The sequence below is a fragment of the Dermacentor albipictus genome, chromosome 5 (genome assembly GCF_038994185.2).
Source record: "Dermacentor albipictus isolate Rhodes 1998 colony chromosome 5, USDA_Dalb.pri_finalv2, whole genome shotgun sequence".
Taxonomy (NCBI): Eukaryota; Metazoa; Arthropoda; class Arachnida; order Ixodida; family Ixodidae; genus Dermacentor; species Dermacentor albipictus.
In genome coordinates, this window is record NC_091825.1 from 46,999,933 (window position 1) to 47,144,111 (window position 144,179).

The 144,179-nt window shown below is 45.7% G+C and overlaps 2 protein-coding genes across 4 annotated transcripts; one reads left to right on the forward strand and one right to left on the reverse strand.

Annotated features, from left to right (window-relative positions):
- Nucleotides 1-689: 689 nt before the first annotated feature.
- LOC135899247 (nucleolar protein dao-5-like) lies at nucleotides 690-47,748 on the reverse strand. Of its 2 annotated transcripts, none has more exons than XM_065428524.2 (10): nucleotides 47,482-47,748; nucleotides 46,725-46,894; nucleotides 42,925-43,119; nucleotides 40,512-40,739; nucleotides 25,616-25,994; nucleotides 23,571-23,750; nucleotides 22,019-23,373; nucleotides 8,009-8,200; nucleotides 4,803-5,069; nucleotides 690-3,597 (listed from the first exon to the last, which is right to left on the reverse strand). In XM_065428524.2, exons 2-10 carry the CDS (start codon nucleotides 46,818-46,820, stop codon nucleotides 3,469-3,471), a joined length of 3,021 nt encoding a protein of 1,006 aa, XP_065284596.1. In that variant the 5' UTR covers nucleotides 46,821-46,894; nucleotides 47,482-47,748; the 3' UTR covers nucleotides 690-3,468. The 2 variants fall into 2 exon arrangements, with proteins under 2 accessions (XP_065284596.1, XP_065284597.1); XM_065428525.2 differs by having other exon boundaries at nucleotides 23,571-23,738; nucleotides 47,482-47,746.
- Nucleotides 47,749-48,203: 455 nt separating this feature from the next.
- Nucleotides 48,204-100,058, forward strand: LOC135899249 (centrosomal protein 43-like). Of its 2 annotated transcripts, none has more exons than XM_065428527.2 (8): nucleotides 48,204-48,558; nucleotides 64,401-64,592; nucleotides 84,715-84,825; nucleotides 87,006-87,109; nucleotides 92,150-92,226; nucleotides 93,377-93,413; nucleotides 97,209-97,299; nucleotides 99,681-100,058. In XM_065428527.2, the coding sequence occupies exons 1-8, from the start codon at nucleotides 48,514-48,516 to the stop codon at nucleotides 99,759-99,761; spliced, it is 738 nt and encodes a 245-aa protein (XP_065284599.1). In that variant the 5' UTR covers nucleotides 48,204-48,513; the 3' UTR covers nucleotides 99,762-100,058. The 2 variants fall into 2 exon arrangements, with proteins under 2 accessions (XP_065284599.1, XP_065284598.1); XM_065428526.2 differs by lacking the exon at nucleotides 48,204-48,558 and adding an exon at nucleotides 59,746-59,967.
- The last annotated feature ends 44,121 nt before the right edge of the window (nucleotides 100,059-144,179 follow it).

Below are 144,179 nucleotides of genomic sequence, written 5' to 3' on the forward strand. Positions count from 1 at the left end.
TAGATAATTTCATCCATCGTAATAAATACCACATAAAGAAATGTGTCTGCGGCATTAAGGTTTCAATATTAGGCTTCTGCGCCTGATGTTCCGTGTTCGAAGCCTGTTGTTGGTCTTTAACAGTGTTTAATTATAATGCAGTGTTCTTGAAGATGATCAATTTGCAAAGTCGCAACGCCATTGTAAAGCCAGAAGGATAATTTTAGGCAATTCCATGTACTAACCATCATTCTCATGCTGGCTAAACAGCCCTGCTTTCAGCTCCGGCAGACACTAATACCACAGTCCCTCTAGCAATTGTACCAAACTCTATGGCTAATAGAGCCACAGCAGGTACTTTGGCAGCAGTTTTATTGGCACACAGAAAAGGATGTACCTCTGATGTATCGGTCTAACTTGGCTTAATGTTTTCCTTTAGTGTCCCTTCACTGTGAATATAAAGTTCTCAGCAGTATTACAGTCTGTCCTTGGCTCCTTCACAATGCAATGAAACCCAAAACTAACTAGCATGTCATGCCTCTTACGTTCAGTATAACACGGAATTATGAAATTAACAAGACTTCCACTACAGTGTCCCTCCACTGCTTTTGGAATTAAAAACCCCACCAATAAATCGATCGAGCACAGCAGGATGTGTCACTGTGCAGAATGCTAAAAAACAGGATGCCACAGCAGACCAGGCTTGACAATGTTTGTATACAACTGCCACATTTATTTCCGTACAGCAGGCGGTACACACAAAGGAAAAAGGTCGAAGGTCAATGCCACGCAAGTGGGCGAGAAGTGCCAGGGTTGCACCTAGCCGTTGCACCTGGAGGCTGCACCAAGTGCAAAAACACCGGGGAGGTGATGCAATCCGCCACACACTCGCGGCACTACCCCAGAGGACGCTTCGTCCTTCAGGGCAGAAGTGCGGCTCAGTGATGCCAAGTCGATGCGGCAATTTTCGAAGAAAAGCGCAGCCCGAGGAAAGGTCGATGCAAACCACTGCGCACACCTCGTAGCCTGATAGGTCGGGGGGAGGTGTCAGTAGCCACTAAACTGAATGGATGCCGCGATCGGGGAAGGAGGAGGCAGGCCACGACCCAGCCTCTCTTTAAAAACACGTCACCGTGAGGACTACTGGTTCCCAGGGGCATGGAACACTCACGCCACACGCACACACCACACACACACCGTAAAAGATGAAATTTTCGGATGGTCAAGTCATTCATGACATAATGCGCGTAGTAGGTGCCAGGTTTGTACTTTACGAAAACAAAGCATAAAATATGTCACATGGCTTGCCTAAAAAGTAATCAGCAGCACTCATCGTAATTTTTTTTTTTTGACAGATACACAATGCTTATGAAACTTAACATTCTACTTCTAATAAAACTTTGCATACAATCAGTGCAAAAGTAAGGAAGAAATGAAAAACTGCCCAGTGAAAAGCTTTTATATAAATAGTATCTACGTCAGTTGCAGCTATTTGCTCAAACCTTTTAAGACAGCATCAGGGACATCATCAAACCATCACATCTTTACAGCCATTTTCAGCTCTCCTCCCGTGCAGACATAATGAATGATGCATACACTATTCAAACAAAAACGGCACATGACAGAAACTGCACTCACAATTAAATTGCATGCCCGCACTAAAAGAACTGCCAAGTGCAGCCACGTGAATGCTTTTCTCTCTTTTCACATTCACAAGAAGCTCCCGTTTCAAGCTTAATTTTGCCACAGTATACTTCGCATGCCAGGGCACTGGCCGAGAACAATTATTAACCACGATTATCTGTCTTGAATTGTGTGCGACACCCTCAGACACGAGAATGAAATTTAACAGACATTAGTCCAAGAATTTCAAAAGCCCAAGGTCAGAATCCTTTTGAAATGCAATTTCATGAATCCCTGCACACCCTGCCTAGCTTTAAAAAAAAGAAGGCAATGGCGCAACCGGCGATGGCTCGACTAGAAGTACTGATGCGAAGTCTAAACAAACAACTGCCAATTTTGATTGATTCCTTTGCACGCCCCACATTCACAGCGGAAACCACAAAATAATTGTAAACAACGCTTGAAAGCTGCAGTGAACAACAGCTACATTAAAATATGCATGACAGAAGAAAATGATCCAACGTGCCAAGAAACAAGCATCACACAAAGGAAGGTTCATGTAACACATCATCTAGGAGCAAAAAAAATGCGTCGGAAATGGTGAGCACTTTCACTCGAAACAATGAAGAATCAGGCCTGCAACATAAGAGAAAAAAAAGTAACATGGTGAATATGGAAATCAGCAACGTGCACACAAGTGTTTCGTTAACAAAAAAGAAAAGACACAACGCGGACAGAAAAATAGTGAAGACGGCTGGAACGTCTCCCCCGCGAGCCGGTCCTGATGGGCATAAGAGTGGGCGAGCCCAAGGTTCGGACCCACAGCTGCCGTCTGGGTGGACGCTTCGCAAAATCAAAGCACAGCCTCTCGCGGACTCTAGCCTCGCGCCTGCGAGTCTCTCTAGGCTGACGTCGCAACCCTGTCCGCATGGCGGACAAAAAGACGGTCCACACTATTGCACGAGTGGAGCCAGGCTGCAGTGTTCCACATCATCGTTCCAAGTCTGCCCTGTCTCAAGCAAGCAGCTACATCACACAGGAAAAACTTCCACCGCTGGTAGGATTCGCTTCCCCTGTTCAGACGTTGCCAATGGGTCGAGTGTGGCAAATTTTTCCCACGCACCATTTCCCTGGCTTTAATGCTTTCACGGGTGCCCGACAACCACGTGCTGCTACCAACTTATCATCTCTGCATTTTCATGTGTGTTTTCTTGCCTTCACAATGCGTCAGCTGTTGATGCAATTAGATGGTTAACTTAAAAATCCACCCTCAGTGACAGAGATGTTTACCAGAACCACAGGCTCCAAGTCACTCTAACTGTGCCAAAAGCAGGCAATTGCCAGGACACGATTCATCCATCTGCACATCTACACGTGCAGGGCCCCCCCTGCTCGAGTAAATAGATTGCCCCTTCACCTTTTCAGTCACGAGTCTGCATTTAATGCTTTGAATTAACAGCTTCTGAGGATAGAGCAACAGAGCACTCTTGCTCTTTAAAGTCATGTCTTTAATGTCAGCTGAAGAGCAATGCCTAGACGTGCGGCCTTCCAAGCACCAAAGCCATGACGACCCTTGGCAACGAAGAACAGACGAAATGAGAGGCCAACCTGCCACAGCGTAGGAGACTTTGGGGTTGCAATAACAAAAGTAGGGGTGGGTTAACTGGCGCTTCAGAGGCAAAGATTGAGGGGAAGAAGAGCACGTGCTGTTGCAGATGAGGAAGAGAGTTCTTGTCCGGAGGAGGGAGGGGGTGGCAGGAGGGGCACCACCATCTCTACAAGAAATAGTCCAACCACGGATGACGCTAGAGATAATTAAAAAAAAGAAGAAAAAGAAAAATGTGGGGGGTTTCTTCCCCTGTGCTTTCATGGGCTGCAGAAGGCCAGCCGGGCAAGGTGGGTGCCTTCGGTGAGGGGCTGCTGCAGCCGCAGGTTCTCCGAGCTGAACCATGCCGGTGAGTTGGCGGGGCACTGGGCAGGAATCCCTTCCTCCGCCTGCAAGAAACGCCACCCGACGGCATGGCCTAGTCAGAGGACACACTCTAAAGATTGCTAAAATCTGCAGCCAGCTAATTTCGAGAGATGCAACCTCTATCACAAAGGTTGATGAGTAGGCAGCATTGCAACGGATCAGTGCAAACACAAGAGGGCCAATAAATGTACAGCACCATTCTGTGTCGAATTGTTTCATCTAAACACACAAAAAAGGCATGGGGCAGTACAAAATACAGAAGGTATCTCACATCCACTAATCATCAAGTTGGCACCTAGACATGTTTAGCCCTGCAGAGAAAATTCATCCGAGCTCTTTGTACTAGATTTATATGTTCCCCTGAAGATCACTGATAATTGTACAGTAGGGTCGCACACTGCCAAATAACAATGTGGATGACACACAGTAATAATTCAATTCACTTGAACTTCCCAGGAGCTTTACATGACTTGCTGCAACTATGTGACTCTTCCAGCCACCATTTCACATTGAGGTCATATGGAGCTACACATTTTATAATTGCTTACGCAAAAGGCATGAGGCTACCATGCTGACAACAGTGTTTGCAAGCTCATGGCCTCGAATTCCCACCATAAAGTAAAACTCTGACATCAACTAATACAAGCTCCCATACAAAGACTCAAGCTCATCAACAAAGAGTAAATAAGGGAAGTGACAAGACACATCCTCTTGCCAGAGCCCTGTCTCAGAGCTGCAGCCTCCCTCGTGAACCAAATATTAATCAGCATAAGCCTAAGAGACACAGGAAAGCTGGTAGGAAATGTTCACTTTTCAGCGACAACCCAAGAATTCAGTTTAAGCTTCGCCCACAAAACCACAGCGCATCTGCCCTGTGTGCTTCCATGCCCTTAAACAGTTTCCCAGAGAAATGATGACACTGAAAACCTAGGACTGAGACAAGCATGTAGACACACAAGTGCTAACTTGAACAAAAGGCTTCATTAAAAACAGGCGCATAAATTTATACACATGCATATCACACTCGTGCATTGCCTGAATACGTTGTCAATACACTGAAAAGCTCTGCGCCGAGGCGTCGCAAAAATGAGCGAACCTAAATTGTCATTGAGTTAAGACATTCTCCACCGCATTCGTCAGTTGCCACCGACTACAAGTGTCTGCGAAGCAATGCCACAAGATTTTGAAGCAAAGAAACCCATTGGCTAAGAGGCCCTTCCCCCTGTACCTTGGCAGCATAGCAGCTGCGTAAACTCGATGACGGGTGCTGGAAGGCCTTCCATAGCAGGTTCACAAGGGCAGCATTCTCACGTCCGGGCAAGGCCACATTGCGGTGCCGTTGCAGCTCCTCAATCATGTCGTCGTCGAGGTAGCCGTCCCGCAAGAGCTGGTATGCTGGGCTGCCAGCCATCAGCTGCAGTCGCCCCACCAGCATACGACCGGCCGGGGCGCCTCCGCCCACCTCACGACACAGCTCGCGTGCCACGCAGCACACCTGCACAGCAACACCCACATCACCTGAAGCTCTGGCTCGAAGACGTTGCTGCCGCCAAGAACCAAATCAAACTCTCTCTTTTTTTTTTTACATCACTAGTCGCCTACAATCTACCAAATCAATGGATCATGCTACATTGCGGGAGCTGGCACCATTTTTTTTTTGAATGGCTGTGTTGATTATATGTCCATGTAAGTCTTTCTTTTACGAAGGCTCCGTCTGCCATATAGATGACACTCTGGAAACTTCGGAATGCCAAACAATCACTTTACCTTGATTTATCATGTGCCCTTGATGTCCTTTGATGTCTTCTCCACAAAAAATGCATTGAGCTTACCTCATTCAGCACCCCAGTTTTCAAGTGGGTTAAAAATCTCGGCACCAAGCTTATTGTTTGGTATCCTTTGAACTGGTTAAAAAAATAAGGTGTCCATAACAGCTATTGCTGTAACCTGTGCAACAGCCTGGGCAGTTGATTATACGGTAGTCAAATCCAATGCAAACACCATGTTGAACCGTGGAAGCACCCAGAACAGCCACCTCTGTAACCTGGGCAGTTGAACTTGGCTGTTCCAATGATGGCACCGCGATTACAAACAATAGAAGAATCCATAAGAGCCGCTGCTGTAACCTGAGCACACACCTGAGTTGTTGTTCGGCTACATCATAATGCTCACACCATTTCAAGCCAAGAAAAAGGTCTCAACCACTGCACCAGCAACAAAATCCAGATCTGCTAAGCGTAAAATTTGAGTACTACAGCGAAAGCCAGACACAACAATAATATGGTGAAAAATACCAAAAATTTCATCATTGCTGAAGAAGTTGAATGTTTATAAAAAATTACCAGACTTTGCTTTGTAGGGATCCTGTGAAGACGTGCTGTACTCAATAACAGCAGCTAGCATGATCTACCATAGACAAAGAAATTGTAAAATTGTTCATTAAATATACATGTAAGGGCGACCAAAATGTCATTTGCCATTATTAATTGGTTTTATGGAGCGGGCAGTGATGTTATCTGTAGGTTTGAATGATTGAACAGAGAAAAAGAAAAAGCATTCTAAAAAAAAAAAATTACATACCAACTGTACCGTCTTGCAGAATTAACTTTACACTTAACTGGATGCAGATTCAAAGTTATTAAGTTACTGGCCTCATTACAACAATCGTAAGGAAGCTGTAAAAGAATAGAAATATTTTTCAAGAAAATCGTAAAAGTTGACAGGCATGTACATCCAGTGCCGACACTTAATGCACCATTTCAAGCTAGGCGAGAGCCCATACACTTCTTTTTCCATAAGAGACAAGATCCTCAATCATGCGTGTGAAGTTTCTTATAATTAGCTAGGAGAAAATTGGCACTGGTGTGCTGTTTCATGCATGGAAAGGCTGTTGGGCAGTGGCTTCGATAGGCATCTTTCTCAGAAATCCACATAACTTAGGACAGGCATCTGGATAACAGCATTCTGTCTGCAATAATGGTTCATTCTTTACTGAACCATCGTGGAAGATGCTGTTTATTCTTTATTATTTTTGTTCAATCATGAGAACTTATACTGAATTGTACAGTTTGTGGGGCTGGAGGCGTCTTCCTGTGCTTCAACCATCGGCTCGCGCGTGGCGACGGACATTTGCCAAACTTTTCCAGGAACCGTCGCCTCAGCGGCAACATGGCAGACAATGGTGATGCACTGGAGCTACTTTCCTGCACAAACCGTGCTTCTTCACTTCTCCCTTGTGCCACTGAGCCGCACATGTCGCCAAGATACACCACGATTGGCCTCTCGAGTGGCCGCCCCCTGGCGCCCTCTACCCCAAACTCTGCTCTACGGAGCCCTTCCTCGCTGTGGCAGATACTCACAGGCCAACAAGTGGGTAACGTGGGACCTTTAGTGGCGCTTTTTAGTGGACCTTCAGTGGTGCTTAGTGGACCACTAGCCAGTTAGCTAGCGCAGTGGGCATGCCTATTCTATAGGTCTTGCAGTGCGGATGTTGGGTTAATATAATAAACCTGTGTTTGTTGGCGGTCCGACTCCAGAGCCTTCTCTGCACTGTGTCAGAGAGTCGACGAACCCTGCCATAGCACTCTTTGTGCACTGCAAAGTGGAGGAGTGTCAAGCCCTTTCCTGACCGTTGCTCATACGGTGAGGCTCATGCTAAACATCTCCAGAAATTAATATAAACGCAAACAGTACCTGCACGCCACTAAAGTTAGAGGAAAAGCTACAAGGTCTGCATTCTCGATGCTTCAGTTTCAACTATCCATTTTCTTCGCTTACTGATTTTATTAAGTGTCAGTAAACAATAAACATTACAGTATTACACGTAAACAAAGACTTTTGATTATTTTATTCTAAGAATGCTTTATTTGTTGAAAAATGACTATCTCATGTCAATCCAGGTCAGAGACAAGCCTTGCACACCCATATCCCTGCATTCCTACGTAGGCATAGTGCCCTGTTGGGAAACTCAGACGGTGCCGCCACATTTCCCTCAAGCTAATAGACAGTTTTAGTGCGTCCGGTATCTGGATAAATGTAAGTGAACTGGGTGCCATACCGGATGAGTGGTAGGGTGAAAGTCAACGGCCTGCATGGTGCAGCCACCATGTGGCGCAGCACTCAATCAGGCAAACAAAGGGCTTATATTGCAGCAACTAAGTATGCTACTCTGCTGCTGGTGTAAATTTTTGGCAGCGGCATAACTGGGTTGCTGCCCAAAGTTTATACCAGCAACGAAGTAGACCACACTTAGTTACTGCAATTATAAGCTCTGCGCCACACGATGGCTGCACCATGCAGGACGTTCCCGTTTATGCCTCTGCTCCTCCGCACCAACGCCCAGTCCGACTGCGCTTACCTGAGTACCGGACACACTAAAGTTCTCCGATGTAATGAACTCTGCAGTCACATTCGTCGTGTCCCAAGCCTACTCACCTGCAGTGCATTTATGCTCGGGGATGCAGGGCTCAGTGCCGCATTAGCCACCACAAGCTGTCGCTGGTCGCTCGCCGGTGACTGGCCACTAAGCAGCGGCTGCAGGCGTACTGTGAGCAGGTGGCCATCGGGCGTCAGCCTCAAGTGGTTCTGGACTGCTTCCCGGTCTGCTTCATCCAGAGACTCCAGATCCTGAAGTTTTTGTAATGCACCACGCAAGTTTCACGGTAACCAACAGTCTCGAGCACTGCCAACTACTGAACCTGCAGTTTGGCAGTGGCAGGTGGTCCCAGTATGCACAACAGATCAAAATAATCTGTTGGCCTTTCTTTTAGCAGCCTTCAATGCAAGATCTTTTCAAGGTCTTGCACTGACTAATCCATTATATCTTCTTTCTTTATTTTTTCAATGCATTGCCAACCCAAACACAAACTGTCCACAAGATTTTTCCAGGTTCTCACCCCCAACTACATTGTTTAAGATCCCCATGTTCATTGAACAGCAAACAGGCGGCTAGTTTTTACCCAACAAGCAGAACAGACTGACATGCCTAGATTTGATATTGTGCAATTTATGTACAAAAGGACAACCTGTTTCCCTTAAATATATGAAATGTACTTAGACTTACTAGCAAAGACATAAATCTGTGTCTTCCTTGGATATACAGAATTTAAAGGTGTATAACAGCAGAGTTGCTCTAGCTTAGATCTAAGTACATCAGAAGTCTAATGACGTTGCAAACAACACCAGCACTGCCACCCTGCAACACATTTAATCAAAAAGTACCGAATCAGTCATTCGAGGCATTAACATGTTCCACTTCACTGCTTGTGTAAATACGTCAGGAACAAAATAATGAACAGAAAAAGTACTTCCACATCTTCTTTCTTCACTTTTAGTTATTGTGCCAGACACATGTGATTTAATGAATTCTGAGAGTCTGTTGCAGGCTAGTTGTCCCTGAAGAATAATTACACTGCATTTGAAAGTAAGCAAGGTCACAACTTGGCAATCCTTCGAAACTTCTCATGCTTATAGTAATTGTTTAAATTTGTAATGTTGCACTGATGTCAGAAGCATCGCAGTTCAGATGTCAAATTAAAAAGAGACATTCTCCCTTAACATCTTGCTGTGAATCAATAAGAAGTTATGAAACGGTAAACCTCTCCCTACATTAATTTAGTGTTTCTCTTTAGCCATCCCTTTGAAAGGGCCTTAAAAGACCTTAGGTGTTAAATGTGCAAGCATTAAAAGGGTACCTCCTCCCAATTGTTTTTTCCAAGAGAAAAATTTCTGAATGTGCCTCGCATTATTAGAGTTATTGGCAATCAAATACTGCTTGCAGGTTGGCGCACTCCCTCACAAGTAGACCGACTCATACTTGCACTTCACTAATTTCGCAGACAGAGCGTTAGAGGCAAAGGGTCGCCTTTGTGAGCCCATCTTATCCTCTAATTCAGTTTTTCCTTACCTACAAGACAGAAAGGCCTGACCCATTCCTAAAGATTACAGGCCATAGACGATGCCATTAAGTCAATTAGCACAGTACCCAACATCACGACAGCGCAAATTTACACTGACCTCAAGCAAGCTACAAAACCACTATAAACCTTAAGAAATACACAGGCTCCACAAGTCCTCACATCTTGGTATTGAGGGGCAGTGGGTTTAGAGGCGTGGTTGGGACAACAACCGCACGGGCAGACCAACTCGCTCCATTGCCTGCTTCATCTGAGGCCACCTGTACCCCTTCTATCGTATCCCTGTCCTTTCCATCAAGCACTGAAATCAACCGCCGACACAAAGCACCTTAATTCCCCTGCGTGTCTGCTTCCTTCCCTGTGATGTTACCCAGGGTAGGAAGCATCTCTTCAGGGGCTATGCGCCTAAGTCGCCCTTACACCATGCGTTACCATTACCTGGGCTTGGGGATTGACAAAAGACGACCACGGAACCGTGCCACAAGTGCTCGGCTCCTGTGGCAACGTCAGATGCCCGACATTTGCTTTAGATGTGCCCTGAAATGCAGGCAATAAAACTAAGATTGAAAGCTACACCCGTTGGGTGATGGACAATAAGCTTGCAGAGGCATTGCTGTACTTCCTGCACGATGCAAAGTTAGAAGCTTTCATGTGATCTACTTTTATTCTCCTTATGTCTCACAGTGAATGCTCCTGAAGTTAATGGAGTACTGACACAAAATTTTGAAGTCGAGTTAACGAGTGTGATCGATTTATATAGGCACACACACATCATCTGCAAAATATGAACGGCGAATATAGCTTAGAATATATTTAAAATCAATTTTAGAGTATGGGCGCATAGCCAACCACAAGATGCAGCACCTCCCGGCGTCGCCATCAAGGAAGGATTGTAAACCGAGAAAACGCTACGTCACGAGTTAGCACTCCCGTCGGGGCGGGCCCGGCAAGCAAGTTTCTCACCGCTCCGATCACCCCAGTGCCTTTATTTTACCTCCCTTGTGACGCTGACATCTTTTGCTGCTGACGGCAGCACAAAAGCAGCTAAAATTTGTTTCTGACACGAAACAACTTGAAAGTGTGCATGTTATAAAACGTTGCACAATACAGTAAATCGTTGACATGATCCTGACTCGCAAGAGGTCAGCGCAGCTGCCGTAGCAATCGTCTCTGTGACGCAGCTCGCCTGGTTAACGTGTTTTCTCATTGCTACCAACGGCATCAAGAAACTAATCGTATTGTCACTTGTGAGCGACATAAATGTACAGGCGTTGATTGTGTTGACGAATACAGGTGCTTTATTATGAGCTGCAGATGGATCGCAAGGGCCGTTGGCCTCGAATCTGACGTTGATGAGCAGCCAGATTTGCTCATTTCATTTCGAGCGTGGCTGGTACAAGCAAAATCCGCTGAAGCAGCCCGATGAATCTTCCGCCAAGACTATATACTGCCAAGCCTGATGCCATACTGACGTTTACTCCGCCTTGTGTCCTGCTCCAAATTATGTTTTATTCCCAAAGTGGCCTCCACGAATGGTTTGTACTACTACAGTAAAACCTTGTTAAACCGTACCTGCTTAAACAGTAGTTTAGTTTTAAAAGTACTAAAGTCAAATCCCCGGCTCAGCACCCATCGAACATAATGTGTTTTGTATCCGCATAAACCGCACCAGCTTATTGCATACATATCGGTTAACATGCAGTGTTTCCACTTTTCGCTGTGCAAACACGGCGGCGTGTCGTCTCCATCGGGCGGCCCAGCAGAACAACAGGCCTCAGAGACCAGAACGACGGCCTCCAAGCGCCTTGTGCATTCGCGCATGAAGCCACATCAAGATGAACATCATTTCAGCGCCGTACCAGAGAGCGTTGTGGTGTCGTGCAAACAAGGGCTCGCGTTATGCTGAATCTCGGATAAAAAGGACGCCGGGTGCTCAGCATAGAAAAAAATTATGCATCGTTCGTGCTATCGAACGTGGCACGAAGTCAGCACTGGCACGCGACAGGCATCTACTGTTGACTACGGTGTGTGGCATTTGGAATGCAAAGAAGTTGCTTGGCAGCGCTACTACGACCACGAAGAGATGTCAGCTGTGTCGGCTACGAGGTTCGACTTTTCGCCATCGTTGCCTCTGTTGTTGCCGAAGTGTCGACTAGCGACAGCGATGAGGACGACACAAAAAGCGACAGCATGGGCGATTCAGGCCCGACAGTGGCAGAAGCTGCGTGTTACATCAGCCTCATGAATGAAATTGTCGCGACAAGAACAGCATCCCGCAATGAAAAAGGCGCAGAACATGCAATGCCAACGAGGAATCTGCCATGCGAGTGTTTGCCAAGAAGAGGGAGCTTGCTGAAAAGCTGACTCGCAGGTTCAGTAAGTTTGAGGCCGCTGTTGCCGCTGCTAGGCTGCCGCGGCATCAAATGAAAATAACACTTGACGCGTGAAGTGAATAAATACTGCATGTTTTTTTCCCCTTTCATGGTGCTCTCTCCGAGTTCCGTTTTTGGCAGGTAAGTGGGCGATCTCATGCTATTTCGGTTAAAGGGACACTAAAGGTTACCAGAAAGTCAAGTTAAAGTGGTAGAGCAATGTTCTAGAACGTCTAAGGCGTCAATATAATCGCAAACAGAGCTTTAGTAACCGAGAAATTGAGGTAAATGCATGACACGATTTGAGACCCCCCAGCGACATTCCGGTACTAAACCGATGACGAAAGGTCTCCCCGTAATTTATGTTACTAATACTCAACTACTCGTATTAAAAACATCATTTCATTCGATTATAAGACGGAAGAAAATGCTACTTGTCTACGTCTACTCGATTCTAACAAAAAATAAGATTTTGACGTTACCCTTCAGTAGTATGGGTGGTCGAAAGGTTTCGTTTTCGCTAGACTCTGCGCGCACGACTCTGCGCCGCGCACGCTTTGGAGTTTCAGTACTTTCGTTATCGCGTCGTGCTGTGAGGGTTCTGCTGGCTCGCGAAACTTTCATTTGGAACAAGTAGCGAGAATGCCACGTCCATGTGATGTCGTGGGAAGCCCTCGTTGCTTTCCCACTCCGGAGAGCTGGTGTCGAGGCCGCCGTCGTAGTACGCAACGACGCCGGCAGTGCGAGCCCTCAGCAGCAGGTCGCGCTCGTCGGTGCTCAAATCGCTGAAGTTGAGCCCACCATCGCGAGCCAATCTGTCGGTGTCAGGGTCCATTGCGACGAGCGTCGAAGTTTGTGTCATAGAATGAAGTACCAGCTTATGGGCGTCTTGCGCTGGAGCTTGAGGTATAGTAGCGGCGCCTGGTGGCGGTGCGGGAAACGACATCTGGGTCGGCTGTGGCGAAGCACGTTTCTAGGCCGAGTTTTGCGTCGATTCGCACTTTTTTATGCCCTGTTGCGAGTGCGGAAAGGCTCGTCACTTCTCACAGACCACGCTGACCACGCTGACCACGCTGCGAGCTCGCCGCAGCCTATAGTTTAACGAAAACGGACTTGCCGTGGGACGTAATGTGGGACGTAATTAGTTTCTCCTTCCGCTAGCCACCATACTCCCGCTTTCGCTCTGCTGTCGGCTCTGTCTTGGCTCTGTTTCTGGCCGCGCGTTTGCGTTTTGCGCAGAAAAGCCGTAGCACCGTCTGCGGACGCCGTTCTACTCACCGATGGCGCAACGTCACTATGAGACCATGATGTCAGTTCTCCTCAATCGGAGGGCGGGCGATTTGAACTGCGCTAGAGGTACGCGGACGCTTCAGAACGCATTTTCTCTTAAAATAAGTCTCTCCTTGCCACGAAACAAGCGTTTCGAGGTTTCTGTGATGGTATTTCAACAGTCCACGTTGACTTAATAGTAACCTTTAGTGTCCCTTTAAGCAGCACTACCGTTTCCGAGCTCCAGCCAACTACGGTTTAACAAGGTTTCACTGTAGTAGCGGTGCGTGCACATGTTGACAGCTGTTGCTAACCGCACTTTCCGAGTTGTTGCTTTGTTGTGGATCCAATCAAAAGTGGTCGGCCACGTCTAATATGGTGGTGACTCCCACCTGCAGGAAATAGTCACCGCTGGACGGCAAAGACGAAGACCACGATGATGGCGAGGACATCGCAAAGCATGTGCAGGCTAGCAGACGAACTAGCAAAATGAAGCTCGTGCGCCGGCAAGCGCAGGTAAGTGCATATCAGTTTTGTGCGATCATGTGCCCAGCTGTGTTTACGTTCCTTCTTTGGCCCATCTCGTTGCTCTCTGAAACTGAAACGTGGACTGGTCAGTACAAACAATATCACAAATAATTATGTATCGTGATCTGAAGCCAATGGTGTTTCATGCCGTGAGTAGTGGTTCATTAGCTACTTACTGCACCAGAAAAAACAAGGACAAATATTTTTGTGTCAGTACTCCTTTGAAAAATAAAAGTTATCAACGGGAGTGAGTGCTTGCAAGTTTCAGTAGGCCAAGTCTGAACAGGAATGAGTGGCGGTTAATGTGAGTAGCTAACTACTCACATTAAGCTGGTTGACATGTCACCAGCTGACCTACACTGCTGACCTTACATCACATTCCTCCGACATTGAATGGCACACATTTCTTTTCAATTCTACCCCCTTGCTGCTAACGCACCCTCAGTCATCACCCCTCTGGCTTACCCCTTCTCCCCTTTAGAAGAACCCTACCTATATATACTTTGCCAAGGAAAGCACGTCACCTTGAAAAAGACAAGTCCACTTGTCGAAACATTGGCTCCCGCTTTTACCTTGTTCTCGTATTGCTCAATGACAATTTCAGGATTTCAAGAATGCTTTGGCATTCTTAAACACCAAGATTCAAGCAGCAGGACACCCACCTTATTCATACAGACACACTAAAAATAGTGAGATCACCTCCTTTTATGTTGCAAGAGTTGCACACGTGCTTCGAGATCTTCATGTCGCTTTTCCAAGTTGACTTTCCCATTGTAATTGTGTCAATCGCCTTTTGGCATGATAGTAAGTAGTGTCAGACTTAATTCAGGCAGATACTTGTGTTAATGCCAAACACCTGAAACTTGCTTTCCACCATGCATTTCTAAAGATTAGGGCCTGGAAACGGAGCCATGATGGCTGCGGTGTGAAACAAATAGAAGAAAAAATGGTGGCTTGGCTTGGTCGCTTGATCTGGCTCTGTCTAGCTCTATGATGGGAGCTGCAATTTGAAGAAGCCTGTCATTGGTGACTGTGGACACACCACATTGTGTTACATTACGCAAACCGGTTAGCCGCACTCTCAAAACAAAACAATCTGGGACTGTATCCTGATAGGCAGTGCCGATGACATAGCCCTATGTGGAGTTTGTTACTTTAAATGATCAAAAGTCACCTCAACCGCAGTTTCCAAAGAATACAAGGCGCACAATGAGTTTCAAGAAGATTTAGGGCCCCTGAATTTATTTTTCTGGATTCAAGAGTTTTCAAGGCAGGGCTCATGCTGGTGTATATGACAAAAATTCAAGGGTTTCTGAAGATTTTCAAGGTCCTGTGTGTCGATTTTCAAGGACCTAGAAGTCTGCTGGAAATCAGACTGAGACATGTTCAGGGGTAGACATAGGCTTTGAATCAGGAGAAGTCACTGAAAAAGGGTAATGTTGCTGGAGCCAATGTTTCAACAAGAGACTTGTCTTCAGACATAATGATGGCTCCAGCGATATTTCCTTTTTTGACTATTTCTCATCATTGTTCGTTAGAGTTACACGGATCACCACTTTCAGTGTTACAAAATGCAAACATTTATTCGCTAAAGGAGTTCAACCAAGCAACAAACACTCCCTCAGTCCTTACGTGGCCTCATGTTGCTTCTGAATTTTTATGTCAATGTCCAAGATCTCCTGCTGCTTGCAGTCTTCCTTAGGCTGTTTGACTTCCATGATGCCTCCGCTTTTTCTGTATATGATTCTGCTGAAGTGGTCATTTCTGCAACAGGGGCTTCTAGTTTCTTTTTCTGCCTCCTAAGAGTTTCAACCTCTTCATCAATGCACTGTTTCTTCCTCTGTTGTGCATCTTTACGCTCCTGCTTTTTTTGTGTTTCCAAAAAGGCACAGTATTGGTTCCTTGTAGAAGCCACTGATGCTCTCAATTCCTTTATGATGGGCACATTGAAATTGCCCCCCTGCTATGTGTACAGCATCACAGATAATGCGCTGCGAAATGCAAGACAAATCTTTCATGTTTTCTATGGAAACCTGGCGATTCAAGCTGAATCCTTCCTCTACGCTTGCTTGGCCGTGACTAAATGTAAGCAGCAGTTTTAAAACCCTCCAAAGCTGAACATATCCTCAGCCAACATTTAGAAGTTCATAGAAAAGCTTGTCAAATGTATGCGAGCTGCTTTCAAATAGGCGCAACTCATGTTTACACTCCTGAACCAGCTCAATGAACTGTGCAAGCACAGTATTCCTTGAATGCTCATGGATTCTCTCTGCTGCAATGAGTGCATCCAGACCTTTCTTTAGGCCTTCCAGACACTCATCTGGCTTCGATGACATCTGCTTGGATCTAGTGAAGAGATGCTTCTCATGATGGGATATCGCAGCGGCTCTTCTCCAGGATCTTTCTTGTGAAACTTAGAAGAAACTGCTTGCACTCCAAGCAAAATGCAAATGCAGCTTTCACAGTTACATTGTGGCTTTTAAGATGCTGCTCGGCTGTGTGACCAACATCTATTTTCTCAAGTGGCACATGGTGCTTTAAATCTTCAATCTTCAGGAGGCCAGCGATTCCCAGTGATGACAGAGTAATTGAGAAACTTCGTAAGCAGCTTTCTGACAATATTCTCAAGGTCCTTTGCCAAAAAGAACATAATTGGCTTATATGTCTGAAAGTGTGTGAGAAATGGCTGGAGGGCCATCGCAATAGTAAGTGCAAGCTTGAGCTTTGCTACCACTAGTGGGTCACAGCAAAAGTCGAAAGGATTCTGGAAAGAAGCACACTTGAAAAGGTTCACTTCCTTGCTGCTTGCCGCTTCCACATGCTCTTTGATGTCAGGCCAGAGAAGCAGAACCTGCTCAATCCACCGATGTGCGCAGAACTTGAGAGGAAACAGTTTGTCCAGTGACAGCTGCAAAGTCTTCTATCCAAGGAGGCGCATCAAGAAACAACCTGCTCACACTTGAGAGCGAAATGTCCAACCTCCATTTGCTTACTGTAAAGCCTGCCTTGTAGGCATTAGGCAAAGTGTGCAAACTACAGCTGCCCAAGTCTAAGCACATCACCTGATAGTTATGTAGGTGTTCCGGCAGGCCTTTGTATGCCTTAAGAATCACATTGGGCCCATTGATTGATATCTGCACAATTTTATGCAATGAAAGTGGTTCTTAGGCATCATGTAGTTTTTCTTGCAGATCTTCAGCCGTGGCATGTCCCACAGACACAGATGTGAAGTAGCATACAGTGACAGACTGCGATGCATCCCAGTACCTTAAATGAATGTCGATTTGCTTTTGCTGACAATTCTCATTCGGAGACTCGTCGTAAAAGACAACGTAGTAGTCGCTGCTCTCCACCTCCTGCCCCAGAGAGGACAGAAAGAACGGCCTCAAACCGTGGCATGCATACTTCTGCTCTCTGCACGTGAAAGCTTGTGCCACCTCACTGTCTGTAAACATCCTCTTAAACAATTTATTCACCTGCGATGACGAATGATATGAATAGTGTGATGTTATGGGGGGACGTGGCCCTTGAAAACCGAAAAATCGCGAAAAAGTAGATTTTTGAAAAACCATATTTTTGGGTTGTATGTCTCATAAACTACCTGTTCTGTAATTATCAGCACCTAATTCAACCGTAAAGTACCAAAAATAATGCTACTTTTGAGGCCACCGCAGCTCAAAAAACATGCGCAAATGCCGAAATGACGTCAAACTTCGCGCGCGCGCCATTCCCGGCCCGTGCGGCCTAAAGCCCCTTAAACTTCGTAAAGTAGTGCCATGCTTTGAAGAATGCCGCCTCCCCCTCGAGCGCTCTGGCCGAAGCCAACGCCGCGTCCCTATTGGCCTACTTGCATCACGTGGCCCCTTGCGCCGGCTTCGTTTGTTTACATTCACGCTTCAGTGCCATTTTTGCACGAGAAGCTGCGCTTGTTGGCGCCATTCCTTCCGTTCCTATTCTGTGTTGTTTTGATTTTGCGAACGCCTTGAAGGATGCTTTGAGGCAAGTGCGATATCGCTTCATGTCATTGTCTGTGACCGTGACCTGCTGCACGTTTGGATGCCAATATAGTTTTAGCAAAGGCAAGAATCTGTTCGCGAAACCGTCCGGTAAGCGCGACGGGTTAAAGAACGACATGGCTTCACCGAATCGGGAGGGAGAACTTCCGACCAACTGTCTCGTTGTGTGTCTCTCAGAGTGTAGTATGTGCCAGGCTTGTGTATTATGCTGCGGGCAATAACGTAGTAGATATTGCACAGTTCACTGTGCATGTTGTCATTTGTACGCACGATTTTTACGCAACGTCTTTGTTTATATACGCACTATGTGGTCGTGTTAGTCGTATTTGGTGCGCTTAATCGTTTTGTACGCCAACCGGCTTGAGTTCGCGGGCACGCGAGGTTGCGTGCGATAACATAATTACAAAATTTATAAGATTCAGCACGGTCCTTTTGACAAAATTTCAGTCTCAATCATGAAAGCGCCTCAGGAGAGCAACTCTCTGCCTTTTGTGGTTACTTACTAGCCTTCTTTAGATAGAACAGCTTTGTTTGCCTCATTTGTTCATGTTCCTCGTCGGCGGTCGCCCGGTGGATTTGCGATACAGAGGCACCGATGAAAAGCGTGCGTGCTCTCCCGAAACCGTGTTACGCTGTGCGTTCGTCGCCGAGCGACAGCATCATAGGTAATTGAGACGTATGTGCTAATTCGCGTGATATTTAAAGTGTGCGAAGCTTAAGATGCGGCGGTGGAAGAAAACGTGCGGTCGCCCGCCCGTTCGCTAGCTGGTTTAGTCGTCGTTCGTGCTTAGTCGTTTGCTCATTCGTTTGCACGCTCGTTTAGTTGTTCGTTTGCTCGTTCGTTTAGTTCGCGCGCTCGTATAGTTGTTCGCTTGCTCGTTCATTCCACTATTAGTTTTCACAGTCACTCTGCCTAATTGAGACGTGCTTGCTGTAGGACTCTTAGACTGGTGCGTTTATTTACACAATGAGACAATAAATGGTGCACACGTCTTTTGTGACTGCAAAGGCAAATCTGTAATGCATCTATGCTGAAAATAAACTGTTAACTTGGAACTCGAATGCCGTTTCATATCATGTTGACCTATGGATAAAAGATCATTTCACTTGCCGCAATTTCGGCCGCGTCATGGCGGGGGGATTCTTTGCGCGATCATGACTTAACTAATAATATCACGTCTCGCAAATTTTACTTTGGAGGGAGCGCAACCATCCTCAACGCATGCACCTCAGTGCAGCTCGGTTCGCAACAAGTACGTCACTTAGTAAACGAACGAACCAACGCACGTTGAAGTGTTATTCGTGATAAGTCATTAACCTGAAAACCATTACTGAAGCCCACAGTGGTCTTGTTTGAGATTTATTCAAGTATTGTTATTGCGCACGAATGCTAAAAACTTACGTTATTTTCTTGTGTACGCAGAGTCCCGTCTCGATGATCGGCCACGGTATTTCTGTCGACGTTGAGACACGAGAACCATAATCATACCAGCGCCCACCTCTGAGCCTTTGCGCACGCTTAGATTGGCAAGCACGCACGTTGGCGGCACTGTAGCTTGTGATACACTTTCGAACCTTCAGAGTAGTGATCTCCGTCAGCCTTTGTACGTCATACGCGCCGTGAACTCACATGGTAAGGGCGGCGCGGATTCTTTAGGCTGAGGGCTTGCTGGAAGTCAAAATGTTGTCATTCGATCGTAAACCTGTTATTTACAACTATTCGCAACAAGATCTTGCGACACGCCCTTGACAAATGTTGCAAACCTAATTGTAGGGCGCGCGATACATTCGCAGTCGTCAACGCACAGCGTTAACACTCCTTCAGATACATTAAGGAATAGTTATCAAAAAATGAAACAAAAGCTGCCCTTACTGAATTTGTATAACCATCCGACTAGAAATTCTATGCTGTACACAAAATTATGCGGAGCTGGAAAGCCAACGTGAACGCTTGAAGAGCACTGCCTTGGTATGCGTGCATTCACTCTGCGAAAGGTCGTCTGCTGTGCTCGAGCATCGTAGGCGGCGCCACGGTCGAGAAGAAAGCTTGAAAGAGAGGAGAAATGAGAAGTAAAGGCGGAGGAGGAGAGTGTCACTACTTTACGAAGTTTAAGGGGCTTTAATGCGGCCTGCCCGCGCCATCTTAGTGTCGTTTTGACCGTGGATTCTTTTTTATTTTGCCGCCTTACACAACGGCATCGTCGGCACGGTTGAGGCGCTATTGGCGTTTTCCCGCAATGTGATGCGGAGCGCTGATTGGCCACAGCAGCGCGTTCAAATCTCACGGGCTAAAGCGCGCCTGCCAATGGCTGCTGCGCGGGCAGCGGCGGCTGCTCAAATCCCATGGGCTAAAGCGCGCCTGCCATTGGCTGCTGCGCGGGCGGCGGCGGCTGCTCCCTCTGATGCCGCGCTTGCGTCGTTGTTGCCCCTTGCTCCGTCCGCCTCAACATGAACTTGCGCGCTACTCATTGCCTTGTGCTATCTCTTAGATTATTTGCTCAGCTTTTCTTTTTTTTTTTTTCGCTACTTCTTCGCTGCACGCGATGCCGGCAAAGCCCAAGACAGTACAGATGTTCAGTGCACGAGAGCGCGATATGCGTTTTGTACGAGCATCGAACTTCCCATCTTCCGCAGCGAATGCCGACTGCGTAGACGCTTTTCAGCGGCGGAACTGTGCTTTCGACTGCCACCAGTCGAAAATCCGACACACTGAGTGTGCTTGGAGCCGCAAGAGCTAATTAGAAGCTCCGCAGGAACTTTCTAATAAAAAAAAGACACGCGTTCAACTTTTAAGGCCTGTTTTCTCGGAATGGATTTTTTCGCTAGTAGTGGTGCTGGGGAAGGCGATATCTCAAGAACCGCTCTTCAGATTTGTATGCCGTTTTTTTATTCTGTTCCTGAATGACTTTGCCAGGGGGGCAACAGGCTTCTTTTTTTGAAAGCTGGTGCAGTTAATTTATAATAAGCAATTAATTTTTGATGAATGTGGTCATTACTGGCTACATCAAATTCCAAGTTGTCTTAAAATTTTTTGGAGGGGAAATTAAAGAAAAGGGCTCTTTAGCCCCCTGGGATATCTATCAAGGGATCATCGCAGTGAATTTCAGCTTCCTACGATGTCCTGGCATTTCTCCAGGCTCTTCCTCAGGCATATACATGAATCACCTGGTGATTCATGTATAGAATCCTCGTTCATGTATATAGAAGACCTCAATAACTCTGGAACTAATAAACATATTGAAACTTTGCAGTTCCTCATAGTTCGGTGGTATGAACGCACCCTGAAAGTTTCATCTGGATATTTTAAAAAATAAGAAAGTTCGGTCTCCAGGGTAGCCTCCCCCCTTAAACCTTCAATGTCCACAGAATTTCTGCGTCCATCACAAGTTCTTGCTTCTTGAATGCCTCCATCAAGTTTGACAACTGCAATGGCCCTGGCTGCGATTCATTTGGTTGACATTCCAAGATTGTCAGGAAGTGCCTTATCATGCAGCTACTCCCAGCGGCTTGCATGTGCTCTCTGTGCTTTGAACTTTTTAGGTGGCTTTTTAGTGCTGGCTCCCCACATGACAGTGATGTCAAGCACTTACAACAAAGTTTGCCGTGTGCGGATCTGACATGTCTGGTGCAAGCCACTCTCACTAGATGTCGTTCAGCCACGACTGCTGAAATTTGCATTTTCCAGGCATTGTTGGCATGCATGTTTACTGGCACACACTACGCTGCACTTGCACAAAGTGTCACGATACCACCATACACATATGCAATACATGTGCACTAATTGTTGCAATACAACTGCACATGCACACATGAGCAGCGCTACACGCACACAAAATGACGATACAACCGCACACGCAAGCGCTAAACACGCACAAAATGTCACGCTTCAACCAAGCAAACCACACAGTAGCCGCCATTTCTCTGCTCAACTGGAAAGCAAACAGGAAATGGTGGACAAGCCAGTGTCATCGTGGCCAGACGTTCACAAGCGTCCAATAGGCACATGCTTACTTTTTAGATGCTTACACCATATTTTTAAGAAAATTGTAGCGGAAATTCATGAGGGTTAAAATTTTTGCAAACACAATCTCTGGAAGGTTATTAAAAATTAAAATTGAACAAATTCAAGGATCTTCAAGAATTTCAGAAAATTCTAGGACTTTCAAGGCATTGAAAACTACCTTTTCAAATTCAAGAGTTTTCAAGGAGTTCAAGGACCTGCACAAACCCTGTCAAGGACTTTGAGAAGGTGTACAAACCCTGCAATAATCACATCAATGCTGAACAAACACGGCGCATTTTCGGGGACAGGAGCAAAGAAATGGCCAAGCAGCCACCGCTCACCTTGGCGACCAGGCTCTGCAAGGTGTGGCTGCTGTGGCCAAGCACTCGGAATGCCGACCGCCGAACAACCAGCGCCAGCCCAGTGCCCCGCAGCAGCTCGCATCCCTCGGGCAGCTGGGCTACCAAGGGTCCCCAGTGGACCGCATCCACTCCCTGCAGGGCTAGGACGTCCACATCCTGCGCTGCACGCAGGGCGCGCTCCACATTCGGCTCCGCCATTAGGTCCAGCCAAGACACCGAAAACACCCCACGCTGCGATCCCACATCCCCGTTCTCTCTAGGCACAGCTAGTCCCAACGTGGGCATTGTGACGGCTGGTGCGGAAGCCGGGGGTAGAGGATGCGCTGGCTTTGGCGCAGGAGGAGTCTGGGGTGGTGGAACTGTCACGGACGGCGAAGGGGCCACCGCAGCCGGCTTCGCTGGTTCCACTGGCGTCATAGTTACGTCCACACTTCTCACTGGCGCACTACTTGGTTTCTCCGGGCTGGATGCCGCTGGCCTTGCAGGGGCCACTTTCTCGGGACCTGCTGTATGAACACTGCTCAAATTTGTAGCGCTCGGCTTGTTTTCAACGCTTGGCTGCTTTTCAGGGCTAGGCTTCTCGAAACTCGGCTTTTCGGGACTCGGTTTTGGAAGGGGGGCCCTGTCGGGAACCGGCCTGACGGGACTCGATTTCTCGGCATCCGGCTTGGCAGGGGTCGCTGCCTTTACGGCGCTCAGGTTCTCGGGGCCAGGCTTTTCTGGTGTCGGCTTCTGGACGCTTGCCTTCTCAGGGCTTGGTTTCTCAGCACTTGGTCTGTCGGCACTTGGTCTCTCGGTGCTAGGCTTTGGAGCACTTGGCTTCTCAGAACTTGGTTTTTCAGGGCTTGGCCTTTCAGCACTCGGCTTTTCAACGCTGGGCTTTGCGGGACTTGGCACTGCAGCTGCGGGCTTGTCAGTGCTTGGCTTTACAGGACTCGGCACTGTAGCTGCAGGCTTTTCAGTGGTTGGCTTTAGGGGGCTCGGCGCTGCAGCCAAAGGCTTTTCAGTGGTTGCCTTTTCTGGACTCGCCTTCTCTACCGCTGGTTTTCCCAGACTTGGCTGAGTCGGCTTTTCGGTGCTCTGCTTTTCAGGACTTGGCTTTTCAGGACTCGGCTTTACAGGACTTGGCTTTACAGGACTTGGCTTTACAGGACTTGGCTTTACAGAGATGACCTTTTCTGGACTTGCCTTTTCAACGCTTGGCTTTTCCAAGACTTCCTTTTCTGGACTTTGTTTCTCAGGAGATGGCTTTTCGGATGCTACCTTTTCGGGGCTACGAGCGTCAGTGGCGGCTTTCTCAGAGCTCTTCTTTTCAGGACTGCTGGATGCAGCTTCTGCAAATGTGAAGTCCGACAAAAAGGCATGTGCCGCTACATCAACTGTGCACTCTTTGCCTTAAAAACAAAAACCCTCACAAAAACGGGAAATGACCATAGAGACAGCACATGAGTCGTCGTGCCCAGTTCGTGCCACATTTCTGGGCTTAAACTCATGCACCATGCCGCCCCACAACACACTCGACCAGGCTCACCCTTTTCTTTTTCCACCAGCTTTGTGCCGTCCTGGGACTTGGGTGCCACAGCAGCAGGTGGCTTGGCCTCCTTGTTTTTCGCCTCCTTGTTTTTTGCCTCCTCCGTGTTCTCTGCCTCCTCGCCTTGCTCCATCGGCTCAGCAGCTCCGTCTTCTTCCTTTGCTGCCTCTGCATAGCACACTGACATTGGTTCACGACAGACGACACCAAGGCCTTCTTAACTGTGTACATTCAATAGGCGAAAGCCTTAGCTCTGAGCCAACTCCAATTTCCCAAACTCCAAATAAACATGAAATGCCCGCATGCTCCGATTACAGTAGAATCTTGTTGACACGATCCCACTTCACACGATTTCCCGGAGTCAACGTTCAAGACTGAGAACACAAAAAAATGGCCCAACACAGTTTCACTTCCTTCCTTTGGTCTTTTAGCAACAATGTTCAGTGCACCACCAAACTGTGTGATATGTGCTCTGGCCACTGGATCCCATGTGAAGAGAAGGCATGAGGTACTCACAATCAAGAGCAGTAGGGGTCTGCCACAGCATCGTCCCTCCCGCACTCAAGTGTCAATCTCCCGTGAAAATGCTATTGTGCAGTTAGCTTCCTCTTCATGTACCAGCAAACTCCACGCACATTGTCGCATATCGCCATTCACAGCCATCACTGCCAACCTTATTGGACTGAGCATTCTCACCTACCCTTTTCACAGTGAGTGGCATGCTGCCATTGTAAGCCTACTGCATATTTTTAACAGGCGATAATCAAAACTCATTGCTGTGATGTTTCGCTCGGGCGACACCGTATTCTGCCTCTCATCCACCACCTCGATTTCGCTCCGGTTCCCGTCACTGTTTTTAAACACTACACAACAGGAAACTGACAAAGCATGTCTTCTAGTGACATCGTGTCCCGGTGTCGCCCACCAGCTTGATTTCGATTTCCCATTGCAGTGTTTAAACAAGAAAAATCACAAAATGCGCTTCATGCTGTAGCAATTCTCTGCCCAGGGTATATCCGCTGACCCAAGCAAAGTTCGAAGAGCACAAACGTAAGCATGTCAAAGCTGCAAAAACGACAACACGGGTATTAGATCATTCAGGCCCCACCAGTTTGCACGTGTTGGCACCTCTTGCTGCAATAATTGGCGCAACACTTCGCATTGCTTAGACGTCGGCTAAAGTTGAGCCCACCAAAATTCTAGTGCCATCGGACCATACATTTTACAGGTTAGTATGTTTCCATCTCATTTTCTTTTTCTAAACGAATGAACAAGGTTCTACTGTACATAGATTGTATTGTACGTTAAATTAATGACACCAGGTGGAGCATGTGTCTCAGTGTTTGGTCAATTCGTGATGAATCAGTGCGGCAAATCTGTCTGCATTTTGACAGGCACAGGTAGACAGCTATAGCTGCATAGAACGAAGTTGGTGAAATCAGAAATTTGCTTTGTTATATCAAAATTTTATTGCATTGAAATTTGGCATTTTATGCAAATAAGTACACCAACCGATGGATTTTCCTTACACACAGTACGCAGGGCACGATAGGATCTTATTGCAATCGGACTTTGTATGAAACATGATGCTCCTCCGCTTCAGCGGACGCTCTTCATTGCACAGCACACAATGTTTGCAAGCAGCCACTTGTAATCCAGCCATTTGATCATATGCGTCTGCGGAAGTTTCTATTTAGTACCTCGACATTCCTCCGCAGCGCTAGAGCTTTATTTGAAATCGTGCATAAATACAGTTCCATTATATTGCGGCTTAAATACATGCTATGCTATGGAAAAGAAGTTAAGTTAAATACTTCGCTATAGTGAAATTACTTATACTGAGGTTTCATAAACTTGATGTATTCCGACTTGAATGAAAGCTACAAGGAACCAGGTAACCAATTCATCTATGTAGCAGGCCTGCTGAAGTTACACATAAAGAAAAACCGGCAGAGGTTGAAAGCAGGCGAAAATTTAAAAAAAGAAAGACAGAAAGAAAGAAAGAAAAAATAGCTGACAGGATTAAAATACCGGTGCACACTCACCAGAGGTTGACTCCTTTTCAGCCTTGTCCTCTTCAGCAGTCTCCATGGGCTCTTCATCCTGTTCACCCTCACCCTCAACCTCCTCCTCCTCTTCCTCTTCTTTCTTGTCGGCTCCCTTCTGGGTCCTGCGCCGTTTGGACTGCGGCTCCGACTGCTGGGCACCTCGCTTGGCGCCCCTCCGTCGGCTCGGGGCAGGCGCCTTCTCTTCCTCTTCTTCCTCCTCCTCCTCCTCGGCGGCAGCTGTGGCAGAGGCACGGCTGCCCCGTGTGCTCCGAGCGCTGCGCTTGGGGCGCTCCTCGGCGGCAGGCGTCTTGCGCAGCTCGGCTGCCGGCTTGCGGCCTCTCCGCCGGGGTGTCACAACTTCCTCTTCCTCTTCCTCCTGCAAGTCCATCACCACAGCATGAAAACCCTGGCTCCATCCCCCAAATCACAGAACCATCACTCATCGTCATGCAAATCTGCGAAGAGGCGATACTTTGCCATTTTATGTACACCTAATATTATTAGGAAAGTAGACGTAGAAAGCTTTGCTTTATTAAACGAACTGTTCTCTTGAAGATGAATATTTGTTGCAATGAGGTTATTTAGGTATGATTTGTCTCCTCACCGAGTAACTCCATAAAAAACATGGCGGACAGCCTGGACTCCTATAAGGGTAGTGAAGATGGTGTTGCTTGGAAGTGTCTGGCAGTCAAACTCAGTCGGCATGTACGGTTGACAGCTGTCCTAGCACTTTCACGAAGGTGATGTACCAGTGCAACCATTTGTTGGTGCCGCGGTGGCTCACACCATTTTTTTGCGTCTGCTCACCTTTGAACATGAGTATGGGCACTTGTGCGCAATGCTGCCGGAGCTCTAAAAAGAGAGTTTTTGACACATATGTACTCCCAATTGTGTCGGACATACTTGTGTGGTCTGGCAGCCTACGGGTACTGCTTACGCTATGCAGCAGCACAGGTCTCGCTTGCTTGCTACCACTGACACTGCTTTGTCCCTTGAGCAAAACTGTAATAAACAAAGGACTGTGCCCATTCATTGACATGCAGTTGCAGATGTGCAAACAAATGGCTACAAAGCACCCTGCCCACAAATCTGGGAGTTCTTGCGAGGCGCATCAAGCAATGCACTAGGGGCACCCAATAAGACGCTGGGTAACAACTTTATGATGATATGTGGTGTTTTAATGGCGCAAGGGCCAATTGTGCCCAAAAGGTGCCTGAACAATGTTATGCTGTGAGATGGTGCTATGTAAGATGGTGAATGTAGCATGGCTGTATATGGGCCCAAAATTACCACAATATGCCTAAAAACTATGCAATAGAAGCGTGAGTCTGTACACAGTGAGGCGTTAAATGTTTAAGAGTTGACAGTGTTCAAAGATAAACAAGATGAGAAGAGTACCTGTGAATGATCACGCGACAGTCGGAGTTGCTGTCTATTTATGCAAGGCTGGAGGATATTGCTTGGCCTCCCCAAAAGTCACACACCTGCTGAAGCAGGTGCAGTGAGACCAGCAACAATTGTGAGACCATAGCAATCCCTCCCTTCCATATAAAAGAGAGGGCTGCAAACATGTCATATTAGTAGCCCAGTGTAGATATAATATGCAGAGTGCCAACATCACTGAGGAATGCCATCACTATGCTTATTTAGAGTGGTTCTCTTCCACGGAATAACGCAGGATGCAGTGGAGTACACTCGACAATTTTTGGAAAATATTTCTTCCTGTCAGTTTCTAAGTGCTTAAATTCTATTAGGACATGTACTACAGTGAGCATTTCTCCCACAACTGCTGCAGGTTGTGGGTTCATTACCTGTGAAGGTAAGAACGCGTCCCAAATGTGTGCCCTATTCTCAGTTGGATGGATGCCGCATCCGTTTGCCTTGCTTTCTTTCCACTGACCCAGTTGCCTATTTGGGAGTTTACCAAGCAAAGTCCATTCCGTGCTTTTTTATCCCAGTCTTGTTGCCAGTATTCTTTCAACTTCATACGCAGGAAAGGTTTTAGATCGAGCACTGACACTGCTACGGTGCTGCCTTTGGCTTCAGGTATAAAGCTGCAAATCGCCGATGTTGCTCCTCTCAACAGGGCCCCTATTCTGAAACATCCGCCTTCTGCAAAACGATCGCCTCGGCCACGCCTCTGTCAACGGCACATGCGCATTGGCAGTTTTAGCAAAACCAGAAAATAAACAGTGCCATCTAGTAGTTCCAGCCTATGTCATTTTAATGTCAAGGTGTCGATGGGTGCTCTCGACATGTATTAAATAGACGAACCCGTCTTTTGACATTCGGTTGACGGTGGAGTGTAGTAGAGAGGAGAGGTGGCAGTTTATAGTAGTAGTTTTGGTGGCATCTTACACACATTGTTTTGCTGCGATATTTGTTGATTCATTTAAAATAAAACATCTCACACTACCTTTTTCAATTTATTTTACTTAAAGCGGCCGTAGCCAACCGTAGTCAATGTACAGAACCCGTACTGCGGCCACTACACTCGACAACAGCACACCCGAACCACTCTACACTAGCACGGTACGCTCTCTCTCATGCGATGTGAAGCGTTCAAGAGCTCGTGTTGGTAGTGCATGCTGACGTCATGGGTAAGCAGCCGCTTGATTCATCGGACACGACTATCGGGGCAGCGAAACTATTGCGGAAGGTGAACGTTTCAGAATATGGCCCCAGAAGCACAGAGACCTTGGTTTGCCAGCCCTTAATGGGGCACTAAAGCTAAATATTAAGTGAATGTGGACTGCTAAAATACCATTCGAGAAATCTCGCAGCACTTGTTCTGTGCCATGAAAAGACTTTGTTGAAGAAAAAAATCACGTCAAAAGGGTGCGGATACTATTAGTGCAATTCAAATTGCCTGCCCCCGAGCGAGGGCGCGGTGATGCTGCACACGCTCCCTCTGCCCTTTGCAGCCGTCTGTGTGTCAAACGGTGCCCTACAGACAGGCAAACGCAAACGTGTGGCCATGGAGAAACTGAGCCAAGATAGAGCACTGGATTTGCTGCTGCAGTTGCTTTTGCTCAAGTGGTGAGGACCGTTTGGGCGTCCCGCAACATCACAGAGACGTGGAAATCTCTGCTAATGGCATTTTGTGGGAGCTTCGCGAGCCAGCAAAACCAGCGCAGCACTGCGCGATAACGAAACTACTGAGACACAAAGGTGCGGGCGATGCAGAGTCGAACAAAAACGAAACCTTTCAGCCGCTTGCATCGTTGTCAAGGGTAAGATCAACGAGTTGATTTTTCTAAACATCAAATTGACCTGGACAAATAGCATTTTCTTCCATATTATAATGCAATGCAATTATCTTTTTAGCAACAGAAATAACATGAGGAGTGCCTTCGTCATCGCACTAGTACTAAATGTCTCTGGTGAGTTGCAAATTGTGTCCTGCATTTACCTCAATTTCTCGATTACTAAAGCTTTGTTCGCAATAATACTGAGGTCTTAGGTGTCGTCATGCATTGATATACCACTTTAGCTTGATTTAATACTTGCCTATAGTGTCACTTTAAAAACCTGCAAGGCACCATTGAGCCTGTTTTTGCCTTCATTCTTTCATGGCATAAACATGTTTTCATAGTCCAAAGCAGCAAAGGCATCCTTACGTCACTACAGGAATTGCAGGCACACTGACAGAGGCTGTTCCTAACGCAGGCAATATTCTGATAAGAGGCTAGCTACAGTAAAACTAAAAGAAAGCTAAAACCTAGCTTAAACAGTAGTTTCGTTTTAAAAGCAGTAAAGTAAAATCCCCAACTCAGCGGCCATTGAGTATAATGTGTTTTGTATCCGCATAAACCGTGCCAGCTTATCGTGTACGTATCGGTTAACACGTAGTGTTCCCACTTTTCGTCGTGCAATCACGGCGGTGCGTCATCCCTATCGGGCGGCCCTGCAGAGCAACAAGCCTTAGAAATCAGAACGGCTTCGAAGTGCCCTGTGCGTCTGTGCGCGAAGCCACATCAACATCAACATCATTTCGGCGCCGTGCCGTGCCAGAAAGCATTGTAGCGTTGTGCTAGCAAGGGCTCGCACCATGCCGAAGCTCAGATAGAAAAGATGCCGGGTGCTCAGCATACAAGAAAAATTAGACATTGTATGTGCTATCGAACGTGACACGAAGAAGTCGGCGCTGGCACGCAACAGGGATCTACTGTTGACTATGGCGTGTGGCATTCGGAATGCGAAGAAGTTGCTCGGCAGCGCTGCTGCAACCGCGAATAGATGCCGGCTACGAAGTTTTGAGTTTTCGCCATCGTTGCCTCAGTTGTTGCTGAGCTAATCTGTGAAAGCGTATGAAACAACCAGATTTTTGACCCAGACTGCACCAACAGTGATGCTACTGGTCTATGACATCTTGGAGCAGCTTCTGGAGCAGCCATAATTCATTTCAGAGCAGTAAAATTGACTTTTGGAGCAGGTTTATTAAAGTGATTCCCAATTATATGCAGCTGTCACAGTGGGCAAGCCATGTGAAGGCAGTAAGGGGTCGCAGATACATAAGCTCAATGCAAACCAAAGCAATGACCCCATTCCCCTCTTCCCCTTCATTAAGTCTTTACGACGCCCTGCGGCAAATTGGTGGTGTCCTAAGATGCGCTTAAAAAGCCACTTCAGTGGCTTAGAAAAGCACAGAAGCAGTAAGAAGTGCTACACGCAGACTTTGGATGCATTTTGATAACCTGCTATCACACTGCTCTGCTATCACACTGTGATCACACTGCTATAGATGTATCCTTTAAGAGGGAGCGCTGTATAAAGAAAAGGGATGTTGATAATACAGCCGAGCCTAATGTAATAGGCACACTCTCCTTCTTTACCTTCCTAAATGGAACTGACCATTTTATTATTTTGCTCATGTTTTCCTATTTACTGATTCAAATCAGTGGTAATTTGAGGGCAGGCACATGAAGGCACAGACCTTCCTAAAATGCGCTTTTCTCAAGATCGATTTTTCAGCATTTTTTATCGTTCTAGTACCCACACGGCCCCTTAACTGCAAACTTGGTCTTGTCTGTCAAAACCCAATTGCTGTTTTTACATTTCCTTCACAGAAATTTTATTTCATGCCAGTGCTCTGTTGCGGTATTTTCATGTTATCATAACTCATTATGTCCATGCTAAAGTCAGCGGCCGATTTTCCAGGTCGCCTAATGTTTCAGACAAGTTCTACAATTCAGATGGCTTTGCAGCACCGTCACGTGCCTACAGAGTTGGTGTATAAGAACGCCTGACATTTCGGACGAAAAAAAAAAGCTTTGGCCGTCCGATTTTTCACACTTTTTGACATGACCGCAGGTCTGAAACGGCATTAATGAAAGTCACACCACCGCTCCCGCACACAGAACCATTAGCAGCCGTAGCCGCCACCATAGCAACGCTCAGCTTAGCTACTTCAGACGTTCCATACCAAGCTTCTTGCTGTTCGGTGCCATGTTATACATTGCAACAATTCATTGCTGTTAGCAATGGCGTCGATTCTGCCTTTGAGATCCTTGCCAATGGCTTCGAAGCTCAAAAAAGTATGGCGCGTTGCATAATGCCAGTTCCCAAAACTCAGCTTCACCTGAATTTGGCAATGGTACACGGTGAAGCATATGCGAAGTATTGCGGTGATGCATACGATGAGTGGGAAAGGGTAACTGTCACGGAACACAGCATGTATTCCTGAGTTATGCACGTGTGTACCTGCCGTCTCCTATCACAATACGAGCACCAATACCCCTAATAAGTGTACTGGCAGGCCTTTAGAGCTATTTCAGTCGTCCCTGCGGCATTTTGAGCCCTTGGGAGGGGGGCAGTAAAAGGCATGCATTCATTTTTTCGGACTTCCCGATTTTACGTACGTTTTTGCCTGTCCCTGGGGAGTCAATGTTCGAAAAATCAGATGTTTACTGTATATGCGGTGCCATTTCTCATGCACAAAAGTAACAATGTCACCTTTCTCTGCACAACCAGTTGTCCAGACTACTCTACAAAAGAACACAAGTGCCCCCGTCATGGACTTAAATGTTAACTCTTTATGAACGAGTAAAAATTCTGGGGTATTACGTGCCAAAACCATGATTTGATTATGAGGCATGTCTTAGTGTGAGGGAATCCAGATTAATTTCGACCACCTGGGTTCCTTAATGCACTCAATGCAGGGTACACGGGCACTTTTGCATTCACCCCCCCCCCCTCCCTGTAATGTAGCCGCCACGGCCGAGATTTGATCCCGCAACCTCATGCTTAGCAGCGCAACGCCAAATTATAGACGAGTGTTGCCTACAGCAGGGGCGGGAATGTCCAAAGTCATATTGTAGCAATTTTTGTAGCAGATGAGATTGCATTCTGGAGCAGATTAGAGCCCACAAATTCTGATTTTGGAGCAGTGTGCAGCCCGTATATAGCTTACTGAAGCAGTCTGGAGCATGCAAAAATGGGGCTCAAATGGGCGAGCATGTTCGCTTGCATTTTCATGCGCTGTGAAAGCAACGACATGGCGCCCTGCACTGCGCCGGCGATCTTTTGCCAACGCCTGTCAAAACCAAGGCTGTTCTGGTGCAGCACAGTGCAATTTCGGCCACTTTTCTGCTGTCGGCACAATAGGCACAGTATTGCCACTCCTGCTACAGGCAGCGCACAAGAAAAATCGTTTTTTTGCTTGCCGAGTTTCGGCACTGAGTATGGAAACTGGCTAAATATTTTCAGCCAACACCAGATGACAGGCAGCAAGCATCATTTGTTGGATTAGAGCAAGAACAATGGACCAGTAAGAAGTCTGGCACGCGAATCACCGTCGTTCAGAAGCATGGTCAGAGGAGATGGCACAATGAGAGTTCTCCAGTTACACTGGTATCCCACATGTAATACAAAAGAAAATGAAATGTATACCTATGGTTTGCATATTATGAGAGCTGTATGCGCGAGTTCCAAATGAAACCCTAGGCGGCTTGAAGTGAAGGCCACTTCCAGTGTTCTGTCTGGTGTTGGCCCCTATTGCTGAAGAAGTTTCAGCAAAATATATTTGCACTGATTTTCATTGTAAATACGTCGAAAACAAACTTTTTTTTTTTCACATCCTAGCTCTTTCAATGCTACTGACGCAGGTGTATGCTTCTGCATTTCTGCCCTGCCATCTCACTGACATAGCCTGAAATTCTCCACTCTCTCCCCTTGGATACCAAGAGTGAATGTTTCATTAACCATGTCATTTTTTCCCCCTTCTGCATAGCCAAAAATATATTGTGTTCATTTTGTAATATCCAAGAAAACAATACATGACGTTAGGCATGCATTACCTCCCTCCCAAAAAAGGAAAGAGAAAACAACACTGAAAGAGTAAACGCAAGCATTTTTGAACAGTAAGAAAATACATGGCCCCATAGTCTATTTGCATGCACAAAATTCTTCGTAAACACATGGTAGGGGTTTCACGACCAAGTTAACATCCCTGCACACAATATAGAGGAATTGTTCCATAACAGACTAAGATGTCGACACCCATGACTCAAAAATAAAATCTGCTAGACCTGCTCCCCTTTCTACAAAGCTACAGTGGTTACAAGGATCTGAAATACCGTCACTGACAGATCTTTTTGACATTCTTCACTTCCTTATGGCACTACCACATACTACATACAAACAATGTACACCAGCAATAGAAATTTCATACGAAATACAGTGCATACAGAGCAATTAGCTTTTTCCATTCGTAATATGCTTCACTGCATGGCACAGCTATGCGGCAGTGAAACTGAAACGCGAATAATCCCAACTACCATTTTTTGATATGCCGTATTTGATGCCTCAAAACTACCATCTTTAAGCACTGGAAAACCAAATGTAGAACCCATACTAGTGCTCATGATATGCTGGAGGAAGTCTTCAGTTGCGGATAACTCGGCAAGTCATTTACGATTTAACTAATTACCACACTGAACTGTCATTTCACTGTTTTCTTCGTACCTGCAGAGTCTCCATGGCCAAAAATAAATGTGAACAAACTATTTTTCTTTCACGTGAAATGATACTCGGGCCTTGTGGGGTTAAGGAAACATGCAAATAACTTTGCAACAGAGATTATGGCCTCACATGCACTCCCTCAAAGCATGTACTGTGATCACGGAATGAAACACGTCAATTTAGGGCTAACTAATGCGCATACCTTCGTTTCCACTGGCAGCAGTTCGTGTCACATCGACGCAATTCTTGGGCATACACTTACGTACCTCGTCACCTTCGGTGACCAAATTCCTTGCGACACGACATGGTGCCTCTTACGTACTTTGCACATATGCAGGGTTCTACTGAATGCTCCGTGTCGCGTTTCATTCCGTGAGCACTGTACATATCAAGCTGAACTGACATAGGCTAGACCTACACTGCCTACACAAAAGTGGCATGTATTCAGGGGGAAGATTTAGTTCAGGGGCTCCCATCTAAATACTACATAAGAAAAGAGAAATCGCTTTTCTCCAAGAGAAATCGCTTTTCTCCACAACCACTGCGCCAAACTTGATGGTTTGTTACATTAAAAAAAAAAAGTTAAAATCTAGTGACTGATGAAAATGAATTTTATTTAGGCTGTCAACTTTTTAATGAATATTGCTTAAAAATCAAGAATCTTCAGAAAATGAAACTATGAAACTCAGCCATAAAAATGATACAGTCGAACCCAAACTCACTTATAACGATACCGGTTTTAACAATATATCGGTTATAACAATGAGAAGCTGCTGCACCTTCAACTTTTGTATGTTTTCCATTGAGAAATAACCCACTTACTACAATGCCGCGATGCCGAATTATCAGTTATAATGATGAAGTCTGGCTGCTGGGTATCCTAGCCAAAACGCAGTGAAATGTGAGATCCTTGAAAAAAAAAAAACAAGAAAAAGGAAGAAAACGAGATATTCGAGCTGCTGCACGATGGCTCGCTGCTGCAACAGCCACTGTGCACTCACTTTCCCGCCTTCTCTCCGCGCCTGTCCCACTGCCCTTCTACCCCTCGAAACACGAATCGGCTGCATCCATAGCTTCACGCTGCCCCGCCCTCCGAAACACGAATGGACCGCGCCAACTACACCACAAGCAGATTGCTTGCACGTTGATCGCTGGCTCCTCATTCAGCGTAGTTCTGCTAACAGCTTAACTGCTCGTGTCCGTCTTTGTTGGTTGCGTCGAAGTCATTCCTGGCCCATGTGGTTTCTCAGCTTTGCTTCACTCGCTGCCGAAACCGAAGATGGCTGATCCGCCCAGTGATCACCGGCAATGCACAACGTTGCCGTTGAAAAGAAAGCGCATGGCTATAGATTTGGAAACAAAGTACTTCTAACAGATAAGGTGATCGTCGCGAATGTGCTTGCATTGGATAGCCACGGTGACGACGGCAACGATGACGCGGTAAGGCAGCCTGCCTCAACATTGTCCTCCCAGAAGCCCCAGCAGATGATTCAGTCCCTCCCTCCATGGCTTCGTTTTCACGAGGAAGCTTCCGCTGCACTACGTAGAGCACCTGGATGCCTTGGAGAAGGTTGTCGGCAAGCTTCGCATAAAGCATGCAAGGCTGACAGACATGGTTTTCTATGTGGTTTTCTCGTGCAAGCTAGTGAGAAGTACGTGGCAAGATGCTTGTGGCGTTCTCACCTCAGCGTTTCTTCTGGATTTCTCAACCTGATGTGATGGGCTGCCGCAGCAGCCTTCTCGCATTTTTCAAAAGGCCCCTTTTGGGGCCACCAAAGTGAAGCCTTGGCGGTGCTCGCGTATTGCTTGCCACTCATGACCCCTCTTTGCAGTGGTTATAGCAGTGCCGTTCTTTAACGCTGGCAGCCGCGGCTTGTTACACGCGATAGACGCGTCCAGGAAGCAGTTAAACAAGTGAACACAATCAGCAGCTGGATGTGGAGAAAGCTGGTGAAAAAGGAGAAGGGCACTAGTCCCCCCGCCATTATAGTTTCCTCACATCAGTTCTGCCATCCCCCTATTTTGGTTCTTTCATGCAAGCCGGTTATAACAATTATCGGTTATAACAAAGGAATTTTCATGGCACTTGAATATTGTTATAAGCAGGCTCGACTGTATCACAAATTTGTAAACTGCACCTAATAGTACATGTAAAGTGGACAATACTGATGTAAATGGCTCTTACATTAGCCGCTAATACACGAGTAGGACTTTTGCAATATCCTTGCAAAGAATGTAACAAATTCATGCAAGATATAAATTAATACATCCAATTTGACTGCTTTAAATGCTCTGACGGTTGCAGTTCACAGAACTGCAACATCCGTTTATGGCGCACAGCTACAAATTTGCAGACTTTGCACTTTCTTTTTTTAAGCTTACCAATTTTTTTAAAATTGCCATTTCCAAATCAAAATTCCACTTCCAAGAGGCACTATATATTCACTTTCTCTCTGAAATGCAACAAATTTCATTAAAATCGGCTGAGTGGTTATCTCAGAAAAGCATTTCAGCATTTTACATGTACTATTTGAATAGGCGACGTCGGATTTGGGCACGAGCTAAAGTTTTTTCTTAAACACAATGTTGGCTAGCCACCTAGCGTATCACTGCAATAAAGATGTGGCTATGCTAGCATTAAGCTTTTTTTTTTAATCTCTGTTCACACTGGGGTTGGGGCAGTTTCCTGATATTGTGCTAATCGCATTGCTGTTCAGCAAGATCGCCACTATAAAAAAGTGCCAACCGAGAGATTTACGGCCCTGTTCATATAAACACGAGGACTGAATGGAATTCGGGAGTCTCCTGAACGAATCGGGACAGTTGGCAGGTACGAAAGGGTCTTGCCTAATTGTTTGGACATGATCAGTGCACACGATGTCGCGAGCAGCGTGGCCGCAAACAATGTTGCCACCATCCAAGCTACTGCCTGCGTCTACATAAAGAGACTCCTTGCCCTTCTCAGTGCTGCTCAACTGCTGCAAGACCTTTGTTGACTCAGCACCAAACTGACCTTCTCGTCACTGGCTCCCAACTAGACAGTGCGGCCACGACAAGACCTTGCCATCAGCTTGCAGGGTGGTGGGGATCATGCGGTCGTCGCAAGCAGCTTGCCACCAGCGCGCCTGTCCCGCCAGTCTTGCATCTTTGCCAATCCGAATGGCAACTGCAGATCATTCGGACCTTGGAGGACCAGCCAGCGACGGAACATCTACCGAGTTTGCATGTGCTGGACGAACGGCTAAAGCTTGTGTGTACATGAAACGCTCTGAACTGTTTTCATGCACACCTTCTAAACGGGTTGCGCAACAGCCGAACACGGAACACCTCTGTAACCTCGACTACCACAATATTACAAGCGGACACTACAGTCTATGCTCGTCGCAACGGACCCGTGTACAACAGACTTTCGGATATGAGGGACCATATTTCTGCCTTAGTTTGTTCTACTCATTTTATTAGTGCAACCAAGTTTTATTTTAACGGACCAAGCTACAACAGACTATCAGCTACAGCGGACAAAATTAGTGGCAATTGTTTTCAAAATCAGGCGTAAAAACGTACCTTTGCCATGTCGACACGGGCTCATTACTGACTTGCGGGAGTCGTCCGACAATTGCGGCTCAATGTCCGGTACGCGAGGAAGGAAAGCGGGGCGGATAAAACCCCTAAAACTTCGTAAAGTAGCGACGCTCTCCTCCACCGCCTTCACTCCTCGTTTCTCCTTTCTTTTGCATTCCCTCCTCGACCGTGGCACCACCTACATCGCTTGAGTGTAGCAGAGGACCTTTCGTAGAGTCAATGAACGCATAGCAAGACGGTGCACTTTATGCGTTCGCGTTGCCTTTCTATCTCCGAGGAAATTTCTGCACAGCATAGAATCTCTATATGCAGGGTTACACAAATTCAGTGGCAACAGGTGTTTTTTCCTGTTTATATAACTATTTAAAAAGAAAAATCTTAAACTAGCGTTAATGTCGCATGATGACTCCGAATGTATTGCGTGTGCGCTAGATTAGGTACGCAACATTTGTCAAGCTCGTGTCGCAAGATTTTGTTGCGAATGGTTGTAAATAACACGGTTACCATCGAGTGCCAACATCCTGGCCTTCAGCAAGCCCTCAGTAAACTAAATATAACGCACCGTCCTTACCATGTGAATTCACGATGCATATCAGCTATGATGCACTAAGGCTGGCAGAGGGCACGATCGCTGCTCTGAAAGTTTGATATGAGTGTTAAAAGCTACAGTGCCGCCAACGTGCATGCTTGCCAATATTCTAAGCATGCGTTAAAGGCTCAGAGGTAGGCGCTAGTGCTAGTATGTTTCTCGTGCCTCAAAATCAACATAAATCCGCATGGCCGATCATTGAGTCCGGGACTCTGCATACTTAGAAAATGAAATCAGTTTTTTAGCATTCGTTCGCGAAGCGGGAACGCAGTAACAACGAGCGCTTCGTACATCCTCAAACAAGAGCATAGTGAGCTTACACTGAGTAAATTATTTTTTCTGACTAGTGGCCCATCACAAATACCATTTCATTTTGCATTTGCTTGTCCGTTCACGAAATGACATACTTGTCACAAACCGAGCTGCAATGAGGTGCATGCATTGAGGACAATTGCACTCGCTCTGAAGTAACATTTGAGAGATATGACTTTATAGTGAAGTGATGAACATGGAAAGAATTGCCGCACTATGATGCGGCCGAAAATGTGCGAAGTGAAATGATGCAGTCGTTCATATTTAAGAACAATTTGTTGCCTCATTACGTAATTAAACGCACCAGCCTAAGAGCCCTACAGCGTCTAAGAGACATAGTGGCCATACGAACTAAAAGTTGAACGAACAAGTAAGCGAATGACTAAACGAACGAACAAACGACTAAACCATTCAGTGAACGAGCGGGCGACTGCATGTTTTCTTTGAGAGTTCTCCACGGCCACATCTCAACCTTCACACACTTTTAGGTTCACGCGAAATAGCAAGTCTCAAAGACCTATGATGTTGTCATTCAGTGACGAACGTGCTCTGTAACTCGGTTTCTGGAGAGCACGCACGTTTTCCCTTTGTATTGCAAATCCACCGAGCAACGGCCAATGATAAACATGAACACAAGAGGCAAACAAAGCTATTCACTCCAAAGAAGGCTAGTATGTAACCACAAAAGGCAGAGAGTTGCTTCCTAAGATGAGTTTTCACGCTCGAGCTTCAGATTTTATCAAAAGGACAGGGCTGACTCTTAAAAGTTTTGTGACCACGTTTTCGCACGCAGCCTTGCGTGCCCGCTAATTCAAGCCCGTTGGCGTACAAAAAGGCGCACCAAATACGACCATATACTACTGCTTGTTTAAAAAAAGTACACATCACGAAGGAATCACGTTTAAGCATGCAGACAAATGGCAACATGTTCAGTGAACTGTGCAATAAGTTCGCCCTCCCAATTCGATGAATCCATGCCTTTCTTAATCCGTCGTACTTACCGAACGGTATCGAGAAGGGCTTCTTGCCTTTGCTGCAACTATTTTAGCATACGAAGGCGCAGCAGGTTATGGTGACGGAAAATACTATGAAGCAATGTCGCACATGCCACAAAACTTAGTTCAAAGCGTTCGCAAACCAAAACAACATGGAAGAGCAAGGGCGTCAACGTGTGCTCCTTGCCAATCGGTAGACGCTTCTCAAGCGAAAATGGCGGTGGAGTGCGACTGTATACAAACGAAGCCAGTGTGAAGGCCCACGTGATGCCATTAGGCAAATAGCAACGCGACGTCGGCTAGGGCGTGCAAGGCGGAGGCGGCATTCTTCAAAGAGTGTCACTACTTTACGAAGTTTCCGGGTCTTTATGGGTGGAAACACGCTGTCTTCTTTTGCGCACGAGGCGAGAGAGAGGGGCATTATACCCTGGCAGCTGCTGCGTGGCCGCCTTATCTTGAAAGCGACCCGAGACGTGAACAAAGCGCGCCCCTGCGCGTGCTCATCTTCAAAGCAATCTGATATATGGACTAAGCGCACCCAGTGCCAGTAGCTTCGCATGCGCTGTGATTTCAATGCTTAGTTCGCGTTGAAGCGAGAGACACCACGAAGGTCAGTTCGCCCGCTGCTGCTACCGCACTTATCTTGTTCAATTTGCCACCGCAATCGATGCTTCGCCTTTCGGGCGAAACTGCGACTTTTGTTTTTTACTTTGGACGTTTGTCACTCACTTTTGCAATAAAGTTTCTAGACATCGCGACGAATGTTTCGAAAGTGAGGTGTTTCAGATATTACAGACTTCGGATAAAACAGACATTTTTTGACGGATTATCAGGGTCCATTGTAACAATAGTCGACTGTATTTCCTCAAAGAAGTCTGTCATGAGCTTGCAGTGCTGCTAGGAATATCGAAGGAACGAATTCAATATCCCCTGGTAGCATTTTTTTTTTTTTTTGCAGACTACCCAATACTTTTGGAAACTTTTGCGGTCCATTTTATGCCCAAGAAATCTGTCAGTAACTGTAGATATATAAACTAAATAAATCAACACCATAGGTCGGTATACTTACTCATGAGTACACCAGTTTCTACTACTCGACATACATTTAAATCACTGGTGCGAGATAGAAAGTTTATGAGTGAGGAAGGATGTAAGCGGACATGATTATCGATGGAACCGAGCCCACGGGATCGCTATGCAAAGGGTCTGTACGTGAGTAAGCATGCGAGCAAGCACTAGTGAGTGTGTGCCAGTAAGTGTGAACAGAACCAACTGAGCACGTGCGAGTGGTGGTGAGCATGAACAGGAACAGGAGTGATTGCCGACAAGTGCGAGTGCACGAATGAGTACACGGCCTACGAAAATATTGGTGCGCGAATGAGTATCCTCTTATTCTGCCGGCTTATGAGCAGAGCAGCAATGTCATGCTCTGGCCTGCAGCAACGGTGCCCACCTCGTCTTCGTCCTTCTTGGCAGCCCGCCGACCCCTGCGGCCCGTCGTGGGTGCAGCCTGGCCCCGTGCCGGCCGTCCTGCGCTCCGTCCTCCACCTCCTGCGCGGCCGCCACTGGAGCGCTGCTTGCGGGTGCCGTCGCCAGAGTTGGACTCGTTCTCGCTCTCCTCCTCCGCACGGTACTCGTCCTCTTCCTCACCCTCCGCACCATCACTCTCCTCGTAGTTCACCTGTGCCCCCACACCAGCAGGCAACCCCCCCGGACGACTTGTGTTGGTCCACGTTCCAGTACAATGCAACCACCATTTCACCATCAGCAGCTGACTGTCATTTCCCCAGTTATAAGCGGGACTTTCCGAGACACTGTCGGCAACTGCTGCTACGATTTCACAGAAGAGGCGGCATTCCAGTTCTATGTTTTACTTTGCTTAGAAAATGCCTACACTCACAAGACTGACGTTGACTCTATTGACAGCAATCGTAGCCCATGGTTCTTTAAGACTGCCATCTCTGTGTATGTTATATCCACTCCTCTTTTGTAATGCCCCACGTGCCACTGAGAGTATGGAAATAAATACAGAGCATTACATAGCCCTAGTCTTGCCATGTAAGCTTCACTACTGTTGCCTTTTGTGTTTCTTGATTCTTTTAATGTGCTGATTTTCTATAAAGCATGGCCTCATAGGCCTTCGTGATAGTCAGTTAAATCCCACAACAACGAAATTCACCAGCAGTAATATCGCCCACAGTAACTGCAAATACTGGAACTACCTATAAACTAGACAAATTATGATCTCAAGAATGTGTCAGCGTTATGGACCATAAGATAACTTAGTCACCGAGAAAATCGCAATGAAAGGCAGGACAACCTTCAAGCACAGCCGGCATATGCATCCTCAACATAGTGTGTCAACTCAGTACAGTGACTGCGTGCTACATCAGCCACCTCGGATTCGTGATCTGCCAGGTATCACTACCTCCTGTATGCACCAGCAAGCTGTCCGAAAAAGAAAAAAAAAAGAAAGAAAGAAGAAGGCGCCAAGGTTCCACAAATAGAGCCACCACAGTAAGCACACACATGTTGCATTTGTTCCAGGTCGCGAGAAAGATGTATACACATATATATACATATATTGAAATTGACAGGTTCTTTTCCATGAAACTTTTAAAGCATGGGGAGCCCATAACAGCCTTTCAAAACTTGCATGGGCTCTGTCGCGATACTCAGCATGTACATCAACTCAGCATGGATTTTCACTGTCAATTTAGGCTGTCACAGCATTACAAGCACGGCCTTCTTCAGAAAGTCATGCCAGCATGCAATTCCATCACAGGATGGGAACATTATATATCCAGGCCAACAGATTATTAGGTCAAGGTAAGGGAATATAATTACAGAACAAACCTTTTCAGAAGTACTTCCCCCCCCCCCCCTCCCAAGACTATCTGTGAATAGAATCGACTGCCTGCTACAGTTGTTAGCATAGTTGATAACAAAACTTTTGAAGCTGCTCTTTAAAATAAATTTTCTTAATTTCTAACTTCGTCTGCAGCTGATGTTTTTCTTGTAATGTGTACAGATCCCTGTGTATATTTGAATAGTGTACTTGTATTGTGCATGAAGCCATTTTTGCTTTACCACGGGCACGTCCTTAAACCTTTTTAAATTGGAAATGAGCATTGCCCATTCCGATGTATTACATTAGTTCCTTCGTTGATCTTTATTTTATTTTTTTTACAAAGTGGTTAAGACACAGTGTTCTAGTTTGTTTCACTTTGCCGCATGTAACTGTAATGCCTCAATGGCGCTGTGGGTAAGAGATGGTAATTAAATGAGAGCCCAGGCAGCACCTGTGCGCTCCCACACTACCATCCTCTAGAAGGTTTGTGGAACATTTCCAGAATGGACAAACACTCGCTGGTACTAGCTAGCTAAACTGAACACTAGACTGTTCTGTTTCAAAGGACAGTACCTGCAAATAACTGCATGGTTAAAGGCCGTCTACAATAAAATTTCGGGACACGTAAGGAGAGTCTTACTTTCAGACAGTGCAGGTAAAGAGCAGCCTCCACAAAATTTAACATTTGAAATACGAGTGGGTGCATCCTGAAAGGCTCGCAATTATAGACATTTTTGATACCAAAACTGAAAAAAAGAATGTTAAAGTAGCCATTACCACTCAGCAGAAGTGACGCACGGCTCAATACTTGCAACTTCTTGGCCCAACTTCCAAGATTAGGTTAATACTTAGGTTAGACTTAATTAGGGTTAAGATTAAATTAAGACTGTTACCAGCCCTGCAGTTTTGCCAAGGTTGCTTGTAGTATGCACTGCTCCTTTATAACCAATTTAGCCTAAGTGAAAGCTCGTTTGCAGTTGGCCTTTAAGCCCATTAAAATCCACAGCACACTCACCGGCCCCGAAGTACGGCGGGCGCTCTTGACACGTGTGGCAGGCGACTCGACTGGCGAGCTGCGGTGGCCCTCGGCCGTAGACGCTGCCGTCTGGGCAGCCGTGGAGCTGCGACGTGTGCGCCCTCCGGTGGCGGCGGCTGCATACTCGGTAGGCCGTGCAGCTGCACGTCGGCTAGATCGTCGTGGGGCCCCTTCCTGTACACAAGCCAACATGTCCCAGCTGCTAAAACAGAGTTCCAGTATTGTATTTTTTTGCAATAGATAGTACATCCACCGGCTTAACAACCATGATGCCATTAACTCCATGGTGTTACAAATTATAAATCCCGAAGCCACGTACTTTGTCCAGTTTTCGTTTCCCTTGGTGGGCGTAGAGCAGCGGCATGCCACAGACCTACTGGACACGTATCTCGTAACAATTCTTTCCATTTCCCGTTATTTTGCCCTATATCATTGGCCTAGTAAAGGGAAAACGAGAAATCCACCCAATCATAGCAATTGCTAAACCCATGCGGGTTCCTCTGAAGAAAAGCCTCACAGTTAAAGAAAAATTCGTCCTGGTGCAGCACTCAAACCCCAGACCACCGCATTTCTGGGGCAGCCGCTCTACCATCTGAGCTAACCAGGGGGCTAGCAGTTGACAGGGCAAAGTCAAACTTGTCAACAACTAGAAGGAAATGGAAGAGTTTCAAGTAATAGTTCTGCAGAAAGCCACAAGATGAAAAGTAATTCATGAAGGGAAAATGAGACATCCACCCGGGAGCACAGAGGTGCACACCTCAATATCAATTTGATTGGCAAAAAAGTACGGCAGGCGATCAATGAACAGAATCGCTCGAAAGTAGGCTTCACAGAATACAGCCCCTACGGTCAACTTGCACTCATGTTCCATACGCCCCTCGAAGTCAAGACAGCGGACAGAAGCCCACCCATTTGATTGATCCAATCCCTGTGCTTCAAATGTCGCTCCACAGCAATTCCCAAGCAATTATTAAGACACAAGACAATCTAGCAGCTGTGCAAGTGCACAATGGGTCCGAAGGTTTACTTCTCAAACCAGTGGAATCACTGGGGGACATCCGCCCTGTAATACCTCCGTCACACAAGCATGCAAAAACTCAATTACGTAAGTAGTCTTTTACCAACCTGAAAGAATTTCTAATGAAGAGGCATTGCACAGCAGACACACGGCACCGACGATCTCTTTTTAGTGTTTCCTTCTGAGCACGGCACCGAAAGTGTCGTGCAGGGGTCCAAAAGAAAATCAGCCATATTAAAGTGAGCTATCTCAAAACATAAGTGAAAAGTTGTTCTATTACACATTTTTGACAAAAGTTTAACGACAGATTGAGGAAAGTTATCGCGAAGATTTATTCTCGTCTTTTAAAGAGCATTTGCACGACTAGCGAAGTGCACCAGTTTGTCTGGCAACATTAGGCTTTTATCGCGTTGGCTGCAGCGTTCCCATCATAGGGTGCTTTCTGCGTGTGCCCAAGGCTGTTTCGTCAGTGGTGTTGGCTACCAATACTCACAAAGCTGCGCACGATTTTTCTCGTCCATGCGGCGCGCGTCCGTAAGCGCCATCACATGACAACTGCGGCCCGTTCGACCTGCTTATGAGAGTACAGAAGATAATTAGTATTACTGGGTTTACTGCACCTTCTGCGAGACATAAAATTAATTTTTACGATGGACCTAGGCAACAGAAAAATACGCATTTGCTTATTTTTTTAAATATATAATTGCTGGTGCCCAGTGGTTTCTAGGCTACTCATTTTCGGCCGTAAAAGAGATTGACAAACTCCGTTTCCAGAATAGACCGCTTCTGAAAAAGAGATCACTTCCTGTCGTGTGTCTGCGGGCGAAACTCCTTATCGGGAGAAGTCTTTTTGTTCAAGACTTCCAAGTGCCCGTGTGAGAGGCGTATAAGGGATATCCCAAACGATCTCCGATCTGCTGCTCTAGTGCATCTACTTTAAATCCCTCACATGTTCAACCTATCACATGATCTCATCTTCACTTCCAAAGCTTTATTACAACTTAGGCAAACCTTATTAGAACAAGGCCATTATTACCTTCCTCGAACATCCTTAAAACACATGACAATCTTGTTTGCTTTTCCACTGCTATGAAGCTTGATTTAAAACTTTATTCCGTTTTTGCATGTGCGCGCAGTATGAAAGCTGCAAAATTGGTACAAAACTATTGCTTAAAGGGACCCTGAAACGATTTTGGCGATTTTCTGCAAACGTACTGAGTCGTTAGAGTAGGTTCTTCTGATCATTAATTGATGCATCTAAGTGCTCTGCGTAAAGCGTGTAATTTATTATAAGGTTTTAAAAATACACATCGCTGCCGATCGCAGCGCACTGCTCGGAGGAATTTTAAGCCGCCCCTACCCATATGATGCAAATAACCCATATTACGTCACATGGGCGAGCTATCTGATTGGCTGACCAGGGCGCGTGGTCGATAATTTTTCCAACTTTATGGTGAACAAATGATGCTCGTAATAGTTGGAATGTTAGTTACTTTGTTCTTGTAAAAAGAAAATAACTTAAAGAGAATACACAAGAATAGTTTTTTAGTACACTTCAGCACTTCCGGCACACAGCAAGTGTCGACTGCTTGTATTACAACGTACTCCATTTTGACGAGAGCTCCGCGGTCAGAGTCGGTCTCAGTCTTTTCGCGAGCACTATGATTCGACTTTGTTGCCTTGTGGACTGCAAACCTAGCGACCTGCAAACCGCGAGTCCAGTATTAGGGCAAACGCAAGCGCAAGGGGACAGGGTCTGGCCGCTTGACTGTGCCGGGATGAGCCACGAGATGAGCAGAAGGGCAAATGTGAACGGTCTGCACGGTGCAGCCACCTGGTGGCACAGAGCTCAACCATACACAGTAGCAGCAACGAAGTGTATTCTTTGCTGCTGGTGTGTATTTTTCGCAGGAGTGTAATCATCAACACGTTGATTTATAAATGTTTAAAATGCTTTACACTTGGTTAGAGCAATATTAGCGCTTTGTTTGACTGGTTAAGCGCTGCGCCAGCAAGTGTCTGGACCGTGCAGACCGATCAGGCTGCTCACGTACGTCTACGCTAAAGTTCCTTCATCAGCTTGAGTTTATGCCTCCAGTCATTTGCCGAAATGACCAGCTTGCCTGTTTTTAGCGGAGTACCGGACACATTCGGCGCTACGACAGAATGCTCGCAACGCACGCTGCTTCGATAGCTCTCGGTCGACGGCCAAGCGGCTAGCGGAGAGGTCTCGCGCGGGAGGGGGCGTGCTCCTAAACAACCGGAAGTGAGCGATGTGACGTCGCATCGTGACGCTGAACCAGTGAAGGCGGAGCTTAGCGCCGCTCGCTCGGCGAGCGAGTTGAGGAGGAAAAGCATAGCTAGGGAGGAGGGTAACTTCTAATCGCTTGCAGCTCCATTAATACGTAACGCTTCACTTAAATTGTGGTGCGAATGTTCTACTTAAGCTGTACCCTACGCGCCTACAAAATTTGTTCGAACCGTTTCAGGGGCCCTTTAAGGTTTCCATAATGCTGCCGGGTTTCAGCCCCAACGGTCAACAACACTGACTACGTTTACTTCTTTTCCCGTGTGGAAGAATATATATACCGCAGAACCAGTTACATCGCGATCCGCAGTCAAAATGAAACCACCGCCACCACCTGACAATTTCAAATTCGCGCGCGCGCACACACACACACACACGCAGGCGACGCCAGCGCCGCATGGCGGAGGCGACACTCCCAACGCCGCCAGGGTTGCCGGAAGCTCCCTCACTCACCGTAGCAGCGGGGGTCTCGTCCGACTTGCCATCCTCGGCTGCCGGCGCCTCGGCGTCCTGCTTTGCGGCGGCGGTTCGCGCTGTCCTGCGAGGCATCCTGCTGCTGCTGCTGGCTTCCTCCTCCGATTTTGGCCCTCAGGCGCAAATCCTCATAGGTTAGGGCACCGCGCCTGTCGGAACAACACACACACATGTCGCGACGCTTATCACGCAGCTGCCACCGCATCACGCCAGGGGCGCGAAACAAGCACAAAACAAAACGCACCGTAAACAAACCGACGCGGCGGCGCACCAACGTTCGGAACGCTAGAGCCCGACGAGCAATCAACATCGCCGAATCCGCACCAGCGCGAAATCGACGTACACGTTTTGTGCTGAAAACACTGCTCCACAAGCGACCTCGATGGCGTAACGTTTTTCGACGGAGCCGCGTGATTGCGCTTGGCAAGCACGGAAATGGCGGCAAAATTCGCGCAAAACAGACTCTACGCTCGGAACGGTGCTGTCGGCGACGGCTCGCGAGCGCTGCGCCCGCTGAGCGGTCTCGGATCATTGTGACCGCTAACCGACGTCGTGGCGCCGGATGAGAGCGCGGACCAACGCCGCCGGTAGGTTACGCGACGGGACCCTGCCCAAGTTCGGCGATCAACCGGACGCGTAAGCCTAACTATGCACAACTTAGGCTTAACGTGCTACGAACCGAACGAGACAGTACCGTTACCGCGCACGCCAAGCGCGCTCGTGTCATCCGACTCACTTGAAAGACCAGGGGACACTCTTTTGCGAGACGATAAATCCGGTGGTCGAAGAAACGTCCGCCGGCGGCCCTGTGTTTCGGAAACGCTTTCGGCCACTTAATCCACTTTTGAATCCAACGCCATGAAGAAACCTCCTCGACGCCCCAGAACACAAACAGCGGCCACCTTCCGCAGACGCTCTTGCTGGCTACTTCCGTGCACAGCGCAACGTGTTACGTGCGCGCTCCTGCTAGCGGCAGCTTCCGCGGCTTGCGTCCTTTTCACGCACGCTGAATGCGCTGCTAAAAAGTAGAGCTCTAGCTAGCCATGGTCTGAGCCGATAGAAGCCGTAATATTGGAAGCAGACGAGTGAGCTTGCAATCGGTATTTCGCGTGATACATTTCGAGAAAAAAACAAGTGTTTTGAGGACCAAATCATACGCTTTGAGAAGCTGATATGCTTAATGTAGCACCGAAGTGAAGCGAAAATTCTCGCCAGGCTATTTAACGTTACAAGCATGTAAACATATTTGCCATGCATACAACATTTGACAGCCTTAGCACGTGCCCGCATCGTGCCCCTATCAAAGAAAGAAGCGGTCGGCATGGTTTCAAAGTTACCGTGAGGTGCATAGACAATGGGGCTCATATGATTCAATCAATCATTGCCACTTGCAAGGAACTGCGCGTATCATGGTGTCATCATCATCATTCTACACTAGAAATGGCGTACGTTGAAAGCAACCGCGGTGACAGTGTACCGCGGTCAGCGGATTTTTTTTTGCGATTTCCTGTGGTAGACTGTTCTCGTGATGAGCCAATGCTTGAGTGCGAAGATCGCGGCTTGTGCAGCCGCAGTGCACAAGCTCAAGACGGTGAATTTTAATTTACGGCACGTTCGCTGCCGGTTACCTTAAGTTTGCCAAGATTGCATGTGAGCTGCATGTAAACGTTTTTTGAACGCCGTTGCTGTTTTGTCGCCGGAAATGAAATGCGGACTTTGCCTCGTTCAAAGGTCGTCGTTCCCAACTCGGCGCGAATGAAGAGCAAGGATGCAACTTTCCTCCGCGATAAGAACACCGTGCAAGGAGGGGGAGGTAATGTACGAGACGAAAAAAGAAAGTAACTTTCTTTCTTGTTCGGTTTAAGCTCACACGCACTGCCTGCGATGGCGTGCTTGAATACGCATGGCAGGTGATCATTAGGGCCTGTTGGTTCAGTTTGAAACTGGACGCGGGTGCGTATGTCAACCGGTTGCATTAAACGGACAAAAAAAAGGATATTCCAGTGATGTTCGTGTCCACATTCAAAAAGGCACGTAGTCAAGTCATAGTGATGCCACTGCAGAATAATGTATACTGTCGCTGCAACAGCCGCAGTGCTAGGTTAAGTTCGGCTCGCTGTTTGTTTACTTCAGAACCTTGGCGCATCTGCCGAGACCTTTGATTTTCTGGGGAGGTGCAGCTGAACAACACACAATTATGTCCTTGTCTCTGTGACAAGTGCGACCAGCAGCTGTCGCAGTATCATCACAGCACTCTGTGTTGACAAACAATGACAGCTTAGGTGTGCCACTCTCCAGAAAGGAAACTGTGACTTTACATAACTAAACACTGCATAGAAAGCAGAGGCACAGAAAGACACACACAGCTCCATGGATGTCTTTTTTTATTTGTGTGACCTTATTCTCTTGCACTGTGCTTAGTTTGGCCTTGAGTTACCACCTTGCACTACCTTCCACCTTTGTCACGTGACTATAAATGCTGCTTGGCCACAAAATACAGCTCACATCCCCACAACACTGTTAAGAGCATAGCTGCCAACTCTCCAGAAACTTTTTGTAGGGTTCTCGACTTGGGGGGGCTGCCTGTCATGTTCCCGAGATTTTCACAGATGTTTTAATGTCGAAAGTTGGCATGCTTCGTTAAAGGCACTGTGTCACCCTTGCAGCAGAAAAACAACAGCAGGGTCACGGTAGTCCAAGTGCCGTGGATGCAAGAGATTGTGGTCGTCTGAGGGCTCCCACTATTCCAGTTTGATCACTTCAGTGGTGCCGTGTCACAGTACCCGTCCAGGAAGGCGTTCGTTGTCACCACTGCCAATAAGCAAGGGCAAGTCGCAAACGCTCTCACAGTCAAGACCCACAAGTCCGAGATAGCAAAACAGGTTGCCATCGCACTCGCGTTCACAGGCCCGACCACCACCCATGTCTACAGCGATTCACACTCGGCTGTCAAAGCCTTTTAGAAAGGAGCCATTGCAAGACGGGCACTACAAATAGTCAATACATCCACACCGCTCCAGCATCACACCATCTGCTGGTTCCCGGCGCACCTCGGAGAAATCGAGGACGCCCCTCCCAATCTCAATGAGATAGCTCACAGGAGCGCACGTGACTTAACCCTCCGCGACGGCACCTATTCTAGTCGTGACCATCCCAGTGAGAATCGGGACCCTCCCTCCACATACAACGAGGTCACAAAGCAGTTTATCTAGACCGCAGAATATACAGCACACCTCACAATAAGCTCACCAGACCTCAAGCCCTCACGTTCAGAATGCTTCAAACCAACACGTCACTGAACAGACTACATCACTACATGCCTGAGCTATACACATCATATTGCGAAAATTGCCTTGGCACACTAGACATACATCACTTACCCATACAAACAAGGATCAAGACTCCGCCAGGCTACAAGAAGCATTACGCAGCACGGACCTGGCAGAGCAGCTCTGGGCCGTCCAGCGAGCCCACGATGCGGCCAAGGAGTCAAAACTCCCGGTCCCAACGTGGGAGTAGTCCACTCTATGGTACATTGCGCCCCGTAGCTCGCAGGACCTTTCAGTAGTTCTATCCATCCATCCACTTCAGCGGTGCAACACCATTGTCATTTGATGTTAGTGGCATAGTCACTGTAGAGGAAATGCAAGGGTGTCTGCATTTAGTGAGCTTCTTCACTTTGTCCGGCCTCCTCAAACTGGATGGTCAAGGGTATACAGGAAACAGCGTTTGGTGTATTTGCATGAATAGCAGAAGCCTTTGTTTCAGTCAAAAAAAAATATTTTGTGCCTCCAATGCTTCCATCAGCTGCCGTTATCATGTCTTTGGCCTGTATGTGTTGCAGCAAATTAGAAAATTGCTCAGATGGGCAATGGTATCACTGTACAAGGAGTTTCTGTGAACACTATTTGAGGTTTGTTTTTTTATATAATAAAGAATGCAACATTCATGACCCCTTCCCAAATGCTAGTAGTCATTTGAAATGCTTTGTTGCACCTAATTTTTATTGCTATAAGCTTTGAATGACACTGTTTTGCCATGCATAACTCAGCCACACAAAATGGCACTTGGTGAAGCAAAAGTGCACTCACTGAAAGGAATGTTGCATTTGCCTATCTGACAAAGGTGTGAGGTCATCTCTCACCTTGACTGTACACTGCAGCATGACCATCTGCATAAGCAACAAATGGGTTACCTACCATTGTATACGAGCTTGGTGGTGACTAGCGGATGTAGCTGTATTTGTGAACAGTTAACTATCCTGCTGATTCTGTTGCATGCCATTACGTCGGGGGCTTACACACAAGGGATTAAAAGGCACTGTCAACATTTACAGCTTCTGCCTCACAACAGTGTGAAACAGAGCATGGTTAAAAATAGCAAAATGGCGATGGCATATTCCTAACCGCGTTGCTGCAACTCTACATTGACAGCCGCATGCGTACAGCTTTCAACTGCCGCCTGGTCTCTTGCAAGGCACACCTTTATTGAGGCGAAAGCATGTGCCCCATTATGCAAAAATCCGTTGGCGTCGCCACCGAGCGATGGTACCAAAAATGGCCGACGGCGCAAAGAGTAAAAAAGCGTCAAAATGCTCGGAATGATGCCAAATTTCCCAGCATGTTCCTGTAAACAAAGTAAATCACTGGCTTTTAAAATAACATTTGGAAAATATTGGTCTGGGTGGGATTAGCACCCGGTCCTCCAGGGTGAAATACAAGCATGCTTCCCCAATGCCATGGCAGCTACATGGCTCTGGTTGACTAAAGGTGTGCGTAGTGAATGCGTCATTTGTAGCGTGACAGTGTAGCCAATGTGCAGGAGGTGGTGCCACGTATGAGTGTATAAAATAAAAAGCATTAATGTCCTATTGAACGCTGCAAAGTGGCCCTACAAATTATAAACTCCTCACGGGCAAGTGAGCGTGTTGAGACGCTCGGCCCGTTTTGATTTGACCTTACCAAGACGCAGTTGGAAAGCAGGCGAGAGCTTTATCATTATTATTATTTTAATTATGGGGCTTTACGTGCCAAGACCATGGTCTGATGGTGAGGCCCACAGTAGTTCGGGGCTCCAGAAATGTTGAGCACCTGAGGACCTTTAACGTGCACCCGATACACAGCACACGAGCATTCTTGCATTTCGCCCCCCATCGAAATGCTGCCACCGTGGCTGAGATTTGATTCTGTTGCCTCATGCTTAGCAATGCAACGCCATAGCCGCTAAGTAACCATGCTAAGCAACCACAACTTGACTTTGTTGCTCTTGGCTGGCTGTCACGTTTACAAAAACCTACGGTTTTTCTATTTGCGTGATTGACAGTGTGTCGAGTCACTTTTGTGGCGGTGACGAGACCATCAAACACCTCCTCTGCTACTGCTCTTTCTCTGATGATCAGAAAGTTCCAGCAGAGACCACCTTGCAACGAATGTTGAGATTAATGCGACTAACATTGAAGTATTGTAATGACATGCCTTATCGTCACTGCCGAAGCACGTCGTGCATAAGGCTTGTACGCAGCTGGGCTCCTCTCTTGCACATCCCTCCGGACACACTGCGCCATCTGGCAGCCCTGCCATGAAGTTTGTGCATGATGCACGTCTGAATGTACATTCCTACAAGATTGTCTTAATAAAAATGACACAAGGGCAATTACACTGTGCACTGGAGAAATTGGGAAGAATTTTTTTGTTATCGAAAAGTCCCAATGATCCAAGTTGGCATACATGTGGTTCATTGAAGAGCAGTAAATACCTAGTGACCCACACCCAGTTACCTAAATTGGTGGGAAAGAGGCTCATTGAAGAGCGGGACACAACCAGTGTCACGTGCCCAGTGACCCAAGTTAGTCCAACGGTTGGTTCCGAACATGGTTCTCACAGCACAGCAGGCCGATGCTCTACCGATTGGACATCCCGAACAGACCTAGTTGGCAAGAAAACAGACATGGGAACATACAAACATCCTGAAAAGTGTGTGAAGTATTTTAATGATCCTAATCACATTAAAACAGTTTGCATGCTGCCCTAATTTGATTTGATGACGGAGCACTCACCGAAAAAGTGTTATTCGAACCTTGGGACTTGACTGTCATCCACACAGAAAGTCACTGGAGCCCAGACTTGCAGACTTTACAGAAAAGAAACGTAATTGATAACGATTACTTCATTGAAAAATGTAATCAATTATGGTTACCAATTACCATCTCATAAAAGTAGTAGAGCAATTACGAAAAAGTAATTTAACTTTACTTTCCTCGCCACTTTTAACATTTCACAAATACAGTAAGTATAATTATCTGCACCGGCTCTTTAATTGTGTCCTCTGCAGCCCTTCATAGGTTTATGTTCACTAAGAATTCCTTTTATAGATTTTCTCCCATAATCTTCCCTTGTTTTCTTGTGAAGGCATCTGCAGGGACAATGTAGACTCTCTCGATATGCGTACTGTGGAAAAAGGCTGTGCTGTAACGTAAGACCCCCTTGCTCACAAAATTGTGTATGATTACTCAAGCCACGGTGCCCAGATCTATGTCCTGTGTGAAACTTGGCACTTCATTATCGCTGGGAAGGTGCTTACAATAAGAAAAAAAAGAACTTAAAGATCGTTCATAAGTGATTTCCTAGTATCAGCGTTCAAAGTGGCCATCGCTGTCGATCCATAGTAGTGCTGTTTGAATTTGTTGGCCAATATCTGGTGGACCTCCACCCAGCCCCCTTCTTCTGTTAATTATTTAGACTTGAACGACCAATGGCAAAGGACACCAGGAAACGTTCACATTCCTTAACAAGGTGGCCAAATCTGTAATGTAAATCGACATAAAGCTACGTGTTATTCAGCCCTAATAATACTATTCATGTGTTACAATAAAAAGAATACCTGTATGCGAGTCACATATAGTATGTCAAATAGAATTAAACATATGCATTTAACAGCAAAAAGCATTTCTCTACATCAGCTAAGTCATAGACTACACTAACCAAATAAGTAAGCATCTGCTCTGGGTGCCTATGAAGGCCATTTAAAAATGCTTCACCCGCCGTGGTTGCTCAGTGGCTATGGTGTTGGGCTGCTGAGCACGAGGTTGCGGGATCGAATCCCGGCCACGGCGGCCGCATTTCGATGGGGGCGAAATGCGAAAACACCCGTGTGCTTAGATTTAGGTGCACGTTAAAGAACCTCAGGTGGTCAAAATTTCCGGAGTCCTCCACTACGGCGTGCCTCATAATCAGAAAGTGGTTTTGGCACGTAAAACTCCAAATATTATTATTATTATTATTAAAAATGCTTCCAGGAGAGAGAGCGATAAATTTATTAACAACAGATAGGCTGAGAGGTGGGACTTCCCAGACAAGTGTGCAAGCGTTCCATGTTCAAGTGATCAAGGCACAGCTGCAGTTCGCTGTTTTGTGGGAACAAGGGTGCCCATGTACATGTTTTCATCCCTCTGGACACTAGCAGTCCCCGCCAAATTTCACTGCCCAAAGCTGTGTTGCCTGTTACAGCTTGTTTCGTCAAAAATATAACTGCTACATGTAAATGAGGGCCTTATAACATGAAACTATTCCAATCTCCTGATGTCACATTTACGTAACCACCAACGCAAGCATTGGGTGGTAACCTGCAGCATTGTTTCAAAAGGCAAATGAAACGTGGCCCTTGTTTATAGGTGGACACTTATTTTGCTTTCAGAGCGAATAGCGTTGTCTACATTGAGCAGTTTTTCTTATCTTATTGGCTGACACGAAGTGAGGAGCACGCTCAAGTGGAGAGGGTTTCGAGTGGGCCAAGCCAGCACAGTGAAAGCAGATAACAGAATGAGAAGGGTGGTGCCACCGTCTGCGATTGGTTTGTTTTCCCTTGCTTAGCTTGGGGTGGCTGGTCGAACACTGCGGCGGCTAAACAGAAGGTTAAGAATGCCACTAAAATGGATCCTCGGCAAAGAAGAGTTGGCAAAGCAATGCCATATATGTTCCAAAAGCGTTCGATAACGTTAGACGGCCATGTAAAAAGCTTTATTATACACAAATAAATCCATGTACCCCGGCAGCTCTGACTTACCAGTGCCAGAGTAATCGGCGAGTAGCCATCTTGTATTCCTTTTAGAACGGGGCATTGCTCGTCTATTAAAAAAAAAACATCTGTTTTTTTTTGGCTTTTTAATGCCCCTTGAACTTGTACACGTCACTTTGACGCGGTGAGTTTTCGCGGCTTTGTGACGTTGCGTGACAGCCAGGTGAAGTGAGTGCAGCCCAAGAACACTTCACCAATAGCAGAGGGTTATGGGAAAAAAGGGCGTCAATTCAGAAATAATTGTGTTTCTTTCATTCGGTCTAACCATGCATAATCAGTGTGTACATATCATATCAAATGGGGCGTTTTCGCCGTTTTTGTGATGTCGCTTGACAGACAGGCGAAGTGGGGGTGGTCCGAACATTTTCCTACCAATCGTGCAGGGTTGATTATGGAATTGGAATAGAAAAGTTTGGAATAGCTTTACGTTACAGCGCCCTTAATTACTGAAAAGGTTATTGAATTGCACTGAGTGTTAACGAGTAAACAAAGTAATTGTTAAATTACCAAACTACCAGAAAGCATAAATAATTAGTAATTTGTACATCCAAATCTGCTAGGGCCCTGCTACACTTCTTAAAGAGAACGGCTCAGCACGTGCTGAAATGGTGCATTGAACACTTGCGTGTGCTTACATATCATATCTTACTCCTTTTGTTCTTGTTCCGTCCTGAAGTGCCTCCCAGACCTGTGATTCTCTCATGCTTGCTGCGACAACCTGTGCCATGTTGAATGTTCAGTATCTTTCATCACTCATCCATGTCTTGATTTGCTGGTACACTGCACTTAACCTCAATCTGTATCTGCTGCTCCTCAGTGCACAATACCCTGTCTTGACTTCAAGGTTAAAACAACAACAGCATCAGAGACGGGTACAAACGAATAAAGATGCACAGTGCTGTGTGTGTGTCTTTCTTCGTTTGTCTCTGTCTCTTGTGCTCTTCTTATTTTAACATGAACAACCAAAATGCCTAATTAAGTCTCTCCTCTTCATAACGTCAAGAGCTGTATCTGCATGCCTTCTCTGTTCTTTTTACTGTATAGAGCAGCAATGTCCCAGATAAATTAATTTCTACCATTAGCTCCACTGACTGGTCAGATCTGAATTTTATTGAAGACCCTATAGAAGCTCTTAATTTCTTCTGCAATTTATTCACTAAAGCTATCAGTACTTGCTCTCGAACTGTGTGCTGTAAAAATCGATTTAAATGCCCCAATAATCCTTGGATGTCTGATGGTCTGCTGAAGAGTTTGCACAAGAAGGATAATTTATATAAGAAGACTAAAAGATAACCATTTAACTGTTCTCTGAGAAATCAGTACAAATTATACTGCAACGTTCTTAACAGGACTCTCAGAGAAGCCAAAATGCTTTACTATGAAACAGCATTCTTGCAGAATAAAAACAACCCTAAAAAACAGTGGCAGTTGCTGGATGACTTTTTCAACAATGAGTCGCCTAAGTTTATCTCTAAAATTGTACGCGACAATCTTACTTTTTGTCAGCCTTCTCAGATAGCAAACGCTTTTTCTGATCATTTCGCATTGCCTGAGGGAAACAAACTACCAACTTTTCAGCCTAAAATAGAACGCCTGAGCCATTCATTTTTTTCTTCATCCTGTCACGCCGCATGAAGTCCTTTCTATTATACGTAATCTTCGTAACACAAGTCCAGGTTTAGATGGTATTGCAGTGCACCACCTAAAGCTAGTCGCTGATGCCATATGTGAACCCCTGAGCGTAGTAATTAACCTGATCTTTAAATCTGGTGTATTTCCGCCATTGCTAAAGCGTGCAAAGGTTATTCCAGTTTTTAAAAAAGGTAATAAAGAATTAATTTCAAATTACCGTCCTATTTCGATTCTTTCTTCCCTAAGTAAAATAACTGAAAAATTATTTTTGATGAGATTGAGCAAGTATTTGGAAAAATTCTACATAATTAAATCCTGCCAGTTCGGTTTTCGGTCTGGAAGCTCCACCAACTTAGCTCTACTTTGCTTAACTGATTTTATTAAAAATGGTCTTGACAATAATGAATTCGTTGGTTCAGTTTTCTTAGACCTTACTAAGGCATTTGATACAATTAATCACATGATTTTATTTCGTAAACTGGAAGCATATGGAATAACTGGCCCTGCCCTGGCCTTCTTAAAAAGTTATTTGTCAGATAGGGAATTTATTGTTTATACGTGTGAAACTTTTTCCAGTTCTAAAAAACTTAACCAAGGGGTACCACAAGGCTCAATACTGGGGCCTTTGCTTTTTTCTCTTTATATTAATGCTATGCCAGACGTCACTGACTTAAGTCATTACGTTCTATATGCTGACGATACAACTATATCTATAGCTGATAAGTGTATCTCTTCTCTAGTAATCAAACTAAATAAAACTCTTGACTACCTAATGAATTGGTGTAATGACAATGACCTAGTCATTAATCCATCTAAAACGAAATTTTTAGTATTTCATTCGCACCAAAAATCACTAATTATTCCTCCTCCGTTAACCTTAGGAAATCATTCTATTCCCATTAGCGACTCCGTTTCATTTCTAGAGGTTATCCTAGACAGCCATCTGAAGTTTCGCCTGCACATCAATCACGTCAAGCTGAAGTGCGCTTTTGGTATCCGTGCACTTATCAAGGCATGACACTATTTTTCTCCTTCTGCTTTGCTTTCACTCTACTTTGCGTTCATTCATTCACACATTAACTACGGATTAATCGTTTGGGGTAATACATATCTATGTCATTTGTCTTCAGTTCAGCATATACAAAATCGAGCAATCCGTATCATCACCCACAGTTCACCGCGCTCTAATGCTATCGGCCTGCTTGAGCAGTACAAAATTTTATGTATAAAAAGATTATTCAACTACAATATAGCAATAATGTTTTATAAATTGCTTGATTCTCAGCTGACCTTTCAATATATTCAAAGCAGCTCCCTTAGAAATACAAACCCTACTAGGTTCACTTCTAATTATAATTTTCTGTTACCATCAGTCCGTACTAACTATGGCAAAAAAACATCTACATTCGCTACCATTACACTTTGGAATCGTTTGCCTGCTTCGCTTAAAATACTGCCTACATTTCAGCGTTTCAAAGCTTCGCTAAAAGATTTTTTGCTAACCTCTGATAATTTTTCCTAAGAAAAATCTGTGTTTTCATAGTCAGCTAGCTGATAAGTGTCACCCTTTTTTTTTTTGCAGTGTTCACATTGCGCCACAATTTTTCACCCTCTATGTTCGTTCTTTTTTTTTTTTGCTTTTTGCCTTTAACAATTGTATAAATTTTGTCACTCCCGTTGTTATATGTTACACTATACCAATTAGAGCATAGTTTGTTTGGTTTTTTCTCCTTTTTTCTTTTCGTTATCATTTGCTTTCCTTGCAACTAATATATTATTATGCTATCCACTGTTATGCTGCCAACTATGTTACAATTCTGTTGTAGTTACTAACCGAGGGTCCCGTTTTCAGTATCATTACTTTGGGACCCTCGTCTGTATATTACATTTATGTACCTATGTTTTTTCATATGAATAAACTTCAACTTCAAACTGAGTGTGCATATCTTTAACATTGTGCTATAGTGCTACGCTCAAAGTGTGCACTTCATTAGCGTCCTCATTAGCAGGCTGATGGAGGTAAGATATGGCATAGAGAAAGTCAGTGAACTGAAAATTATATTTGCACAATTTGCCTGCCACCTTTCACTCAGTTGCAGGCGCACACATGCAAGGCTCTTAAATCTGCTTTGCATAGCACGCCACCGAGCACAGAGATGCTGTTGCAGAAATTACAACAGTTTCGAGGACCATATATATAGGGTTATCGCTATAGTCACATGCAGTCACAAAAGAAAAGGCTAATTAAAGCCAAGCGATGCACTAGTTGTAATTTGCAGCACAGCAGTCATTCTCAGCATTTTTCTCGTAAAAAGAGCACTTTGCGGTATTACATGTCAAATAGCAAGCTGCCGTAATTGAGCTCTTGTCATGTACATTGCACCCGTGACATGTGGAAATACGTTTTCTTTTTACTTGCATTTGAATAAAATGAGTAAAGGCTGTTATACCTAGTTAACTGCTTTGTGCATTAACTAACTCAAGGATGGAAGTGGTGTCCACATACGTCAGAACCTTTTTTTTTAACATTTATAGGTTTGTGGGCTCTTTCAGTTCTCAACAGTGCTCAGATGCCTGTCCATCAGTCACAATACAAAGCTGCAGTTATCCTACATAATGTCCATGGTTCCTTTAGATGTGCACATGAGGATTGTCTAAATGTTACTTTGTAGGGAGTCGTGAAAGGGTTGGTTTACAACAGTTGAGAAGAACCAGACAAACAACTATTCAAAGTCTTGAATAATGCAGGCCAAGCAATGCTAGTCTTTATGAAATTTTAGTAAGAACAGTGCAGCTTACATAATTAAAGTTCTGAAAGTGTATAAGTGACTGGTGTATAACAAAGCTGATATGTATCCTTCCCTATATAGTACATGTGCAGCTGAAAGTCCAGCTATCATGCACGAAACCTTAAAAGAAGAAATTGAGTGTTTTAGTCCCGGACGTTCAATTAGCTAATATATAGTAATTAGTGAACACATGAATTGTTCTGACTACGCGCACTGCTCACAGAACTCCCTTTTATTCTATTATGTTAATCAATTGGTCTTCGTGACCAATAATTCGAACTGAACTGCTCTAAAGAAGTGCCAGCGAAGACCATCTTTTCTTTCTTCTTTTTTTTAATTTCACACTCCATTCATACATAAACACAGCATGATTATACCGCCTGTGAAATTCGGCAAGTAACGAAAGTGTAACCGGACTATGCAGGCCGCCGCTCTGGGTGGAACTTGTGAACTTAGTAGATTTCAAAACTCCCGCGCGATCGGCACAAGTGATTCGGTACGTTAAAGATTGGAATAAATATGCACGCAGAAAGTATGCGCAAAACGATTAAAATACTGTTATATGTGGAACGAAAACTTGCATTAGCATACGACGTGGATAACGGCGATAACAGCACAAAGCGCGGCACGACGCTTCTTGTTTGAAAATGGCGGCGGACGAAGACATGGAGCTTCGAGACTTGCTGCTCGAAACACTTGAAAATAAAGGGGTCATCAACCGAATAAAGGTAATATGAGCACTTTTAGTGTCGCTTCATTATGTTTACAGTGGAACAGACGGTGGGTGTTGTCACTTGGTGCATGTGTGTGTGTGTGTTACGGTAGTTTAGCTTTATGGAACATAGCAGCGTCTCTCAAACTTTTCGTATGCAATCGAATAGGTGTGGAAGTGATTGCTTTGTTTGGAAGAACTTGCTTGCAGTTAAACGTCATACTTCTGTGACGGGACTCGCCGAGGACTGTGAGAGTCGTCGTTGTGCGCGGCTTCGGATTTATGTTGACCATCTAGGCCTGCTTTGAGCGTTCATGCATTCCGCGCGTCGCTGCCCGGTATCTGGCTATCGACCTCGTGCTGAATAACAGAGCGTCATAGCCACTGAGCCACCTCGACGGGTTGGATCGCGTGGTTTCATGCGTGTGTTTAGCTTTCATACATGTGTTGCGTTCCTTTTGCTATTCGGTTCTCGTCTAAAGATTACGTCATTGTGTGTTCGTGCGTGCTGTGGTGACTGAACGTGAAGCGCGCGAGAACGATAGACGGACGAGCGCCATTAGATTCTGTCTCGTCCTGCTGTCCAATTGTTCATTTGTGACCTGTCATCATCTTATTTATTTCCTGCTTCCTTCTTCCCATCATCAACTTCTTTTTCAATTCCCTCCTTCCTAAATAGTAGGCAGGTGTTGTGCCCATCATTTTCCTTTATATATGGGTGTATTCATATCGAATAACAATTGTAGCTGTGCCTCAATCTAGCCATTGTAGATTACTAATCCAACCTGTTCCCATGTTGTCCATGCTGCTTCATGGTCAGTTGGTAAAGCATGCAACTGCCTAGTTTCAGGGTCGTAGGGTCGGGCCCCACGTTAATTGCCATTAGTAGTCTGGGTTCTATATTCAAGCCTCCGATCGTCGCCTGGGGTCCTGGGCCCTCACCCTACATGGACTGACTTCGGCGGCACAAAGGCAAATGCAGCAAGCACAACAAACGGAACAAAAAACACTTTTTCCAAAACGGCATTTACTGCACAACGGTGAAATCAAGAAGTTCGGGTTGAAGAAAGCTAGCAGCAAAGCTAACTAAATGTTTGCCTGAGATGCATGGTGAACAGAAAAGGACAATAAAGAGAATCAAAGACCTTTAAACTAGTCATGGCTGACAGTGTTCTCTCTCCTGATGCTTTTCAGGCCCTGTGAACTCAGCACCCAAGCTACAAAGAACTAGAATATAAGGGCAGTGTGCTAACCGATGCATCCTGCGCCTTATCGCGCTTGGCGCGTGAAGTGCTGCTCGTACCGACCCCATTGCCATCACTAACTATTGAACACATCTAGCAAACCGTACCTCTACACACGGCAGATCTCTACCATGCGTCTGTCCAGGTGCCAGCCGCTTGTTCTAGACCTGTGTGCGACGTGCTTCACCGATAGAGTAATCTCAGTTATCGGCTGTTCTGCTGCCACTACAGGTGTGATATAGAAGGCTACAGGCACAGAGGCACAGTCGCGCCATTCAAGAAAGCTTCTAGTGCTCTATCCGTGCCATGTTCTCTTGCTCAGTGCAGGGCTCAGAAACCACGTAACGGTCTACATTTGTGACCTGTGTGCCAGAGGTCACTCCTCTAGCAGGAAGCAGTCTGGCTCCCTGCACAGAAAAAAAAGATGTTTGCCCTCTTTGTCTTTTACAGCATGTATTAGAAAACGCAGGATTCCATAATCCCCACATGTCTCACGACTCGTTCTGGTTACATTGGTAGTTTTAATTTCAGACATGGCGCTAAGTTTTCAGTAAGGGCCATGATAGTTAGTGAACCACAACATGTAAAACTGCATACACGTGAGGCTTTTAGCTCTTCTGTGGTCAGCTGAGGTACGGCATCATGCACATTGTCACATATTCCATGTATGTACACAAGCTGTGTGATTGTGATCTCGATTATTGATTTTCATGAAAGATGGCACCATTTTGCTTTAGAAAAGCACAGAATGTGTGTTTCAGAAGGACTAGCCCTCTTAAGTGCCCAGGGGTCTAAAAAAAGGAAAAGCATCTGCACACCTTTCAGAAACCGTACACTTACGTAATGGTGTTTTCAATCTTTTGTTAATGGCTTCAGAGCAGCAATGGTTGATGTCCAAAACAGGGCATTTGTAACATGTTTCCAGCTTCACAATTGCTTCCAGCACATGCAGTTGGCAAAAGTAGTCTTTGAGATCTGTTTTTGCTACTCAGAGGCAACCATCACTGGGGTGTGGGTTTGGATGGCACCTATTCACAGTTCAATGTAGCTTGGAAGCAAATAAAATTCATGGAAAAATTCGACAACAGTAGTCAATTGGAAGCCAACACACATCACTCATTCATCAAATAGGAGTGATGTGGTGCAGGCCGAGAGAGCTGTAATGTGCAAACGCCTATGTCGGCAAAATCAAATAATACGCAAATTTTGTAAGCAGAAGCGAGATCCAGCATTTTGTGCACCGGAAAGCAGGAGCTTGAGATGGTGAGACAATAAAAGAATGTGTCATTCGTGTCACCGTATGTGTGACAAAGGCTTTTATGAATACGGTTGGCAAGGTCGCTTCATGCCACATCACAGCTTAGAAGAATGCCTGTGATCTAAAGCCACGTTATCCAAGAACCACTTACACTTTGCATTGTAGTTCAAACCCTCAGTACATGATGACTTTCCGTTTTGCTCTTGAAAACGGTTAGGTAAGCTGTTGGCTTGAGGTAGGTGTTCAGTTTACATAATGAAAATGGCATAGAGGACATGTACAAGCCAGAAAATACAAATGCTGACTGGCACCTTTAAGTCTTTATTCTGCACATAGCAAAATATTAAAGAACTTGATGCTTAGTGTAAGGAACAAACGCTTAATAAAGCTGAGAAAGGTCTAGCTCAACAAAGCTAAGAAGAGTCTAGCTTGATTGATGGCTGGTTTCATCCAAGATGGTACACTGCCTGCTTGCTCTCGACCTCGTTGTCTCAAAAGCTTCAACAAAATAAGCAAGTGGGAGAGAAGCTCAGTTGGAAACCCCGGAAGTGCCAACATGGTACACACCCTGGGAAAGAAGTATGTATCAGGTAGACCTGCTTGCTGTTCATCCCCCACTCCCCCTCGAAACCAACAGCAAAAAAATGTGAAAGCCGTTACTGTTGGGCTTTGCAGAACAGGCCTCTTTATTCTGACAAAACAATGGGAGGAAACAATAATCAGAAATGTTTTTTACCCTCATTGCAATGGGAACTGCCCATGTTGCAAGCCCCCACTTCCACCCCCTTCCCTTAACAAGCAGCGCTATCAAAGTAATGGAAACTCATGGTACAATGCTTTTAAAAGCGAGAAAAATCATGTAGGGACAACTGCATTGTACCATGGATTTCTCGTAGTAGTAAATGAATCGGGAAGTGATCTGCAATTAGATATTTTTTAAGCACTGTCCAGCTTTGTAATGCTCCAAAAATGCTCTGCGTGAGGATATAGGTTTTGCATGGCCTCTCAGATTGTGGCTTTGTACTGTTGCAACAGGGCATTGTGCCATACTTTTGGTGGATTGCGATGTTGCGGCTGGTTTTAGAACAAGGTGTAACTTGCCGAGTATAAGATGAAGTGGACAGAAAAAGCCGATATTTTTCTACTGAATTGAATCCTGAGCATCGGAGGCATGGATATTTGAGGGCCAACTCCGAGAGAGTCACTGTCATTGGTATGAGATAGTTGATGCTGGAAGCAATGGCCAGTGAATTGTTCAGTGTGTTTTGGACACTGCGCAACCCTATAAAATGCTCCTATTGTTGCTCAGCAGTATTGATGAAAATAAATATGTGCTTTCGTAACTTTGCGCAGCATACTATCGGTTTCTTGTTTTTCAAGAGGCGCTAAAGAAGAACACTATACATAAAATATTATTTCAATACACTATTTACATTAACTTTGCGATAATAGGTTAATTATTAGAAGAAAAAGTAAAAGTCAGAGTTCAATTTAAATAAATTTTGTGCCCAGTGCCTTGTGCCGAATGTCAGTGCGACGTCACAGATCCCAAAGTATTTTTGTATCCAGGCCCTTGTGGGGTTCAGTAAAAGTCATCAAAACTTGCCACTTTCATTCTTTTGCTTTTTTAGAATACAATGTTGTCCCTGCTTACCGATGAAAAAATATAACTAGGTCCGAGCAGACACCATCTATGACGTCATAGCGAGCTGGGGCAAAAATCTTTAAGAGGCGTTGCCACCCGTCTTTTGTTTTTGCATCTTTTTCTCCTCTCACAGTAAAAGTGGCATTTATGCATTTGTAGAACGTTAATTTACTAATGCAGATCAGATTACTTTTCTATTTAAGTGGCCCCTTCAAGTAATCCTCGGGAACCCTTGAACCAGCACACCGTGAGCTGAACAGGCCAGTAGTCAAATGCAAACTCTGTGCGGCGTACCATCGCAGGCTGAGCTGCGGGCCAGCGTGTATCTGGCCCTCGACGAACAGGAAGGCATCAAGCCTTTCGAGAAATCGGCCGACGAGTCGAGTGTCCTTGCCACTGATGAGGGTCGGCTGGCGGCCTCACTCGTGCACGACTTCCTGCTCTCTTGCAACCTCAAGTTCACCCTCAGTGTCCTGGAACCTGAGGCACCGCTGGTAAGTGGTCATTGCGGTAACACTGGCATGGGAAGTCACTGCGGCAGCTGCTTGCAGTGACTGAAGCATGAGGGACATCTGCTGCTCGGTCCCTAAAGCCTTTTATCATCACATGTTATGGAGCTGTTATTTGAAAGTACAGTATGGTGTCATTCATTGGCATTCTACCAATCAACCTCGGTGATGAAAAAAGAAATATTGGCCACATGCACTGTGTTTTTGGTTTTTCTTTTTCTTGTTCTCGCAGATGTTTTATGTCATCCGTGCTTCCAGGCTTTCACTTCCCCATGAGGCAGCCTCTGTATATCAAACTATTACATCACACCTGTCATAGCTAGTGTGACAAGCCTGCTGTTGGCACATGTGCTGTCAGCATAAATTCAAATGCTGAGAAAGAGAATGCTTTCATGTGTTTCCAGCTTTGCCTGCACTTGTAGAACAGTAGTTTTTTTTTCCACTTCCATTCCCATTTTTCTTATTATTCTTAATATTGAAAAGTAAAGATTATTTTCCCTTATGCTTTACTTGGCTTCATTGCCTGCTCTCCTCATATGGTTGTATCTAACAAAGTCTAGCCCCTTGGTTTCCCTTATTTAGCGAGGGCCTCACACGAAGGTTTATTGACGAGTTGCGTGCTCCCAAGTTCGCATACTATGCAACACCTGCGACAGAAAGGATGTTCCACATATGCTGCTATAGCCATGAGTGGTGCTAGTTAACACGTGTGGGCCTAATCTTGTACAAAAATATCCTAGAAAGTTGATTGGAGAATGGCCGCCGCAGCACCGTATAAACCGGAATATAGACCTTTCCATCAAGTGAAGAGGAGAGGAACATACCCCGAGCCTGTTCTCCTCTCTGGCCTGTACGAACCGACGTGGTGCTGCTTAAATGCGTTGCCATCGCATGCTGCGAAACAATTTGGAGGTGTTTCAGCTTGTTCTCAAAGAAACTTACATGATGTCAGTTCATACAAAGTCCTCTAGGAACCACTTTGTAGCCTTTCGGTACAGCAGTAACTACAGTATGTAGAAATATTTCTTGACTGCGAAAACATGCTAAGTGCGTCATCAGCTGCAGTGTGTGTACGTGCTGCGAACTATTTCTTATGTATCAAATTCACTCAATGAGGAGCAGTGGCGTCTGTAAATTGCCTATGGGAATTAGAAAGTCATCTCACTGTCTGATTGCTTGGTGTGGGAACTAAAACATGCATCCGCGAAGTGCCAATCGTTATAAAATATTTGCATAAGCCACTGGTATCATTAGATTTGAAATCATAGTAGACTTGAAATCACTATGCTATGTATATGTTAGTCTCAAGTATGAGGCTGATGGTGTTGCTCAACACGGCAATTACTGTTGTTAGTAAACTAGCGTGATACATATAAGCTTAGCATTTCATTTTACAGGGCAAAAAAGCTGTGTGACACAATTTCTCTAAATGAAGTGAGTGCATCATAGAGGATGGGGCGAACAAGACCAAACAAAAAGAAATCGGTTTTCATTCTTTTATGGCTTCTATAAAGTCTGAATCGGTACGCTTGTCTTGCCAATCAATCAATTTGGCCGCCATTTCTCGCTGAAAAAAAAGAAAATGCTGGGCTAATGCTGCAACAAGACCATGCGGTATAAAACAAACAGATAAACTATAACCCAGCATCTACCATTGCTCTGGATGCTAGTGTGTATGTTTCTTAACTACTCATTACTGCTAAAACATAGATTAGAATTAGAGTGACGATGTTGCAGTAAGGTCACACTTTCAGAAATACACAACTCATCTCAGAGGCAAAGTGTAGGCTCAAACACGTGTGCACATCGTGCTGGGTACTCCATCCGCCTCGACGCCCGCAGAAACTACGGCCATGCCGACTTAAAATCCTTTTGTACGTCTCACCGAACCATTGTCGATGCAAAAGACTCCTTGTCATACTAAACAGACTGTGCGGGTTCGAAAAGAACCACCAGAAGCTGCTGCCAAGTGTATACTTGGCATACAACGCGGAGTGGTCGCCTAAGTCAGCAGGCCGACATCATTCGATGGCACCACAGCCTATGCACTATGGCGACGCCCATGAAAAGAGGTCTATAAGTTGATTGGGAATACAGGTCAACCCCTCCCGTTAAAAAAAAAAGAGAAAGAAAGAAAAAGAAAAATTGAGGAAAACAAGAAAGCAAAAAACAATTGCCAGAACGCATTTATTTTCACAACAGTGGTGCTGCTTTGCAGCGGCAATCGACTGCACTGCCACCAGCAGCAAGCGCGCACAAAGCTTCCCCGCAAAGTCAGCTAGTGCGTCCTCAAGCTGTGAATGCACTGTGCAGCACCCATAAAATGGCTATATTTTTGTGGGTTTTGTGCCTTTTTAGGTGCCTGCCGCTATTGCACGCTTTTTATCAGAAATGCCAACCTGGCACTGGATGGCCATGTTGCCGTTCGCTTCAGCAAAGCATACAACTTCAGTATTGAACACTGCTGAAAAAGCAAAAAAGAAAATCGCACGAAGGTCACCCAGAAGAGCGACCTTTGACAAGAGGCACAGTGACAAGTAAGAAAAAAAATGCCAGCAATCACGTTTGGGTATGAATATGGCATTGGCTACGCACTCGCCTGCATGCATGCAATACATTGCCAGTTCGTAATGAGACCAGTTGCCAGTAATGAGATCAGTTCAAAATGTGTGTCCTGTGAAGCAAAGCTTCAACTGTGAAAAAAGGAGAGTATTAACCCTCGTATTCAAGAACGCAACTTAAGTTGAAGCCCATGCTTGATTTGATTTAAATGACGCCTGTCGTGAACGCACCAGAAGAAACGCCATGAACGTCCTGAGCACGTTCACGCCAGTCATCACTCAGGTCAAGTCAAGCATGGGCTTCAACTCAAGTTGCGTTCTTGAATACGGCAGTTCGGATCTGAAACCTGATGTGGTTATGTGGCACCAGACACCACCAATGTTTGTGCTAACACCATGACCATGCTGCTGAAAGCCGAATCCGTTGAGCACTCAACTTGGCAAGAAAGGAGTAGAGTAGGTTCCCCTGCAATTCGAAGACAAGTACACAATTGTAAGGGCCAGTTTGGCAGCTTTCAGTGACATGGCCATTCTGTGGCCTTCAGCTACTGCACCATGCTGACTGGTGTGCTCTTAGGTTGTCTATAATAATACCTGACAGCCACCTCCTTTTTCAATGATGTGAACAGTTTCATTTTTTTCACAGCTGATGCCGCACTGCATATGGTGCATGTTTTGAATGGGTCGTATAGAAGATGCTGTGGGTAATTAATTATTTGTTGTGCTCTCAAGCAATTCGGGCACCTTACCATAATTCTGGAGCCATCAGCCACGTAAAGAAGAAAAAAAGAAATGCAGGACACAAACTTTTTGTGTCCATGCTCCTTTAATGGTAAAGCACCACACACGTAATGTGGAAGACGTGGGTTTGGGTCAAAGCTGTGGTAAGTTGTCTTTTCATTCATTTTCATTAGCTTTCTTTTTCTTTTTTTTTTAAAAAAACTAGCAATTCTTTCTATTTTTTCCCATGGCTGCATTGTCCATTTTCTTCATATGGCTGTGACTAATGAAAAAATTCAAGCCTCTTGGTTCCCCTTATTCTTCTTGCTTAATTCATGTTCCAAACTTTACATTTAGGATTTATGAACCAGCTACGGAGAGATTGCACATCATATTCAAGTGTACTCATGCGTAACCGGTGCTCTACTTAGTTTTTTTGTTGTCGTTCACGTTTCACCTTACGCTGGTCGTACAGCAATGCTTATATCGCATTCTGGAAGTGTAAAAATACAAAAAAATAGAAGTGTGTGCAGAATCTAAGACGATGCCTTGTGAATAATAGACCAATATCCAACAGCACTAGAATACCGCTTGTGCATGTTGAGAGCAGACGTGCCTAACAGCCACTCTGAGAGACTGCAAACATGAATTTCAATCCGCTGTCATGAAGGCATTGTGCATCTGTGCAGCTAGCCTCCTGTCTCCAAGAGTGCTCTTTTTGCCATGGCTAAGTGTATTTTTTCGGCCACAATTCCATACCATCTTCTTATGACCAGAAATTTTGGGAGAAGAACGCTTACAGTGGCCCAACACCTTTGGATCCCATTACTGGATGCCAACAAGCATGGCAACATCCACGCTGGCAGCTGGCTCCTCGATTACCAGAAACAGCATCGCAAGGCGCCACAGAAGGTGCAGAATTGGAATTCACCGACACTACCCTCAAACTGCGCAAACTGCGAACAGCGGTAATTCACCTTGGAATGCAGATCGACCTCAGCAAGTTTTCCATCTTCAATATCTCCACTTGGCATGACCGCCAAGCTCATGCCTTTAGAAGCTAGTGGTGTTAGCATTCAGGTACAACTCACAGCCAACTTAACAACTGCATCAAGCTGCCAAGAAATGACTGTAAAGAAGCTTGTAAGCCTCACAACGTTCATGTTTGACAGCCATCAGCACGAAGTGACTGCATACATGGCAGCCGATTCTCGCAGTGCCAGGTGTGTGGAGCATGACCTAGCACTCAACGTCTCCAACAACAAGATTACGAGCAACTTCTCCTTCCCTGGCAGTAGTTTAGAACTTGTCGCAGTCCGCAGACTGGGACACTCAGAAACGATGCTCCTCACAGGGCATGACCTCACATATCTAAAATGGGAGGAAAGAAAGGGACACGGCAGGGACACTAATTAGAAAAGCATCTGGTTGGCTATCCTACACTGGGGGAGGAGAAAAGAGAAATGGAAAGGTGAGAGAGAGGGAGAGATTTGGTGAATTCACTTGGAGGGCACCACTAAGCCAAAGAGGTGTTCACACAGGCCGTTGATAATTGATTGAAATTACTGACAGTGCTGCGTGCGATGTCTGTGGCAGCAAAGAAAACATCAAGCATTTATTTTGCTTCTGTTATCAATTTCAGTCACAAAGGCGAACACTCTCCAACGTATTGCAATGTCTAGATGATTGGCTGCTGCCCTCACAGGCACTACTCGAACACCGTCCCCGTTGCTCGTCAGCCAACAAGGATGTGAGAGCACTTTTGTGTTTCTTGGAGGTCGTAGCTCCAAAACAAGCTCAGCTGGGGCTGTGGGCCACTGGGACTCACCCACATCAACTTAAAGTGGTGCATTGCGCAAGCTGCATGGTTATAGGACACTGTGTGGACGTGCACCTCAATGCCCACAAATTTGCACACTGATACGCGTGCAGTACAACACTACCCTACGGCCAACGTCCCGACTGCATACCTCATGAAAGTGAGGTTCACTGTTTTAATTATGGAGAAATATGCATGGCAAATGACCCCAACTCCCCTCTCCAGCAACTAGCAGAATAGCTCCACAGAGAAGCAGTGAAGCGCTGTGATAGGCTACCTACACAGGACAGTCATAATGGCCTCAACAAGACAAAGGAACTGGATCGGGCCCAGCTAACCCCTTACCAACTTGCTTCAAAGCGACTGCCACATCTCACGAATGCAGAGTATGTGACGGTGGGACTGCAAATTTGGTATATGTAGCACCCTAGACCTCGCGCCAGGTTCCCCACAACCAGTGCACCAACCCATGATAAATTGGAAAGCCTCCTGTGCAACTCGACCAAGCGACAAGCATCGCTTTCAGCACTCGAGGCAAAGAGCTATGCCCAAGCCCTGAACACACCCACAAACACCCTGACCAAGGAGCGACCACCAGGGCAAGCATGTCACACAGCACCCCTACTGGTGAAAACTGAGGTGAAACAGCGCGAAAAAGACGAGCCTTGTCGGAATGCCTTGTCGGGAAAAGAAATCACATTTTTGGAAGAAAGATTAAAATGTTGATTTGCAGATGTTTTTGTGACTGGTGTGCGCATGCCTATGCTGAAGAAGCTATAAATGTCCGGTGAATTTCAAATAAACTTCCAGTTGGCAGTCAGCGCTTGTCTGTGGTATTTGTTTCCTTGTGTCCTTGTCTTTTTCGCGCTGTTTCACCTCAGTTCTAAGTATGAACTAACTAGCCCTCATCAAGATCTTCCTACTGGTGAGTTCGGCTTCCTCCCTCACTCAGGGTAGCAGGCGGAGCCCTGCTATGCCTCAACTGTCTCAACGTAACACGTCCACACTAAAACCCACTCAGCACACAAGCTATAGTGTTCAATTCGAATTCGAGTGCGCATTTGCACAAGCTAAAGAATTATCAAGCTGGAGCAGGCTCTTTAGTGAAACATTATCCTGATAGATGTGGAAATCATCATCATCAGCCTATTTTATGTCCACTGCAGGACGAAGGCCTCTCCCTGCGATTTCCAATTACCCCTGTCCTGCGCCAACTGATTCCAACTAGCACCTGCGTATTTCCTCATTTCGTCGCACCACCTAGTCTTCTGCCGTCCTCTACCGTGCTTCCCTTCTTTTGGTACGCATTCTGTCACCCTAATGGTCCAACAGTTATCTAATCTGTGCCCAGATGGTTATCTATCTGACCTGCCCAGCACCATTTTTTTCTCTTAATGTCAATTAGAATATTGTCTAAACCCGTTTGCTCTCTGATCCAAACCGCTCTCATTCTGTCTCTTAACGTTATGCCTAGCAATCTTCGTTCCATCGCTCTTTGCGCGGTCCTTAACTTGTTTTCAAGCTTCTTTGTCAGTCTCCAAGTCTCTGCCCCATATGTCAGCACTGGTAAAATGCACTGATTGTACACCTTCCTTTTCAATGATAATCGTAAGCTTCCAGTCAAGAGCTGGCAATGTCTGCCATATGCGATCCAACCCATCTTTATTCTTCTGTGGATTTCCTTCTTATGGTCAGGGTTCCCTGTGATTAGTTGACCTAGGTAAACATACTCCTTCACCAACTCTAGAGGCTGATTTGCGATCCTGAACTCTTGTTCCCTTGCCAGGTTATTCATCATTATCTTTGTCTTCTGCATATTAATCTTCAACCCCACTCTTACACTCTCCCTGTTAAGGTCTTCAATAATTTGTTGTAACTTGTCTGCAGTGTTGCTGAACCGAAGGTTGCTGAAGTATTCACCATGGATCCTTACTCCTAAGCCTTCCCAGCTTAATAGCTTGAATACTTCTTTCAAGCATGCAGGGAATAGCATTGGAGAGATTGTGTCTCCTTATCTGACCCCTTTCTTTATAGGTATCTTCCTACTTTTCTTGTGTGTGGAACTAACCATAGATGTCGAACTAATCTCCCGATAACCCCACAGCTATTCAACAAGAAGAACTGAAGAATCAACTTGCTGAGAAGCTCCTGACAACACTGTCCACCAGTTTGCCAGACTCATGGAAGCCTTAAAGAGGGTCCCTGAACCACTCTTTATCGAAGTGGAGAAAGGCATTGGAAGTGAAAATAGGCTATTTCAGAAATACTTAGCCACAAAAAGTGCTTCAATGTGTTCAGCAGAAGCAGAGTTATTGGCAATTGAATGTTGCTTCCGCTGTGCCCTCGTTCCTTCTTCAATGCCTTGTACTGCGAAGGCTACAGCGCAGTGGTGCATGCGCACAATGTTCTGCCTTCTGGTTGTCACTGTGGCACGCAGTTCAAATTTCATTTTCGATGTGAACGTAGACGTAATTACTTCCGATTTTGGTGCCTACGACACGCTAAACATAAGCTAAACGTGGCCGTCTTCTGCAAACCGCAGTGCACTTAGGCAGTGTACTCATGGCAGCACGGTGCGGTGGCCACGGTATCTATGCTATGTAGCTGACTGCAGCTACCAGTAGCAGTTACATATGGGAAAAGATAGCGTTTGGGAGAAAGGTGACTTCACGATCCACCTGCGAGCTCCACGCACCGCGTACGACAGTAAAACTTGGCTGAAGTGTTCACAGCAGCGTATGCTACCCATGGACTATGTTATTTCACCGAGCCTGAGGGGTTGTTCATGGCCCCTTTAAAAGGCCCCTCACCAGGCCCCATTGCAAATTTTAGTGATATACTGTAAGTCTAGAAAGCGTCTTATCACAAAAATTTTGCAGATTGGTTCAATGTTAAAGGAGATATGCAAAATTGAAATGTTGCGTTGGCATGCTGCCAGGAGGCAAACTTCACTGCGAGCATAGACACTCTCTCCTTCTGCCTTGACTAGCGTCCACAAGGGTCTTTCCTTCTTTCTCCCATACTGGAGCGAAAGGACCACGTTACATTCACGTCACGATTTCCACCTTTTCTTTCTTTCCTTTTTTTTTGTTCTTCCTCTCTGCTGCACGGTGCATTCCTAGTGGCTTACCAGCAGTGGTATTGTGTTTTCTGCATTGGACAATTTACCAAAGTCACATGCCATATTCTTTGATGTTGCAGACAGTGTGTCTTATGTAGAAGCATTTGTGTGTGTGACCTTCACTCTCTGGCGGGAAATGGGGCCCCCTCAGCAGAAAGGGTGTTTGAGCTTCTGTTTGAAATTTCAGCTGTTTTCATGTTGTGCAGCCACTTGATATTTTGCAGATGGGATTGCCACTGTGTGATCTATACACCATGCTTTTCAGCAATGCTAAAACCTGGTAAGAAGCCCTTTAACACAGAATGCTTAAACATTCATGACACCTAACAGAAACCATGACCTAGTGCCCAAAATGAAGCCCAATGATATAAACAAACAAACTGTAGCTCCTTTGACTAATCCTTAGCTTGCTGTGTCACTATACAATCTCACAATGCTAACAGTGTCATCTAGCAATGGAACTGCGGAGGCATCAGACGCAAAAGGAAAGGCACTACATCATATGGGGATGCCGCTTGCATGGCGGCACCATCATCATCGGAGTGGGGCTCATGCGCCTGCGCCACGCGCAGCAATCTCGGCACGAGAAGCGGCAATCAGGAAGCTAGGTCTCAATTGGTCTGGGCTCCGTACAGTAAAGGTTGTCCCTTGCATGTCTCCCGCACTCTGTGTCGTCTCTCAGAGCCTGAGCCTGCCACTGGCTCTGAAGCCAAGACCCTGAGCCAACATTTGGCACCCGACGTAGGGCTCAAATCCACGACCGTGAGATTAAAAGTCTCATGCGTAATGGGTTCTTTCCCCCATACTTTGCGGGGAAACCGCTACTTATTAGTGGTTACCGACCACTTTATGAAGTGGGTTGTCTTATACCCTTTGCGTGCACTTACTTCACGGAACATTTGGCGCTGTCTTCTCGATGTCTTATGTTCTGGTCTAATGTTCTTCACCCTCACACAAGCATCTTTACAGCAGAGGCGTATGCTCTATGGTCGGCTGTGAAACACATCAAACAGTTATAAAACTACATAAGGTGGTCATATACACAGATTCATTAAGCTTTGTAAAAGCATTGACGTCATGCTGCAACCACAGAAATCCAGTAATTGCAGATCTTTTCTCTTTCCTCTGTACTATTTATGCCTGTGGCCAAGGTGTAACGGTATGCTGGGTACCTGGACACAGAAGTATTGAGGGTAACGTCCAGGCAGACCGAATTACTACCTCCTTAGACACGAAAGCCTGCAGCATGTCTGCAGCCGTTCCAGTCACAGACCTAATGCCATACTTACAGAAAAAACTGAGAACCTACTGGCAGCATAAGTGGGACGCTGAAATCCTTAATAAACTCCATGTAGTTCAGCCAGATTTAGGATACTGGCCATCACTGACCAAGTACAGACAAACTGATGTCCTATTCTGTCGTCTCAGAATAGGGCACACTTATGGTACACATAGTTTTTTGTTGACTGGCGGTGAATGTCCGATCTGTAGTAGATGTGGGAAGACACTCAGTGTTCAGCATGTCTTCCTAGAATGTCGTGAAACGTAAGTTGAGGTTAAAAGACACTTCCCCATAGCATATATTCAGTGTGTACCACTTCACCTGGCACTGTTTCTAGGAAAAGAACCGCGCATTCCACCGATCATACGGAATGGGATACTAAACTCTCGGAAATGGCATTTGCAACACATACCATGGTCAGCAGATCCACTGGTTCTACACCTGCATATCTGAATTTTGGCAGAGAAATTTCATTTCCACTAACTCATACCTTGGTACCATCATACTCGTTCTATTCTGATACCTGCCATTTCACGAATGCATGACATAAGCAGTTTACAACCGCTATCACTGCTGCTTGTGAACCGCATAATGCTCGGCTCGAGCAAACACGTCAATATAATTCACAACGCTATGACGTTCAGTACAAACCAGGTGACTTAGTATTATGTTGTACGCATCATTTGCGTCCTCCTACTCAAATTGAGGACGACGCAACGAGCTATGGAAAGAAGAATGATAGGTGTAACGTTAAGGGATAAGAAAAGAGCAGATTGGGTCAGGGAACAAACGCGAGTTAATGACATCTTAGTTGAAATCAAGGAAAAGAAATGGGCATGGGCAGGACATGTAATGAGGAGGGAAGACAACCGATGGTCATTAAGGGTTACGGACTGGATCCCAAGGGAAGGGAAGCGTAGCAGGGGGCGGCAGAAAGTTAGGTGGGCGGATGAGATTAACAAGTTTGCAGGGACGGCGTGGCCACAATTAGTACATGACCGGGGTTGTTGGAGAAATATGGGAGAGGCCTTTGCCCTGCAGTGGGCGTAACCAGGCTGATGATGATTATTATTATCATCATCATTTGATCAACTCGGCTAAAGGTTTTTTGGCGTCCTTAGCACCTCTATGACATGGTCCATATGCTACTTCACACAAGCTTGGTAATTCACTAGACTGCTTGAAAGATACCACAACTGGCACCTTAGTTGGACCAATACATGTCTCTGAGCTCAAACGCTATGTTTCGCCCCCTTCTTAACATTCGTGGTACTATTGTGACCCCCCTTTTGCTGGCTTGTTCAACACTGAAGCTGCAATATATCAAGCCCGGCACATGAAGTTTCATAATAGCATTGCCATGCCAGCAATCGTGTGTAATACGCTGCACATATTACAGATGTCCCACTCACCACGCTCGCTCCGCCATCATCGCCGGCTCCATGACTGATGCGTGCCCTACTGCCCCCATCCTGCTCGCCGGTCATTGCCCGCTGGCCGCCGCACCATCGCCACCTGGACGGCCCTTGATTCCACGAACGCTTCTATTGGCTGGGCCTCGCGACTGCCATGAGAGCTGCAGCCACGGCCACTCATCAAAGACTCGCCGGAGCTGGTTCCTGAGCCGTTCTGGGGCCTTCTCCTCTCCGAGCGCTATCCATCAGAGCAGCTTCCTGTCTATACGCCAGAGGAAGCCTGCATCCTCTGCCCCTTATGCTTCATGCTGAAGATCTCCCAACACGCTCATCATGCAGGATCTTTCCACCGGGCCCGGCTTGCTACAGCTGCGCTTTACAATCCTGATCTTCAGCCACCTGTTCCCGGCACCATGGAGGCCGCTATTGCTTTACTCCGGTCCCTGCGCTCCCACCTTCTTCACGACAAGGTCTTAGGTGTATATCAGGAGCATCCGCCGTGTGCAGAGGCACTGGCTTCACCGGACCCTCAAGCACCCTTGGAGGACCTAATTTCCCTCGACATAGATCTGTGATCCGCAGGGGAAGGATCAGTATGGGGATGCTGGCTGCATGGAGGCACAGCGGTGCCGCATCCATCATCATTGGAGCAGGGCTCGTGCGCCCGGGCCAGGCACAGTAAGCCTGGCACGGGGCATGGCGATCAGGAAGCTGGGTTTCAGTTGGTCTGGGCTTCGGACAGTAAGGGTTGACCTTTTCATGTCTCCCGCACTCTGTGTTATCTCTGAGAGGCTCAGCTGGCCACTGGCTCTGAAGCCACGGCTTTGAGCCCACAATCAATGCATGCAACAGGTCCCCTGCAAGCCAGACATGACTGCTTTGCAGAAAATTTTTGCCCTGATCAGATTCCTGGCTGTACCACCTTTACATCACCCAGCATACCATGAAACCACAATAGAGCTGTCACTCAACAAACACTTTTCACTTGCCTAATCACAATGGTGGTGAACTCTCATACAACCATACAAGAAGTGCTTGATCATCTTAGCATGACTGAAGAAGAGAGCGCGATACTCAAATGCTGCTTCCAGGGCCGCTATGCACATTTCTAATTTGTGCACAATACGAAATATCCCTTTCAAACCGCCTTCCAGGCATTAATTGCTGCAGAAGCTGCCCAAAATTGAATGTGGCTGGATGCCTTTAATTGCCAATACTACACAGCATGTGTTTGTAACAACTGAACTGCAGCTGGCTCCCATCTACTGAACCTAACTCTCCAACACCACCATGCTCTTATCAACAAAATTGATCTCCCCACTCGGACCGGCAACTTGGTGCAAACAGGATACTACCGAGATTGCGCATGGTGAAGGGCCAATATATATATGTGCGTGTGGTAGCAGTAGAAGCCCACACATATTGTAATGGTGGCTTGTGGAGGCACCACAGCGCCATCTACATTTTGCGGGGCCAACTTTCCGTGGCAAAAATGAACATTTGCCATTCTAGGCGCACTGCACAAGGTCAGCCACTGGTGCCAGCTTACATCCATCGGCAGCATACATAAATAGAGCACAAGAGTGCAAGTGCAGCTCAAGCAAGAGAGAATATTCGCCACAACATCACACCACAGTCCCGCACAAATACAGCTATTGACCTACTGGCATATATAGCCCTCATTCTATAATGGCAGGCATTACAACGGCGAGCTTTGATAGTATTGCATGAATTCGGAGCTGTGGGCTCACCCAGATTTGAGACTAATTACCACATACATGGGTGCTTAGTACCAATATACATCAGATATTTCCGTGCCAAGGGAAAAGCAACACTACGTTGCAATAATTCACAAAAACTGCACTTTCATCTTCACTAGCACAGCACGGACGCCACCTGTAGTTTTTCGCTGGCACTGAACTCATAACTAAAATACATTATTTAGTAGTGAAAATGCCGATAAAAAATGAAGCTACTGATAAAATCTCATAATGTTGATAACTTTATACTGCCAATAATTTTTATGGTCACACATAAGAGACTTCTGGCAACCTTAAAGTGTTAAATATGGCAATACCATCTCGGCATATCTCAACACGCATCACTGCCAACAAACTGCAGAAAGCCTGCACAGTTATGTAGCCATAACTGACCATAGATAGAAGCAAACAGCCTGTGACTTCACATTTTATTATTCTTATGACGTTATCTCTGCCTTTACAAATGTTTCTATAAGTGCCCAAATGGAGGCATAATTTTCCTCAACTGTTGCTTTGCCCCGCAAGAGGTAGTCGTGCTGCTATCGCACAAACCGCTTTTCGGTCTTGCCTTTGCGACCTATGGGCATAGACCTTGGTAGGACAACAGGCGTCCCCGATTGGTGTACAACCAGGGAGAACATGGGCAGTGACCACAACATTTTGGATGTGACGATACCCATCCCAAATAGTCATAAGATACGATGCAATGACCATCTCTCTGTTACCACACAATACGTCAACTGGGATGCCTTCAGACAACAAGTACTCGATTCCCCCAACATTCCACTTGTCCAATGGCCACAGCTTCTCATAAATACCCGAGACCAAGTCACTAAAACCATCCAATGAACAGATCACTCCCAGATTGACAAATATGTTCCCCATCTGTGAGGCAAGCATAGATCTTTGGTTCATGTATAGAAATGCAATGAACTAGACCGAGATCTTCACCACTGCATAAAAGGTCACACTGCAAGCCCAAGAATACGCTGATGAACCAACCACCAACAACTAGCTAGAAATTTGTGAACATGCAGGCAAGTCTACACACCAGCAAGGCATGGTCTCTTGTGCTATGCTGGGACAAGGGAGACAAACTAACCATCTGGAGACCATCGAACTAAGGACCGGATCCCACCAGTAGAACTTCAATAAGAAATCGTAGATTACTTCTTCCTAACTACAACATTCACAAACTAACCCAACCTCATCATTTATTGTTTGACCTAGATCACTCCTTCACAATGGGAGAATAAAGCATGCACTCTCCATTTGCAAAGTAAATAGAGCACCAGCTTGAGACAGTATCTCACATTGGATGTAGGCACACGTGGGTCCGACATGTCACAGAAAACACAGCAGAATGGTTCCTGTACATGGAAATGTCCCTTACTTGTTGCGGTGCCATCTATCGTAGAACAGTGGCCGAGTTCTAGGGGGTGGTTTGCTGGGGCATCCACCATAAAATTTCCTTGCAGAACATAGCAGAAACTCGGTGCATGTCAGGATCCACAAACATTCGCAATTCCCACAATTGTAACATATGTATCAGAACAGTCAGCTAAGTGACCTGTTGAGCATTTACAACCACCGAACACCGTACCTCACTCTAGAACTGTGTAGCAACCCAACTCACTGCACACCCCACATTAAAGCTTTGAATACAATAGATACCTGGTCATTCGTGTGCAAGAGGAAATTAGGTGGCTCACGCCATCTCCTGTACTAACCTTTGGGCCCTATTCCGAATTGACTGGATCCCCTCACTAACCCATAACTTCTCACCCTCACAGAGCCCTGTCGCACATCATTCATGCCCCCACCCCACTGAGTGTACCACCAGTCCTCATTAGGTGAGCACAGACACATTCAATGCCCTCACCCCACATCCAACACTGCATACCTTTAGCAAGACACACTCCTGTCTGCATTGTGGGGATGCGCAACTCTCGCGCGTCCCCTGATATGTTTTTTCTGCATGGCGCGTCTCCTGTAATCCGGCTTCGCGGCGTGGCCTAGCGGTCGGAGTGGTTGAGGCGCAGTGCGAGAGAGGGCACGAGTGTTGCGCTGCTAACGCCGCCAACAGGGCGCCGAGAGACAAGGCGCTTTCTTCTTTCCCTGCGGATCGGCAAACAGCGTGGACGTCCCGCACGCGCGCCGACTCATGCTTCTGCGAGACCGCCTCGTGTGGCCGTCTTGGAACGCACCACCGTCCGCGTGACCGTACGCGAGAATGACCAGGCGTTGGGATCCAGCATGGGGCGAACATATTCACTCGCTATCCGGTCGTGGTGAGTCGGACTTCTAGATTTGTCGCGCGCCCATCGGCATGTTTTGTGGATAGCAACTCAGCTAGCAGGCATTGATCTACGAAAGGTGCAATAAATGCCCTTGTGATTGTTTGCACTACTGTGTTGTCGTTCCTTTGTCCCAAGAGCACAGGAGGAGGCCCCCACAGCATGCACTGCTGTGGCTTCCGATACAATTCCCACATTTTGTCGGAATGTCCTAGGAGCTATGTGGCAACCCAGACTAGCCTCGCTCAACTACCCACCAAGTCTCGCCCTGCTACTCTTGAGGGGTAGTTGGTCGATTCGTCCCTCAATGCTATGAAGGCTCTCGTCGTCCACATATGGCTCCTCGGTCTAGACTGGGCCCCTACTCCTCTTCGCTGCTCCTCTAAAACTGCGCCAGCTCTGACCTGGTCTCTTATGGCTTAATAAAGTTTTCTCTCTCTCTCTCTTTAGCTGCATCTTTTGATCCAACAACAACCAGGCATGCCACGAATAATGTAATTTCTGCTGCTGAACAGTATTACTTTAATTTGCAAACAAAAATTTACCCAGTAGACATTGTTTATATCTACATATGTTAGTGTTTGCCCCCTAATTATCTCCAGATGGCATTTACTTCCATATGAATTCCTTAGATAAAATAATGGCAATATGTTGAGTGGGGATGTATGTTCGTTGGGGATATCTGTGGTAGTACACCACAGGCGTTATACTGTGTGTATGGTATGTTATGGTAAAGCTTTATTGAGGTCCTGCAGATCGTGAGTCATCACGAAGCGGGCCGCTCCCACGTGGGAATTGGAAGGCCAAGCCAAATTCAACTGCTCAAAGCTGTGTTGCCTGTAGAGCTTCTATCATCAACAGTGTAACTGCTTAGATGTAATTGGTCACTGAAAAAAGTCATTACAGTAAGTATTACTTAGTAAAAGGAGTAGTCAATTACCAAACTACCAAAAAAATAGTTTATCACTAGTAGTCAATTACAGGTAATTTGTTTGTACAAGTCATAGATTTCAAAGCATTTTTGCCTGTGTGGGCCGTTTTTCATTCAGAAAGTCTTCGAAACTCGCATGTCTGAGGCTTTCATTCCTTTATAGTCCAACGTAATTATTGTTCGTTGATGTTATTAACTAGACTGAGGTGCTGTCTAAACATCAAGATATCATGAGGAGGTAGCGTAGGAACTTGAAGCCTATCCTTCTTTTTTCATTATTTTTCTTTTGAAGAGTCTTCTTAGCTTACTTTACACTGGTTTGGCGTATGTAGGTAACTTGTAACCACTTTCAGAAAAAGAAATGGCCTTTTCACAAAGCGAGCATCAGCTAGAGCATCAAAGCGAGTTGCAAGAAGTATCAAAATGTAGGTCTCAGTGAGTCAAGAAGCAAGAATTAGTCGTAGAGTAAGTAAAGTTAATTGTATGAGTGTGATTAGCGCCAATATAGTAAAAAATTAACCGCATTGCACTGTACCCCTGTAAAGGGTGCACCACCTTAGATACAGATATGCTGAGGCAAAGGTGCAGTTATAAGAAATGAAACGAGTTCATTTGGTCTAAGCTATGCAAGGCAATTGTGTGTGGAAGGCAGCTCCACTGGTGTCCACAAAAGGAGAGAAAGTGTAGCAGGATAGTAAAATTGACGCTATGGGCATAACTAGCACCCAAATAGTCTAAAATAACCACCTTGCGCCTTAGACTGCACTACCTCCAGGAATGCCCCACTTGGCCTCATGGTAAAAAAAAAAAGTCGGCCAAGTGTCAACGCTAAGGAAAACAAGGTTGACGCAGTAGCTATCAAATATGATACAAATAAGATATGAAGTGACTTAAAGTGGTAGGCTACACACAAGAAACTTTTTCTTTAGATCAGGAGTTAGAATCCAAATAACTGTTTTTCCTAAATAAGCATGTCTAATGTAGCTCATTCAACTATGTAAAATGCAGAAAATGGTTCATTTTATTTTTTGGCGGGTAACTTTTCTCCTAAAATGTGGCAGAAGTGCTAGCCACACCACCAATGATAAATAACTTGCGAATTGCTGAATTTAGTAAAGCTTTGGCATTTATGTAGCTAAGTGGGAGACCTGTGCAATGAACTAGAATAAACGCATTGTGCTGAATATTTAGAAAGTGATGTTCGAAAAACTAAGCAAATTAAAAAATTGCGAATTTTGAACAAATTTATTTGCAAAATGATCTGTAAATGCAAAAATATTGCATCAATTTCTTTTGCTCTAATTCGTCGCACATATCTATATGTGAGGAATGAGTGTGAAATATTTCATATCAAAATTTTCTATCAAAAGAAAATTTGTCAAAGTTTGTGTAACATGACATGGAGGAAAATCTTGTTTTCAGAAAAACGTAAACAAATCTTCAAACCATGTAAAAGATGTGAAAATTACACAGAGGCCTAAAATGCACCAGCTTCATAGCTGGAGCCCCCATAAGACGCAGTAGAGTCTCCTTTTGTTCATGTGGCTGCTCAGCGACAACATAAAATGAAAAAATTATTTAAAATAATATTTATATAAAAAAGATAGTACTGATTTTTGGTTTCGCATTATGAGGGTATGTGTTGGAAAACTTACTGTAACTCCGAAGCTAATGATGATAGGACGATGATTTTTTTTCATCATGTTGCTGAACGTTTGGGCCTACATAAAATGTAAAAAACAAAAAATAATTTTTTGCTAAAGGAAAGGGACTTTTGAATGGCCTGTCAGCTTAATGAACGTGAAAAAGAGACAGACTAGAGAGATATAATCAACATTTAATCATCATATCGTTTGATCCACTGTGTTCATCGACCCTGTCTTTAGCATCGAACTTGGTTGACCTTTTTTTTTTATGCGAAAGCATCAAATGGCTCATTGAGGGAAAAAGCGGCTGTCCGGCATCTGCAGCGGCGAAACTGCACCTAAATTCCCATTGGCTGTGATGAAACAGCACAAGTGTGCCTGGACGGAGCAGAGCGAGCAAAGGGGAACACCTGCTGCCACAGTAGCATGCCAGATCAAGCTCGCTCTTAAAAGCCTGTGTTATCCGCGCATTCTTTGTCCGCGCAAGCTTTCACCTGCGTTCGAACTATGTCTCGGTAAGGCCAAATCAAAACACGCCAAACATCTCGGTGCACTCGTGTGCCCTTGTGAAGTTCATAACTCAGAGGACCGCTCAGCGGCGTTCAACTGAACATTAATGCTTTCACATTCACAACTCTTTAGAAGTACTTGGGTATCCTCGGAATTTTTTCTTTTACCAAAAAGCCATGTGAGCCAATCCCAGAGATAGTGCAATCTAAGGGGCAGTGTGATTAAAACAGTTAGGAGACATCTATAGCAGCTTGACTTTAACTAACAAGTGCTTTAAGCACTTTATCAATGAACAGTCTCAGTTTTAGATAAAAGTACATGCAGCATTGTCAATAAACAGAGAGTTGGAAAGCTAGGAAGTATCAGAGGGACTGTTAAAGAGCCTGTAATGAGCAATCATTGAATGTTTTAGAAGGAGGACACATGAAGCTAGCAAATTCAAGACACCCTAACGAGAAATCTCCAGAACTTTCTGCAGGATAAGCAAAAAAAAAGTGTTTAGAGTGCCTTTGGGTTAAGTGTCATGGTGACTACTTGTCAGGAGCTCAGAAAAAACACATAACAGCTAGCACTGTAATAAACAGCTTCATGATTCGTCAGCGCAACAATAAACAAAGACGAAAAAGAAGGGATGGTCACAGGCACTGTCTGTCAACTGAAATTTTAATGGAAGCCCTTGGCTAATATATACAAATTGTACCAAAGCAGGAAAAACTCAAAATAAAACCAAAATCCTGTACAACAGTACCACACACATCTCAAGTGATTAAACCTGATTTAAAAAGTGTAGTTAATTCTGTGTTAGGGTGATGGAAGGCTGACTGTTGGAATCTCAGCGCTGACGCCCGTTGTTGCAATCGGGTCGCAAGCCCCAAGGGTAGCGTTGGCCTGGCAGCCTGGGGCACAACTGGAAGCATCCGAAGGTCCCGGCAAAGCATGAGTCGACTGCTAACAGAACAACTTGTTTATTCTAGCATCGCAAAAGAGCGGCCGGTCAGGTCGACCGAAGTGGAGAGACGGGAGACCACGCTTCTCGACGGAAGAATTCGGAGCCTCTCTCTTGGCGTCCGGGGGCAGCTGCTTTTATACTCTCGGAGTTGAGGGCAAGAGGGAACGTCGCGGGACGAGGCCACGTGACAGCGGGGCACGGACAAGCTGAGAGACATGTTGAGACGAGTGTAGTGACGCATCAGCCGGGCCGGCGCCGGTCAGACCTCCTCGCTTCACACTTGGGGAGCTCCTCTCACCGGCTGCCGCGCTTTGACAAGCGTGGACACACACACACGCACACACGAAGACACGTGGCACTGAAACATGCCTGGACACGCTTGGCGGGGATGCGTTGCGGCAGCTCCGAACGGGCCAAAATGTCCGCCGCTTTGAACGAAGCCCCGGCGTCCGTTGCATCCGCACCGGCTATACCGCGCGTCGTAGGCGAAACGTGACATGACTTACTCATTCGTGTGCATGCTTAAGGATGTGAAGAGCCTCAGCTATCTTGCACATCGGCTGCTCCCTGTCCCTCACAATGGTAGCAATACTGTTGAGAAGCAGTATGCAACCTTGAGTGCGGCAGTGGCTAGATAGATGAGAGCTGTGTATACCCTTTAACGAAGTGTGGTGTTCTTTGAGGTGTAGCTTGATGCACTGCCTGGTCTGGCCAATACAGACTTTACCACAAGAAAGTAGCTCTTTGTACACATTGCCAGTACAACAAGGTGTAAGCCTGGAATTGTGCTTGATCGAACATTCAGTGTTCTGAAGCATGGTCCTGCCCTCAACCCTTTTCTGAATAGACGAACACGTTACCACGTTTCTTTTTCGAAGGAAAAACAGCATCCACATTGTACCTAATGCGAGTCTTCATGATACGGTGCGAAACTGAATGCAGGTACAGAATAACTACATACTAGTGGCACCTATTCAGTGATTGGGCGAGTTCCTCGGGGGTCTTTCTTCCAGCGACTTGCCTATTTTCTAGCAAACGCAGTGAGGCAGGTTGCTAACTAGTTGCTGAGCAGGTTGCTTGCCCCCTTCACCTGCAGGCAGAGCCGCTCAGCCGAGGGGAGCTGTGCAGTCGACTTGGGCTGGAGCAGCGGAAGGGTCCATTGCTCTTACAGCTGCTTCATCCTCTACACCCACCAGCAACGTCAGAGGTATGTGTGCATGTAGAAATGTTGCTTGCTTCTCTTGACAACTAGAATGACAAGGACTGTCCACTGGCCTACATACATTCATTGTAACAGATTAACAGGACAAGCAAAAGGCAAGTACAAGGAAAGTGACAGGAATGAATGCTGTAACAATGAGTTACCAACTATCCCAAACCAGTACTTTGCCTAATTACATATATTCGTCATTGTTATTGGCCTATAGTTTAATGTTGGCTGCAAGACAAAGTTGCAGCGAACATTAATGATGTTGCACCTATCATTTTTTGTTCCGTCACTCATTGCATGATCCGGAACTTCCTGCTGAGGTTCTTTGTTAGCCTTCAAGTTTCTGCCCCATATGTTTATATAATTATTTATATCCCATTTTGTGGCACCTCATTCGCCTGACAATAGGATGACCACCTTCACAACGTTTGCATGCTTTGCTGCGTAACACATGTGTACTGCGGCGAAGCTGACTTTAAATACCGCGTGACGAAGCTGGCTCTAGAAAACCGGCTGCTGATGTGCAACAATTTTTCGTGCTAAAAAATCAGGTGCGCATTATATTTATACTTTGTTTAGGAGCTTTCATGTCATTTCTATGTTATTTTGCTACTGCTGGCACATAAAAATAGCCTGCGCATTTGATTTGGAGATGTGTTTGAATCGAGCAAATACTGCTGAATGAATCAGTGGTGCGTTTTGACGTTTTTTCTGTGTGTTGTTTAATTCGACCTGCCAGACAATTTGATAATTTGCGTCAGTTCCGTCAGGTCGAATGTATATGAATAAAATTGTTGATTTTACTGTCTTCATTATATTGTGGCGTAACTGTATTGAAATAAGTACAGTTGCTGATCGGTTTCACTTACATAGGAGGGTTGGTAAAATGTTTTAAGTTATTTGGCACGCAGAAAAAAACTTACATCGATTAAAAAAAATCGTGTTGAAATTAAGACTCAACAACCACAGGTACAGTATCTTCACATTGGCGGTACGAAGCAAAGCCTGCGACACTTTCGTGTCCGCTCCGCCACCACCGTTGACAGTATTACCCACTGCGAGACAACAAATGCAGGCAAAGGAAAGCGAACGCTTCGTCTGTCTCTCACTTCAACAAGTCCCTGAAACTCGAGACTACACGACCTCCAGCACTAAATGTACAGCAAGACATGGAACAGATTACCTCCAAAATAGGGTGGCCAGGCTGCATATTTGCTGAGCAGTGCTGACAACCATGCACAGCCATGACCGGTACAGATCACTTGACCCCCCCCCCCCCTCTCATGGGAAGACGGCATGCATCACGCCACCATCTTTCTCTACTCTCACTCGCGCTCACTGCATACGACTTTATACAGAATGTGACAGTGAGACACATGACAGTGAGTGAGTGAGCATATCTTACTGATGTGCTGCTCCTCTTTGGCAGTGGCTCTCTGTAGTGCAGCGCATGATTCGAGAGGTGCATTTGCATTAACTGCATGTAATTCAGCCTTTCGACCATGTGCATCCATGGCAAATGTCATTTGTTGCTTTGGTATTCCTTCGCAGCATCAGTGACGTTTTATTATATTGAAATCATGTATTAACACACTTTGTTATGTTGAGGCTCAAGATACGCAGTTTTCTGTGGACAAAAAGTTATAAAATGTTCAATGTTTCTTTATGTCGAGCTTAACTGTCTTCGTGTTCCAAAGTTCCTCAAGGTGAGCAGTAAAAAACAGGCAGGAAGGCACTGAACTTTATTGAGGTCCTGAGGAGCGACTCTGAAACTCCGTTATGAGGGAGGAGCCGCTGCGGGCCTCTCCCGCGTCGGGACGGGCAGGCCGTACCTAACTGCCACGCCGCGGGCCCTCTGGACGGCCCGTAGCTGAGCGGCAAGGTTGGAGTTCTTGAGTGCCTCCTCCCACTCTTCTTCTGTGGTGAGATGATCGTGGTTCCGTAACGAGGCACACACTCTAAGGAAGTGCTCCAAATTAATATTGGCTACCTTGGATGTGAATCTTCTACTAAGTAAAAACAATCTTGTATTGCACTTGACAATATGTGTTGCAGTTGGCTAGCATCGTATCACTGCTGACTGCGAAAGCTGCCCCTTACACAGATGGTGTTGTTACAGAAATGCAGGCATCACTGCCTGGGTTTATGAATGCTGCAGCGTCGTTCTGGTCTTGCAGAGTCCCGAAGCAAGCGATACCAAAGTTGGGCCGCCTGAACCAGTGACGCAGAACAAGGCCGCTGATACCGTTCCAGCAAAGGACACACCTCCAGAGTTTGCACTGTGAGAGTTTTTTTGATGGACTTATCAGCACCTTTGTGGTGGACTTTGGATCATTAAATCAAACGCTTCTCTCAGTTTTCTAGTTACTGAGCACAGTTGTCTGTTTTGGAAACCCTTTCAGGTCCATTTTTGTCTTTGGTGTCACAAATGTATATGTTGCACATCTTAATGACAAAATAAAAAGAAAATGCTTAGAAAAATATTTTAGTGTAGTTTTCATAACATATCAAAGTCTTCTACTGTGAATTCTGCATATTAGTAGGCAGCTCTGACATCTCAGATTGCTAAGGTGACTGCCCTAAGTGTGTGAATTATGATCACAAGTCATCTGGTAGCTGTTTGCATGCCCCAAAGTCATGTAGCTGGCCTTAGATGCTAGATTCTATAGGTGTGAGAGAGAGGCCCAATCGCAGTGTGCCGCAATGTTTGGACATTTACAAAATTTCAGGGAAAACCAGCGGTGCTTGGAACTTTGTATGCTTACGTGACCAGAGCTGCTGGAACAGTAATTTCGCACATTAATTTTCGCTTTGGCTTTTCTGTCGGTTAGCTAAGCAATCGATCTCAGATATACAGTGAACCCTCGTTATAACAAAGCCACTTTGCACAAGTTATAGCTTTATTCAAGATTTCACTTGGTCCCAACTCAAATGCATGCACCTTAAACCAGATTACTTGAATTGTGCCAATAAGCTGCTCTGCTTAGAGTAAACTGTCAAGAGGAGTGTGTGCACACTCACGGTGGCGCTCGGCGCCTTTTGCACCGAGTGAAGCCTTCTGCTCCAGGTAACGAACGATTCTCTCTGTCGCCAGCTACACCATTGTGGTGCCTGCACATTCTTTTCCTCCAAGCTGCACCTGACAGCACCATAGCCCCGCAGCCATCGCCCTGTCTGATTGTAGTGGTGTCCAAATCATAGTGTCTGAAGTATTGCGTGACGGAACAGACAAATCTTGCTCCGTGCTGCCTTCCGCTTGCCTGGCATACCAAAATCACCTGAACTTAAACCCTCTTGGCTCCTTCCCGCAGCTTGTGCAAAGGAGGCAATCACGACCGAGAAATTCAATCCCAATCTGACTTGATTGTGATTGAAAATGCACAGCATGACACCCGGTTTAGATGTTCATTAAGTTGTGCTATTTCAGTTCTACTTCTTTAGCTTTTATGGAGTAGTCACTTTTATTGAATCACCACATATGTGGCATTTTTTCTCCGTCTCCATCATTTCATTATAATGAGCATTTACTGTATAAAGCTCAGGTATGTCAAGTTATTTGTCTACATCAAACAGCCGTAACGCTCCCTTACGAAACTCACACTAAAGTATAGTGTTGCACTATGTGTGTATCAAACTAAATAAATAAATACGCTTTTATCAAACCAAATAAGTAATACATGAACTCCCGTTAAATGTCAGATTCAATAAATCTAATGATGCGCCATGTCCCTGCAAGTGTTCTTCTCCTATGGGAGCCACAATCTTCATGCACCAACAGACAGACAGACAGACAGACAGACGGACGAATGGACGGACAGACGGAGAGAGAGAGAGAGAAAGAGAACTGTATTTACAAGGTCCTGAGAAGCTTTGCCCTAGGGCAGAGCTGTGGGCCGCTCCCACGTGGCGACGGGTGGGCTGAGCCTAACCGTCGGATCATGGGCTCTCTGGACAGCCCCTTGCCGTGAAAGTTCTGAGCTCTGGATGGCAGAGCTCCATTGTTCTTCCATGATGCGATTGGGTCCCTGTAACGAGGGGCATCGCCAGAGCATGTGTTCGAGATTGCTAACAGTTCCACAGTCTGGGCAAGTAGGGCTAAAAGCTTCTGGAGTGATCGTATGGAAAAGGGCCAGGTTTGGATAGGACTTAGTCTAAAGCATGCGTAAAGTCGACAACAGAGGTCTCACCAGTTTGCTATGAGGAGGAGGATAAGTCCACCTACCTAGGTGATAGTGCTTAGTGATTTCGTTGAAAGTAGTGGGAGTGTCGAAACTCGAGAACCCCAGAATCTGAACTCGACCCTGCTGCTGGGCGGTGGGTGGGTGCGTGCTGTTGGGAGTGGGTGATGTCATTGAGATTGGGAAAGGAGTCAAGCTGGGGGTCGGAGGTGCACCAGAAACCACGTGATGGTGTGCGGAAGGATTATTTTGTTCTTGAGAATTTTGTGAGCCTCCTCAGCGATAGAACCTGAAGCGAAAGCCCTGATCGCCGACTCAAATCAGTGAAGATTTGTGACCTGCTGTTATCTAGGAGTGCTATAGCAACTGCAACCTGCTCTGCTCTAGTTGGTGTTGAGCACTTCAGGGAAGCCGCATCCACTATCTGTCTGTTGCGATCAACGAGGGCAATGGCAAAGTTACACGACTGTCCATATTGGGCTGCGTCGACAGAACATGCCGAGTAGGAATCGTCTTTGGTACGCTTGAGGAGGGCGAGGGCTCTCGCCCTGTGTTTGCCTACATTGTGTTGAGGGTGAACATTACGAGGAAACGGTGTGATTCGTGTGTTGTTCCTGTGATCTTCTGAGATTTGATGTTTCTGCTCTTCCATGAGGATAGGGTTGATCCCAAGTACTGTCAGGAACCTCTTTCCAGCCGGGGCACAGGATAGTTGGGCCAGTTGGGCTGACTCTTGAGCCTCGATTATTTCGTCCAATGTGTTGTGCACTCCTAGTTTCATAAGGAGGTCCAAGCTCGCCCGTAATGGAATGCCTGGCACTTTTTTAATACTTTTTCTGATGAGCGTGTTTAATTTTTTCTTCTCAGAGTTATACCAATTGTGCATGGCTGCCACATAAACTATATGACCCATGAGGAAGGTGTGGAATAACCTGAGGAGGTTGTCTTCCTGAAGGCCTCCATGCCTATTCGAGACTCTGGTTATGAGTCTGATCATGTTCTCAGTCTTGGCTGTGAGCTTGCTGAGCGTCGTATTGTACAGCCGCTTTTAGTGTAGAGTTTGAGGTCTGTTTTGGACAATGGTTTCCAGCCTCTAGGTTTGGAGACCGCTCCTGACTGGCCTGTAGAGGAGGAGCTCAAACTTTCTCGGGGAGCATCTAAGCTCCGTATTTTACAGGTACATCTCTGTTTGATCTACAGCCTCCTGTAAGCCTAATTGAACATCTCCTTCGCTTCCTCCAGTGCACCAGATTGTGATGTCATCAGCGTAGAGCGTATGATTGATCTCTTCTATGTTGGAGAGCCTTTGCGATAGTTTCTTCATGGCGATGTTAAAAAGCAGTGGTGAGACTACCACTCCTTTGCCTCTGGGGCCCAAACTGAAATTGTTGGACTTGAGGTCATCGATTTTGAGCGTGGCCTACGATCCCGTTGCAACAAGCTTATGTATCTATGTAAGGCATCTCCCAAATTGAGCTCCAAGATGGAGTTCAGTATGTGAGCATGGGATACATTGTCAAAGGCCTTCTCCAGGTCTAGGCCTAAGGTGCCTGTTATATCTCTTGCGGTGTTGTCAGTGATTTGACACTTGATGAGCGTCATCACGTCCTGTGTTGACAGGGCCGGACGAAAGCCGATCATGTTGTACGGAAACAATCCTTGTTTCTTGATGTGCTTGGAAATGCGATTGTGTATGACATGTTCCGCCACCTTCCCTACGCAGGACAGGAGTGAAGTGGGTCTGAGGTTTGAGAGACTGGGGGTCTTCCAGGCTTTGGAATTAGGATGACTGATGCCATTTTCCAGGACTCCGGGACAACCCCTCGTTCCCATATTCCATTGGTCTCCTCTGTCAACCATTCTATGGAGCCAATGTCACACAGTCATTGCATACCATTGTCGTCACGTTGTTGTCGTCACATTGTCATTTCGCTATCATCATCAGTTCAGAAACGTCATACCATAGTCGTCGTATAGCCTTTGCCATCCCCTCATCGCCATTCTATCATAATCCAGCTGTCGTCGTTCAATCACAGTTATGCCTCTGTTATCACGCCGTTGTTATCAGACAGTCAATGTCATGCGTATGTTGTCATACTGTGGTTGTCGCGCTGCTGTGGCTGTTCCATTGCCATCATTTAGCTTCGTTATTTGGCTGTCATCATACTGACGTCACGTAGTTGTCGTTATACTGTTATTAACAATTGTTATTATTTCAGAAATTTCAGAATCGTCTTGTCATTGTTGTCATTCCATTGCCATCATACTGCCTTTATCGCTCCATCGGCATCATTCCTTCATCATTCTATCATTGTCACTGCATAGTCATCTTACCGTCGTCGTCTTCGCGTCAGGCCATCATGCTCATGGGTGACCTTGGTAAGCAAGTGCCACAGCAAAGTCAGCCGATAGTGAAAACGGTGTATGTCACATGTAGCCTGAGCAGCAGAACTCTCAGAAACACCACTTTTGCTTTCAAATAAACAGGACTTCAGCCATACAATGTGTTGTTGCACTGCTTGAATGCTAATCACTTTTACATCGACGGTCATCGTGAGATGGATTCGGCCATAATTTTTCTGTCTTCTATTTGCATGCAATTGCTGTATTCATTGTGCAACAGTCACTACATTTGTGATCGATTCTTAGGTTGTATATTCCATTGTTTTCTTTGCCTGACCAGTCATGTGCACACAGTACCAATTGTCTACTCACTCCAACTACATTGTTCCTCGACTCAAGCACACTGACGCCAAATGCTTGACATTGTGTGCATGTGTGTGCGTGCGCGCGCGTGTGCGTGTGTGCATGTTTGTGTGTGTGTGTGTGTGTGTGTGTGTGTGTGTGTGTGTGTGTGTGTGTGCGTGTTCTTATTTGCTAATCTTTTCATCTCATTTTCGTATGTTCATTAGACAGTTCAAATATTGTGGAAAAACCAGATGGTGAAAGTTGCCGACATTTCCAATATTATCAAATCAATCAATCACTCAATCAGGTCTCCGTGTGTTGTGCCCCAAACACTATTTTCATTAACGCAAACTTGCTAGCACTCCTAGCTGTCTGTTCTTCTGAACTGGTGATAAATCATGATAGCTGAGTAATGTGCCCGCCTACACATGCTACTGCCTTCACTCTTCTGCCAGAGATGGCACTTCCCGTGGAGGCAGCCGGCTTCCTCCTCTCTCTGGTCCCAAGGTGCTCCCCACTCTAGAGCCACAAGGTGAGCCCCTTGTTGCATCAGAATATCGGTTAACATTATTTTATTTGTTTGTTTGCTTGTTACTACCAACAGTGCCATTACTGGCATTACAGTGGAGGTAAGTACCCTTACTGTAATGCCAGCGGGAGTACCTTGTAATGCCAGTTGGGGAAGGTTTATTTAACAGAAGTTGACTGTATAATACAGCGATGACTGTTAATTCAACTGCAGTTAATTAGATTTTTGTTTTAATTCGATCGCGGTTGGCATCCTTGCATTTCTATGGGCCCAAACTTTTGTTATTTTGATCCTAAAATTTGCCTTCACCGGAGAATTCGAACTTCACCAATCAGCATGCACACATGCACACATGCACCTGACCCCTATAGGGACCCCGACAGCAGCCACTTTAATGAGAGGGTCTGTCTTGGCAGTGCTTAGGGAACAGTGTATGTGTTGAATGCACGTCGCCTCTCGTCGAAAATGCCTATTTTCAGCCTGCCTTAGGAAGATTTTCAAGCAATAAATGTGGCTCACAATGTCTGGTTATGGTGTTTACCTGATTTTACTGCGTACATACCTTTTGTTTAAAGAAAATTGAGCCGAAGATTGCCAGCACCATGCAGTCGAACAAGAAAGCAAAACCGCCTTTGCAGTGGTCATATGCTTTACCGCATAACTTGTATGTATTGCACGCGGACCCTCGTGTGGCAAAGCTGACTTTACAAAACCAGCCGCCATTGTGCAACAGCTTTTCTAGCTAAAAATTGGGTGTGCATTAGGTTTCTACTCCGTTTAGGAGCTTTAATGTCATTTCTGCTTTATTTTTCTACTTTGTACACATAGATAGTGGGCGCATGTTTGATTCGGGGGTGTGTTAGAACAGGGCACATACTGCAAATGAATCAGCGGGTGTTTTGGCGTTCTTTCTGCATGTTATTTAGTTTGACCTGCCGGATAATTAAATCAGTTTCTAAGGTAACGTCAGGGTCGAATTAAGGAAAGTCAACTGTATAGCCTGTGATTTGCCCTTCTTTTGCCCTCTGTCCTGTCTTGCAGTGAAGAGGCTGATATTACAGTTACACCAGAAAAAGTGCTACAAAATTTGACTGCTGGAGTTTCATTAACAGGGGCTTGTCTGTCTTGTGCGCTTCTGTTTTTCCTGTAACAGTGCCTCATCCTGAAGCAGAGTCCCATTCACTGCAGAGGTAAGCTACCTTGCCCTTAGTATAACATAATAGAACCAGGAAAAACTCTAAACCTTGGTGTAATTGGCACCTAATGCACTTGCTGATTGAACTATTTCTATAATTGCTATAACTGTGAAAAGAAAAGAAGAAAATTCTTCTTTACAGGGTTTGTATGCATCCGTGAAATCCTTGAGACCCTTGAATCTGAATAAAGAGATTCAAGGGTCCTTAAAAATCCTCAAATAGAAATGCGCTCCTTGAATGCCTAAATACTCGAACTTGAGCCAACTTCAGAAATTTAAAAATAGCGAACTGCATCAGTGCTGTGCTGAGGACACTATTTATTGGGAAACCATTCTATAAATATATTTTTTTAGAGACTCTTGCTGAGCAGTTGCAGTCTGGCTTGTCTACAGCCACTGACAAGAGGCCTGTTTAAATTGCACTGCCATCATGGTGCTAGACGAAGCCAGATCAAGTGACAATGTCTCCAAAGGAATTGTCCTTTTATTTCAGAATAGCTATGTTTAAATGTTTCTTATTGTCTTCACAGAAACGCTCTGTAGGTGTGTATGAATAAAGTGTGCTTTAAGCTCCTTAAATTTGGCTTTTGGACACCTTAATATCCTTGAATATTTCTTGAATTTATATAATAAAATGTTTCACATGAACAGGTGTCTTTAGCTGTGACAGGGCTCTTTTGGTTCTCTGATTTAGTTAGCACTATACGACTACTATGTGAGCATGGGCAGCTTGCACATAGCATTCTACCTGGGGCAAATTTACACACAGTTGAGCATAGTACAAGAAACAGTAAGTGGTCATAGCAGAGTAAGTTATTGAGTGATAACAGGTAACCTGGGTGATAACACGCAACCTGGGGGATAGCAGATACCTGGGTGTTATTTCTTCATATAACTTAAAATGGACTTCTCATATTAATAATATTTCTGGGAAAGCACTTTACAAACTTGGCTATCTCAAACGAACCTCAAGAAATGCCACGAAGGAATGTAAATTAACTGCTTACAAATCACTAGTTCAACCGATCCTGGAGTACGCCTCAACTACTTGGTCCCCTCATCACGCGCGCGACGTTGACCGTTTAGAATCAGTCTTAAAAAAAGCAATACGATTCATCTTTGGCCGGTACGATCGCAACTTTTCACCCTCTTCACATATGCACACTTTATCTTTGCAAACATTAGAACATAGGCGCACACGTGAACTTATCATCATGCTGCACAAGATCGTTACACGTCATCCGACATTCAGGCACCCTTCTCATTTGTGCCCTCAAGCGCATCGGCAACTTAACGGAACCACCCATTAAACATTGTTCCTTTCAAACCACATATGGACTGCTTTAAATTTTCTTTTTTCCCGCTAACTGCTGAAATTTGAAATCGATTGGATGGCTCACTTCGCGCATTGCCAATTGAAGAGTTCGTTGTTCAGTTGCCAAACAATTCGACCTGTTGACCTGTTTTTAATACTTCTGTGTTATCTATTCCTATGCTGCCCATGTTATTTGTTTTTACTAATGTATGTACCCACTCCTGCTATGTCTCTTCTACGAGACAGCAGTATTTGTAAATAAGATAAAATAAAGTGCTTCTGTAAAACTACTTACCTTTTTTTTCATTCGGCAATTTGATATTCAGTAAGGGGGGAAACTTTTTTTTTACCCGCCAGTAGGTTTACCCATAGGTAAAAAACGTTGTGTAAACAATCAAAGTTGTTCCTGCAATGTCTGTTCACACTTACTTAAAATAGGCAATTGAAAACAAATTTATCACTCTTACTGCTCGTTATTTATGGCAGTGCCAAAATCGGTGGACACTATATTGACACATAACTACTCGCTGTGGACACATACCGCATTTACTTGCATAATGAATGTACTTTTGTTCCCAAAATATATGCGCAAAGTTGGGGGGTGCATTCATTATGCGAGGTAAAATTTTAAGCAATTTGTTTTATTTCCACGCCAACCTCTAAAAAAGTCAGTTTCGCCTGAGATGCGAACCATCGATTGCGATATCAAATGTGTAGACAGCTACACGAAGTAAGGATAGTAGTTTTATCTGCCGTATAAGCATACTAACATTCGCTTCAATGCTAACTGATCGGCGAGAATGCAGCACGCGCAAAGGTATGAGCCGCCATCAATTCAGCTCCCGACGTAGATTGCCTTGAAGATAGGGCGCGCCGCCGCCGCATAATGCGCAGTTGCTGGCTGCGGGAGTAAAACACCGTGCACCCTTTCACTCCCTAACCTCCCTCCGGCGCCATGCGCGCGACGGAAGACAGCGTGTTTCCTTCCCGCTTTCCACTGTTGCACGCCGGCGGTCCTCGGGAGCAATTGTGCAATATGCAGTTGCTGTCAGAGTACAATGCTCCCCCCTCCCCCCTCTTGTGCAGCAAAAGACGGAGCGCGAGATTGAACAGGGATCGTTATCTTCCCTCACACGCTTTCACTCACACCTACACCAAGCGGTGCTTTGTGACGACGACGGCAAAAATGCGCGTGGAGTGTCCACATAATTACCATTACAATAACAGTAGGAGACACAGCACAATTCGGCGTCCAACAAGGCATTGGACTCGTCAGCACCTGCTTAACGTCATATCAGGCGCCGAATGGTACCGTGTGTCGCCTATTTCACGGCAGCAAGTTCAGGGTGCTATCATTATTTGAGAAAAAAATTTGAAAATCACTTCTTGATTGGAAAAGTGGGGGCTGAATTCATTACACAAGTGCATCTGTTATGTGAGTAAGTACGCTAACTACGCATTGAAGCTTTAGTCTTATCTTTCCTACCATCCACCTCTTTGGCTAATATGAGGCTCTGTATGTAACCTAAATTTCTATTTGAATTTTTTTGATATTGCAGTTACACTGTACAGTACTCTGACAACAGTGAGCTGTGACAAAATGAATTCCACCCCTGAAAATGGCTCCCTTGGAGTAACAAAAGCCCATCTCGTATGCCATGCTTTTATGTACTGCAAGCATCGAAAGCGGTTGGCGAGAGCTTGAAATATGGCATGGCTACCATGTGTTGTTTCATTTTTGCATGTGCGTCTCAGCAGTCTGCTGCTGCTTTTTAGCCTGCAAGTGAATGAATTTCAAGCACAGTTAAAATTTCCAACGAAAAGCCAGTATTTTTTTTCATGTGTATACCCATATTGGCTCCCTTACTCTCAGTTAATATAATCAACTGAGAATAGTAAGGTGGTCATGGTCATGGCCCCTCTAACAAAGCTATGCCAAGTGTTAGGCAAACCCATATCCTCCCCAGTTCTCTCATGGTGGTTCAACAACTGCAGTACGAAATATTTCCTGTAGCATTCTTAGCATGAAACTTTTTTTTAGTACCGTAGAAAAGTTAACTACTGGGCTAGTTGGTGATCTTGCATACTAAAAAGATTTTGCACAAAATCTTTTTAATATTTAGTACCTTCTTCAACTTTTTCTGAATAGAGTGAAATTAAATTTTTTGCTCATTGTCATTGTTTAAATAAAGCAGAGCTAAGGGAAACTGACATCCTCCTGGATGCGTTAATTTGCTGTCCTCTTGTTTCAATGTCAACCTCTATTAGTGCAATAAACTGTCATGATTACCTCTCACCCTCCTGTATATTGGATGTTTTACCCGAGTGCTCAAGGCAAGGTAAAGTTGGCATTGGTTAACACATTGTGGTTGCTAACAAGAGTGGTTACCACAAGCAAGCTCCTCGATGTTTTTACCGTTCACCTTTCATTCGACTGCACTGCCGTTCACATAGCTGTGGTGCTTGCATGTGCAGTACGGCCTCCCGGAAGACTGACCACAGTGGCTCAGAGGAGAGCGTCGAGGAGGAGCTCTCTCGCATGGATGACAGCAGCCTGTCCACCACGGTGAGGAGAAAGTTCAAAATCAGCATTGCAGGGGGCCACATGCACGGAAGGGCAGACGGTGCGGCTATTTCACACGTGGTGGACAGCTGTGGAGTGGCTGGCGGCCAGAGCTAGGGGTTGGTCGCCCGGCTCGGCTGTGGGAGGTGCTTGGTTCGATCCCCTCTGCCAGACGTCCGCCGGTTTGTAAGAGGGGTACGACGAGCCCCCAGCCAGACACACGGCTTTCCATCGGTGTGTTGCTTGGGAGAGGTTCGCACAGACCACTATGCTTGCTGTGAAAAGAACCAAGACGAAACAAAAGACCAAACAACACAGAAGGACTGCTGCTGATTTCATTCTGGCAATTTCTCATAAAGTGGGTGTCCTTCCGAAGCGGGAAGCTCTCCCATTCACCAAGCACCGGGATGGAAGCGTGTTTATACCACTTGTACCAGTACCTACACAGCAGCAGCAGTAGTCTGCCTCCCACAGCAGCAACAGATGGCTGACTATTTCAGCATTATTGGTAGGACAAGGGCCACCCAGAGACCTTTCAAATCTCTGTAGGGCCCCCTTTTGAATTTGGAAGCCCTTATGAAAAATCGGAGCGCTGGGCTGGGTGACATCTCTATCAATTAAAAAAAGACTGCTGAGTTCCCAACAGCAGTGGGATTCAATCCAAGTGCCTCCCTCATACTAGGCAAACGCTCGGCTATTGGAAGCACTGGTGAAGACTGGTGTCAAAATACAGCTGCGTAGCATGGAAGAAGCTGAATACAGGATCTGTGTCCATGTTCGTATGATAGTTTTATGTGCTTTTTAGCCATAAGACTCCTATCGAGCATGCAGCATAATGCACTGCAGTCGTGGCTGTGCCAAGCCAGGCTTGTGTGGCAATCTGAAACTGAAACTTAGTTTGGCAGAAAAAGAAAAGTGGCATATTTTCAATCACGGCAAGTCTGGATCGACTGGAAAACCAACATTGAAACACAGATTGGTCAATTACAATCTAATTACAATCGGTGCGTACATACCATAAAGCTCTGGCTGATGCCAACAAGCCGTCGGTGCCAAGAACAACCCATCCAGCCTTCAGTAGAGGCACTGCTAAGGAGCTAGTGTCTCTGCAACAGGCAGAGTAAGCCAGAGTGTCAGTGATGTTCGAGAATGCAGACACAGAAAGCAATTAATCATTTGACGCATTAGTTTGGAAGAGGTTCCTAAAGACAGAGTTTGTATTCCTGAGAACAGTGGAGACAGCAGCAGTATTGGAGCGTTGGCTGTGCTTGAGTTCAATGAGGCTGCATGTGGTAGCAAGAGAGTGCTCGATGATCTGGAGCTGGATTGTGAAGTTCAGACGAAGAAGCACGTCCAGCGAGCAGCTAAGGGAACCGTTTCACGAGCATTGACAATGGCACTTAACTCTAAAGCTTAAAAAACAGAAAAGAAGACAGCTTGAAGCAATTGCTGCTGAGCAATGTCCTGTTGAAGAAGAGGACTTAAGATGAAAAATTATGCAGTAGCGGCCTTTGATTATTCGCTATTCGCCATAAAATAAAGTAGCATGTTCTGTAACCGTTGGATTGATTTTTCTCAGGTTGCACTTTTTGGCGAAGCAACACCTTTCGGAGAATGATTGTTTTCAAATGGCTTTGCCAAAGGTTACTTTTGATGTGCTTCGTGAAGTGAAGTTCTTGTGGGAAACAAAATAAGGTACTTTTTAGGTTTCTACATTTTGCTATCACAATGAAAATATCAGATACATTATTTGACTTGTGGCAACAACAAAAAAGAACAAACTTGGTTTTCAAGTGATGGGATTTTTGCTGAAGTGGCATAGAAAAAGCAAATCGCTACCCTTATCCTGCACTATAGGCCACCGAGATATATTCAAACAAGAGAATATATCTATTATTTTTGAGATTAGTTTTCTTAAGCTGACACGCTAAACTTCTCAATATGATCCCAGCAACTACCATTCTGTTTGCGCCAGGAGGATGAATTTAATATTTGTTCTAATGACAAGAAGGTAAATCATCCTATAAAATTTCGTTAAGATCGGTTAAACGGTTCAAAAGCTGGCCCTTCAGCCTAGCATCCCCCCTTAAACTGCTTCTTCATGCCGCATACGTACACATATTCTTGCCAGGATGCTTGGAAAATAGGCATGGCAAAAAAAACAGTAAAAATAAATTTCCTCATCGCTGCATTCATGCCATGAAAACAGTCTTGAACACCCCAAGTTTGATCTATCCAATGTCCAGTTCTTTATGAAAGAGTTACTTTACATCGGTGAATTTTGCGTGGTTGATATAGAGAATAATTTCTTGGCAAGTTCGGGTTCAACTGTGCTTCGTGGCACTTTCCTGCAATTGCATAAGGAGCCACATGTTTATTTGCAGGCTGATGATCGCACATTCGATCTGACAGTTTCCCGGGCAAGTGATGTGGAGGGCTGTGACTACGCTGAGCCAGCCCACTGACAGCGCTGGTTGGGACTGCTGCTTGCTTGCCAGAGATCAGTGTTTGGTCCTCACGGGTTGCACCCAAGTTTCGTGCTTTTTCTCCTTCCGTGAGCACCATAAAAAACTTTAATAGGAACGTATGTGCTCTGTGTTGCGTAAAAAAGTTGCAAGATTTCACACTTGGCCGCAGTGGTCTTACACTGCTAGGACTTTCATCAACTGACCAATTGCCTTTGCAGCAACCTGTTTGTGTCTGCACCATTTCAAGAAGCTGCTTGTGGTTGAAGCTGGTGCTGATTAAATAGTTTCAACTTATTGTGTGAGGAGTGTCCTATTGCACTGCGGTCAGTCATGCTGCAAGCTTGGGTGACCCTGTATGTGATCATGTCATCCACTTAACACTTGAGCAAACTGTCACTCGCTTTGCATACCACAGCCAAAATTTCGGCCGTTGGCAGTGCTGCTTGTTGTGCCTATGCTGTAACCTGTACATATTTCATGGTGGCTGTGCGGTAGTTATACATGATACCTATGGATGAATACAGGACGGGAAGGAATCCAGAACAACTGCTCTGTGCTTCCTAATTGGCACATGGTAGTGCTGGTAAACTGACTCCAGTTTTGTGCACTTTTATATGCGTAAGCTTATCTATGCTTACCCATTGAGGAAACCCATCCCTCCGTTACACAAGGTGAATCGCTATGAAGAAATGAATGTATAAGACAAAATAAATTCGAAAGGCAAAACCTTGGCAGTGGTGAGTTTCGAACCCACAACCCCACGCTCAGAAGCCAAGTGTCTTACACATCGGGCTAAACACCCGCGCTTGCAGAAGGTGAATACGCCTGAACCGTATGAATGCGTTGTACCAGTGGTACTAAACAAATGTCAAAGGAGAACAGTTTCTATAAAGGCTTTGTTGAAAGATTTGGTGATGGTGGCATAGAAACCATGTCTGGGACCACATGTAGAGCCGACTTGAAGCATTGGAGACATCAGGAAAATTTCAATGTTGCGAAAATGTGATGTCAAACACGCCACATCCTCTATGTGTTTCGGTGGTCACAGGACGTGCCTTCCGTTGAGGCGTTCCTTCACCGACGGAAATGCCACCGACCTCTGAGGGCTCATGCACTTGACGTTGCACTATACACACAGATGAGCAGTCAATGAATTGATAAAGGGTGATAAGAAGTGATGAGGAGTTATATGGGTCTCATCACAGTTGAAAATGGTTCGACGCGGATGGATAAGGTGCTAAAGAGCAATAAAGGCTTATAAAGGTCGGAGCAATTTCTGTAAGGTTAATAAGCAACGATAAGGAGTGTTAAGGGTCGGATCAAGTCCGATAAGGTTGATAAAGGCTGGTAAGAGTAGATGAGGGTCAGATCTTGTCCTATAAAGCTGCTGAGGACAGATAAAGGTTGATACTGAACAGATAGGTTGCAGTAAGATTGATACTGATCAATAAAGGTTGATAAGGCTTAGATCGAGTCCGGTAAGGTTGATAACAACCAATTAAGGTTTATAGGGGTTGGATCTAGTCCAGTAAGGTTGATAACGACCGATAAGGGTTGATAAACGTTTATGCTGATCGGATCAAGTTTCTTAGCAATGATAATGACACCAGCCTGCATGGAGATTAGCAAGTGACGCAATGCTTACGCATACTTAGACAACTCCCAGTATGAATATTTCCAGTTCTAGTATGAATATTTTTCGGCACAGATGACAAAATCTTTTTATCTCACAGTTCGCATTTCATTGTACATACAAAGTTCAGTCTGTTTGGTGAGCAACTTCAGGCTCACCATTGTTGAGTGTTTATATTGGGCTGAGCCACAGCCCATGCAAAAACATGCAAGCCTGCGACCATTGGCGTAATAGAAGGAGGGGGGTCAAGCCTCCCTCTCTTTCCCCTTTCCCACAGAACAGAAAGTTTCAGGAGGTGGGCTCGGAAAGAGGAACATGGATGACAGGGAAAGCTTGAATGTGAAAGCAAAACGAGGCTAGTCGCGGTCTGAAATGAGGGGGGGGGGTGTTGTAGTTATCCCCTCTCCCATGCAGAGAACACTGGGGGGATCAGTGCTAAAAATTCCGCATACAGCTAAAGATGGGACGAGCATGTGCATAAAACTTGTAGACATTGCTGCTTCCCACAAGGCCTTCATCTCATTGAAGAGCTCATTTCTGGTATTCGACTGAGTCATCGACCACGCTGCATAGAAGAAAAGCATTCCGAAAACATTTCCACTTGCTTGTCTAGAAAATGCATAATAAGCACCCCCCCCCCCCACTTTTGTTTCTTCTTTTTCTTTCCCTTGTCTCTGCCTTTCATTATGTTAATAAACTTGAGAAAGGCTTGTGGTGCTCGTGGTTAGGCTAGTTTGTACATGCTGGTAAGAATGGAAACGGGCAGAAAAAAACGGGACAAGAAAGAAAGACCTACTGAATGCTGATTTGTGCATGGCAAATTGTATCAAGGATGGTGGTGCTGAATCGCGGAAGCTGAGAAACCACCACAACAAACAGCTGGGAGGACAGGTAGGTGAATGGCCTCGAAATGAGGTGAATGGCCTCAAAGTGCACGCAGAAACAGAAATATAGGAATGTTAGGGGCCACGGCACCGTTCAACAACCTGGTGAATGTTGAAGAGTACGATAGTGACTAACGGGAAAGAATTTTAGGAAGGGGAGTGGTGTGATGGATATGAGGAGTTGGGGGGGACGCTCATAAAAGGTGCCAAGAAAGAAGTTGGCTGATAATTATGGACATAGGGAGAGCATCTCATCGCTGTCCGATTGCTCAACACCCGACGGCTAGGGCCAGTTGCTTGGCTGTGGCTCACCTTCCTTGTAACGTGCTGCCTGTTGCAGAGAGCCCATCCTAACTAAACATCTCAGCAACAATTTTCAGGATAGGCAGGTGTCAGGAAACTTGATACTTTCAAATCTCTTGGAGCCACTGGCACTTAATTTTCCTATTTTGCTTCGGACTGTCGGCCTCATCAATTCCTGGGTGTGATCAAATAACATGCATCGCGTGATAGCTACAATAGCGTGATTGCAAGTTACTTCCAAACATCTCTTCAAACAAGTCAGACAGCAGGTCACTGGAAGAGTGAAACTTGCATCATGTGATACTATCTAAGTTCTAGCGCAAAGCTTCGTTCCTGTACTTTGAAATTTAGAATAATATAGCATGCCCACGCGTAATTGAGTGATAGGCTAAGGATTACCTATGGGAGATAGCACAACTCGAACCTTTGATCTAAATTACTTGATGACGCGGGCATTACTCTACGAGAAATCAAAAAGTTCAATTGAATAATTAATGTAATTGTAGCAATTAACTGCTTAATTAATTACTTGACACCTATTACATGACCTAGATAAGCTACCTCCGCACGCCCTAATTGACATTTGGGGGCCTTAACATTTATGTTAGCCGCTTGTAGACGACACAGCACGGTTCGCAGGTGTTGCATATGGTCCGCCCATGATGAAGAAAAGATTGCTATGTCACTGAGATATGGAAGTGCAAAGTCCTCCATTCCTCGTAGCACCTGGTCCATAAGGCTAGAGAAGCAATATGGCGCATTCTTGTGCTACCTCTGTGTTAGGTCTTTCAGTATTTTGTGCTTTCAGCAACTCAATGTCTAAGCGCTTAATTTCGAGTGCGTCGCATGCAATACGGTCGGCTCTTTTTCCTCTAGACGCTTACGCTCTTCTTTCTCTGCCATGCTCTCTAGGCATTCCTTGAGTTCGTCGTCTGCCCCGATCGCTTCGATCGCATCCATGATCTCCGGCTTTCTCATTGATTCGGCAATTTGGAGGCCCAATTCTCTGGCCAAGCTCAACATTCCGGCTTCTTTAGTGCCTTCAAGTTCATGGCTGCCCTTAGTGCTGCTAACTCTTTACTCTATAACAACCTTGACGTACTCAAAACTTCCGTCAACGGATAAAGAAAAATCGTTGCACTGTATTTTCCAAAAAATTCGTAAAGCCAAGTGATATCTTAGTGAAGAAAAGCCGTGCACTCACCATATGCAGTCACGAATCCTGACACCTTCCTTCCGAACGTTGTCGCCAGGATGAAGAGGCCACGATCTCGTAGTTGTCCAAGTTGGGGTCTCTAGGGTTCCGTATCGTACTGCTGCCGAGTTGTAGTTGTAGCCTATCGAAGCTCGACCAACGTTACTGTTAGGTAGCGTGGCGTTGTGGATGAGCTGTAGGCATCCGGTAGACCATGGCGACCGGGCAAGGACGAGACGATTTCTAGTGCGAAATTTGCACGGTTTATTCAAAGGTTGATGAAAGGTTATGAGAAGAAAACGAAGTGATCTAAAAAAGTACATTTCGGAGTCCCTTAAATAGGCTCTCTACAATCGTGGGAGGGATCTTGCTTCCGTCGACGTCACGTGACCGGCACAGAGTCTGATTCGCGGAAAGAGGGCCCCTCCTCCTCTGGTTATACCGAGCCTGCTGCAAGGAGGAGGGCGTCCCGCCTCCGGTTATACCAAGCCTCAGGTCCGGGAATTGTAGACGCTTGTCCTCTTTTGGGCGTTGCTGGTTCGCGGAAGTTCTGTAGAGCTTGACAGTTTGAGGAAAAAGTCCCTCTAATGTCGCGCAAGTCTACACACATACACAAAAGAGGCCTGAAAACACTGCGGGGCTTCCGCCAGACCGGCAGACACTCGAGATGACCATGGCGAATTAGTAAGTCACGCTTCATTTCGACGAGGCATGGTGGGAGAAAGTCCTTTCTGCACGAGGTGCCAACCGTAAGAGAAGTCGCGCTTCATTTTTACGAGGCATGTTGGGAGAAAGCCCTTTCTGCACGAGGTGCTAACCGTAACAGAAGTCACGCTTCATTTTGACGAGGCATGGTGGGAGAAAGTCCTTTCTGCACGAGGTGCCAGACGCCAGCCGTAACACCACGCAGGCGCGGATACAGGTTTTTTTCAAGTTGGGGAGAAGGGGAAATGGTCTGGCTAAGATGGTTATTAATGATTATAATCAGTTTCTTACGTACTGTAGTAAGGTTCTCTTCAATAACAAACGTTTCTTGTCTCTCCAGAGCAATACAACAGTAAAAGCTGTGAACAAGCTTGGAGACTTCGTGAGTTTGTCACTTGCTGTACACTGGCGCTGCGTGCACAAATTTAAAAGAGGGGGCGTTCAGGACATGGGTTACACCTCCCCCCCCCAGTGGTTCCGCGCCTGCGTGACCAACATGCGCATCCGCCAACGACTCCTAGGAATAGGAGTGCACAACAAGTTAATTTTTTTTAATGCGGGAGCTCCGCAAGATTGAAGTGGGAGAACAGCTTCTTTATTATCAGGTTTGTTTATACCACAAACGGAGACGCATACAACACAACCATGAAACACCCGACCTTCAAATTTCAAGCAAGAATTACAATCGCGCCACTCCCGCGCAATGCGCACTCTGAGAAAAACGCTGGGCGAAGACGGGCAAAAGTGAAACATCTCAGGCGCCTAATTAGTATCTCCTAAACATCCTTCTAGCTATGCATGCCGCTAAACATCACTACCGGAAATACACAATTGAATCAATGGTTAACACCTATCATGACACAGTAGCCTCGATCGCCGTATCTACCGAACAATTAAATATCAACACCATCATCAGCCTATTTTTATGTCCACTGTAGGACGAAAGCCTCACCTTGCGATCACCAATTATCCCTGTCTTGCGCTGCCCATTCCAACTTGTGCCTGCAAATTTCCTGATTTCATCACCGCACCTATAGTTCTCTGCCGTCTCCGCGCTTCCCTTCCCTTGGCACCCATCCTGCAACACTATAATGGCCAAACTGCGTGTACGCGTGCCGGCGCGCGAAAGGTCGCGCCTCACGCATATATGCGCAGATGGTCCAGAACAAATCGTACTCGCAGAAGCGCGGCTCGAGCAAATATAGCTTCAGACAAATATTGGTGCTCGAGGAGGTCGTGGCTGTGGCTGCCTCTCTATAATACGAAACAATGTCTACCAAGGCGAAAATATGGAGCCAAGCGGTTGTGCGCTGGCACGCGTCTTGTAGTTTCAGACCGCCATTCCTCATGTGACACGGCAAACGCAAGTCAATGTCAACTAGCATATCGGCTATCCCCATTTGCTCTCTATGTTTACGCCTAACATTGCGCAGTCCTCGTTTTCGAGGTTCTTTAACCTCTCATTCAAAATTTGGTAATGCCTGTCGTATGCACTCCAACCTATTTTAGAGTGCAGCCCTTAGGAACCCGTTCCTGTGACGGGAGTCTGCGTTCCTCGTAACCCAGCGAACGAGCACAGCGAAGAATGAAACAGCGAACGCGGAGTGCAGCAGAGGAGAGAGAGAGAAGGAGCTTCTTGATGGGAAGGAAAGGTTGAGGTAAAGTGCAGCGCAGTAACTGTCTCTCAGCAGAGGACACCTCAACCGCGCTACACAGGGGGTAGGGAATGAAAGTAGGGGGAGAGAAAGAGCACCAGAAACAGCATCACGCCGCGGAAATGTGATGGAGCTAAAGGCGGTCGGCGAGGCCGACAGCCTCGGCGAATGTCAGGAGCGCACGTAGAAGTGTCCTGTGTCGTGAAGGGCAGCCCGAGGGGTGCAGGAGTTCAGTCACGGTGTCGCACGGCAGGCCGTGCCCACGGTAGACACGGGCAAGGGACGCGCGCGCGAGCGAAAAGTTGGGGCACTCGCACAGCAGGTGCTGGAGTGTCTCGATCGCGCCGCAGTCGCCGCAAAGGGGAGAGGGGGCTCCACGCAGTCGATGCCGCCGCTAGGCGGGCAGCAGAGGATGAAAGACGGCGATGACGGCGATAGCGAAGAGAGTGCGAGGAGAAAAGCAGAGGAGAAGGGTATGGTGCAAGCGTGAGAAGCACAGTGCTGGAGAGGCTAGAACTACTTTTCGAGCCACAATTGGGGGCGAGCTTCACCACTGGAAAAGCTAGCGCCACCGTCGGCGTGACGTGGCATAAGGGATCACGTGGACACAGCGGCCGCGTCGGCTGCTTCGGAAGCGCCGAAGCGAGCTGAAAACGAAAGTTCACCTGCGCCGCGGTTCTGATTAAGTGGTGAGGCTTTACCGCCTTGAGTGTCTGCTTGACAACATTTCAAAGTACTATAATAGGTAGTGGCTGCCTCTGGAGGCGTGCAGCATGGCAGGCTACTGCTCGGTGCCGCAGTGCCGGACGTATGCAACGGAGCCCGGTGACAGCCTTAATCAGACGTAGCCGCAGGGCAAGGAGTTGCGGGAAGCTTGGCTGGCGAAACTTAGAACCGGCAGACAGCCATCGGCTACAACTCGGGTATGCAGCAAGCACAGACGCGAAGAACATTTCTGCTACGGCGCCAGGACTGCGCGATGTTCGGTGAGTAGCAGAAAAGCACTGAGACGCTCGCCCGCGCCCGCTGCCCGGCTAATGTAATGACGGTTTGGTCTATGAACGTGTGGATACTATATACTGGCTAGTTCACTGGAACGGAAAGGGAGCGGTATGACGCACATTAAAGGGACCCTGAAACGATTTTGGCGATTTTCTACAAACGTACCGAGTCGTTAGAGTAGGTTCTTCTGATCATTAATTGATGAATCTAAGTGCTCTGCGTAAAGCGTGTAATTTATTATAAGGTTTTAAAAATACCCATCGCTGCCGATCGCAGCGGACTGCTCGGCGGAATTTTAAGCCGCCCCTACCCATATGATGCAAATAACCCATATTACGTCACATGGGCGAGCTATCTGATTGGCTGACCAGGGCGTGTGGTCGATAATTTTTCCAACTTTATGGTGAACAAATGATGCTCGTAATAGTTGGAATGTTAGTTACTTTGTTTTTGTAAAAAGAAAATAACCTAAAGAGAATACACAAGAATAGTTCTTTAGTACACTTCAGCACTTCCGGCACACAGCAAGTGTCGTCTGCTTGTGTTACAACGTACTCCATTTTGACGAGAGCTCCGCGGTCAGAGTCGGTCTCAGTCTTTTCAAGAGCACTATGATTCGACTTTGTTGCCTTGTGGACTGCAAACCTAGCGACCTGCAAACCGCGAGTCCAGTATTAGGGCAAACGCAAGCGCAAGGGGACAGGGTCTGGCCGCTTGACTGTGCCGGGATGAGCCACGAGATGAGCAGAAGGGCAAATGTGAACGGTCTGCACGGTGCAGCCACCTGGTGGCACAGAGCTCAACCATACACAGTAGCAACAACGAAGTGTATTCTTTGCTGCTGGTGTGTATTTTTCGCAGGAGTGTAATAATCAACACGTTGATTTATAAATGTTTAAAATGCTTTACACTTGGTTAGAGCACTATTAGCGCTTTGTTTGACTGGTTAAGCGCTGGGCCAGCAAGTGTCTCGACCATGCAGACCGATCAGGCTGCTCACGTACGTCTACGCTAAAGTTCCTTCATCAGCTTGACTTTATGCTTCCAGTCATTTGCCGAAATGACCAGCTTGCCTGTTTTTAGCGGAGTACCGGACACGTTCGGCGCTACGACAGAATGCTCGCAACGCACGCTGCTTCGATAGCTCTCAGTCGACGGCCAAGCGGCTAGCGGAGCGGTCTCGCGCGGGAGGGGGCGTGCTCCTAAACAACCGGAAGTGAGCGATGTGACGTCGCATCGTGACGCTGAACCAGTGAAGGCGGAGCTTAGCGCCGCTCGCTCGGCGAGCGAGTTGAGGAGGAAAAGCATAGCTAGGGAGGAGGGTAACTTCTAATCGCTTGCAGCTCCATTAATATGTAACGCTTCACTTAAATTGTGGTGCGAATGTTCTACTTAAGCTGTACCCTACGCGCCTACAAAATTTGTCCGAACCGTTTCAGGGGCCCTTTAAAAAAGGGCACGGCATATGGTCACGTTTGTGTTATGAATTAATAAACTGGATTACGAAAAAGAAGCAGAAGGAAATCGCACGCTGAGTAGACCGATAAACATACAGCGTGACGCTGCTTGAGAAATAATATTGAAATGTCCAAGAATTTAAAAGACAAAAATAAGATTGAATCGTCGCGACGGCACATCACAGTCGCCGTAGCTAGGCGTTGAAGTCTCTATAACGAAATTAGTTTTGAACAGTTCTGATAGCGTCCACGCAACAACGGTTGCTAGTGTACTGTCAAATGCTCATATGCTGCGGCCTAAAGCTCACGGCACGGTGCGAAAACGCGCTCACAGCGAAAGCAAAACACTGGGCGCGGACATGCATGCAGACGCGCAGTCGGTCGCTGCGAACCCGTGCGATCGCTGAATTGAGGCTCCATTGTGCTATGCCCCATTTGGTTATACAGACAGCCCACTATAAGAACATATTTCACATAGTTTAGTCTCGGCGTTTGGATATACCTTTCACGCAAGAAGCCGGTTCGGGAGACTCCATCGAGGCAACCACGCGCAGTGGCGTTCACTGTACGTATTCGGTAAAGAGATAGCGTCTGTAAACGATTCTGTGCTTTCAGTTTGCCCAAGATTATTATATCGACAGTAAAAAACTTTCCCCGTTTTGAGAGTACTTACATAAACCTCCAGGAGGGCTGCCGCGTGGTGTTTTTATTGAGTGCCATAAGCGAAACCTATGAGGAGCGCGCCGCGTGATCCCTCATACTACGCAAGGGAGGCGCTTCCGACAGATGTCGACTCCGTAACTCCTCGCCGCCAATAGTAGTGCCGCGCAAGACAGCGGCGACGATAGCTACGAGATGGCGCCAGAGTAGCGCGCGTCGTCTGTTCACCGGTGGTGCCACCTAAAGTACCTTGATATTTGAAGTAATTAGCGATAATTTGAAAGTAGCGCCACTCTTTGAACTCTGCCGTCACTGCGCAACCTCCTCGCCGCTTGCGCCCTATGCTTGCGCTTCCCTCCCCGCGGCAAGCAGTTTTGTCCCGCTGTTCTGCACGACGATTGGCCTCCCTGCCGTTGCCCTTGGAAACGCGCGAATCTTGCGCTTTGCTTGTGTTTTACTTTTCCTGTCGCGCAATTTTTCTCCTCAGCTCGGCTGGCTCGGCACTTTACGTCGGCATAGCGAACGTCGTACAGTGTGTTTCCTGCTCTATGTGCTAGCGCTATGCCGTGCTGTTGCGCATATAACTGCAGGAAGAAGCCTGAAGATGTTTATGCCGTTCTTGTGATACCACAACGAAAGCGTGACGGCTTGCGCAGGAAGCAGTGGCTGTATAACATTGGCCGAAATAACTTTGTTGCGATAAAGAACATCGTTGTTTGCGAGCTGAGGCATCTTTCTTATTGCTGCATTTTTTTCATTCTTCCGGCCTGCTCACCAGCGTTTTTGTTGCGGCAATTTGTACGTTGCATAAAAATGCGGTCGTCCTCAGTATGCTTAATATTATGCGGCGGCTCCATCACCTCGCACGTCGTCCACTGTTGTTATTAGTCGGAAACGCAGCACTATAAATTCGACTTTCCTCTCTGAACAATTATGTGTGGAGATACAGCCTCTCGATGACACTTTTCGCGATTGTTAGGATCCGCTGCCTGTTTTACTCAAAATTGAAATAGCGGCTTATAGTGGAGCTATTATTTCTAGCTTGCGTCTATCTGTGCGTCAGTCAGACACAATGAATGCAAGCCCTGAAAAAATTAGTGGCAAGTATACCCATGGTATTGCAGGTAATGAGCGCTAGCTAGTCCACATTGCGTTTTCTTTAAGTTTTTAGGCGAAAGCCTTTAGATCTCTATGCTTCAAGGTGGCGTTGTGAACAGTAAATATCACGTGACCTAAGGAAGGCTAGAGGCGACCCAAAGCGTGTCCACTCCTGTATAAGAGAATGATTAGCCAAATTAACAAATGATTCATTAGCGATTGAATTCAGGTGGATTAGAGTGTATTAAGAAGGATTAAAGTGCATGATTAAGGATTAAGGTGTATAATCAAGGATTAGGGAGGATTAATATGGGTGCAGGAGGATTAAGGTCGAGTAGGGTAGATTATCGTAAACTAGGTTCGATAAAAGCGGATTAAGACTGATTAGGGTAGATTAAGGGGAATAGGGTAGATTAAAGTGGATTAGGGTTGATAGAGGTCGATTAGGGTGTATTAAGCAGGATTAAGGTGCATGAATAGGAATTAAGGTGGATGAAAGAGGATTAAGGTGGGTGAAGGAGCATTAGCGGGGATTAGGGTGCGCTAAGGAAAATTAAGGTGCATAAACACGGATTAAGGAGAATTATGCTGAATTAAGATTGATGAAGGAGGCTTAAGGTTGTAAAGCCGACTGTAAATACCTTAATACAGCTAATCCTTCATCCACCCTAACCGGCATTAATCCTCCTTAATGTGGCTTAATCCATCTTAATTCGCCATAATCCACCTTCATCCTCTTTCATCGACCTTAATCTACCGTAATTCCCCTTAATCGCCGTAATACTCCTTCATTCACCTTAATCCATCATAATTCCTAATGCACCCTAATCCACCTTTATCGACTTTAATCCTCTCTATACCTTCCTAATGCACCTTAATCCTCTTTTATCCACCCTACAATCTTCCTTAATTCCCTTCAATCCCCCCTAATCCACCATAATCCTCCCTAACGCACCTTCAACGGCTTTAATCCAGCTAATTATCCTTAATACGCCTTAACCTTAATTAATATTAATCCAATCACTAATCAATCATTACTTTGTTAATAAGTAATCACCTTTTATACACGGCTGCACATGCTCTGGTTCGCTTCCGGCCTGCCTTCGGTCACGTGATATTCTCTGTAGCTCACAACGCGACATTGAAGCAGAGATCTAAGGCTTTCGCTTAATAAACCACACACAAGGGAGCTTTTTCCACACACGAGGGAAATTTTTTAAAGTTGAGAACAAATAAATGATATTGTCGGGTGCCACATGTAGCGACTTGAACTTCCTGTGAAGAAAATGTGGTAATCACGGAAGCTTCTTATTCTGAAGTTAACTTAGTTCGAAAGTGACAGTGATATTACTCATCTTCTGAATTTTAGCTCCGCATTCTTCAATAAAGAAGCCATTTCGGACAATAGACGCAAGTCGATGTAAAAAAATCTGCCATGTTTGTCTCTACGTGGCAATCTTCAGTGCATTTATTTTGTACAAGAAGGCAGGTATACAAAGCACTTGAATTTGAATTTCCTCATGGATGTTGTCAAAGCGTTGACTTCTGGAAACTTTGGCGGGAGAGAAATGCCAAAATGGGAAGACACTCGGACAATCTGGCTGCGTGCTTCATCGCCTGTCTCTTCCCAAGGTACCTTCCTGGGACACCTTAATACTGGAACCCCATACAAGGCACTTTGTGCGGTCAAAAAAACTTGTATAATGAGAGAGAGAGAAAAATAAAAAGCACACCCAATGTCGCGGAAGACTATGGAGAGGCACTGGATGTTAAAAAAATGGACCATGGACAAAATAACAAAATAAAATGACGTTTCAGTATCCACGTGGATTCCTTGTTAGCAGGAATTTCCGAACGCGTCTCAAGCAGCACAAGAATGATGTTGCCAAAGGCTACAAAGTTACAAATGCCCTCGCAGAGCATGCCAAGGAGACGGGTCGCAAGCGGAAAAAACGGGCCCATCGTGGCCACAGAGAAGAACTTGACAACGAGGCTCAATCTCGAACCATTAATAACACACATAACAAGTAACACAATCAATAGATCATTTGGCACTTTGAACGACGTATACTCCCAAACTTCGCATCATGCGCTCAACGCTACTTAAGAAACTTCTGCTTAGACGACATTCCATTATGGACAATTGGTCCGTATAGATACTGAAACGCCATTTTATTTTTATTTCGACCATGGTCAGTGACCTGCTCCATATTTAACAATGATTTTACATGAACAGACAATATTCCGTCAAACTCTGGTGTGATACCTTGTTTTAAAATGTACCTCACTGAGGCCTTCCTGCATGAACAATTGTAATCCCAGATGGCAGATGGGTGTATCGCTACATCCACAAACTACAGAAGTCATGTTCACTTTTTTTACATCATTGCCACCTGAAAAAAAAAAGTCTGGCAGCGAAGTGAAACCAAATTTCTCTTACAGTAAATATATTTTGTGGGTACTCTCCAATAAGCATACCATTATGAATGTATTTGTGCAGTTTATTCTGTGTAGCAGTTCTATCAGTCAGTTTATAAAAGTAGGCCCTTTGGTAAAAATTAAGAAAAAATTGAGAAATGCTACCCTTATTGTTAGGGAGCACAAGCCAAGAGTCAAGACAAGACAAGAGTCAGCGTCGTTGACTTGCAGTAATCTATCTTTGCTGTCCGCTCGAGGAATATTTATTTATTTATTTATTTATTTATTTATTTATTTATTTATACATACGGCAGCGCAATTTGCGCTATAGCAGGAGTGCTTTGAGAAAAGGTACAGAAAATGCATTGGAGTATACAGTGGTAAACACAAGCGAACACTTTTACAAAAGAGCACTGATGAAAGGAAAATACACAAGAAGTTATACAAATGCTGCCGGGCATGGGTGAGCACGATTATGCATCTAGGATGGCGTTTGCAAAAATTTGGGATAAGCATGAGCGAATGGACCCAGGTAATAAATTCCAGTCTTCGATTGAGCGGGGAAAAAAGCTGAATTTGAACATGTTAGTACGTGCGTAGTAGGGTATCAAGTTTAGGTCATGATGTCTTCTCGTTGATGATCCCGGCGCGAAGTTAATGTAAGTATCATTTGAGAGCCTAACTAAAGAATTGACAGTGCAATGCAAGAATTTTAATGATTCGACACGGCGACGAGCGACGAGTGAATATGAGTGAGGGACAGCAGTAGGGGCATGTATGGTGACCAATAAATAATAAAAACTGCGTAAGCTCACCAATGTACGTGCTTGAGGCATCTCGAAAAAATTGACAATGCCTGATGCACAAAGAGATTTCAACATTCTTCGATTTTGATTCGAGCAAAGAGGAAGACGTTGTTACAGTGCGCTGATGTGCTCTGCCGTGGTGTCAGCTGTGGCAGCGCGGAATCTTCCGAACGAAAATGCGACGCTAGTGGGTGCGCCTGTGCCTCGGTTCGCGATGAGTGGCTGGCCACGCAAGCCGCCTCCATGCCCGAACTTCGCACGCATGACGAGGAGTATTATCGAGAGTGAGTTGTAATTTCTAGTTCGCGTTGCGTGGGAATCGGTGTGTACTTTTTGTGCATTCTTTTGCTGCTATTTAGCTTCCTGCGAATGCTACCGCGCACATTCGACACGTTGCTGGAACTGCTGCGCCCCAGCATCACGAGGCAAGCCACCGATTACATTCCCGTAGTCTTCCATGGTGGCGCGGACTTAGTATTTTGTGCGGCGCAGGAGGACGCCGGATGGAAACACACGCTGACATAACTTTTGGCGCTCCACTGATTGGTTTAGCAGTTTTGCGACCACGGTCGGGCGACTGAAAAATCGAGCAGTGAGCGACTATAGCCCACAATAGTCGCTTTTCGAGAAAAGTGACCATTTGCGACTGGTTGCTTCGCGAACAACTTGGTGAGCGACCGCCGTCAGTCATCGGTGTGAATGGGCCTTTGTTCCAAATCTTCTTTGGTTTTTCTTTTACTTTGCGTTTCTCATATGTACGAATTTTCTTTAGCCACCCACTGACGCCCGATTCTTGGCCATGATAGAGGTTCATCATCATCATCATGATAATCTTGGCTGTGAATCCTCCGTATATATTTCGTAAATATAGTTTCGCCTACTCTATTATACGTCACATTTTTGGTGAAAGTGCGCGGTAAGAAGTCGTTGCGACGTAGCTCCGCAGCGGCCGTTGCTTGGATTTTTCCATAATGGCAGAAGAGGCGGCCGCTTCCTCAGCGGCGGCGACGTCAGTGGTTGTCCTTGCTTAGCGAAAAGATCCAGGCACTTTTCACGAAACCGACGGCGTCGATTTTGACGACTGGTTGGCAATATACGAGCGTGTAAGTAAATATCACCATCCAAGCACTCTGTACAGATGGTTAACCAGAGAAGCTCAAACGTGCGGCCCCGGTTTTTATCACTGGGTTAATCCCGATGGTTCATTAAACGACGGCTTGGTAGGATGCCGGATCCTCGGTACGCAGTTGCTGCTTGCACTCGGCTGCACGAGCCTGTTCTTGTGCCCTGGCTGCAGCATCGGCACCGCGTAGCCGAGCTCGTTCCCGGTTCTGCTCGCGGCGTGGCTGATCGATTGATTGAAAACTTTAATATTCCACCGAGCTGAGGTGCCCGCCTCTTAACCGACACGTGAGTAGGGAGGGAGGGGGAGGACGAAGAAGTCCCTGTGCGATGAGGGTGGTGAGTCTTCACGGCCTCAACGGCCTGGCGGATTGCTCGACGCTGCAGGTCGTCTTTAGCCTCGCTCTGGAGCAAGGTCTCCCAGGTTTCCCTACTGTCAATGTTTTTCTTGGCCCCTGGGGAGCCAGCGCACTCCCATATTATATGGTCTAGCGTACCTTTTTGCTTACAAATTTTTCAGAGGGCGTCATTATAGCCCCTCGTCTGTGCTAAAGGGACACTAAAGTAAAGAATGATTTCTCCTGCATCAGTAAATTACCGTTCTACAACACCAAGAACACCACTCTTACAACGATAAGACGTTTGGTTAGCCAGAAAAAGCGCAAGAACGAAATACGGGTGGCGACGCCTACTTGAGTTCCCGCACCTGGGGGATGTGACGTCATGGATTTTGATGGCATCTTCTAGGGCCTACTAATTATATATAGTGCTACAGATTGACTATATTGTGTTCTGAAAGAACCAAATATTAAACATGGTAAGTTTTGGGAACCGTTATTCAGCCAACACGGCTCAAATGCGAAAACATACGTTGGAATCCCTGACGTCACGCTGACGTACCGGCGCTGGGGTTTCGGCGCGAAATTCAAATACTGATACTTGTACCTTCATTTTCTCATCTAATAATCAAACTATCTTTTTGAAATGACTGCCTGCAGGGTTCTCAAAGAATGCTCCATTAGTCTAAACTGATTTATTGTTTCCCTTTAGTGTCCCTTTAAGTAGATCCAATGTGAGGATGTATAATTGTTTCCCTGGAGGCGCCGCCAAATGCGAGCGTCCTCCAGAGAGAGAGACCGATGCGGAGGCGGAAAGATTCTTCTTTCGGCTTTGTAATGATCTACAGTTTCCCTGTACGTGATGATGCTATCTTTGATCCCTGGAAGTGGCTGCTCTAGAGTTGCCCGGTGGTAGAGTGCTCGGGCGAGCTCGTGAGCGGCTTCGTTGCCTGGGACTTTTTCATGGGCCGGAACTGAAATAAAAGTTATGTCCCTCCTGGGAGTGTTTTTGAGTATAATTTGGAGGCCTTCTTCCGAGATTCCCCCTTTGTTAAAATTTCGGATAGCTAATTTGTTATCGCATAATATAACTCCCGCTTTTGTACCCGCACAAGCGAGCGCTACTGCGACCTCCTCGGCTGTGCAGGCGTCCCTCGTGCACGTGGAACACGTTATCTCAACGCACCCGTCACCATTAACCACCGTCGATACAGCAGCCACGACTCTGCCGCAAGCGGCGTCCACGTACGCTACTTTATGCGCCGGTGTGTTTTTAAGTTTATTTACTAGAGCCCTGTTTATTTACCCTGTGAGCTCTCCTCTCTTTGTTGTAGATAGAATGCATATTTTTAGGTAGGGGGGCGATTCGGAAGCGTTTACGCACGTCCAATGGAATGTCCTTGTTGTCAGTCGGGGCACCCCTGCCGCATTGGATTCCTATCCATTCCACGATTTTTCTCCCTGTTTTAGACTGCCTAATCTTTCCAACTGAGACACTCGTACTGCCTCAGTGAGCTCAACCAGCGTGTTGTGGACCCCCATTTTGAGGAGGAGGTCTGTCGAGGTCGAGTCTCGAAGCCCTAGGGCTCTGTTAACGCTCTTCCTAATGAGCGCATCTATTTTATCTTTTCCGTCTCGTTTAAACAAAAGATACGGTGTGGCATACGCTATTCCGCTGGTAATGAAGGCTTGCATGAGTCTGAGCATAGCCTCCCTATAGGAGGCTATGGTCTGAGGAGGCTGTTCTCTTTGAAGCCCCTGCCTTTGAGTGCAACTCTCCTAAAGATTCTCGTGACCTGCGCCGCATGTCCTTCTACCTTCTTGATTGTCGTGACGTTGAATCCATTTCTCTGAATATACATGCCCAGAATTCTGATTTCCTCCATCTTGGGAACCTCATTTCCGTTTACGAAAACATTGATGGGTCTGCTGCTCCCAGCATGTCTCCTTTGACGTTTTGGCTCGATGATTAACAGCTCCGATTTCTGTGGCGAGTACGCCAAGCCTCTGCGGGCTGCATACTCTTCCACCATATTCTCCACTATCTGTAGTTTAAGTTCGATGGCTGCGTCACTCCCACTGTTAACCCAGATGTTGATATCATCCGCGTACATGCTAAATTTAATCGATTTAATCTTATTGAGTTTTGCTGGGAGACCCCTCATCGCTATGTTGAATAGAAAGGGCGAGAGCACAGACCCTTGCGGGGTCCCCTTGCTCGCATGTGTGATGGGAGGGGACATTACATCCAGAAATTTTATATTCGCCTCCCTCTGTGACAGAAAGTCTTTGACGTATGCATATACCCTGTGTCCCACACCTACCTCTTCGAGGCCTACCAAGATAGTCTTATGGCTAACGTTGTCAAATGCCTTGGTGAGGTCGAGGCCTAGGATCGCCCTGGTGTCAGTTGAGTCGTATCGGTCTAGGATATCATGCTTTAGTCTGAGTATGACGTCTTGTGTACTGAGCCCTGGCCTGAATCCAACCATTTCATGCGGCCAGAGATCATTGTCCTCCATGTACCTGGTCAGTCTCGTTTGAACAACATGCTCTATCAATTTCCCTACACACGAGGTGAGGGAGATTGGTCGCATGTTGTTCAAGCCGGGTACTTTGCCTGGCTTGGGAATAACGACTACGTCCACCTGTTTCCATGTTTTTGGGAGTTCTCCTTTCTCCCACACCTGGTTCATGTATTTGGTTAATGCAATGATGGACTCATCGTCTAGATTCCTGAGAGCTGTGTTCGCTATCCCGTCCGGACCGGGGGCCGATCTCTTTCTGAGGTTATTAATCTCTGCTCTAACCTCTGTCGTGGTGATAGTGGCATCGAGATCTGCGTTGGGAGGTCCCTCGTAGTCCTTAAACACCTCGCTCTCTGCTTTTCCAAGATATTTCTCTTGGAGCTCGATAATGAGCTCGTCATCTGTGCCAACAAAGTCATGCCTCGCTCTCACCTGGTTTGTGTTAGCTTGCATTTTTGATTTACTAGGGTTGATGAGATGTCTGAGAAGGCTCCAGGTTTTGGAGAGACTCATATTGGCTTCCATCTCATCGCACTTGCTGTACCAATTCTGCTCGTTGAGCTTAATCGCATATGTATCTATTTATTCGTTGAGGCTGGCTAGTTTGCGCCGGATATTCCTGTTCCATCTTTGTGCCTTGTGTCTTTTCTCTAGGTTACTCTTTCTGCTCCACATGTTCAGAAGTTTGCTGTCTAGCGCTGGGGGTGCGTCCTCATCCTCTACAGTTGTAGTCGCTTGCCCTATGTTCGTTTTAAGATGATGTGTCCACTCGTCGATATTGTAGATATCGTCCGGCAGTGCGGCCTCCTTTCTTATCTCTCTGAATTTATCCCACTCCGTTAATTTCAGTTGTTTGATGAGGCGAGTCTTGACGCCTTTTCCTAGCGTGAATGAAATAATAAAGTGGTCGCTGCCTAGATTTTGTCCTGTGCTTTTCCACGTTACTGTTCCCGCCATATGGCTTATCGTGAGGTCGGGTACTGTGTGCCTGGTTATACTGTTGCCTGTGCGCGTAGGCACGCATGGATCAGTATGTAGACTAAGCCCTAGCGTCCGTATATCTTCACATATTCGTCTACCTTTGGGGTCTCTGTATGTATATCCCCATTCATCGTGAGCCGCGTTGAAGTCTCCCACAATGATGAGAGGTCTCCCATCTGCGGCTTTGAGTGCTTTGCGGAATAAAGTAATGAATCTAATTTTCTTTTGCTTGGGTGTGCTGTACACATTCAGCAGGAATATGCTATGTCTATTTTTCTTCCGTGTAATAATCTCAACGAGAACAGCCTCTGCCTCATTTGGGGAGACATCATGGACTATGGTTGCAATGTTTCGCTTTACGAAGGTGGCGACTCGGCATTTATCCCCCTTGCCGCTGTCAAAGCTTTGGTAACCCGATAATCTAACAGGGGCCTTTCCCGTTTCCTGCACGACTATTGCAGGAAACGGGAAACCTGTTGCAGCTCGAGGTATTGTAGCAACGCTCTTTTCCTCTGGTACCCCCTACAATTCCACTGCCAGAATGTGGAGGCATTTTTCTTACCCGAATGTTTATCCATTTCTATTAAGAATCGCTTCTATTGCGCCGATTTTCTCGCACAGCCTAGCTATTGTCGTGCCTAAGGTATCCATCGACGTGCTTAGGGCGTCTATCTTGCAAGATTGTTGGTTCACTTGTGCCTGTAACAGTGCAATTGCTCCTCCATTCTGTAGCTGTCCTGCTTTCATGGTTTCGTTCTCCTTGTCCATTTTCATCAGCCACGTTTCAAGTTGAGCGCAATGACAGCCGAATTGCACGTGTCAACAACTGATTGAAGTGACTCTCGCTTATTAAGTACGCTTCTGACTTAATTGCCAAAAGCACACACACACTGGGTGCCGGCAAGAAACCACCACCTCCCCTCGCGCTCACCTATGGTGGTGCTAGGCCACTCAGGTTTGGCGCTGAAGGTATCGATACATTGCTAGATGAATAACCGGAAATGGGCGGGTTTAGCTCTTTAATGCTGCTGCCGGCTGTGCCGTACATATAGCGTTTATTGTTGACAATGAGCTTGTTGTGCGGCAGCTGGAAGTTCGGTGATCCGGGTAATCATTTGTCGAATTCAGCCAACTTTCTTCTAGCATGGCGAGTGGCGGCGTAAAGTCTTCAAAAATTGATATTCTTTTCTCTTTGAATTTTGCACATTTCGGTGGTTTTAAAAGAATTAAAGTTCACAATTACAGGCCGACATTTTGATGCTGTGAAACTGCCTGAACGGTGCGCGCGTTCGATCTCAGATTCTGAGATGTTACTGCTCATCGCGGTGGACAACACGGCAAGCGCTTTCTGCTGGGTTTGCTGCCAGCACTCAATGCATCAGGGCAACCTGCTCCGAACAATTTTCTTTTGAATGGTTTTCAAGACTTTCCTCCAATACGCCGAACGTGATTTATGGACTTCCTTTACCAGAGTCAATAGGCCAAGTTTCGTGCGACCTGTTTGAAGCATAGGACAGGGGTGTAAGACCTAGGTTACGAGCTTACACTGCAGTGACTAGCTGGAGGTCATCCGTCACTAAAATTTCGATGTCGCCAAAATGGAGGCGAAAGAATTCAAACTTTTCTAGAACAATCGTTTCTGGCACAGCATGGACTCTGTTCTTATTAAGATTATTCGTAGCTTTGCCGAAAGGAGCTACCCCCCCCCCCCTGTCCACACTGTTGCCATATTAATTAAACCACTGTAGTAAAGAGTGTCGAGCAACATTAGTACTTGCACAGATTTATCGAAGTAAGCTCAAGAAGATTCCAGCATGTATGGTAGCTATGTTATAATTTTCAAAAAGGAGGGTGCAAATGTGGGAGCAATGATTGCGTGCACAGAGACAATACGCTGCAAAATATTTATAAATGTATTGAAATGTGCTGATATATTGTAAAGATAGGCTAATCAGAAGGTCGCCCTAATCACTATCGTATATACAAAAACAACAAAATATCTGTAAGAGAATGTCTCCTTATGTTCAAGCTTCTGAAGCCTTTTCTTTTTTAACAGCGGACTTCCACGCTGTTTTTTGAGATCCAGATTGATGTCATTTATGTGCAGTATAGGGAACGCATAGCCGAACTGCTGCAGCAGGTCCATGCGACACTTATTAGAGCAAGATATTTCTCATAGTAGACTACTGTTTAGCTTATATTTCGTTACATTGAAGTATAAGTATATAAAGTTAAACTTCAGAACCTCACAAGTACGCGACCACGCCAACGTGCTGCAGTAAACATTTATGTATGTCCTTGCATTCATCTTGCGATAACAGAGTAGCACCTGGCTCCCTAAAAGTTGGTACAATTGTGGGCTCACATGATACATCAACTTCTCTAGTGCTTCCCCTGTAGTAACCTTTCGGCAGCTCTTCAACTTCACTGACTTGCGATACCTTTTGTTTCATTCCTCAGTCGTTTGATGACGCCTGCGGTCTCTCGTGTGTATATTTTCAGATTTTGGCCTCGCTGAGGCGGTATAGAACCTGCAAAGACAGATACATCATGAGAACATCTTGTTGGGTTAGTTGGCAAATTTTCCCAAATGTAGCATGCTGTGTAAAGGAACACTGTACACAGCACACAGGACAAGCGCAGCGTCCTGTCTATTCTTGAGTGTCATGTTCCGTTGTAAAGCGAATTCCATTGGCCACTAATGCGTCCCATATGGTGATTATTCCTGGGGTTTTGCTTGCGAACACCACTGTTTGATTATGAGGTACACCGTAGTGAGGTTCACCGGGTTAGTTTTGACCACCAGTGGATCTTTAACGTGCCCCGAATTCACGGAACACGGGCCTTTTTGCATTTCGCCCTCATCGAAATGCGGCCATGCGTGCCATATGACATCGCTTCACATTTATGGAAACACGACATTAAAGCCCATGCATCATCATATTTAAAGTGCACGTGAAAAAAAAAAACGCACTTCATATGCTGTTCAGGTACCTCTTAGAACTTTACGCTTTGTTAGATGCGGGCAGCTGTGCTCATCATTAAAGCCAGCATTGATATAAATAGAGCGTGAAACCATGGCCCCTTTTATCAAAAGTAGCATGAGGCATCAGTGTTGGCGTATTGAATATTTGTACTAATTGTTTACTCGTTACATCACCACAAATATGCAATCTATTCCGCATAGCACAAATGCTGTTGCTGGATCACTGTGTTGTGCATATAATAGCCTGATATAATCTTTAAGAAAGGAGAGAGAAGCCTCTGTATTGTGCTGCAAGCAAAAATAGCTAACAGAATTAACAGATCCATGAAAACTGTCTGCTCACGTGGTCTTTCTCGGCCGAATGCTTCCGGAGACGAAGAATGCATCTCCACACTACAGCTGTCGTCTGCAGCGAGGCCAGATGGTCCAGGCCACGGGGAAGCACAGCGAACTGACCTCTGGTTGAAGTACATGAAGAGACACAATATAGAGTGCCAAGTATTCCTACTTACTCACATGACATGCACTACTTCGGGGCAACAGCACCAAAATGCATACAAATAACCGATATAAAACTTCTTTTTTAGCAGTAAGCGTGCAGATTACGTAAGCTCTCACGTAATCCCAGTTCTTATGTGAACTGCTGTATAGTGTTAAAAATGACCCTCTTTTCTTGAAACAAAGGCTGAGTACAGCTTCTTTCTGCAGTGAACCCCTGTATTCGCTACCCTTTGTTCGTCAATAAATAAGGAACTGAAATCTTGCGAGTCTTTTTGTTTTAGTTCAATACACGTTGCACCCACTAAAAGAAAAGCACTCTGTGCATGCGCACTGAAGGCCTCGGAGTAGCGAAACCCAAGCAATGCTCGTCGTTTACATGGAAATAAGTTAAAAACTTGCATGTACGTTATGCTACATATCACACATTGCTAACAAAGACTTACCGTGACACGGACGAGACAATTCAGTGGAGACGGACGTGGAAGCTCTGAGGCCGCTTTCTGGTATACACGGAAGAAATACGTAATACATAGGCTTGCATTTACACCACTTCTTGACCAAATCTCGTGATTATTTTCGTAAAATAATACTTTCGATCCATGCCGGTCAGTTCTGATTATATTTGGTTGCAGGATATTAACTAGAAATATGCCTCCAAAATTTAATAACCAAAGTTCTAAGTTTTAGTGCTGCTATGTAATCATGGAAATACCTGACAGAGGCCTCTGTACTCGTTTTACATAAACATAATACATACATAGTAAAAAAAAGTTCGCAGCATGTGGCAATTCTCTTTTATATAACAAAGAAAAAACGGTATATTCATAATTCACTCTTAAAAATGTGTACATCTTCATCATCATCATCATCAGCCGGGTTACGCCCACTGCAGGGCAAAGGCCTCTCCCATACTTCTCCAACTACCCCGGTCATGTACTAATTGTTGCCATGTTGTCCTTGCAAACTTCTTAATCTCATCCGCCCACCTGCGCTTCCCTTCCCTTGGAATCCAGTCCGTATCCCTTAATGACCATCGGTTATCTTCCCTCCTCATTACGTGCCCTGCCCATGCCCATTTCTTTTTCTTGATTTCAACTAAGATATCATTAACTCGCGTTTGTTCCCTCACCCAATCTGCGCTTTTCTTATCCCTGAACGTTACACCTATCATTTTTCTTTCCATAGCTCGTTGCGTCGTCCTCAATTTAAGTAGAACCCTTTTCGTAAGCCTCCAGGTTTCTGCCCCGTACGTGAGTACTGGTAAGACACAGCTGTTATATACTTTTCTCTTGAGGGATAATGACAACCTGCTGTTCATGATTCTTCATTCTTGAACATAGTAAGAAAACGTTGCCGATCTGCCGTAGAGGCTTCCGTGAACACTCTAGCCAAATATTACAGCTGATTATTTGCAATCTCGGGTCAGAAAACGGTGAATAATTACTTACTTTCACTTCCAGTGCCATCATCCATGGTCATCTAAAGCAGTTCGACCGATCAACGCTATTGACACACGTTCATAAACACATCTTTCTCTATGACCATTCCTTGTCTAGTCAATTTCAATTCAATTTCGTGATTGCGACAGCATTGTCAGTAATACGTGTTATTTTTTAGATAAATGAAAAATGCATGTCTGCAAAACCAATATGCGCAGTGCAATATCTTCGCACTGCCGGTAACTACATCTGCTGCGTGTGGCCTCCGAGATCGCAGCAGCGTGCTGCATGGTGTCGCGACACTCGTATTTTTTCTGGGGCTTTGACCTCTTGGCTGGGTATCCGTGAGATATCTCCACTTAAGGTTGAAGGATTTGAAATTTGGCACCATGACACTCATCGTCATTCTTCGCCCTTTAACAGTGAGGCCATTATATTAGTTATAAAAGTGTTTCAGGACACCTTTGATTCAACCCTGACGGGACCGACAGAATTTATAGCTATCCGGCGCGTCAAATTAATCAGAATGCAAGAAAAGTGCGCAAACACGCAGCTGACTCCTTCGACAATATTTTTCCGAATCTAACATGCCCAGAATCAAGCGCGCACCCGATTTCGGTGCCCCCAAAGTAGAAAGGTAACGTAGAATTGAGAAATCTCCTAAAGAAAGCGGAAATATAACGCGCACGCCTTTCTTTCTTTTCTTTTTTGGCGAGAGAAATGGGCAAGGGTCTGTGTTGCACAGTAACGGCCGGTTTCCTAAAGTCAGCTTTCCCGCATAGCATTAGTCACCTTTGCAGTAATACATTTGAATTGTGCTGTAAAGCATATAAGCATTGCAAAAACGTTTAGGTTTTGTATTTCATTCCACCGAGCAAGCAATGCTTAACCAAGTCGGGAAAAAAAAAGAAGAAAGGCGATGGTATTTGCCCGATTCTAACGGGCACATTATAAAGCTACGTTTATTGCCTGGAAATTTTCCTAAGCCAGGTCAAAAACAGGTGCTTATGTCCGGAGATAACGTGTGTTCAACGAATTCACTGTCTCCAAGCTCCGTTAAGACAGCGGTTACCACAAAGGGATCGTCACCATAGGCTTTAGGTGCATTTTTAAGGTCAATTTTAGGATCGAAATATCGAAACTTTGGGCCTACCGAAATTCATGGGTGCCCGCCAGGAACCTTTGGTCAGGACCGCATTACAAGATTCAAATTACTGCAAGTTGACTGCATCAACTAATTGCCAAATTTTAACCATGAACATTTATTCTAATTACCTTGTGACACACATTGCAATTTACGATTTCTAGCGGATTAGTTCACAAGTTGTTCGAATTCTTATAATGGCGCCAGTTTTGAGATATACATTGCCAAAGTGTGCAATGAAATGCATTAGTCTTCCAGTTATTTCTTAGCTTAAGTGCATAAAGACAGTTTCGTTAGAAAAGCGCAACACTGCGTTTTCACGAATACTTTGACAGCACTTATCTCGATGTTGGTGGTGGTTTCCAAATTCATTCCAGTTGGCTTCGCCTTGTGAAATCACTGGTTTCAAGTTCTAAATTGCAGTATGTGTGCTATAATACTTCGTTCTTTGCCTAAAGACAGATTAAAAAGTCAGTGAAATTGAGTTAGTTAATTGCTCATTCTTCTTTTTTTTTTCAATTTACGTCTACCTCTTTAAGTAATCCAGCTCAGTGAGATATTGTGCCACACCACAGATGATTTATTTTAAGATTCTGTCAACTATAAAAAAAAAAACTGGGTAGCACTTTCATCGTTTCATTGCACGGAGACCGCAACGCAATGTAAGCAGTACTGCTGACTTGCCTCATTGCAGTCGAATTTGTCCCACAGACTTCTTGGAGCAACACATAGGCGACATTTAAACACGGCAGTAATCCTAAGAGCAGCCGCAGTGCAAGTGACGTCTCGCAAAACTGAAAATGCAATGGTCTGAGAGCTTTGCACACCAATGTGCAAATCGTGCAATATGTTGCGTTTGCAATGCAAGTAATGACGTGCTTGTTGCTGGGCTAGTCGATTCGTAATTATGACGTAACAGGATGTAAACCAATACTAAGTAAAAACACAATCGGGAAAAAAATCTCTGTTTCTGAAGTCTGGGCCCTGCAAGTAAACAAGCATGACGTTTAGAGACCGTGGTGGCGGTCTTGCCTGAAAATTATCAAAGGGTTGCATGACGCGAGAACTTGCGATTTGACGCAAAGCTGCACGGCCTATCTCTCGAAGGAGCCAGGCGTCCAGTGAGCTCATGGCTACATGCACGAATGCCTCTGCGCAAGCCGCACAATCTGCAACATCGTCCATCATGGCATGTGAATTCGGCCAAGCATCCACTGCGGAATGGGCAATGCTGCCACAGGAAGTGCACCGCGCAGCAACGTGACGCGGTCCCTCGGCTCCGGTGTGCGTGAAGGACGCTTCCTAAGGAAAACGGAGTATCCGTTGGCAGACACTTGAGTCTTGGTGGCATAGTACGAGAACAGTTCAACTTTTTCTGTCCCCTCCGATAATATGTATTTGAAAAATTGTTTCACTAAAGCACCTTCGACTGTACATTACAGCTTCCTGTATATAACCTAAATTTCCTATAGGGCCTAGTGAGGAGCTCTTTAAGGGTGATTTTCTCTTTTCCTGTGCTTAGTCGAAATTGTTCCATGTCCTGATACCCGATGACATAAGATCACGAGCTGACACACTAGAAAAGGTGGGGAGGCTTGGACTTATGTCTAAGTCTGGTTCGGGAGCTATGGTCATCGAGGTATATAGATGCGGCAGAATCCGAGAATGACGTCTCGTGAACACTGCTGGTGGATAACGAAGCTAGCCTGTTTTTGCGGGCACAGGTTCGCCCGATAAAAGGCTAGTTTAGCCATTCAGTTTTGTTGCTGTGTATTCGACCGTCACTACCACGTGACAATGACTAAACCCCTGCTTGGCGAGTGGAAATCATGCAGTCGCCAAGAACGGTTCTATGAGGTGATCTTATGTCGACTTCGAATTGGACACAGGCACCTAAAACACAATTTTCTATTTCGAAAGGAAAACCCACCAAATTGCGAGAAATGCCATGAATTGCTTACAATAAGCCACATCATTATGTCATGCCCACATACTGAAGCACAGGCTGAAACATTTCAACCATTTGTATCACTTGCACATACCTTTACACCCTGCCTTAATATTAGGCGATGAGCCGCTAGTGCCATTCACTAACTTCCAGTTTTTAGATGAAACTGGGTATCTACATCGACTTTAAGGTAGCGCAACTATTGCTGCCTTAACATTGGATCTTGTACTGTCCTGTGACTGGCGCAGCATGGCATTAGTCGCTTTTGCGCCATTAAACTCGACTACACAAGATTTCTACTCCCACTGTGCATCGCCTAAGTGGAAAACGCAATAACTATGGCTATATGACAATGCGGGGAAAGCCAAATGCCCAGCACCCCTGCAGCGCTTTCGTAGAAAGACCCTGTCAGCACATAATTTACTAACGAGACTAAGGATTGCATTGCAGTCAAGCTGCACTAGCATATTAAGTGGGTGAAGCAGTGACAGTTTGAAATTTTTCTTGCACAATAAGGTACATTCAGTGAACTTCCCTAAACAAATTAAGGGTCCTGCTGTCTAACGCGGTATCGGTAATATCTTTCGGATCACTCCGAACAATGTGCCATTTACAGCAGACTATATGGCAAAAGTGCCATTTTTGTCAAATTCAGAACCACTTTTCAATTGTTTGTTCCATGACAAAGCACTTCTATCCAATTATTTGTTAAGAACTGCCAATATTACATAATAAGATGGCAGTGAAAAAAGCAGAAATTTCTATCAACTTCAAACCTGCCCCAAGTTGCTTTTTGATTCAACAATAGATACAACAAAAATAAAGTTATGCATGGGCAATAATCGGGGGAGGGGGACATCGTAGTGCAACTTTTCTTATTTAAGAAAAGAATCCGCACTCTTGAATTTAGCCGTGACTAAAAACGATTTCACATGTCTTGCCTTGCACTGTGAAATTTTAATGATCCTAAGGTAGAAGAACATTTGTCTGCCAGAAATATTTTGGGGAAACACTTCAATAAGCGTGGTAGTTAGCCACAACATTTTAAATACTGTCCCGTTACTCGCAGTCTCGCAGCCATGTAAGTCGGAGGGTTGGACTTCACGGCTGGCGCACTTGGCTTGAAACTGCCAGTTTGCAATGTTGTTTAAACATCATGAGCAATATTCCATCTGGAATTGAATATAGGGTTCTTTATTATGGTAACTGGTTGTTGAACTTTTCAAATAAGCTCTCGCAATTTATATTGATATTTTTGCTTGATTAGTGTTTCTTTACACTTGTACTAATATACAAGGGGAAGTAAAAAAGTAAAGGGACTTTTGAAATGTCTCGCACTAGGGTTTGGTAATACTGCTAGTATCCAGCGCTGAATTACTGCAAGACATCTATGGAACGTGTCACTCTTACTCCCGCTTTAGTCGTTAGTGTAGCCGACCGTTAAACATGGCAGCTCCATTGTCGATCTGCACCAAGGAGGAAATGAGGGCAGTAATTCGTTTTTTGTATGCGGAAGGGGTTAAACCTGCGGAAATCCTTCGTCGAATGCAAGCGCAGTATGGTGACAGTTGTATATCGCGAAGATCTACGAATGGATACAGTGCTTCAAACAGGAAAGAATTTATTCATGTGATACGAAGTGATCAGACAGGCCATCGACGTCATCGACTGAGGACAATTTGAAAGTCGTTGAGGGTACGGTGCTGGAAAACAGACGGATCAGTGGACGAAACCGCCAATACTTCACGTATCTGTTACGGTTCAGCGTATTCCATTATACACTACAGGCTGAATTTTCGGACAATGTGTGCTAGGTGGGTCCCGAAAGAATTGTCAGCGCAGCATAAGGTACAAATGTTGGACATCTCTCGTAAACATTTGGTCCGCTATCGTCGCGAGGAAGATGAATTTTAATAGCAAATTGTTACTGTAGATGAAACTTGGCTACATCGTCGCGTACCGAAAAGCAAGGCTGCGAGCATGGTTTGGAAACGCTCATCATCACCAGAAGTTCGCATCATCTTACCAGCTGATGGTTGACGTTTAAATTCCCTAACACTATTCTGGGACATGGGAGTTGTTGTAGCCGTTCATTTTACGCCAAGAGGCGAAACTGAACAGTGAAAACTACCGTGATGTGTTGCGAACTGAAACCTGCAATCAGATCCAAATGTCGTAGAAAACTGCGAAACGGTGTCATCCTGCAGCGAGATAACGTTCTGCCTTATTCTGCCAAACGGACGGCCGAAACAAAGTTGGGTTTCGAATTGCTGGAACAGCCCCCATATAGTCCAGACCTGGCTCCAAGCGGTTTTCATATGTTGGGACCATTGCAGGAAGCGCTCTTGATGATTTGCAACCGATGCAGAAGTTATTGATGCGGTGTAAAATTGGTTACAGGTGCAGGCCAAAAACTTTTTTCCCGACGGAATAAAAAAAAAATTGGGAAATGTTGGGCAAAGTGCGTGAAGTGCAGGGAGGTTATGTAGAAAAATAATGCATGTTGCCGTTTTCTATCAGAATAAATGTACATTTTCTCAATTCCCTTCACTTTTTGACTTACTCTCGTATATTCGGATTTTATCCCAAAATGATTAAGCGCCCCATGGAGCTTGACCATAACGGTAATCAGTCTCGCGTATGCCATGCAAGGTTTACAGGCTAACGTACAGCTAGCCTCATCTGTTTTTATTCCAAATCTTCCATTAGCCCTTCCGATTTGTGGAAAATAACTTTTACCACTTACAATAGGTTATGGTGCATTTGACTATTCACACCGGGCTAATGGCGAATCCAGAATAAAAAGATTGGGCTAGCTTTACCTCATCCCAGTCTTCACCTCGTTGAACACCATCTGCTCATATAGTGTTACAACCTAGCCACATAATCTTAAGCACATTTTCGCGCGGAAGTTAGAGAATTTAGAAACCAAAAGCTTGTGTTTTCCTTTTTTCTTTTCTGTGGTTCTTGTGTCCTGCACACGCACAAGCTGAAAATAGGCATTCACGTGAGATGACCTGTGATGGACACATTGACTGTACCAGGATGCTTTAATAGTTTTCCCTCTGGTCATCAAACACTCCCAAAATATTCATATCGTACATAAGGTACATAATTTCTGAGGGCTCTGAGGGTGCTTTATCAATCGATGATTCCCGAAACTTATCCCAATGCGTGACTGTTACTCGTCGTCGAATTTCCTTTATGCACGTTCTGTGCAAACCAATCATTATTGGCATATGATCACTGCCCCATGTATCTGGCTCCACCCGCCACTGCGGCATTCCAGGACCCAACCACCACGTGAGGTCTGGAGCATTTGTTCTAGATACTGCGGGTACAGCATAGGTAGCCAGAGCGTGATGGTTCAACAGTGTAAAAGTGGCATCGCTCATGATGTTTTTAACTTGGCATCCTCTTCGGGAGTTGTACTTGTACCCCCATTCTGTATGTGGGGCATTGAAGTCTCCACCCACGAGAATAGGAATTTTCGGGTACGTAGACCGGAGATGGGCTATCCACCCCAAGTTCAAACGTGTGCGATGTGGTCTGGCGTAGAATGACACTAGAATGACAGGAGTCTTCACTGGTCGTGTCAGGACCCCGACAACTTCTTGATTACCACTACACCATGGCTCCAGATCAATCACTGTGTGAGCAATAAGCGGTGATATATAAACTGCAGCTTTTCCCGGAGCTGAAGCCATTGTAGTAGCACGTCTATCTCTAATAGATGGGTTATGATACCCATTAAAATTGGACAGGGAGCATAGCTTATTATGCTCTTGAATAAGTAGTGCCCATACATGTAGCTTATTGTATTGAAGCTTGGTTTTAATTTCTCCTAACTTGGAGCTTAGGCCCCGACAACTCCACTGTAGAATTCTATCCTGTGACAGCTACTGCAGGGAATTAGCCATGATGCAGGCAATTCTGAATGAGCAACGTTAGTTGAGCAAGTTGATCTGAAACTGCTGTCCAAACAGCTTGGTTGACCTATTGTGCCGGAGGGATCCAGGCGTAACGGTGGCATTCGCAGTGGTTGATGCGTCGCGTGTTGGTCCTGTTTTCTGACGACGCAGAATTACCAATTCTTTATGTTTGCGTAGTCGCTCAATCTCTCTGGCCAGTGCGTCTATCCGAGCGTCAATATCATCATGGTCATCATCCGACTGATACAGAGGTTCTGGTAATCTCTGTTTCTTTGTCTGCGACTGCTTGCCACGTTTAAGAACAGAAGAATACAGTTGTGTTTCTGGGGATTTTGCGTCTTGCTGCCAAGAGCATCTCTGGCTCTTCTGCAAGAACCTCATAACGATTGTGTGTTGTTACTATAGTCACTGTGCACTTGGCATCTCTCAGTGATGTGCAGAAAATGTGCACTTTAACATCTATCCCGCTGACAGAAGATCAACACCTACCTGTGCAGTGCTACTTTGCATCGGGTCCTATACAGAGGTGTGTTGTCTATGGCATTGACCCGGAAGACACCCCTGAGATATGTCGTGAATTGACCTCCACGACACACAGGGTGCTCGCAGCTAGATTCATGGGCAAAAGCCGTACATGCTTAGTGACGGTACAGGGCCCTCAATGTATTCCAGAACGGTTTTATTACTATGGTTGCATATTGCGACCTAAACCCTACCTCCCTCGTGCAATATTCTGCTACCGCTGCTTTCAACGTGGACACATGCAGGCATTTTGCCCACAGCGTACTATTGATCCAGAAAAGCTCACACCAGAAGGCCAACCACGATATAGATGTGGCTTATGTAAATCTGATGAGCACAATATGACAAGCATAAATTGTCCGACTAAACAGCAGGCCACAGTACGGATACGAAAGGCTATACCAAAAACGACTATCTGCAGAGACTATCAGCTATCGTTTGGTGTCGTACACAGTGAGTACCGCTGCTTCTTGGATGCCTTTCTTCACCTGGTCGAATGCCTGATGCTGTTACACACCCCACCTCCACTGTATGTCCTTTCTGAGGAGTTATCTGAGGTTTCTCAGCTTATCAGATAGGTTCGGTATAAACTTCCCCACTTGGTTTGCCATGCCAACAAACTGACGCACCTCTGTTACTATGCATGGTACGGGAAAATCTACTATTGCTTTCACTCTTCCTGGATCTGGTTGAATCCCGCCTTCACTCAGGATGTGACCCAAGAACTTCACTGCAATTTCTGGAAACTCACATTTTTCATTCAATATCACCCCTGCGGCTTTCAGCCTTCATGAAACATCCTTCAGCCACCTATCATGCTCTGGAAGTGTAGCTCCGGTGACCAAAATGTCATCCATGTGACACACCGCTCCCGGCATGCCCTCAAGAATCTGAGTCATCCTCCGCTGAAAGTGTTCAGGCGCTGAGGATATCCCGAAAGGCAACCTTTGAAAGTAATACCTTTCAAATGGGGTTATGAACGTTGTGAGCTATTGTGAATCTTCAGATAGTTTGACCTGCCAAAATCCGAATTGTACATCCAGTTTCGAAAATAACTTTGCTCCTGACAGTCTTCCTAATGTTTCTTCCACTGAAGAAAGTATCAGTTTCTCCCTTTCGACGACTTTGTTGAGGTTAGTCAGATCTACACAAATTCTAACATCGCTATTCGGTTTGGGAACTGCTACCATCGCTGAGCACCACGTAGTTGGCTCTCCCACTTTTCGGATAATGTCTTACCCCCCCCATGTCTTTCAGCTGGGCCTCGACTTTGCCAAGCAATGCCAAGGGTACTCTGCTGGAAGCACTGACGCATAGGCGACGACTACGGGAGGGAGGGCGATGCTGAAGCCTCCCCCGGCCCCGCACACACACCTAAAGTGCCATTATCAGAGCTTTGTCACCCGCAACATTTGAGGTTTCTTCTGAGGTTTCTCGACCTTTTCACTTGAAATTTCGCTGGGGCTAATAGCTCAATGCATATTTGTTCGCGCGGACGTGCACGGCTTTTAATTCATACTTTCACTTTATTTCTGCAAATCCTGACTAGAGGATACGCGCATTAGAAGCAACAGCGGCGGCTGCCTCATCCGTATTTTTTCACTTCAACGTTGTTTTAAATTTCCACTGTAACCACCATCCACACAGACAATATATTTAAATATACACACAGGACAAAGCTTACTATGTGTTTGAAAGCAATGGAGGTAGCCACTTAAAATTATTTCTAAGGGTATGGATAGCCTATGCCTAGAGAATGAATATGTTGCTGTATGTTCACCACACTTCAAATTGCTTCGCTTGCTTTTTTGGCCATGCATTGAAAAAAACCTAGAGACTTCAGTGACCCCTTCAGCAATCCCTTATCAATGGTGTGTGAAATGAGCGTTAATGTTGTATGTCTGAGTATTGCTTCTCTTTCCAGTAAGCAATGCTAACGACTGACGAAAAAAAAACAATTCTAATAATTTACTGCATTTATTAGGGATGGAAACATCGTGCAGTTGCATGCAAAAGTCTTAAATATATACAGGGTGCCCCATTTAACTATCATGCGCCAAGATTTAATTTAAAAAAACAGCAATGCATTACTCGAAGAAAACCTAGTACATATTGTTTACGGTACAGTGGAGTAGCTGCCAGAATTTTTTTCGTTACTGAGATTTAATTAGGTAATTGTAATCAATTATCTAACTCGAGACGTACTGTCTTTATTAACAAAGTGTCAATGAGGCACTTGAAGGTACAGCCAAGGGACATCTAACTGCGGTACTTTCAGCCACGTACTAATTGCGTACGAAGTTTTTTCCGACTGATAAATAAACCCCGCGAAATATGGAGCATATCACGTGACTGCTCTCCAACCCGGATCACAAACCCTCGAACAGGCTCCCTCTGAGTTATCCAGAACGAAATAAAGGAAATAAAGAAAAACATCGTGATCGAGCTGGTGCCTTATCTGCCACGCCCCAGCCGAAGTAACTCGTCGAGCTCGGTGTTAGTTTGAAACAATCTGTAATAACTTTTGACTTAGCGTAAATAACTTGCACGGATTTTTTATCTTCTTTTTTCGCCGCAAAACCTATCATTACAAAAGCGAATTGACAACTTCCGTGCAGAGATTTAAAGGTGCGCTTTACTCACTCGCCATGTGTTTCTCTAATGAGCAGAATATAAACATGGTCCTTGCCTTCTGATCTACAAATGGCAACAAGAGCAAGGCCGAAAATATACTTTAGTCATGGAAGTGTGTCGGTAGACCAAACGCATCGACTATCATCAGAAATTGTGAAAACCTGAGACAAACCGGCAGCTTCAAGAAACAGCGGCGGAGGACTACATCTTTGAGTCCTAGCCTAAGCACTGTTGTTCTAGCATTTATGGCCTCAAACCCTCATGCTAGCGCGCGTGACGTGGCCGCGCAGGTCAGCAGTTTTGAGGATTCTAAATGACTGCCTTTCACCTGTACCACCTTAACCAGTACCAATACTTAGAAGATATGGACCTGGAGAATCGTCTAGATTTCTCGAATTAGATGCTCACGAAAGCCGATGAGTCACCGGACCTTTTGAGCAACATCATGTGCATAGATGAAGCCAATTTTCGAAGAAAGGCCTAGGTAAATTTGCATAATGCGCACTATTGGAGGAACCCCAATCTACACTGGGTAAAGCGCAATCGACACCAGTAATAGGGGTCGCTCAATGTGTGGTTAGGAATTTACGCCGGTGCTATAATCGGTCCCATCACACGCTGACTGGACAGCGTTACGTGAACGAAATCCTTGAAGGATTGGTGGATGAGTTTCTCATTGAAGTCCCACTGTCGCCTCTTCCAATTCTGTAGTATCAGCAAGATGGGGCAGCAGCACACAGCAGTAGCCGAGCACGAAACTGCCTGGAAGCTACTTTTCATGCGCAATAGATTGGAAGGCACGGGCCTGTAGATTGGCCATCTAGGTCACTTGACCTTTCTCCACTCGATTTCTTTGTTTGGGGTTATGTGAAACATTGTACTTACATGATCGAGACGGACGTCACATTAGTTCAAGGCAAGGATAACGGATACCTGCTGTAAAATTCCGGCGTCGGTCATCAGGAAAGCCACTGAAGATGCGATAAAACGGAGACAGTACTGCGTAGCTGCAAGACCTATTCGAACACGTCCTCTAGGCTGGTCTACAGCTGAGCTTAAGAATTCATCTTTAGTAAGGGGACACTGAAATCTGATGTGTGCGCGTGCGTGCGTGCGTGTGCTTGTGTGTGTGTGTGTGTTTGTGTGTGCGTGTGTGCGTGTGTGCGTGTGTGTGTGTGTGTGTGTGTGTGTGTGTGTGTGTGTGTGTGTGTGTGTGTGTGTGTGTGTGTGTGTGTGTGTGTGTGTGTGTGTGTGAATTTGGTCCGAAGCAAGTTTCTGACGCGAAATATAGCTGCGCGCGCACTCTTTCGAAGCGGTGCTAGCAAAGCCAGGATTTTGAAACTTTGTATGCCTTTAACATTAGTCTTGTTATCAATGTGATCGTGCAATTGGCCTTGAGAGGAAGGAGATTCTTGTTGTTAAGAAGGAAAAATTGGGGTAAAGTGCAGCGCAGTAACTGTCTCTCAGCAGAGGAAACCTCAACCGCGCTGCACAGGGGGGGTAGGCAGTGAAAGTAGAGGGAGAGAAAGGGCACCAGAAGCAGCAGCACGCGACGGAAAAGCGATGGAGTTAAAGGCGGACGGGTGATAAGCGTGACGTAGAAATGAGAAGGAATAGCTGGGAAGCCGCGAAACCTGCTGTTGGTGTTCCTTCCGTACCATTATCAAGGGGATGCGCTGTCTCTTCAGGTTTGCGACAGGCAATGCACTTGCTTTGAATCAGCTTATTTGAGGGCGCTACTTTATGGGGATGCTGGTGGGAGCGCATTCGCATGGTATTTTTCATAGTTCTTGAGGTTTTTTTGTCAGTCGGAAAAAAATTGTACCCAATTAGCGCATCGCTGAAAATTAGCGCCCCGCAGTTAGATGTCATTTTGGCGTGCCTACAAATGCCTCATTGACACTTTGAAAATTCGAACAGTACTTCTCGAGTTAGGTAATTAATTGCAGTTACCGAATTAAATCTCAGTAACGAAAGAATTACTGGCGGCTACCCCATGCACTGTACTGGAAACAATGTGCACCAAGTTTTCCTTGAGTAACGCAACTGCTATTTTTTAAGTCTTGGTGCAAGATAGTTGGGGAACACTATGTAATTGACTCAGTCACCGAAATAAAGCCAAGCCGTATTCACAGGAAATCAGAATGAACAGCAGAGATGCGCAGCAGTGCTTATACTCGGACTCAGAGAAAAGAGAGACATAGAGAGAGAAGCTGCAGTTTCGCCGAAAAGGTGAAGCTGTATTAGTGATAGCCAAGTGTATGCGACGATTACACGAAGGACGATTACACCAAGGATAGGACTCAGGCTGTGAAATGGAACTGTCGCCTACTAGGTCTTGTGTATACTCGCATATAGCCATCACTTCTGCGCTCAATTGAGCGCATAAGTGATGGCTTATGCCATCACTTATGCGCTCAATTCGATAAACTTCGAGGTCACATGAAGTTTCTTCAAGTGCAAGAAATATATATTTGCATAATGCACGCTATTGGAAGAACCCCAATCTACACTGGGTAAAGCGCAATCGGCACCAGCCCCAGTGGTCGCTCAATGTGTGGTCCGGAATTGGGGTGCATCATTGACACTTTGAAAATTAGGACTGAGTACTCCTCGCGTTACGTAATTAATTGCAATTACCGAATATATATATATATAGCCAGTATGGCCCCCGTCCCGCTCCCTCGGAAATATGAGAACTCTCCGCCTATATGCATGCACTGACGGGTACTGGACTGGCCTCAGCATTGAGCTTGATCTGGTACCCTCCTTGCATTTCTCCAAGACCAGTTAATAGTTCTGGGAACATCGCTTGTAGAAGTTGCACACGCTTCAAACCCAAACTTGCCCGACGTCCAAGGAGTGCCTCTCACATGCACACGTCTCACCGTGGAGGCTGGTTTCGCCACAGCACAGCGTTTAGCTTGCCTAGTACTGTTAGCGGCTGTCCCCCGGCGCCATACAGTTTTATCGTGGTTGGCGTAACAGTTTTCAAAGAAGTCACTATTCCAGGCGGCACTGCATTTACATCTGCTCCAGTGTCGATCTTGAAGCTCATCTGTTCTCCGTCGATGCAGATAATCCTTCTCCACGTCTCTGCCGCTTTGTTCGCCTCTTCTTTTACTTCTCCGAGTGTTTTAGTGCTGTACATTTTCCTGCAGTGCCCTTTTTGTGGGATAACTGACAGCAACCGTTTATGATATACAAGCTGCTTATTGAGCGGATGCACATGTGAGAACAGCATTACATGAAGGTTTGAATTGTAAGATAAGAAAAACCGATTTCTCTGGGAAAACATACCCGAGAATAATTTCATTATGCCCACTCAGCCTCTGGTCCAGACAATATCTCCAATTTCATTCTAAAGAGCTGCGCTACCTCTATTTCCCACTTTTTAACTACGCTATTTACAACATCCTTTGAACAAGGTACATTGCCTTTCGAGTGGATGTAGGTGAATTTTATACTCATCTGTAAAAGCGGCGAAAGAACGTTGACCTCATACTATAGACCCATTTCTCTGACAAGCGTGTGTTGCAGAGGTTTAGAGCAATCGTTTACGCCAACCTGATATGAGCCATCGAAAACAACTTTTTCTCCCCATAGCGACATGGTTTCAGAGCCGGATTTTCATGCGACACACAGCTGTGACACACAATGCTATGTTCGCTTGTACGCGGAATGTTTGGGAGTACTGCAATCACGGCGCGCAAGGGGGAATGTCCAGTGGTATTTCTTTTTTTATTTCGCGGGCATCCATAGTAAGCGTAAAACAACTAATATTCATATAGATAGAAAGTTGGAAACTGTTTAATCGGACGTTTTGCAAACCTCTCTACAACTTTCTAATGTGAATTTTTGCCTAATTTTCTTGCTTCAGGAGCTCGTAAATTAACCTTGACTAATTATGCAATTAAACAGAATACTAAGACACTATGCAGGTCCCACGCACTGCGGGAATCGATGGGAGCGAAGCTTTCCGTGCTGGATGCTTTGATTGACGATAATTAGCGGCAATGCTGACGGCTAAAGCATAATTTCTTCAACGTTTCGTCTAACCCGAGAGTGGCGAGTTCCATCTTAAACGTTACCTTGCGTGCACCACTGCTGTTTGTCTGCGTAGTACACAATACACACAGGGAGAGGCGTTGTTGCGCGCCATATTTTATAACCTCTGAAGGGTTGAGCGTTGCCATTTCCTCACATGGCACATCGCATTGTGGCTGAAGTATTAAACTTGAATTGTATTATGGGGCTGTACGTGCCAGAACCACAATCGGATTATGAGGCAAGCCGTAGTTGCGGACACCGGATTAATTTTGACACCGTGATGTTCCTTAACGTGTCCCAAAATCTAAGTGCACGTGCGTTTTCTATTTCGCCCCCGTCGAAATGCGGCTGCGGCGTTTGGGATCAAATCCACGACCTCTAGCGATGCCATAGCCGCACAGCTAACGGGGCGGGCACAGAAGTGTTGACGGTCGACCGCTTCTGTAGTGTCTCCAGGACCTTGCGGTGCGCTTTGATGAATGCGGCTCTGCTGAAATAGCAGCAACGTACTGTACCGTACCTTGAACTTAAGCTTATCCTGTTTCCCTGCAATCGCTGTAGTAGGATTTTCTTGCCTTCTCACGTCACCTCCCCCCACAACTGCCTCTTCTCCCTCCTATCTACGCCCCCTCTGGACTCGCACCTTAGTATAAAGGGAAGCGCTGCAGTTTCTGCAATGCTTCTGAGGGGAGTCACGGATAATTACAGCTGCCAAGCGGCTAATGTGGTGACGGCCAGGGAACTCCAGAAGGCATTGTGCACATTCGACGCGGTGGGGTCAAAACGAGTTTCTCCCGTCGCTTTTCCTCTTTTACTCGCCCCTGTCATCTATATACATGCTCTGAACCACCCCCCGAAGCAGTGTGCGCGACAGCAGCAACCCACACAGCAGCAGTAGCAGCAGTAGTGGGAAAGTCGAAGGAAGAGGCAAAGGAAGCTCCGCTTTAAAATAGTTATGGCGTGCTCCAACATGGATTTCGTTATGGTAGCCACCATAATTTGGTCGCGTCATCTCAGAGTGCATCGGCATATTTTTAAACTCTGGCTAAAGTCAGCTGGGACGCCCTGTAGACTAATGTACCCGACCAATTTAAAACTCGCGAAACAAACCGCGCTGGCAAGGTGGCTACGTGGTTTGCTGCTTTGTATGAGGTCGTGGGTTGAAAACCGGCTACTACTGTCGTTTTTTTTTATTTTGAAGGAAACCTACAGGCACTTGTATCTTTACGCTGTATTGAACGTTAAGAAGCCCCAGATTAAAATTATTCCGTGCCCTCGACTATACAGCATCCCCGATTGCCCGCTGTCATCAAATCAGCCAACAAGAACCACCGATATTTTACTCCGGCAAATATACAAGTCAAGCAATTGTTTCTTATGGTGTCTGTGTGTTTTTTAAATTTTTAGTTGTTTAACAGCCTTTGATACACACATCATGATTAGGTACTTACTACCGGTGCGCTGAAGTCGCTTATACCATGTCGCACAGGGGCTCAAATATGGAAATCTTTCGACTTTTCATGTTTACCCATAAAATTCATGCTACACCTTTAGAGTACAAGCTGCATGTATTGGCAATTCCCCAATAAACTATATGAACTGGCGTCGCTAATTGCACCCACGACAATGGCCTTAGAGGCTAGGCTACCTGAAATCCAGGTAAACAGTTATACAATCAGCTAAGAGATGCCGTTCATTCCTCTGTATTTAGGTCTGCTTGCAGGAGTCGAAGAGATGCCTCTGTTAATCAGAAACAGTTTAAGAATGCAAAACAGCCTAGCGTAGCTCAGCTAAAATTTCGAATATACAAGCAAGATGGCCTTCTTCCTCACGGTCACTGTGATTTGCTTTATGTAAAGTTATCCGAAAAATTTTCTACGCTTGCTGCGAGCTACGTATTCGTAAGAGTAATGAACTTCTTAAAACAAAACAGCACGACACATACGTAAGCGTACAACGGCGATTTGCACCAAATCTACATATCTGTCATTTTTAACCTTTGTTAAAATCTATGTTCAAGTCCCACGACCGAGACAAGAGCTCCTTGCGTTTTCGTAAACCTGATGCATGCAAATAAACTCACTTATCGGCGGGCCACATGTGACGGCGAATTTACCTTTTGAGTTTATATAGCGCATTTAATACAGCTAACGCAAGCATCAAGTAATCGTTGGCCCGCTCGTCAAGCGTTATATATGTATGCGACGTCTACAACCCGAGCGGCCGCCCTCCGATTTCGTGTATCATCTGGTGGAAATGGAGGAAGCAAAAAATTTGCGACGCAAAAGCGTTGCACTCGCACAACTGCATTGCTTATTCTGCGAGTCATTTGTAACAAAAGCCTCGGGGCCATAGTAGCAATGGGAACCCCGGGCGGCCCAGTTATTCGATTTGCCAAATGGCGTTCATCATAATGGGCGCGTTAAGTTAAGGCGCTCGAGTGCGCTCCGCTCTTTTAAACTTAGCGGTTAAAAAGCTACTTCCAGTGCTTGATAGTGTTCCTGTATATGCTCCCTGCGGGAGCATATACAGGAACACTAGTGCTTGATTGCGGAGCGCGCTCTACGCGCCCCATCCTGGAAACGGTGTGCGAGAACGCGCGCCTGCTACGGCTTCCGGAAAGATGACGTGTTTCCTACTCTTTCCACTGATGCAAGTCCGTTCTCCTTGCCCACTCGTTCCCCTCGCCGCCGCGCAGCCTGCGTCTGTGCTCTCAGGAACGTGTTGGCGCGCTTTGAGCTTGGCGCGAACGTTGAGCTTGCATCGCATACGTAAGTAAAGCCCCTCAATTTTCCAAAAGTAGCGCCATTCTTAGATCTTTCCGCCACCCCGCTCACCCAGGCGCTTCCTCCTCCACTCCTCCTGTCGCCCCAGCCTCCTCCGCTCCCCCATTGGCCAATCTGTGTCACGTGAAAGCGGGCCCCGCGCTTTTGTATATTTTTTTCTTTCCGGCGCAGAGCAGGCGCCGCGCTTTTGTATATCTTTTCTTTCCAGCGCGCTGCGACCCCCAATCTTGGGCCTGCGACCCCCATTCTTGGGCCTTCGCTACGAAGTACGGCAGGCGGTTTGAAGGAGCGCGGTAGTTTTATACAATGTGTTAGGGCCGAGTGCTTAATTGCGATGCCGTGCTGCTGCGCCTACGGTTGCCACAACAGACCCAGTGACGGCAAAAAGCTTTTTGTTTTACCATCCGCCGGGCGCTACGCAAAACGAAGAAAAGTGTGGATTCACAAGATCGGGCGGGCTGACTTCGAGCAAGTGGCAAAGAACGCGCGGCTTTGTGAAGTGACACGGCTCCTCCAACCTCTTCTTTTGACGCCAGTGTCAAAACGGGCCCGTGTCCAGTGCATTGGGGGTGCGTTAAAGAACCCCAGCTGCAAAAAAAAAATTAATCCAGAGCCCCCATTATGGCGTGCCTTATGAGATCGTGGTGTTGGGATGTAAAACCCAAGAATCAACTTTTCTTCTGTCTTGTGTGCCTTGACTGTTCCAGTTAACGCAACACTGCTTCCTTGTGAAAACTTACAACGCAAAAGAATACAGACGCACGTAGTATACAGAGATAAAATTAGCACTTCAACAAAAGTGTTGCTGGTGCCAATGAGGGAGGGGGATAATTATTTTCTGAACCTCTTTCCAGTTGTCCCATCAAGTTCCTTCTTTCTTTTCTATCAAATTCTAACCATTTGCACTGTAATAAATAAATAACGATTTCATATGCTGGTACGTTGTTAAAATTATCTATACCGCCTATGTGTGAAAACGTTGCTCATGGCCACCACAACCTGTGCATGAGCTACGTACATCTGTAAAAGGCGCGGAACAGAAACGGCCCTGCTGCCAGGCATTGCTGACCGCAGACAGTCGGAATCTCTCACGCGCCGGCCGAACAAAAGCATCCTGCAGGTACGTAAATTAACCTACGAAACCACGTGCACATACTTTCGCGCTGTCAAAACCTGAAACTCTGGTAATTACTCGCGTGTCTGAGCACACCGCGTGCTTGTGTCGTGTTTCAGCAACACGAACTTTCAACGTGCGCGCGCTTTACGCCTTAAATACGCCTTGAATAATGGTGCTTTTCTCTATTTCTTCCGCAAATCCGACACGACATTCTTAAGGCCAGTTACCGACTGACAAAGCAAGATCTAGATTGAAAAAACTGCTCCGCAGGACTCGAACGAACTTTTCCGCGGATTTCCTCCCGTAGCGTGTTAGCCGTCGTCTGCTACGGCAGGCCCACCACCAGCGGCGCCACCGTCGAGGCCTCGCCGAGCGGAGGAGGAGGGAAGTGAATGGCGCTACTTTGGGAGATTGAAGGGTTTTATACGTAAGCCGCTGCTGCTGCCTCCGTCGCCGCGCGTCAAGTTCTTTTACCTCTTCATCATCTAACAAGAACTGCAGGAGTACGGCCGGCGGGGCCATGTTCGAAAAGCGCGCGAAGTGCCATAGCAGATGCGGAAGCAACATAACATTCGCCGTTCGTGCACCCGAAAACAGTCGGCGAAAATGGCCGTTAAGTTAAGCTCCGAAGGCGTAGCGCTCGAGCGCACTCGAGCGTGCTCCTTTAGAGTTCGGAGCGCGCTAACTTAACGCGCCCAATGAGAGCGGTTTTGGCACGTAAAACGCCATAATATTTAATACCGTTTGCTTCGGCTCTTGCGCCATCGGTATCGCGACAAAAGCGCGTTCACACCATGGCAACAGTAGAGCATGCTTGCTAAGCGCTTTTGAACGCTTCGGCCAGAGCAACGGTCTTGATTGTATGCTGTGCGCTGGAGCAGTATATATATATATATATATATATATATATATATATATATATATATATATATATATATATATATATATATATATATATATATATATACGCTGATCATTATCGCCGCGCAATAACTTATCTGCAGCATCTCTGAGCATGACGGGATGCCGCTCACCGGGTCTGCACGAATCGCACTGAAAGTGGGGGAGCTTTTTACTCCGTGCCGTGCGGACGGGCTGTTGTCGTCTGCAACAGCTATTGCGTATGGGCCGCGACAGGGCCGTGGCGCTTTAAGACCCACCGCGCCTCTACCCGGCATATGAGTTTTTGAAGTAAACCTTCGCTGTAATAGCTTTCGAAATCCAAACGTTAAAATTCGCCGAGTTTAGTGACGTCATAGTACACAGCTATCGCTGTAAAATTAAGCGTCCCTTAAATCTTCGGCGCCAATCTCCATCGTATCCAATAACCCTCGCATTGCAACGGCAGCCCCCATTGGGTTTCGCTACCCTTCACAGAAGCAACAGCATAGCAAGGTACTGATAGGATACACAAGGCCGACAGCTATTGAAATTTTATTAAATGCACGGCACACATTTCCACAAATAGTAGATTTTTAACGTGAACTGTAATCGCAGCTCATAACACGTCAAATCGGCAGGTTAACTTCCACTGTGACTTCAACAAATGCGATAAAGCCATAGGCTAACAGAGATATTTACTTTAAAACCTTTCGGAAGCAGTCACATAAATAAACAAGGCTTGCGCGACAAAGCAAAACATAGGCAATGAAAACGATACGGCGTGCGCCCCTCGCCACGTCCAAGTAGCACCACGCCCCCCTCCCCCCCCCCCTACTTCGGCTCGCCGCATGCTGCAGACTACACTATCATTGCTTGAAGCGCTTGCTGCGTCACGGCGCGAGGAAAGTTCTTCCCCCTCGCCAGAAATTGGGTTAATTCCTGCGCGCGCTGGTAGTGCCTTCTAATGCGTAAGCTATGCGTAAGCATTCTTTGCCGAGCTTCCCAGCCCTGTCGCGCGAAATGTGTAGTGCCTTGTATCGCAAAAAAATCCTTAATTTGCAAATACATTTAACCATTATGATAGTGTAAATGTAGATTGTTGGTAGCTTTTAAGCGATCAGGAACGATTTGAAGCAAAAAAAATAAACATAAAAAAGAATGTGATAGGTTTCATATATACATAATTAATTAATTTATGGGGTTTTACGTGCCAAAACCACTTTCTGATTATGAGGCACGCCGTAGTGGAAGACTCCGGAAATTTCGGCCACCTGGGGTTCTTTAACGTGCACCTAAATCTAAGTACACGGGTGTTTTCGCCCCCATCGAAATGCGGCCGCCGTAGCCGGGATTCGATCCCGGGAACTCGTGCTCAGTAGCCCAACACCATAGCCACTGAGCAACCACGCCGGGTTAGAGATACATAGGACTCCTTAGAAAATGCATGGTGAAGCTTATAGTAGGGGTAGGCCAAAGAAATCTGGGGGTCGGTCAACTTGAAATTTGGTGTTCATTTGAAATTTTGAGGTGGCCAACTGGAATTTGGATGTGGGCCAACTTGAAATATGGAGGTGGGCAACTCAAATTTGGGGTGGGTCAACTTGAAGTTGCATGTGGGCTAACTTAAATTTAGGCAGGGGGGTAAACTTGAAGTTTGTGGGTGGTGGGTGGCCCAGAGGAAATTTGGGG

Coding starts and splice junctions, on each gene's coding strand:
- LOC135899249 (XM_065428526.2), top strand. CDS start 59,887: ATGGCGGCGGACGAAGACATGGAGCTTCGAGACTTGCTGCTCGAAACA. Junction 84,826..87,005: donor ACCCACCAGCAACGTCAGAG/GTATGTGTGCAT, acceptor CTGGTCTTGCAG/AGTCCCGAAGCAAGCGATAC. Junction 93,414..97,208: donor GAGTCCCATTCACTGCAGAG/GTAAGCTACCTT, acceptor TTGCATGTGCAG/TACGGCCTCCCGGAAGACTG.
- LOC135899247 (XM_065428524.2), bottom strand. CDS start 46,820: ATGCCTCGCAGGACAGCGCGAACCGCCGCCGCAAAGCAGGACGCCGAG. Junction 25,995..40,511: donor CCAAGAAGGACGAAGACGAG/GTGGGCACCGTT, acceptor ATGGACTTGCAG/GAGGAAGAGGAAGAGGAAGT. Junction 23,751..25,615: donor TGAAAAGGAGTCAACCTCTG/GTGAGTGTGCAC, acceptor AACCAATGTCAG/TGTGCTATGCAGAGGCAGCA.